Source organism: Artibeus jamaicensis, unplaced genomic scaffold (assembly GCF_021234435.1).
Source record: "Artibeus jamaicensis isolate MK-2021 breed Jamaican fruit bat unplaced genomic scaffold, CSHL_Jam_final contig_519, whole genome shotgun sequence".
Classification (NCBI taxonomy): domain Eukaryota; kingdom Metazoa; phylum Chordata; class Mammalia; order Chiroptera; family Phyllostomidae; genus Artibeus; species Artibeus jamaicensis.
Window position 1 is genome coordinate 16316390 of NW_026521871.1, and position 110171 is coordinate 16426560.

General features: G+C 46.6%; 1 protein-coding gene across 2 annotated transcripts; it reads left to right on the forward strand.

Moving 5' to 3' along the window:
* The first annotated feature begins 21062 nt into the window (after positions 1 to 21062).
* LMCD1 (LIM and cysteine rich domains 1) lies at positions 21063 to 77971 on the forward strand. Of its 2 annotated transcripts, XM_037134747.2 has the most exons (6): positions 21063 to 21206; positions 50940 to 51028; positions 56518 to 56773; positions 63076 to 63405; positions 75323 to 75538; positions 77310 to 77971. In XM_037134747.2, exons 1-6 carry the CDS (start codon positions 21165 to 21167, stop codon positions 77466 to 77468), a joined length of 1092 nt encoding a protein of 363 aa, XP_036990642.1. In that variant the 5' UTR covers positions 21063 to 21164; the 3' UTR covers positions 77469 to 77971. The 2 variants fall into 2 exon arrangements, with proteins under 2 accessions (XP_036990642.1, XP_036990643.1); XM_037134748.2 differs by lacking the exon at positions 50940 to 51028.
* The last annotated feature ends 32200 nt before the right edge of the window (positions 77972 to 110171 follow it).

Sequence of the window (110171 nt, forward strand, 5' to 3'; positions counted from 1 at the left end):
AACCAAGTCCCTAAAATTAGGTAAAATATGGTAGCCTTTTATTTAACGTTAAGCACACTAAAATGAAATATACACATGTATGTATGCTTGAACATACATAGATGCACACGATTATATAGAGTGGAAAGCCAGAGGGTGGTGGACACCAGTCACCTCTGATGGGGCAGAGGAGGGAGACACATTCTTAGATGCAAGTGTCAATGGATGAGCTTTTGTTTTAAAGTCCAGGTCATGAGTGCTCATTGCATTATTAAAATATGTAATTTTTAGTGTCTGTTATGAACCCAGAGTCATTATCAATATAAGTCTGTGAAGCTGAGGACCAATGACAATGTGGACAAAGATTCCACTTGGCAGGAATGTCATGAGGATTCAGGAGTGGCCCAGCCCCTGGGCACCTCCAGAAACAGCAGCCAGATCTGCGGTTATTACATGTACATGTGGCTCAAAACCACATGTTTGAGCTCAAAGGGAGCTAGAGAAAATAAAAGTCCTTTCATTCTTCCTCTCTCTGCCTGGGGGCCCTACTGATTTTGTGAATCAGCACAGTCTCTTGGAAAATTTTTTCAAATACAACCATTTCAAACTCTACACTGAGTTTTCCTGAGGGCTCTCGGGGCCTCCTGGGTTAAAGATTACACAACTCTTGTCTGGTAGATAAGACACAGTCACTGCCAAACATCTTGAACTGACCCTTTTTGAATAGCAACTACCCTCTTTAAAGTTCTGTGACTTGTCTGCACCACCTTCCCTTCAGAAGCAACTCTCATAGTGGGTCTCCGGCCTTGTCCTTTTGAAAGATTTTACCCAGCCCAGACTTTGAGTTAAAAGAAAAACTGCTTTCAGCAGGAGTGAGGTGGGAACACCCTGTTGACACTGCTCTCCCATGGGCTGTAGGTGAGTTTTCTTTTTCCTCCCACACAACACAAGGAACAGAGAAGTCATTTAAGCCTTATAAATACTGGCAGGCTCAAAAAGCAAGTCGCCAGCCTTAAAAACATGTCTCTGTTTCCTTTGGCTAATTTGCAAATCCAGTCATATTTTCAGATAAGAAGGTAAACAGAGGATGGAGGAGATTAAGAAGGCCCATCTTAAGACAGCATCTTTATAGGAGGAAACTGAGAGAAGAAATGTTACTGGAGTCTTTCCCTTTCAGGGAAAAGAATAGTTGCCAAACACATACTAGCCCCACCCCAAACCCAGGAGGGTAAGAGGAGTAAGAAAAAATCAGAACACCAGTGGAGAGGGGGCCAGACCTCTGTGCGCCAGATCCCAGTCTCCAGGCTCAGAGAGAGGGAACAAGGTGGAAAAAAATTAGTTGAGTCTGTAGTCTACTGGGCCCTGGGATGGAATAGGCTGCTGGAGAAGTACAAAGTGCCCCATCTCTTTGGGAAAAAAATTCCTACTTTGTGGTAAGTGCCTGTCTTAGCAAGGCCACTGAGGAATGTTCTCAAGAAGGTAGAACCAGCTCCATTGCAGGAAGATGGGGGGGAGGGGGTAGGGAAGATGAAACTGAAACTATGAAATTGAAGGCTCACGTTTGCATAACTCGGGTGCAGGTTCACAGCTCCTATAATATTCTCCAAGAAGCATGTGACCTTAAGAAAGATAATGAACCAAAAGACTAGATGATCGTTAGTCTTTTTCCCCCCAGCCCCAAACCCCAGGACTTAGAATCCTTCATGCCTCTGAATCCAGGCTGGGGCAAGCAGACATTTAATAGGACTTAAAGCTATACCCTAACTGGAATGTGGGATCCACGCAGGCAAGGAATTCTGAGTGTTCGCTTTGCTGCTGCACCACCAGCGTCAGCAACAGTGGCCAACACTAAGTACTTGGGAAACATTTGTTGATAAATGTGGAGGAAAGAACCCCAGCCAAAGCCTCTATTTCTTTTCCGTTGGTGTTCCAAGGACAAATGATGTCCCATCTGGTTGCTAGTGGAGGTGGCTGTGCCTCAGCAAATGCTCATTTTTGGACCTTCTCTGCACAGATTCAAATAATTTATCTCCCCTGCCCCCCATAATTCTAGCCATAACCATACCTGAAATCTAACGTCAGCTCCTGATTAAGTCATCTTTGGAACAACCCTGAAACATCTCACTACTCTGAGACTAGAAAGGAAGGTGTTAACTGTGGCCCTGGATCCCAGATGAATAAAGGACTTCCACTGCCCTGGACTTCAAACCTTCCCGTGTTGTTGACATTGAACCCTAATTGTGTTGACATTGGTCTCCAAGGTAAACAAGGCTTTACAGGGGAAATATTTGGACCTTGAGATTCCTGTTTGCTCAAAGCTTGGACTAATGGCCGGAATAATGAACATTTCCATTCATTTCCTTTTAAAGTGTTGCTGATAATGGAGCTGAAGGGACAGCCCCAAACCATTCCTATTGGTCAATTATCAAAAGCAGTCTCTGTGATGCAACTGATGCTTCCCACCCCCATGGGATTTCACCCAGAGGAAATGCCATGAATGTTACCTCTGTGCAGGCCCAGATGCTGAGTGTAGAAGCCGGGGGAGAGGGGAGAAGAAGGGCAGGTTAGGAGGAAAGAGGGTGCTGGGCAGCAACAGCTAATCTGCACTGCTGATCTCCACTCGTAGTGTGAGCCTGGTGAAAAATTAAACCGATTAAGTACCTTTGCTCATTGAAGCCTTTGACAGCCTGAGAGAAAGATTTTCCATTTAATAGATGAGAAAACTGAGGCCCAGAGACATGTCCAAGGTCACATAGCTGAGGTGTGAACAAGCTGGGACTTATGCTAAAGCCTGCACTCTTAACCACTAGATTGCACTGCCTGTCTTTAGGCCCCAACCCTGCTCCCCCTGTCTCCATGTGCGTCCTTCCCCATCATCTTCCTAAATTACACTGTGACTCCTCAGGCCTGAAATAAAAGAGAAAGTGAGTATATGAAACAAGGAACGAGTGGAGGTGCCACATGGGTGGGTAGTAGATTATAAAGGCTAGAGATGGAAGTGAGATTTGTGGGTAAGCCAGTAAGCTTGACCAGGGCCAGGACAGGCTTTGAAATGGGGGAGGAGCATGGCCAGGACTGTGTGTTAGAAACAGCACATTGACTGTGGCATGCCAGTCCTGATGGGGCCCCAAGGGAGACAGAAACCGCTAGGCTGGGGAAGTCAGCTGGCCCATGGCACTCCCGGAAGGGACGGTTCTGGCCAACCCCAGCCTCACATCCCAGTCTGGGAAGCCGGCCCCTATAAGCTGGCTCCTCTGGCAAGGAGACCTTCATGAGCTCAGCTCTCTCAGCAGGAGAGAATGCAGAGTGTCTCTGGTTTAGAGAGGAAAGGATCTGCTACCCAAGAGCACAGCTGGGCCATCACACAGAAGGGCTGGGCAGAGAGCTGGGGCTACCTTTGTTTCTGACAGATGTGGTGTCACACCCAAACTGGACTCAGGCTCATCCTCAGCCCATGAGAGCTGCACTCTCTGAAAATGAGCCCCATGAGCTTCACTACGCCAAATCTTGTCCAGATACCAGCAGCAGCAACATTACCTGGAGGCTTGTCAGAAATGCAGAATCTCAGGCTCCACCCCAACCAGCTGAGTCAGATTGTTTAAAGTCAGAGAAATGCTGTCCTAGAGCAACCCCAACCTAGGATCAGAAGTCTTAGAGCTAAATTTCTCCAATCTGCTTGACATATTAAGCTCCCCAAGTGAACTGGATACTTGCTGAATTTTAAGAACCAGTAGCAGAAACCTGTGTCCTTACAGAAATGTTGTAAGGACATCAATATGGTGGCATTCAAACCACATCTTTCAGATGCCGCCCCCACCCAGGAGTGTCACAAAAATTCCCTTTGAGACAACATGAAAAAATACCATCAGTGGCTTGTAGCCTACCTACCTCTAAAAAAGGATGTCTGACAGATTATAAACAGAGCAGGTGGACAGTGAAGTAAAATGGATTATAGAAAAACTCCACAGGCCCATAACGTATTAAGCACCTTTCTCCAATTTGGGGTATTACAGAGCCTAAAATTCCACCTGTGGGCTATCTCCACGCTTCTTATTTATTATCATTGTTTAAATACAATAGTCTCCATTTTCACCCCACCATGCCCCCTCACCCATCCCTACCTCTCACCTTCCAACCTGCCCTCCTTTGGCTTTGTCCATGTGTCTTTCATACATGTTACTTGTTGGATGTTCCCCTATTTTCCTCCATTACCCCTCTCCCCCCTCCTCTATGGTTACTTTTCACTTTGTTCTTTATTTCAATGTCTCTGGTTGTATTTTGCTTGTTTGTTTTGTTGATTAGGTTCCACTTATAGGTAAAATCATATGGTATTTGTCTTTCACCACCTGGCTTATTTCACTTAGCATAATTCCCTCCAGTTCCATCCATGCTGTTGTGAAGGGTAGGAGCACCTTCTTTCTTTCTGCTGCACAGAATTCCACTGTGTAAATGTACCATAGTTTTTTGATTCACTCATTTACTGATGGGCACTTAGGTTGCTTCTAACACTTGGCTATTGTCAACTGTGCTGCTATGAACATTGGAGTGCACAGGGTTCTTTTGTATTGGTGTTTCAGGGTTCTTAGGGTATAATCCCAGCAGTGGAATTGCTGGGTCAAAAGGCAGTTCCACTTTAGGTTTTGTGAGGAAATTCCATTCTGTTTTCCACAGTGGCTACACCAGTCTGCATTCCCACCAACAGTGCACTAGGGTTCCCTTTTCTCCACAGCCTCACCAGTACTTGTTTGTTGATTTGTTTATGATGGCCATTCTCACTGGCACAAAATGGCATTTCTTTGTGATTTTAATTTCCTTCGTTCTAAAATTACAACTTCTTCTAGGAAGAAAAAACCTATTTACATTCAGACTAAGTTGTTGATGACTTTTCAGAGCCTGCTTTTCCCAATGGCACTCTGTCAGCAAGTGTTTCATTCTACCCCCAAAGAAAATCTACAACATTCCACTTCCCACCACCTCCACTGCTGCATTGTGTCTCGTTTGCATACCCACCAAGAACTTCCCAGCTGCTGTCTGCTCCTACTCCTTCTCATCTCCAATCTCTGCCCCATGTTGGCACTCAAAGTGGTCACTGAAAGATGTAATTCACAACATGTCACATAGCTTTCAGGTAGAAAGCTAAGAACTGCCTATGTCAGTTTCCTTGGCTGTAACAAATTACTACAAATGTGGTAGCTAAAAGTCTCCTTGTCTCACATTTCTGGAGGCCAGAAGTCCAGCTTCACGATCGCTGGGTTGAAATCATTGTGCCAACAGGACCATGCTCTCTCTGGAGACCCTAGAGAAGAAACCTGTTCTTTGCCTCATCCAGCTTCTGGAGGCTGTCAGCATTCATTGGCTTGCGGCCACATGACTCCAATCTCTAATTCCGTGGTCAATTGCCTTTTTTTCTATCTGTGTCAACTCTCCCTCTGTCTCCCTCTTAATACAGATAATGGTGATGGCACTTAGGGCCCACCTGCAGAATCCAGGATAGTTTCTCCCATCTCAAGATCTTTATCTTAATCACATCTGCAAAGTCTGTTTTTGTTGTAACAGATAACATTTACAGGTTCCATGGACTAGGATGTGGATATTGTTGGGATTCATTATTCAGCCTGCTACACTGCCTTTCCATTGCCATTGATAAAATCCAGTCTTTTATTTTTTTTATCCTCACTCAAGGACATTTTCCATTGTTCTTTTAGAAGAGGAAAAGAGAGAAATAGAAAGAAAGAGAGAGAGAGAGAGAGAGAGAGAGAGAGAGAGAAACATCAATGCAAGAGAGAACATAGACTGGCTGCCTCCTATACACACCCAAACTGGGGACCAAACCAGCACCCTAAGTATGACCGGGAATCAAACTTGTAACCTTTTGGTTATGGGACAATGCTCCAACGAAGCCATACTGTTCAGGGCTAAAATCCAAAGTATTGACTGTAGAACCCAAGGTGTTATGTTACCTAGCCGTTCTCCACCTCTCAGACCCCCATCTTGCTCCACTTTCCTCGTCTTGCCTCTGGTCTGCTTTTAGATCTTCACATAAGTATGTTTCTGCCACAGGGACTTTGGTCAGATAGCTCCTTTATCTTGGAAAGCTATTACTCATGACCTCATTTGCCAAGTGAATGAATGTAGTATTCCCAAGAACTCAGAAAACAAGGTGGTAGAAGAAATAGAAACAGCAGAATGGATAGAGATTAACTTCACCTACTTCTCAATTTTGCTTAGAAAGTTATTTAGCTAAAGGTACTTATGCCTTCTCTTTTCTTCAGTTGCCAAGTATCTCAAAATACCCACAGCTCTTAGTTACCTGAAGACTCTCTGGGAAGGAGTTGCTTAGACAGTAGCAGCCAATCTAGAACTGGGTATTGATAGGAAAATGCCACAGGGAACCATCCCCAGCCTCTTGTTCTTGGAAAAATAAGACAGTCCTCCATATAGAAAGCTATTTTGACTCCTAGCAGCCAATGAATGTTCATCATTGGTTTTGGTAGCAATTTTACAAAAGCCACTACTAATGGCTGCATTCTGCCCTGCAGATAGGAGCCCTGGCTATAGTTGAATGACATTTAATTATCTCCTGACTCTGAGAGCAGGTCTATCATTAAATGGAATCCCTAGAGTGTTATTAGGATAAAAATGTACACAGAAGTTCTTTCTTGCCCCAGAAAGAAGTCTGAGTTCTGTACAGTTATCTAAATCAACAGCAGTCACTATATTACAGATAGTAGGTAGTCTAGAGTGATCCACTTGCCTTGTCCAGTTTGCCTGGGTCTCTCTCCACTAGCACTTTAAATCCCGCATCCCCAGAAATCCTTTATTTCCAGGTAAACTGGGATGACTGGTCACTCTACTGGTACCTAACAGGCATATTCCTAACCCTTGAGGGACCAAGAGTGACAGGGTACAAGTAGAGATCTTTATAGCATATGTCTAAGGGTATAGATGTTGTAAATCAAGCTTACACATTTCTAAATAAAAATGTGTTCCAACCTCCTACCATGACAAATGTCTTCAAAATGACCTGGAAGGCCAGGTTTGAGTGTTGAACTCTGGGACTCCCCTCAGGCTTCTGGTCTATATCTATCTTCTCTTCCCACTCCAAACTCTTTCCCCTCCCCCAGGGGATCTTGCTCAATTAGGTGCAGATATTCAAACTCCATCCATAAATAACTACCCTTGTTCCCTCCTCCAAGGGTCTGGGGGTAACTGTGATAAGGTATACCCTTGGAGGAGCATGGCCCTAGAGAAGAAGCCCACTCTGCTCTGGTAGTGGGATTAGGGCCCTTCAAGCAAGGCATTCTGGGGTCCAGGGAACCTAAGCCTGGCTTGGAAGGGATGGGTGGCCATAGGGGCAGAGTGGGGTCCCAGGACAGGAGCCACTCTTTGCCTGAGCTTATAGGCAATACTAGGAGTCACCATTCACTGGAAGACCCTTGGAATTTGAAACCATGGGATAATTTTCAACTACCAAATATACCACCAGGCCTTCCTGGCCAAAGGTGAGTTGTTCAACCTAGAAAAATAAATTTTGCATAAAACATTATATAGATGCCCCAGACTATTCCTAGAAAGAACTAACGTCCTCACTAGAGGGAACAAAATCATTAGTAGGGAAAAGAAGTCATGTAGCAAAGAAGAGCTATTTAGAATGCCTCTCTTGCTTGGAGATGGATAAGAAAAGTAGTATCTGCCACAAAGAGGAGATCAGAAGTTTAAAATCTATCCAAGTCCATGCTAATGCAGTACTTCCGTATTCCTTCACAGGATTTACTTTGATGGATGATGTAGATTGTGGTCAAAATATCAGTAGGTTAAAAGTACTGCACACTGAAAATGACTAGTCTGTTCTCACATAAGTGCAGCAAGTACCAGGCAACCAGTGCTATATAAATAACAGCACAGAGGTAATATGTTAGAAGGTGGTAAAAAGATCATGAAGGCAGAAAACACTAATGTCACTATTAAAAGCATACTGTCAGATCAATTGGATTTAGATAAGGCATCCGCCACTAGGTGAGCTACTTTGTTTACCTAAGCCTTGGTTTTTCTTCTTTAGCAAAATCAGGATCAACATAGCATCTACCATATGTGATTGGTACAAGGATTAGTTGAGATACAACATATAAAGAACTTCACCAGTGTCTCTAACATTGTAAGTGTTCCAAAATACTGCCTGCTAGTAGTAAGAGATGAGGCAGTGGTGGTGGTGGTGGCAGTGGCAGTAATGACTATGATGGTGATGGTGGTGATAGTGATGGTGGTAACTACAGCATTACACAAGTAGGGTAGTACTAGCTATTGTCAAGAAGAAGCAGTACCATCCTTGTTTTATCAAGTTTATTCAATTTGTTGGGTTCTGAGACTCACTATTCTTGAGCCTGGAAAGAAAGGAGACATCTTTATTGGTAATGAGACATTGGGTAAAAGAATCCCTTTGGGAAAGGAGATGATGTCTGAACAAATCCTGTGGTAACTGAAGAACACCAAGTAGAACTGACTGGGAGACACACAGAAACATGACTCACGCACCCTCATTGAGAACAGGTGGCATAAACTTACAGTGCCCGTGGGCACAGAATCACCACAGACCACGTGAGAGACACCATGAGAAGCTGCTAAGGGAGCTCATCATTGTATTCAAGGTTGTACGTCTCAAACTGAGTCACTGTAGCAATTCAGTGGCATCTCCAGTGATAGAAGATGGATCACTCACAAGCAAGCCTGAATCATTACCACCCCTAGCAACTATCCACATCCCTAGCCAAACTTAGGTACTACTCAATTTTTTTAGATGAATCATTTCTAAATAAAGCATGAAGATTTCCAAATTAGCTCAAAATGATCTAACATCTGGACAAGGGATACATATTACTGAGTTAGAGGAAGAGACATACGGAATGAGAAAAAATAGAAGGCTATGTTCTCTAAGAAAACAATTTTCTTTCGAAATATTGGGTCTATTTTTATAAAATGACTGACTCACTTTATTTTTCTGATCATTGAAAAGGAAAGAGAGTATGTGTAATGGATTGCTTTACAACCAAATAAAGATGTCATGTGGACATTAGGCTTTCTAATTCGGTTTATATTATTCTAGCTGCATTTAAAATGCACATGCGAGCACAAGATTAGTTCATTTCTCAGTTGGATTGCCTAAGGTCTTTCTACTGTTACAAATAACTTCCCGCAAAGCTGTCTCATGCTTTCTGGGATGCAGGAACATAGCTCACCCCAAAATACTCCCTGACCTGGTTATCCCAAGTTCTCGCTCTTGTTCCCATTGGCTGAGAACCTCACTGCAGGGCTCTTGGCTCTCTGGGAATACACTAGAAAAGTCCAGAGGCTCTCTTTGCCCTGACTTCTCAGTGCCTCTTGTTACAGGGTTTCCAGTTCCAGGGTCTGTGCTGGAGGTGGGGTGGGGGGCTGAGGGGTGGGAAGCATTCATGGTTATTACCCTGAGTTCTGGAATTAAGACAGATCAGGGTTCAACTCCTGGTTCTGCTGCTTTATTCTACAAGACTATAGACAAGTGGCTTATCCTTTTGGAGCCTCAGCTTCATCACCTGTGAAACTGGGATGGTTGAAACCCCTAACTGAAGACTATTGGGAGGGTTAAGTGTGACCGTATTTGTAAAGGACTTGGCTCAGTGCCTGGCTACATGGCAAGAGCTCCACAAATGTTGGCTCTTAATCTTTCTAATGGAGGAGTATTTGCAGTTATTTATTTATACGCCCCAGGACTTAAGCCATTTGAATCTTATGTTTTAGGTAATAAAACTGTAATCTCCAGCCAAACTAAACTTTTTCCTCAGGGCCCAGGCTTTTCCTATCATAACACTTCCCATTTATCACCTTTTGTTATAATTGCTTGTTTAAGAATCTCTTCCCAAGGACAATAGATCCTGTGAATCTTTTTTCTCTGCTGCATGCCCAACATCCAACAGAGCTCTTGGAACAGAAAGAGATATGCAATAATAATTTGTTGAATGACTGAAAGACTGAATGACCAGTGGACCAGTGGAATGACAGACTGAATAACTGAACCAGAGACCAAATGACTGAATGACCAACTGAATGAATGACCAAATGACTGAATGAATGTGTCATCTAAATTCAGTGGTATGATATGAAAATAATTCCCTGGCATGACAAAAGATAAGACTAGTAAACACGAGATTGTAACTTGAAAAGTTAGACTCATTGTGGGGGGGAATATACAAATGTTTTTGAATATTTTAGAGTTCAATTCTTTCCTTCCCCATCAATGATCCAATAGGTGTTAATACTCTCCTGGAAAACATTACTCACTCCACACTCATGTGGCCCTCAAATTGCACATGCTGTGCCGCCCCCCGACCTCCATCATAATCCATGATCCACTTGACAGCTTCTGGCCTCTGTGTGTCTATCCATATCAGATGACATCATGGCCAAACCATGCATCTCGGGCTATGAGAACCACTGGGGGAATCAACAGGAAGCACTAGAGCTTCCACTGAATGATTTCTGATAACTAAGAATCTTTCCTGAAATCTCCCACCCACCCCTTTCTCCTGGGTGAGCTCATCCTGTCTTTCCAGAAAGGCTGGTCAGGGGCAAGGCACTGCTGGACTTTGTCAGCAGGATTTGGTGTCTTCATACCTTGTTCATCAGACACAGGACACACTCATCTTTTGGAAGCTCTGGAATTCTGCCCATGAACGTCTGGACATTCCGTTGCATTCCCGAAGGGCCTCTTAGGATGTACATGATTAAGCCATAGAAGATCCAAATTGTTTTTTAAATTAAAACCTGCCTCAAATGAACATACTTAAAATGACCATTGAGCAGTATTTTGCTTATCCTACCCTTCTCCAAAGAATATGTGGTTGTAATAAAATAAGTGAAACATTTATTTAATGCCATTTTCCAGGTAAAAGGGAAGGAAAAGGCTCCCAATCCAGGCTGATCAAAAACCTAATGGTCACAGAAGATTTTCTAAGAAAATCAAACACGGTGACTACCTACCTGGCAGTTAGTAAATAATAATCACACAGCAGCCAGGTATCAAACACCTTCTCCACACCAGGCACTAGATGGCATGTTTTCTATGTATTAGAACATCTAACCTGCATAGTAGTATGAGACTGGTATTCTTGTTTCCTGTTATGGAGAGGTAAACTGAGCTTCTCAGCATGTGCCCAGGCAGGAATTTGAAGCAAATTTGTCTGACTTCAAAGCCAATGCTCCTACCCTCCACAGGTTATACCATAGTCACCAAAGTTGGAGGGATGGGTGATGCCAATGAGGTGGAATGGAACAGTGGAACATAGGCAGTATAAAACAACACCTAAATCTGGAAGAAAGAATGGCGAGAAGATCTTGTGAATCATGTGAGAATGGGAGAGCCCCTCCAATAGGTTCCAAAGCCTGGAAAGTACAGATGAGTGCCAGCTCTAGGAAGACAGATGCCAACCCAAGGGAACAAAGCACCTTCCAACAATGACAGCTGCCCAAAAGTGCAGGAACTGAATGGTGACAAAATGACCTCTTAGCCTTGAAAAACATCCAAGCAGAGGGGAGGAAACATCCTGTAGGTTGCCACAGAAGGGAGAGGAGGATACCTTTGAGGTCCTCTCCTGTTCCCAGTCCCTCTGTTTGCTTTGGGTAAATGCTCACTAATCATCTCAGAAAGCCCACCTTTGCTTGCACTCAACCATTATCTGTCACTGACACGCAGAAACAGTCGAACGTGACAGTTTCAGCTCCTTGAGGATAGGGGAAACAACCATGAGGAACTGTTATTCTGAGCCTATTTGTGATAAAAAAGAAAGAACTGAGTAGGCATTGCAAAGGAGAGGAATCTTGGAAAGGAAAGAAACTATGATTATTACTGTGTGGCAAGAAATGAGTTGAGTGCTTTATACAGGTTCCCTCCCTAAAGGTGGGTACCATCCTCTTGAGTTAGGGCTGATCACTTCCATTTGAAAGCTAGAACAACCTAAGAGATAGGTTTGCTTGGTCATGGCCACATAGCTAATATGTGGTAGAACCAGGATTCAAACTCAGATATGCCAGACATCCAAACCCTCACTCTTTTCTCAGTAGTATGCTGTCAAACCCAGTGAGTGAGCTGGACACTGGGAGGGGCATTGAGAGAATGGTACTGAAAACAGGTAGATTTTGATGGATGAAAAAAAAAAGAATAATAAGGCTGCAGCATGGGGTGAGGCACAAGGAAGTAGGTCAGAACAAGATGCTCAGACAGGTCAATTTAATCATAGAGAACAGAGGAGAGACAGCAAGGAAATGGACCAAGCCAAACATCACCTCCCTCACAATTCAATCTAATCTCAACTTTGAGCCTCAGCTCAGGACTTGTCCCAAATCACAAATGATGTGGGTTCGTACACAGGACCTCAGATATTTTAATCTGAACAAAACTCACACATGTCAAGTCTGCCCCAAAGGTAACATCCTGAAACATCCTCACCATTATTTTCCAGTATAGGATGATTTCAATATCTCAGGAGATGTTACCAGGTAACGCAGGTTCATGAGGCTTTGGGAAATTAAAAGGACAGTATGGCTAACAGAATAGAAAATGTGATCATGAGAAAACGTGTTATTGACAACTTTAACCATACTGATTTTTATCTCCTGTCTCCTAACTTCTGAGATACAGGTGCCACAATGCTCTCCCCACCCCTTACTAATTGCAGACTTTCTGATAGGTTGAGTAGACCTGATTTTCCCCATTACCTGATGAGTAGAATCATATTCTTAAATTAAATTTCATTCTAAATAGTCCCCATAATTATATTATTGAGGCTTACCTACAATGAGACCAGAGGTGTTAAGTGTGTAAATGTGGCAGGAGCGGATGCAATTTTTCTTACTTCCATGCTAGGGATGCAGACCCTATAGGGCAGGGACTACATGTGACTAGCATAGCATGGCACATGGGAGACACTCCAAGAAATGGTTCCTGTGCTTTCATCATTGTTTCGTAGGTTTTATCAGTACTAGCTTTGGAGTCTGGTTCATGTGGTACCAAATTCAGGCTCTGCAACCTGAATTGTGACCTTGGTAAAATTACTTAGTGTCACTAAGACTTGGTGTGCTCCTCTGTAAAATGGAGATAAAACCACCTTCCTCAGGAAGGTTTTAGGAGGTTACAGTAAACTGCCCTTAGGCAGAAACTGGCAGATTCATGGTGATGGTAGCTCAGAAATGGCACTTGCTACCAATTTTCCTGGGCATGCCCATTGAAGCTAGAACATTTCCCCTTTGATAGGCCATGATAAATCCCACTATCTGGCCCCCTCCAAGCTAGTCCACCTTTCCCAACACACCTTTCCCCAAAGATCAAAACCGTTCTAAGAAGACTAGAAACTTGGGGTATGGCTATTATCCCCTAACCCTATATGGTGAGTCAAACCAACACTTCACTCCCAGTGGGCACCTAAAACACAATATGTATCTTGCCATTGTATTTGCCAATATGTATTTTGCAGCTACATCTTAGCTGCAAACTCCATGCATGTCAACAAATTACAGTGATTCGAGCTAAGAAAGAGGGTCCATCGCAGCAAATTGCTCCACATTCCCCAGTGTCTCACACATCCCCAAAGATTTAGGACTAGATTCATGTTAGTTGGCACCCTGGCATAGAAACATTCTACATTTGGAAAGGCCATCGGGGCTTAGACCTGCTTCTGCGTAGAGTCCACACTTACTTCTCACAATAAGCCCTACTTTTACAGATGAGCAGACCAAGACACAGGGAGTTAAATACCTACAGTCACTGGCAGTCAGTCACCAAAGGACAACTCCACGATCTTCTCATGATGCAAGAGCAGCCAGCAGACTGACCAGAAGAAGGCCCCCCAAATTTCTGTCTTGCCTCTCCCAGCACCTCTAACTAGTTTTTCTGTTCTAATTAATTGCCAAATCTCAAATCCTCTTAATGAATTCACATGCCAATAGACAAAAAGACTATATAAGAAACACAAAGGGCAGTGTATAGCTCAACAACCTGGCAAAGGCTGCATCGGCATTATCTAAAATCCACTTTGCTCCATGTAGGTCAGGGTTCTCGACGGAAACCCTCAAAGGGGAAACTGAAGGGAGTTTAATGAAGAGGCTATTGATGAAGGAGAAAACAGGGTTCGATGAATTTACTAAGGAGGAGGAAGCACCCCAGCAGCCAGTGACAGCAGGAAACAGGGACCACCCCAGGCCCCAAAGTGGCCGAGGGACAGAGCTGTTTCAGGCTGTCAGAGCTGTGGCTATAGGTAGAAAACATGACCTTTAAAACCCAGGCCAACAGGGGAGAAGTGAAGAGATTTAGTGCACTCACCTCCAATCTCCTGCCAGAGCCTATCGTGCTGGTTGAACCTGATGGGAAGACAGCAAAGGAGCCTGTTTCTGGGGTCCCAGCTCAGCCTTCCCGCCAGAGCTGGCAGACAAGGGGAAGAAGTGGAGCTGGAGGGCTGAGAGGGACACCCAGAATGGTCCCCAGGAGCTGGAGTCGTGTCTCTCCACATTCGTCCAGGCTAAGCCCTCGCTTTAGCGTCTTCTCAAGGATCCCAGCTGGGTTTGGATCCCAACTGGCTCTAAGACCTTCAGCAGAGCTTCAGTTTCTCACCTGTAAATAGGAATCACAATATATACCACCTGGAGTTGTTTTATGGTTGAAAATAGTTTAACCTCTGCTCCGGAAGTACTAGCCACAGGTGGCAGTTTCTGGCCTGTTTATAAGTAGCACTTCCTTTGTGTGGGACACCTTAGCAAGGCTGCAGTGGTAGCAGCTGCTCTCCGAGCTCACTCTGCTGCCCAAAGATGACAAGAAGATGTCAGAGAGTAGGCCAAAAAAGACAAAGACGCAGTGAACAAATCTGGGGAAAGGCCCCAAATGAAGAAATGATCCAAAGGCAAAGCTTGGGACAAGCTAATAACCTAGTCTGGTTTGGTAACGCAACATGACAAACTCTGTAAGAACTTCTCAGCTATAAGCTTAAAACCCCACTTGTTTTCTCTGAGAGATTGAAGATCCACAGTTCCTCGGCCAGGGCAGCTCTTCAGGTGCTCCTCAGTAAAAGACTGATTCAGCTGGTCTCAGCACAGAGCTCAGGTCATTTAAACCAGACACACCGAGGGCGGGGAAGCCCCAGCTCCTGGTGAGGATGCGTATATAACAGATCCCACCAAGTTATACATTTTGAAAAATAAAACTATTAAACTAATTTTTTAAAATATGCACTTTAATCTCCAAAAGTATTGAGAGCACATGGAAAATACCAGGTACATGTTCACTTAACCTGTTCCCTTCTGCTACCCAAGCACCGGTCGCTGCAGAAAGCCAGGTGAGAAGGATTTGCTCAAACACACACACACACACAGATGGATAGGCTGAGTGTAGCATTAAATATTATACTTACACAAATTAAATATGCAATATGGTTCAGTCCCGCAGGATCACTAACTGGGATCCTTTTTGGATGAAAGTAAATGATACTTTTAAAAGGAGATACTCAACTCATGTAACTTACTGCCCCAGAAAGCTTTAAGAATTAAGAGGGCCAAAAGTATTTCTTTTAAAAAGAGATACCGAACTTCTTCACTCCAAGAAGTAACAGAGAATTAAATCTTTAAAACAGACCCAAGAATCATGTAAATGAAAGTGTTTTCTGTGCTGTGTAACAATGGACCACAAATTTAGCAGCTTAGAACACTATACATTTATCATCTGATAGTTTCTATGGTTTCCATCACATGGCTTAGTGGGGTCTCCTGCTCAGTGTCTCACACAGCTACAATCCAGGTATCAGCTGGGGCCGGGGTCTCCTCTGAGGTTCGGATCCTCTTTCAAGTTCATGTGGTTGTTGGCAAAATCCATTTCTTACATATGTAGAACTCATGGCAGCTTCTTTCAGGCCAGCAGAATCTAAATAGAGATTTCTTCTTGCCCTCTTTTAAAGGGCTCACCTGATTAAATCAGGCCCACTCAAGATGATCTCCCTTTTGATTAACCTATGAGGGACTTCACATCTGCTAAATCCCTTCACTTTTGCCAAAAGGCACAATATAATCATGGGAGTGAAATCCCACCACCTTTGCCTCATTCTATTGATTAGAATTCTGCCCACTGCAGATGGTCATAGACGAACATGCAAACACACTTTGTAAGGCAGGGAGAGTAAAGATCATTATCCCTATTTCTCAGAGACCTGGAGACTTTCTTAAATGCATTCCCCAGATCAGTGAGCTCGCCCCCATGACGGAGCTGAAGAAAGACAGATTGTCTGGGTCTAAATCTTGTGTTCTTTCCACCCCCTTGTCTACCTGGCAAAGAAGGGAACAGCTCCATTGCACCGTCAGGTGGGATGTATATCTGATCCTCAGAGCAAATGGTCACTTGCTCCCAGTAAATAATAACAAATCTGAGTTGTAAGTGGCCTTGCAGATGATGGTCAGCCACACCATTTTTAGCAAGGCTAGGATCAAAATGCAGGGCTCTGGACTCCTGATCCAGTGCTCCTTCACCATGGGCGATCTTTGTGTCTTTCACGGTCCCTGTCAAAGATAGGCTACAAGGCAGGAGAATACTTGGGTCCAACAATCATGTTTTGTTTTTATCCAGATGTTTCAGCCTTAAAGCCAAAGCCTTTCTTGGTCTAGGAGGGCATCCAAAAATCTGGAGAAAATTAAATAGTTATTCTAAAACTAAAGTCACTGTAAAAATGGCAGAAAAAAGACAAAAATTTTAAGTTGTGAACAATTCACGTATATATGGTGTCAATGATGGTCTAAGGTGATACAAATTAAGATATATTATGTGGTTCATAGTGTACATGGTAGGGCAAAAGTAGGTTTGCAGTTGTTCATTTGGAAAATAGTACGTTAATAAATCATAATACAAGAATAAACTCTGTATTTTGCATACTCACAACTCTAATCCAGCTTTTGCCCCACCTTGTATTTATATCAATTAATTCACATTAAAATATACTATGTGATTCATGGATTATTTATATGTACCAGCTCTTAAGTATAAAGTGTTTTTAATGAACACAATATGTTTTTTAAAAATCATAACAAAAAGAAGCTATCATCATTCAACTAAGCCATGCTTGCTACAATGTAACCATAAAAACATCATCATTGTGAGCTAGGATTACTGGGGGTTTCCTAAAGTGTCTGGCATGAAACCAAAAGACCTGGGTTCAAGGTTTTGCTTGGCCTCTCTCTAGCTTTGTGACTTTGGGCAAGTGACTGTCCCTTCCAGCAAAGTGCTTGAAACACAGAGTAGACCAGGCACTTAGCTATGTGTCCCCAGCCTCTTGGTCTCACCATCTGATAATGAGGGGTTTGGTGTCCGCACTGGGTGTTAAATAGTAAATCAGATATTGCCACACCCCTGCTTAAAACTCTATAACCCTCTGTCCAATATGGTAGCAACTGGCCACATGTAGCTATTGAGCATTCACAATGTGGCTGATCTCAACTGAGAGGTCCTGTAAATATAAGACCCACCAAATTTCAATGGTGTTGCATGAAAGAATATAAAATATCTCAGTAACATTTTATGTCAGTCACAGATGGAAATGACAATATTTGGGGTAAATAAAATATAAATAGTTCACCTGTTTCTTTCCACTTTTTGTAATGTGGCTCCTAGAAACTATGAAATGGCATACGTTATGTATGCCTCAGTTAGAAAGCAATGATCTATAGCTTCTCACTGTTGTCAGATAAAAATTTGAGCCCCCTTTGTGTGACTTCTGGGCCCAACATGATCTAATCCCTGACCACCTCTCTCAGGTCCTCTCATGTATTCTCCCTGCCCCTCATTACCCTCCAGCCACACTAACCTTATGGTCTCTCTAACACAGCACGCTCACGTCCATCTTAGGGTCCTTGTACACGTGACTCCAACCTTCTGGAATGTTCTTTCCATGGTGGCTCTACTCATAGCTGACTCATTCTCCTTCTTCTGGTCTCAGCCCACATGTCACCTCTGTCTTCAGGCTTTTCTGAACCCCCTGATCCGAAGGAATGGCACATCCAGTGAATCCCTACTCCTTTTGTTTCCTCTAAGATACTCTGCCGTGTTTAGTTACCTTATCTAATTGTCTGTTTACCTATTTAATGACTGTCTCTGCCCACTAGGAAAGAAGCTGTGTGAGGGCAGGAACTTTCCTGTCTTATTCACTGTCTTCTGAATCCACAGCTAAGGGACTAACCCAGTGTAGTTCTCAGCTCAATGTTTGTTGAATGAATGAGTGGTGAAGGGAGCATGAGTCAGAAATCCCAGATAGGACAAACCCAGTGATAATCATGAGAACAACACCATCATCTCACTCCGGGTGCCTACTCTTTTCCTTGTCATCAATCCTCAACAATCATTTTAGAAAGCAGTGGGGTGTAATTGAAAGGCCACAGTCTGGAGTTAGAAGTTCTGAGTTTGAATTTCAGTTCTTGGTTAGAGTCCTTGACTGTCCCAATCTCTGTTTTCTCTCAGAGTGGTTGTCTTGAAGTTCAAGTAACAGAGAGCTTTGTCAACCAGAGAGCCCCACAGATATTTATTACACCAAGATGTTCTTGAAGGGGAGAAATTCTTTAATTTACCTGTGTGTTCCCAGCACATAGCACAGGGTTTGGCTAAAGGCAGGTGCCCCAAAACTGCTTGATGGATGAATGAAGCTTCTAGTAAGTTCCAGAACCACAAAGTAATGAACATTGGAGAAGTCAGATCTCTACTATTCCAGCCTGGAAAAGAGACCCTGTTTTTCTTTTCCTAAAGAGAAGCAAATAGACCTCAGAGTTGGAGTGAGGCTGGTGTGTAATGGCCACATTGCCTCCCTTTTCCAGAACAGTCCAGATTATAATAGTCTGTCCAGGTGTCCAGCTAAGTTGAAAGCATCAGAGTCAGCATCCTCAGCTGGGGAGAGAGCAAACTTTAGCAGGGAGCGGGATTACCTGTCTGCCACAACAGGCTCTTCTACAGAAAGGAGAGAGAGGGCTACTCCAAGCAGTAGCTCCTGATCCTCACAGTCCGAGACACGGTCATGATATCTGACCCCTTAATTGAAACTGAGGCCAAAGGTAAAAATAAAGAGAGGGGAAGGGGTCTTGGGTTTGGAGCTAACAGTGTTAAAATTAATAAAATTAAAACTATTCCATGGAACAACAATTTCTCAAGATGAGGCATGAAGGTGCCTGGGAAGGGAGTGGGAAATGACTTCACTGGAAAGGCTTCTGCCTACTTTGCAAGGGATAAAGCTTGCCTTTGTTATTCTCCTGGCTGCTGTTCCCACACCTCTGAAATATAAAGGCTCTGGGCATAACAACCCAGTACGGCTTTGCTACAAAAAGGGCTGCTCACGTGGAAACCTCTCTCAGGCCAGGCTTCTGTTGGCTGCAGATTATCTTGCACACTGGTTTACCATGCAGCCCACCTTGGAAGCCTGGGCAAACCAGACCAGGTGTAGCAATGCACCTTCTCTCCCTAGTCTTAACCTTGCCAGCTCACTGCTGATTAAAAGCCTAACTCCAACCTCCATTCATTGCACAAATGCATTCTGAACGTCCGTTTTGTGCGGATATTGGAGCTAGATCTGGGAATCAAGCAAGACAAACCCCAACTAGAGCAGAAATCCACAAAAGACGAAAACAGCCATCCCTCATCTTGGAAAAAGGGAGTCCCAGTCAGAAAGCCCTTTCTGGGAATTGGAAAAGGAATCACAATTTAGAATTATTGGTTAAGATCTGGGATTGCTGGATATGATGTGTGTAAAGAACCAAATGGATGGGACTTTAAGAAAGAAAAGTGCCTCCAATAAGAAAGTCCTAGAACGTGACCTGCAGCTCTCCCTGTGCCCCCATCAGTCCCACATGATGTACTTTGAAACAAACCCACAGTCCCATCTCCCTGAAACCTGCTTTTATTTTAGCCACTTGAGTCCTGCTTTCTGGCAGGTGGCACTACCAACTTGGGCTGCAGGACAACACTCACATGACAGCAGTCTTCTCTCCAGGGTGAAAAGGGGCTTGTGTTTCCACCTCCATCCAGGCAGGGAAAATGCCTCTGGAAACCTAGGTCTGTGGAATTGACTCAGCAGAGGAATGTGGATTTATAGGCAGACAACATGGCGTAGTGAGGGAAGAGCTGGCCAGGGCTCTCCAGGAGTTATGTTAGATGCTGCAACACGAATTCCCTAGATTATGGCTTTATCCTGTGCCCCTTCTCCCCAGGTGAGTTCTCCCTGTCTAGGGTTCAAACCTTGCTGAAGAGTTCAACCTCAGTCCAGTTAACCTCTCTGGTGATACTTCCTCATCTGTCAAATGGGAGTGATGGTGTTCATGGTAATAATGGGATGACCACAAGGACACAGTAAGAAAATATGCCGGTAAGGAGTTAAGGTGTACATCTTAGCTTTTATAAAATCAGAATACTCTACTCTTCTCTTCCTAAATTTACAACAGAGCGAGTTAGAAAAAGCATATTAATACTTCACAAACATTACGTTAAAAAATTCATAACACGCTGGACTCTCACTTCCTCTCTGGTGATTGGAGAATTTGCCCAGGTTTGGGAAACGTTAGCCAGCAAGGCAATGCCCCTGCATACCACCTGCCTCCCCCTCTGCTCGCACCCCTCCCGCGACAAGGCAGAAAGGGTGGGAGGGGAACACAGCTCAGCATTTATTTTTGGATCCAGCTCACTAAAAATACCTCCGCCTTCCTGTTTGATCACTCTCCCTTCTGACCTGAATGAATCGCGGACCCAGCGGCCCACCCCACCCTCTGTCGATTGTCCTTTAAAGGAGTAGGGCGTGGGGACGGATTCCTGCCGCTCCGGGAACCGCGGCTAGCGGACTGGGCAGGCAAGAACCCGCAGCACTGACGTCAGGGCAGCGCTCACTGTGCTGTAGCCTCAGGCCCAGCCCCGGATTCCCAAAGTTGGGGGGAGCGGCTCGCTGGGATTGGCTGGCCAAGTGCGAGCGCCCACGCGGATTGGCTGGCAATGTTTTAGAGGGAGTCCCACTCTCCAATTAAAGGGCCCGCCGCGCCCCGCTGCGCGCAGAGCTCCTCCAGGGCCCGCGAACTTGGTTGGCCATTCAGCCACCGCTGTCCCAGCTGAGCGCCCTCGCGCCTCTGTCTGAGAAGCCAGGCGCTGTTTCTCCAGCCCATAGAAGATGGCAAAGGTGGCCAAGGATCTCAACCCAGGAGTTCAGAAGGTGAGTTGCGATATGTCTGTATTTACCTAGGCACTTTCTTTTCCCTGTTTCTCTCTCCCATGTGTTCGTGGAGACTTAGCTAGTAGTGAGAAGGAAACTCATTAAATTCCAAGACTTCACAGAAAACCAAATAGTTGGGAGCACTTGCTTAAACTAACTGGCAACCCCCGCCAAAAAAAAAAAAAAAAAAGCCTTTGTGTAAAATATTTGCAGTGGCTCTTAGTTCTTTGGTGATGCAAATTAAAATTTAGGTAAGGTAAAACCTAACTTTTTACATGCTAATCCAATGGTCTGTCCGGGGAACCCTTCCTTCCTTCTCTCCCTTCCCCCTCCAGCGATTGAGGTGAGGGTTGGGGGGAGGAGTGGTGTGTACTATTTACTCACAAGGAATCCCCTCTTTTGCCCTCACCTTAGTGTTTTGTGTTTTTCACACACATGTTTCTTTAGTTGGTGATGTTGGCACTGGCAGCAGTTCCAGAGCACGGGAACTAATTTCTGTCTCCAGGGTCTGCACGTTTCTCTTTCAAGAAGGGCTGGCCCGGAGCCCAGAAGGTCACGGGTGAATTACTGCAGGAGGGGCCTGCAGCTGTGCCTGTAGCTCCAACACCCACTGGTTACTTACCTGAATGCGGTTGGGAGAGGGCACAGGCTTTCCGAACATGAACTGGAAGAGAACAGAGACGGTCTAGGCTAATGGAGAAACTGAGTCAGAGAGCCCAGGGTCAGAGAAAGTTGGTTCCAGCAGGCAGCAGAGAATGAGGAGAGCCTTAACATTAAAACCCTGCCACTTCTTAGCTGCACCCTACTGGCCAAGTCACTTTTCTGAGTGCCACTTTCTCTGTTTACAGTGCCAGAATGATAGTCCCCACCTCCCTCCCAGCAGCAGTAATAGTAATAGTACACTGTGGGTTAATCTCCCAAAGCAGTGTTCCCCTACCCCCTCCTGGCAACCCGCCTTTTAAAAAAGATCTAATAGGCTTTACTGAGGGATTCATGAATCAAGGTAGTACCCTATGTGCTAAATGGAGAGGTACTCCAAGAAGTTATAATAAGTTAATTTAAAACTTTGATTTCAGGGCAAAGTCCTCCTTAGACATTTGCCATTACCTGTGGGGTAGAACAAGGCGGGGGGAATTATGTCAGAATCAAAATTAAAATGCAAGCCAGCCATTTAGAGGCTCAGCATTCACGCATCTGATTTATAGCTGCACCACTGCACAGCTGACCTTTGCCAACTCCCACAGAGTCCAGCGGACCCATGTTAATGTGTATACCGAGTCAGACTTCATCAGAGCATTTCTCTGGAATGTACCATGCTGCCTTGCATTTGCCAGACTACTTGCAGAATCAAGTCATCTCTCCTTCTATGGAATTCTCATAACACTTTAGACCATCATAAGATACCTATTCATTTCTACCTACTAGCGAGTCAGGCATGCACTGCTCTTAATTCTCTACACATCTTTCTAAAGTCCTTAAGGGTAAAGTTTTCTTGCTCACCTCTGTTCCAGCAAAGCATGTCACACACAATAAGATTCAATAAACCACAAGTGAACCTTTGAGTATCCGTTCAGCTAAGACCAGAATGTTCGCAAACAGTACATTTTGTGCATTGCGTTTTTTTAAGTTGAAGCTCCAGGATGTTTGTGTCTGAACTACCTCCCCAAATTTATTCCAAGTAAAAGAGTTCAGGGCTGAATAGGCAGAGCCCCACTGTCCTCTGGAAAGTCAGATGATTTCAGTGGTTTTAGCACCAGCTGACTGACGGTTGGTGTGTAAGATGAGACAGGATGCACAGAAACCCCCTCCTCTCTGAAAATTAAGGCCACAGTTGGAGGAAGCCTTGTTTGATTTTGTTTTTTGCTTTTATAACTTGATTTCTTTTTAAAATTAAAGTACAATTGACATATATTAGTTTTGGGGTGTATGACATTTACAGGGTCAGGCAAGAGGAGGTTTATTGTTCATATGGAAAGTAATACAATAATATAAGAATAAACCCTTGCGTTTCACATACTCACAACTGTAAACCTACTCTTGTCCCACCCTGCAGTGGCCTTATACCTTATGATGTGACCCGCATGATTAGTAACCATCTGTCACTGTACAAAGTTCTTATGATACTTGAACTGTATTCCCTTGTCTTGTTTTCATTTTTCTTTGCATAGCAGATCATGATTATCTAGGTTAGAGATGGAACATGTTCTCCTTCTTGTCCCCTCTGGTGCCAACTTGCTCAGCCTGCAAAGGGTTTATTTTTCATTTAGATCTAATTACAGGCTTAGAGAAAGAATGTGGTGCGTAGAGATGAAAGGACAGATATTTTTTACCTCTTGGGACTGTGACAATCAGTAGGAAGATCGCCACTTTGTAGTTTAACCAATGTCTTCAACTCAAAAAGTCAAGGGAAGGGAGTGGAAGCTCTCCTCACTGAGCATTACAGCAGTGATTAAACACTGTGCCATATCAACAGCATGCTGAAAACCTTTTATTGCATATTTACTTGTTAAATCTGTAACCGTGTGGGGTTTTACAACGTTTGGCTTCAGGGTGCATAATCACACTTAGGCACTTCAAAAACGATTTCATAGGCTCCGAGAGCTGCAAGGGACCTATTTACAAAATGAGAAATGGTTTTAAATGGCGTATGAGCTATCTCCACTGTCCTGCCCCCAAGAGAAGGGGGTGCAGGGAATCCCCAGCAGCTGAAATGTCATAAAAAGTCTTCCAGAGAGAACACATAGTAGTTTTGGATGTCACAAACCAGTCCCAGGCACACTGAGGGACTCACCGTGGGTCACAAACACAGTAGCAGAGCTTAGAAACAGTTAAGGCAAATGCTCCTGTTGGATGGCTGCTCTTAAGTTATTGGTTTTTCTACTGGGAAATAGCAGTTTTGTAGCACAGAGAATCCCCTAGAATGATGAAATAGCCAACAGCTCTGGGTAACAAAGGGCTTTGGAGGCCAAATACCATTTCTCTTGGTGGAATCAACCATTATTGTAGATTTGTTCTTCTATTGTTTATTAAGTATATTTAAGAATTTTGAGTATTAATATTCCTGTAAACAGATCTGGGTTCAAATCCCAGCTCCACCACTTACTAGCTGTGTGCTCTTGGGCAAGCTAAGTAACTTCTGAGTCTGTGTCCTTGTCTTAAAACTAGGGAGACAATATCAGCAGCTACCCCCCACAGTGACTGTGATTATGAAATGAGATGATGTATATAAAGGGACTCAGCACATGAACTTTCAAACAGAGTTGGTCATTACCATTGCCAGTGGCAGCTTCCTTCTGTGGCTATGTGAATGCTGAAAGGAGTCTTTGGGTGAATGAAGGACACCCTTTTCTTCACACTGCTTTATAACTAGAGCAAATAATTTTCATTCAGTGTAACCAAAACCCATTGCTCAGCCAGATGAACCAAAGATCGTTCTAGCCCAACGGATATAAAATCTGCTTATGCAGAACAAAGATGGCCAGTCATCAGGCAGTTCACTCTGGAGTCATAGAACTGCTCTGGAAAGGAACATGGAATTCTTCTCACTTTTGAGAGAAGGAAACTGAGGTCCACAGGGCTCAAACCCCTCATCGGAGGTTGCTGAGAAGGTGTGCTGAAGCCTGTTAGGCTCTGTAGGAATACAGGCCCCTTGGTTGCCAAGGAACTTGCAGGAATTTGGAAAGAACTAGAACAAAGAGATCTAAGAGCATGTGCACTGTTGACAGCGTGTGCCAATGGACTGGCTCCAAAAGGTTCTATTTTTCACCCCTCAGCACAATGTTGGAGGAGTGTTCAATGACAGTTCTCCTAAGTGCATTGCCAGGTTCGGCTGGGCGTCTCCCTCCACCCTGTCCACATCACATCCCTCTTGGCTTTCCTGTCCTTCAACTTTCTCCTCCCCTCTGTACTCAGCCCTTCCTGCTTTCACCTCCAGTTCCTTCAGTGTGCAAAACCACTGGCGTGTCGCCTGGGTGAGCCAGTCCAACATAAACACGGCTCCTCGAGAATTGTCGTTGGCTCCCTCAATCTTAAAAATATATTAAGCTGTCACTTAAAAACCTTAATAGACAAGGCATTGGAGACATGCCCATAGGTGTATAAGCAATTTGGCCTAAAAGAAAGCCTTATTTAAAAAAATAAAGAAAGAGAGAGAGAGAAAAGGAAGAAAAAATAAACTACCTAAGACCTTCTTAAACAATGTTCAAAAACAGATGCCGAAGCCATTACTTTGGAAATTGCAGATGCTTGTCATATTATGCAGACATGTCTGAACATGTGGAGCTGGGGACTGATGACTGACTGCCACCTGTGGTGACAAGAGGCAGGGAAAGGTCTCATCACAGAGCATCTCTAGGCTTTAATCTAAGCCATTTAAGCTCCAAGATCTTCTCCTTGCCCAGGGTTTACAACAGTTCTCCAAGAAGGAGAGTGGAAAAATACTTTGCCATTCCCCTCCAAAGATTCTACAATTTAATCTCTCCACATTAACTGACAAAAGGTAAGAAGTAAGAAAAAGAATAGAATCCAGCAAAGGCTGGGGACCAAGAAGGAGGGACCGATGCACAGGCCTTTATGTGTAGCTTCCTTTCCACCCCTACTCCAACCACTTCTGGTGATAACAAAATAAGGAGCAGAGAAGTGAGGGAATGTATCCTCCTGCAAGCCACTAGAGTCAAATTTAGAAGAGGTATTTGATTTGACTTTGAAAAGGAGAACCTTTCTTTCCAAGTTGCATATTCAAAAGAACGTGTATAAAATAAAAATATGTCATGTTATTTAAGTCCAGACCTTGGGAGTTCTTATGTCCCTAGTGTTCCTCCAATATTGTTTAACTATTTATTCTAAAACAACTTTTCTGGGAAGGAGTTGGGTTGTTACAATAACTGCAGGCATTCATGCACTGAGTGACTTTGGGCAGGTCATTTTCCCAGGAAGTGGCAGACCATGAATGAGAAATTCTAGTACACTGACCCTTCTTGTACACCAGACTGTCTCCCAAATAACAATGATTATGGAAAAATAGACCTAAAAGTCTATTTCACTGGAAGCAGAATTGTAAAATAGCTTTTCAAGACACCCAGAAGAAGAAAGAGCTGTTGCTTTTTAAGTGCCTTTGTCTGGAAACCTACACCCCCCACACACACACTGCCCCTGTTATTTGGCTGGCAGCTGCCACGATCTCACCAGATGCAGGGCCAGTCACTTCCACAGGAGTCCCTCCAGATCATGACATTTCTTTAACTCCTCATGGAACATTTGGTGTGTCCGGCACCCATTGTGGAGCTTTGCACATATCAGTGGTACAGATCTACAGAAGCCCAAGAAATGTTTTCTGTTAAGCTTTTATGGAAAGAATTCAACAAGAACTTGGGTCTCACATGTGCCCCTATAAACTTATAGAAAAAGAGGGGTGTGTGTGTGTGTGTGTGTGTGTGTGTGTGAATTTTAGTGGCTGAGATTTACATTTACATCTAAATCCCATTATCTGAAGTGTACATTCACAAAATTTATACAAAAGTTGTTTTCACAAAAACAGAAACAATAATGTGATTACAAAGCCTTGTAAAATTCCCAGATCAACTTTTTGACCCATTGTCTGCTCTTTTATATGAGAAGCAAACCTTTTTACATTCTTTTTCTCAGAAGGGACATGTTTGGCCTTACTTTTACCATTTATATGCGTTCTTGTCCCCTAAGAATTCTGTAGAAAGACTGATTCATCTGTTCTCTGTTAGGACAGACAAATTTGAGGAAAGATACAACAGAGGGAGGAAAAATACTTCTTGAATGAACATATCTTCTCTCATTTTATCTCATTTAGCCTTAAGGACTACCATGCAAAAGTATTAATGTCCTTTTACACATGAGTAAATTAAGGCTAAGGGTTTAAATGATTTGCCTAAGATCATATGATGGCAGGTTAGGAACACAAACCCAGTTTTCTCTAATTCCAAAACATAAGCTCTTTCCACTACAAGAAGAAACAAGAAGGTTTTCGTCAGCAGTAGAAGTCAAATGGAGAGAGACTATGATTATTACTATGAGTTTCACAGAGATCAAGGTCTTCCTACAAGTGATAGTCTGATTCAGGAATCACCCAGCATTTGCTAAATGTTACTAGGCATCTGTACCTCTCTGATATTTCTTGGTCACTACCAGGTAATAAACTGCCACCCACACCAAGTCAAAGCCATTTCCCAGGTGTATGCAGAGCAAGGGCTTTCTAGAGTTCACGGTTCCCATTTTTCTGTAGACTGGTAGGCTTCTCTAGGGAAGAATTCTAGGCTGATAGACAATCTAAGGAGTCACACAGTGTTATCCTGAAATCACTGAAGAAACAGTAGCACTTGACAAGAAGGAAAAAAAAGATCCTAGAGATCTCAGGCCCAGCACTTCCAGGGAATTCTAGCCTAGGAATAAGCTTGTTTATCCATGCCTGGTCAGGCTGACTCATGGTCTACCCAACAGCACGTGAATCAGGACCAAGCCAAACATGGCCCAGGCCCCTACCAGGACATGATTTAAAAGGGAATAAGATTGCTGAGGGGGCAGAAACCAAAGGCTTCATTTGGCAACTCATTCTTGCAGGACAAAGGAGCACCAGGGTTCAGCATGTGAATCTCAATTTCAAATCCACATGATTTCTTTATGGATTGTTTTTCTTTTCCTCCTGTTTTAAAACCTTGGCTTCTTTGTGAAACCAATCTTTGGAGAAAATGTAAATAAATTATTATATAAAAGAGCTGAACAGAATCTAGTGATCTGCTTGGTCAATCCCTTAATGCTGTGGATGGGACATGGGGGAGAAATGGTGTATCCAAAACTTACCTGTGACATAATCGAGGGGTACACTGACTCACAGTATCCTTGATGAATGAAGGAGGAATGGTTATGTTCTATGTTCCATCACTTCCATGCTCAGAATACTCTGATTTCATGTCCACTTTATACCCTCAAACTTGAGAAGGTCAAGTGAATACTTTGGCTATGAACTTAGCTTTGGCCATAAGGTTGAGGTCATTTTGAGGAGTGGTTGGTCACATGGTATTTGGAAGCACAGACACCCAGATGTGACTCGTATTCTGCCATTTGCTACATCTGCAACCTTTGCCAAGTCACTTTCTTTCTGGGCCTCACGTTCCTCATTTGAGGAATCATGTCCTGGTTCCTCATTTGAGGAGCGTGAGGTCCAGTTAATAAGTTCTATATTTAAACAATAATTAATGAGATAAAGCACGTAAATTGCCTAGGTGCATAGAAAGGGCTCAAAAAACTATTTCCTCCTGCTGTTATTGGAATCCTCCCCATTAGCACAGAGCAGAAATCCCAGAGGTAGTTACATGCTGGAACTTGGAAGACCAAGTCCAGCGTACTTACGTCACATGTGGCTTCTAAGGTATCAGATTGCAGGACCTTCTCTTTGTAGCTAAACTTAGACCTAGCCATAAATATATTCAGGCTTCATATATGCAAAATCATTACAATGACAACAATTTGCCCTGAGTATCTGGTTGCCACACTTCCAAAAAGCAGCCCTTCCCTTGCCTGGAGAGGCAGCCAGTCATTGGCCCCAAACATGTGATCTTACACAGGCACTTACCTTCACCAAGCCTCAATGTCTTATTTATTCAGCACATACTATGTGTCAGGTGCTGTGCCGAGTGCTGAGTACAAGACAGTGAATGAGAAAGTTTTGGTCCCAGCCATGTAAACTTGAGTCTGGTGGAATTCATTTCTCATAAAGGTGGGGAAAATGCCATATAACGCCATCACACACACACATACACACACACACACACACACACACACACACACACACACCTCTTTTTCTCTTTCTTTGCTACCCTACCCTCCCTCAAATTTTCTAGCCCAACACACATCTGAGCCACACCCCAACCCTGGTCATCTCTACAGTGTAACAGTGGAATGAGCATAAATCTCCCAATTGTTGCATTTAAACAGAGCATTGAATAAAGAGAATTTTGGGGCAAGGGGGACTGACCACCACTGGCAGCTCCTAGATGCCACTAGTAACCAGTGGCCACTTCAGCCTCCTTGCAGATCAGTGGTGGTAGACAAGTTGTCTGTGCTCAGTCTATGTCTCCAGAGGCTCTGTCCTTCATGGTATTGATATCAGGGGCACCCAAGGGCAGGAGCATGGGGAAAGGGCTCTTGGCTGACTAAGATTCCATAATAAACCCACCTTAAGAAGATGGCATCTATTTGGGCTGTATGACTAAGTGGCATTTCCAGGTACTGATTTGTGAGTCTAAGCCCTGAGGTGACTGACCTTGCTCATCTGTTGGCTGTAAGAGGTGGAGGGGGAGTCTAGCCCTGCCCTTAACCCAGAGGAAAGCCACCCACCTCCCACCACCTGTCCTCCCCACCCCAGTCCTGGCCCTGTGGTCAGTGGTATCCTTGTTAGGATGATCTGGCCTTAATATGGGAAGGGGTCAGCACCTGGAGCTTCTTACTCTAGAGGAAGTCTGGAAAGGATATTTTTTTAAAATCTTGTCAGTAGATAGAAGAGAGGTTAAAAACCAGGGATCTGTGGATAGAATTGGGGGTACCAAGAAATGTAAATTAAGAATATCGCATCCTTATACACACAACCTCTAACTGAATTTCAGCATTTCCTTCCATTGTGAGTGAAGACAAAAGCCCTGGCAGTTTAGCATCCTCTGTGCTTTTTTAAAAAAAATCAAAGCTATTGCACATGACATTTACATTAGAAGAAGAGAGCTAGATGCAGGCCCTGCACCCTTGATACCAGATGGAAAACTCGTATTTTCATAACCTATCCCAGTGGTGGCAGATGTCCAATGTACTTATCTCCCATTCTGCAATGGTAGTGATTAGGTCCATTGGTAGATCTTGTTAATTAATTTAATAAAGACATGAATGTTACTAAATCACAGATTTTTTATATTGATGTTATTCCAGTAAAATCAGTTTCCTTTGTAGTTATATATATTTTATTATATACACTTAAAATATTGTTCTGAGAAGGGATGCTGTCGTGTCAGACAGTCAAAAGAATCTAACTATATTAAGACCTCCATTGAAATGAAACTCTAACAGTATTCTACATACTCATAACAAATATGTACATGTGCACTTATAAACACACACATGCACACAACTCAAGATTGAGATCTGAGGTTCTCAGGGTAGAAAAACTGAGTTTAAATCTCAGTTCTGTCACGTTTTCTATTACCTTGGACGAGTCACATTAACTCTGAGCCTCAGTTTCTTCATCAATAAAATGGGCCTAAAAATTGTTTTTCTCACAGCAGTAATCTATTAAGTTCTTAGCACAGTACTTCACAAATCATGAATGTGTATTAAATATGAGTTGTTTACCACTGTTAAAGGAACTAATGAGAGTGAAGTGGTAAAGAGAATAAGAATATTTTCATGAAACTTATTCATAACTCTGGTTTGTCCAACTGTAAAAATTTATTTTGTGTAAACATATTATGCAAGTATTATATGCCAGGGAGTAAGCTGGGAAGTAGAGAAGTAAAAGGAAAGGAATCCCAGAGGCTGATGTTTTCAGAAAAGGAACAGCCAGTTCAGCCATCGAAGATTACACCAGTGTCTAAAGACCTCGGTCAGAGGTACACATGGAACTCCGTGATATCAGAAGGGGAAGTGCTTCACCTTACCTGGAGAGGTCAGGGAAAGCTGACCAAAGAGGTGACATTTGAGCCAGGTGTTGAAAGACAAGGATGAATAAGCTGTTAGGATCAGGTCACAGTCCAGTTTTATGCCTTCCAAGCCTGACACCCATGTGTGCCATCCTGTTTAACTTCTAACTGGGGAGTATCATCCATCTTCCACTGTGGAGAAACACATCCATCTGTATCCGTCCATGATGCATATCTGTTACTTTCTCATCTGAGATCTTGTTCCTCTTGCCTCGCAACCAGAACCCTTTGGGGTGGTCGGATGGCAGGGCCCGCCAAGCTGGCCTGCAGAAAGCATCCTATGGCCGTTCTTCTTAGGACTCTCCTGAGCCCAGCAGTGGAGCGCCAGCAAACCCAACCTCACTGACTTTGAATTTTTGGCAGGAAGATGTAGATTCATGTTGTAAGAGAAGAAAATAAAAGATAACTAAGGATAGGCAATAAACATTGAAAGCAAGGGACAAAAAAACCACACACACCCCCTAGATTCAGCACACTGCCTGTGTGAAAACATGAAAACATTTCAAAGAGCCTTCACCTGTAGACGCCGATGTTATTTAAATGATTATTAGGAGGAGCAGAATCCCCAGGAGGATTCCTCAGTGAACTGTGATGAAGAAAATCAGCTTTTGAAATAAGGGGACTTGACTGACAAGATCCAGAATTTTGCACTGTTCCGATTTCAGATTTCTGACTTGGTCTGTGAATACACGTGCTTCTTTGTCCTGTGTTAGAGCAGATGATGCATCAAAATGAAAAAAAATGCATAGTCTGGTATTGAAATGCCACTAGGATGGTTGTTCTTGATTTTTATCAGTTGCGTATGGTACATTAAACCAAGGAAAAAAGAGATTCCAGAGGTTTCCATGCCAAGTAACTGAAAAAAATGAGATTATGGGAATCATCCCTGTGTTTGAAAGGACCCGAAGAAGGAGCAAGTTGGTGGGAAAGCTGTGTTTCTTCATGTCTGTCCTTTTCCACGGCCAACAGGCCCAGACAGCCTGCAGGGAGAACACGGCTGTGAGATGCACGCTGATTAGGACACCTACTGTCACCTGCTCTGTGCCTTTCCTGGGGCCCAGCCCTGACTGGGACCATCGCAGGGGAGTAACCATATACCTATCCAAATAATTCTTGTACTGTATATTTTAACAATCAGAATTTATTTTTAAGCAGTGGAATGGGCCTTAGAGATTCTCTAGGTCAACTTCCTTGATTAACAGACAAGGAGATATATCTGAGAGTTAGTGACTTACTCAAGGTCACAGAGCTTGTTGTAGAAAAACCAGGATTTAGAATTTAGGGTTTCAAAGCACTTCAAGTCCAGAAAGACTTCAAAACTCTATTTTTGTCTAAGCTCCCCATCTAAAACCTTAAACACGAGATGAACTGGGCAGCCAGATGCTGTAAGAATACCACTGGTGAGCACTTATACCTCCTAAAGGATCTGGTTTTTTTGTAACCTTTCTAATTATTAGACAGCTCTTTTTGATTTGAGCTAAAATCTCTCTGTCTCACTCTCCAACTTCTCTCTCTGTTTCCTTAATTCAAGATGCACCGGCCACTTTTTAAAACATTTTTGTTCTGGTTCACCAACCATCTCCTACTTATGAGTCAGGATTAAGGTGAGACCATCTATGTTGGGGTTACTTCCTGCCTTCCAGGAGACCTCACATATGCGTTTAGCTGTGACTGACACACAACCCCCAAGTTTTGTTCAGCATCAGTTTTGTGACTTGCGGCACCTCCGCCAACTGGGCAGGTGGTTTCCCTCTCCTCCCATCATTAGCCAGCGGGCAAGGCTCTTCCACACCACCAAACTCTCCTGCTTCTTAGAGTTTTTAAGTGGGGAATGTGCCAAGGGAATGGAATAGGAAATCTCAAAGCACTATGAGAAGTGCTCTAAACCCTCATCATAAATACTAATGCAAAATTAGCTCTGTTTCACGTGCAAAGTACCTAATTTATAAAAAGGAGGGAAGAGTAATATGAAATCAGAGAAGGCTACATAGGAAAAGCTGAAAACCTTGGAAAATAAAGGAAATACCTTTTAAAGGCTTTTTTAAATGACTTACAAAGTTGTCATGGCTTATTACTGTATGGAATGCCAAAGGAGTGGTAGAGTCCTCTGAGTTTTCTATCCTTGTGACCTTCCCATCTGGAGGAAATGAATATGAAATGTTCATTTCATATTCAATAAATATGAAAGCTGGTCATTAAAATTAACTTGCTTTCATTAAGAGATACCACTAAGACAGTGAAAGACAATCCACAGAGAGAATATATTCCTAATACATATATCTGACAAAGGATTGTATCCAGAATATGCAAACAACCTGTAAAATCAAAAGTTTTTAAAGGCAATCCAACTTTTTAAAAAAATAAGTCGCTTGACATGTCAAAAAGGAAGGTGTCCAGATGACTAATAAAGTGTAGGAAAAGGTAACAAACCTCATTACTCATCAAAGAAATACAAATTAAAATGATAATGAGATAGCATTACATACCCAAGAGAATGGTAAAATTAAATAATGGCAATGGCAAGTGTTGACAAAGATGGGGAGCAACTGGAACTCATATATTGCCAGGGAGAATGTAAAATGATACACTCATCTTGGAAAACTGTTTGGTTGCTTACAATAAATGTAAATATATATTTACCCTGTGGTCCAGCAGTTTCACTTCTAGGTATATAGCCAAGGAAAAGGCTCACTACTGCCCATAAAAAAAAAACTTGAGCAAGAATAATTGGAGCAGCTTTATTTATAATAGCCAGACACTGGAAATAATTCAAACCTCCATCAATTGGAAAATGGGTAAACAAATTATTTTATATTTATACAACAGAAAACTCATTAGTAGTAAAAAGTATCTAATATTTGCTACAAGAGTAATCTTAAATATGTTTGACAGATGTCAGACACAAAAGCCTATATTGTAATTCCATTTATGTGATCTTCAAAACCAGTCAAAATCCATGGCGATAGAAGTCAGAATGGTGAGTCTGTTTATAATGAGAGGTTGTTACTGACTAGAAAGGGGCAGGAGGGTACCTCCTGGGGCACAGGAAGTGTTCTGTCTTTCTCTGAACGGTGGTCAAAGGGAATATACATATAATCAAGTGAATACTTGAGATCTGTGGATTTTTACTACATGTAAATTTTCCTTGAAACACTGTTAGAAGTAAAAAAGACAATATTTGATAAATAATTGGAAAGTGTTATGTGTCCAAACAGCAGCAGGATGTGGGGACAGGAGGCTGAGGGCTAGGTTCTCACTGCAGCCCGCGGAGCTCTCCTGTCAATGGACAGCTTTGTCCCAGGGACCTGCCCCTGAGGGTTCTTTTGAATTTTCCCATCGACTGTAGTCTGGAACTACAGCTTCTGTGTGGTGAGTCCCTTTTCAGCCTCACCTCTCGCTGCAACATTCTGCCGCCCCCATACTGATGTGTCACTCGTTCCCTAACCATGTTTTCTTCCTCACGTGCATGCTGACAGGACTTGTCCCGGGGACAAATTCCTGTCCATTCCCATCTCCCTCCTCCACGAAGCTGTCAGTGCAGACCAGGGTCTCTCTCCTCAGAACTCCTAGCATGCATTTACTCTCCTACTAACAGATTTTTGTTTTCTGAATGGCGCTGGAACACATGCAGGCAGCCCTGCCTGATTGACTCCTGTACCATAATATCCTGCAGGTGCCTAAATTCTCCACTTAGAAGCTTCAGTCAGGGACCACACCTTATGCTCCTTTGTGTGCCCCCAGAAAGCCTGGCATACAGCAAGGGCTCAGACATGTCAGTGGACAGAAAAGGAAATGGAATAAAGTAAGGATATGGGAGCGAGAAGGAAAGGCATCAAAAGAAGCAAGAGCAAGTCATTTCCTGGAGACCAGGGATCCTGGGGGTAGAAAGGGAGCGAGAACATGAGAGCGGAGGACACAACACAGACGCGGAACAGAGTCGGTGAGACCGTTCGCCTCTCCCAGTGCCCAACACATGTTGCTTAATCTAAAACCTGACTCATGGACCAAGATCAGAATTGGTGGGGTAGGAGTGGAGCCAGGGGAGTGGGGAGGATTTTCCTTGGTGATGTTTAGGAAGGATCTTAAGATGAAAAGGAAATGAGAGTGAGAGGTTTGAGGAAGCACAATTCCAAGCCAGACTCTGAATTTTTAATGTCTGGTTCCAAGTTTATTATCTGCCTGCAAACTTGTCTACAAAAGGATTGACTTCAGGATGGCGGATGAGCCAAGCCTTTGACGTGTTTCCTTCCTTCAGACCCCTAACTTGAACCTTCATCTGAACCCAAGGCCCCCTGTTTCTGGCTGGAAATCTCTGGAGAACAAACTCCAATGGTTTCCATGGTCTGGGAGGCGGCTGGCTCAGATCTCTAGACGACAGCAGCCACATCTCGGGAGACCTGGCCCTCCTGAGAGACAAGAGCCAGCGAGACAACTGAAAATTGGCTGAGATTTAATCCAAACAACTCATAGCTCAGACTGATATCTACTTTAAGTTTATAGTCCTTGATGAATATTTATATCCAAATAGGGCCAGTGGAAAAGTTCCATCCATGTGGATTTTAAGAGTTTTGCCTTTCCTCAGCCACATTGACCAAATTCAGGAAAGTTGTAGAATCATTGCCAAGTACATGCTCTTTGAAGTGCAGGAAATTCTGAGAAGGCCCTGGGCCCATCATATTTCTTCTTATCCTGAAGACTTAGAGTTGGCAGTCTCTTTTTAAAAAACACTTAATATCAACACCTCTAGGTGCTTTATAATTTCAGCCAAGTCCTTGACACCGAGCTGACTGCACATACTCTTTTGAAATAGTGAATGATGGTCTGGGCAAAGTTTTGCTGGGGGCGGAATTGCTTTGGTTGATATTTTTTCCCATCTTCTAAAAATTATAATAATTCAATTAATCACTTTAATTCAGCTCTTTACTTTGCTAGTAGAAAAATAGCCCACCACATTTTCTTAGTTTTATTGATTATTCCATATTCCCCAGAACCAAAACACCAGAAACTTCAACCATGTCCTGCCCTTGATATGAGGGGCACAAATAGAAGCCTTGCTCTTGCACTAGGCCTCGTAACTGCTCTTATCAAGCATGGGCCACAGGCCTACATTGTTGTACACAGTTGTACAGTTTTTTCCTAATGTTTCCACCAATCCCATTTTATAGAGGAGTAAGCTAAGCTTCAGGGATAAGATTCAGGGACTAAGTAAATTGCCATAACCATATGCATATTTTGCTGTGTAACACCCATGTTTTCATGCACACTATATACAGGATTATTATACTCATTATTATAACCATGATATGTGATAATTAGACCCATGTATAATGCGCATCCTTATTTTTCCTTCAAAAATTTAGGCAAAAAGGTACACGTTGTACATGGCAAAATTTGGTAACTAGTGTGATGGAGGCAAATTAAATGTAAGGAATCCAGTCCAGAGCTGTACATTCTTCCCTCTGTACCTTTTCCCATCTCTTCCCAATATGTGTACAGAGTTCAAGGATGGGCCATGGACATGTTGGTCACAAGATAGACTTAGCTGGTGCACAGACATGCATTTACCAATTGAAACACGTTAGAATTTTCTCCCTCTTCAGCCCTGCCACCCTTCGGATTATGTCAAGGAAACAGTCTCTACCTGCTGCTAAAATGTCTCTGAGGCCCCAAACACCCTCCCCAAGTCCACTTGAAACACACGGAGGGTGGTTCTCAGGCTCGGAGCTTTGAGAAAGCAACAGTGTTAGCTAGATTTTAATAATACTGTTTCATAGTTACTATATTTTCATGGTTACTTTATATATTTTTTAAGATATTATTTATTTTTAGAGAAACACGGCATGTGAGAGATGCATCGATTGGTTGCCTCGCATGTGCTCCCAGCTGGGGACCTGGCCTGCAGCCCAGGCATGTGCCTGCACTGGGAATCGAACTGCAACCTTTTTGTTCACAGGCCGGCACTCAACCTGCTGCCACATCAGCCAGGCTACTTTCTATTTTTTAATATATTTTAGGGATAAATGTATTTTTTCATGGAATAAGTTTTGAAAGTCATTTGTTTACAGAAAAAATACAAGTAATCACCCAGGTGGTATACTGAGGACCAAATTAACGAAGGAGGAACCTGGAGTCCCATAAATATCCCTTATTTGATAGCCCCTAATATCTACAGCACTTCAGTGTTCAGAGTGTTTTACTGCATCGTCATAGCTGATTCTCACAACCACCCCACAGAGCCGGCAGGGGTTCTGGTCCATTGTAAAGATGAAAAAAAAAAAAGCCTGGGCTGGTGTGGCTCAGTGGATTGAGCACCAGCCTGTGACCAAAGGGTCACTGGTTTGATTCTCAATCTAGGGCACATGTCTGGGTTGTGGGCCAGGTCCCCGATTGATTGGGGGCACACAAGAGGCAACCACACATTGGTGTTTCTCTCTCTTTCTTTCTCCCCTCCCTGCCCTCCAGAAATAAATGAATAAAATCTTTAAAGATGAAAATAAATCAAGTTTCAGACAGCAGAAATTGCTTGCTGGGGTCACATAGGTAGTGAAAAAAATAGCCGGGGCTCAGGTTCAACTCCCCGAGCTCCAACATGAACAGTCCTCCCCCAGCACTTTGCCAGCAAATTATTTCAAGGGCAGGCATGGCTAAAGGGATATTCCAAAGCAGAGAGCCAAAGCCAGAAATGCCATGGAAAGTCTGCAGAACTTAATGATTCTCATGGATTGGCCTGGGTTTTCACAATTTCCTAGTGCTTGTATATATTCTATTTCATGGAAAGCCTGTGTGTGGTTGCTACATTCTGAGTTTCTCTAAAAAAAAAAGTCTGATTTTCTCTAGTGAGTCACCTTCCAGAAGGTTCAGAAACTGGCTCTCCATCAGGGGAACATCTCCTACCTTCTGGGGTACACCGTGAAAGAAATCAACACAAACTGGAAACAGGTGTCTCAGTGAGGGAAATTTGGGCTCTGCCCAATCAGAAGAGCTTTCTTTCCAAGGATTCTTGCCTTGAGCAGTTGATTGGCATTCAGACTGCAGGTCCATGTGACTGCATGGGCAGGGATACCATACACATGCGAGAACCAGTAGGTTTGGGTGGCAAAGAAGGTGAGTTGGCAGTTCTGTTGATCTATACATGAAGAGATCCCAAGAGCTGAAGACACTCCGGAGGTAAAGCTAAGAGCTGGAGGGAATGGTTGAAGCCATTTGAGTAGATTCATGCATGAGAAAATAACATGATGAGAACGCAGAGAACCCAAGAGCCAGTGCTAGAACCTTAAAAGGAAGAGGGGCCACTGAGGGAAGCAAGGAAGGGTTGGCTGAAGGGGTTGGGCGACCCCTTTCTTTTCAGGGGAGGCTAGAATCCTGGAAACCAGGATGGTTCTTTTTTCTTCCAGCCCCTCCTGCAAGCATCAGCCTCAGGTGTGTTAGCTTTTCATGCACCAAGAAGCACTGATGAATGGCAAGAACAGAAGTATTAAAAAGAAGCTATTCAAACAGAAGTTTACTGAAGAGCTTACTAGGTGCAAGGCATTATTTTAGGCACCGGTGATAGAGCAATGAACTAGCTAGGCAGGGACCCTGTCCCCATATACTTGCAGTCTAGCAGAAAAGAATGACATTCAAGAGTTCCATCCACAATTAAATAATTACAGTCATGATGGGTATTAGGAAGACAATATGAGACACAGAGTTTTCTAAGACCATGTGTTAGAGGTTGAAGGAAGATTAGGAATTCATTAAGTGAAGAAAGAGAAATGGTTCAAGCACACAGAACTGAATGTGGGCAGACTCAGGCATACAGGAATTTGTCGTCATTTCCTGGGGCACTTGGTAAATGTATAATTCTAAATTTACTCAGGAGGTCATTTTCTGAAGAAGAACCTGGCTTCTGCAGTTCTGATTTTACATTTCAAATGTGTTACAAAGGTGAGACCTTAAAAGTGAATCATTCGCAAAGTGAGGAGCCACGCACTAATTTCTGTTTCATAAAACTGCACTTAGAAAAACCTGACCTAAGTATTCTCTAAGTTATTTTCATCTCTAAGAATCTGTGATTTTCTTATGTCAGATTTTCTTAAACACAGAGCTCAACTATATGAAGTCTGTACAACTACTGCATTATGTAGCAGTAAAGCTGGGAAAAGGAAATATTTGAATGTGTATTGAATGTTAGTTTTAAAAACATACGATAGCACAAAAGAGAGAAGAGGGAAGCCATTGATAAGAAGGATACTTGTTTTAAGTGGAAAAAAAGGTTTTGCTAAAGGTGTTACACCAAAACACAAGTGTTTTTCTGAACATCAAGGCAGCAGTACTGGATGAAAGGGGTGTGTGTGAATGCCCCCATTGCCAGGCCTCGTATAAGTTAACCCAGGAATTTGGGCCTGAGATTTCCCAGCAGGAATCACCTGCAGAAGCAGAGCCTGCAGACTTCTTAGTAACAGTGCTGTACGTTCACACACGGCACATTTCCTTTTAAGATACTAAGATTCAAATAGGCAAGAGTAAAAATTCTCCCACTTGGTTTGCTAAGTCTCTCCCACTTCCAAAATTATTCCAATAAAAGTGTGTTATCCTTGGAAAGATCGGTAATGCTGCAAGTTAAGAAATCAGACGTGTGCACTCCCACACGCACACACCAAATTACGTCCTTATACGAAAACATCTGGCCACTGAAATCAGGAGAGTCTTATAAAGTATGGGAGGTACAATGAGGAAGTACTGGCCTCAAGCTTACAGTTTTCTACTTGAGGAGTCAGTCTATTCGGAGCTGAAACCTAAGAACCATGAAGTCAATTAGACTTTACTTTCCAAGTGCAACCTGAAGATATTAGGCCTGGCAACACCAACAGCTTGTTCTCATTTGAGAAATGGAAGAGTAGAGAGACCCTACTCAGACTTTATTTTCTTTTATTGTGACACCCCCTCAACAAGCCACTTGGTAAATCTCTAGATGAGATTCCCCAGGGGTTCTGGATCATTTCTGGCCCATAGTGAGGCTGGTGACTTGACTTATATCTTCCAAAAAGCTGGTAGGGCCTGTCCAAGAAAGAAGAAAAGAGCATTTCAAGAAAGAAAAAGAAAAAAAAAAAAGATTGCATTGGAGCCTCTGGAAGCACTTAGTTCAGCAAGAAATGCCAGGACAGCTCTTGACCTGCAGGAATCCCTTTCTTAGAGAAAATGCCAACTCTCTGGGAATCTGGTTTGGAAAGATCCATAGAGTCTGGAGGTATGGGAGGCAAGAGCACCCTCCTCCCACTGACTGTATCAGTTCAGCAGGGAACCCCCCAAATAACAGGCTGACTTTTCTAGACACTTGGGAAGTTCTCATAAACAGAAGAGAAAGGTTCCGCCCCTCAGCTGTTTTTGTCCCCTGCATATGTGCAGTTCCCTGTGCACATTGTCCCGGTTGGTGGCCGCATCTCCGTCAGCCCAGCAGGGTCCTTTATACATGAGACTTTCGGACCTGTGTTGGGTACAACCACACGTAAACATCAGCTATCGGCAAGACTCAGGCACAGAAGAGGCTGGCTGCTTTTCTGCCTGGGCTCTGCCAAAAGACTGTCAAACAAAGGAGTCAGAGTCCTAGATTCTCCTTGACCCCTCGCACAGATCTGATCATGTAGCCCCGTTACCTTTGAAAGATAAAAGCTATTCTGCAAATACTTCCCTGCTGCCCACTTCAAGCTGAGAGCGGGAGCCCAGCCATGCAGACTGTTTCCCAGAATTGCTACACTTCTTTCCAAATGTCTTTTGGTCAGGCCTTTCCAAGAGCTGCAAACCCCTGAAAAATGTTCTGATTTGAGTCTTATCGCTGCTTTGACTACTTTTTTATGAAAGTGCTAAAAAAAAACAAAAAAGTAAAGTTATCGAAAAGGCAGACAGAAGAACGGAAAGGAAAGGGGGCAGACAATCCCCTGTCTTGGCTGGCGGAGCGCTCGTTGTCTGCTCCATCATGCCAAGTGATAATGGGGTAGGAGGTAGACATTACTAACCGCCTCTGCTGGCCACCAAGTCGCAGGAGGAACTGTGGTTGTAATAATTCATTTTTAATCAAGAGGTTTCCAGGACTCAGACAGTTAAGAATGGGGTCATTGTTGGGAAGGGGTGAGGTTTTAGAGCCAGTCACCCCGGGGCAGGCTTCAATGCTTACTCCTGCTACGGCCCAGGGTCTGGACATTCCTGCCTTCCTGGAACCAGCTGGAGTCGGTGAGGCTTCACTGACCAGAGGAGGTGGAGGAGGCAAAGGCAGGGTCTTAAACAGAGAAACTTTTATTTTATATTTCCTTCCCACATCTGGGTTTGCTTTTCTACTCGGTTTTCATGGCCAGATTAACCCTTTTTATTCAGATATGATGTGAACCTCAGGATCTCTGATAATCTCCTTCCCTGGAGGGGAGGAACCAAACAAGTGGTTAGGACGATAGAAGTGTTCTCTGTAAAGGGTCGGGCATGGTGGTTAGGAGTTTAGGCGGGTAGGGGAGGAGGTACCTAGCCGGGGAGAATCAAGGACCTCCCTGAGGAAATGACAGGAATTGGGCGGTGGTTTCCAGGACTTTTCCAGGGGCATGTTTCTTGGGGACCCACTTCTGGACAGCTGGTGTGGGAGACACAGGAGCAGCGGGGCCCTTCCCCCACCCCCAGATAGTCAGGGGCCACCGTATAGCCTGTGACCTTCTGTGAGCTCCAGAGCAGCAGGTCAGGTTTCTTTGAATTCGATGCTCCTTCCTGGCTACCCTGACTTTAACTTAATTCTATCTGTTAAACATGATTTTTTGGGAGAGGGAGGACAGTAAGGAGAATGTGGTGGTACAGTTTGCCCCAAATCCAAATTCTCCTGGAGTTGAATATGGACCGACAGACACACAAAAAAAAAGAGCCCGGCCTGGCGGCTCAGGTGGTTGGAGCATCGTCCCCGTACAACAAGGGGTTATGGGTTTGTTTCCTGGTCGGGCCACGTGTGGGAGGCAACCCATCAATGTCTCTCTCTCTCTGTCCCTCCCCACCTCACCCCCGCCTCAAATCAATAAGCATATCCTCTGGTGAGGATTAAAAAACAAACAAAATAAACCACCATTTCTTATAGAGAGTAAAAAGTACCCTTTTGTTGGGCATTTTTACAAAACTTTATTTGTGGCATCAGACACTCCTAGCATCTTAAACTAAATCATCAGACTAACTCTACCACAACCAGTCCATGCGATAAATTTAACACACACAAACCATTTCATAGGAAAATAATTGAATCTGTACCTTGCAATACCCACAACCCAGGCACTTCTGCAATCAAAGGGAGGGAGGGAGGGAGGGAGGGAGGGAGGGAGGGAGGGAGGGAGGGAGGGAGGGAGGGAGGGAGGGAGTTTTCCTTCCATAGAATTCTAAGTACTAGATTGCTTGATTTATCTCAATTCGTTTAGCCTGTGCATTTTATTCCTCATTACACAACTCAGGAAAACAGTATCTAAATTAAAGAGATTTCTTAACATCTGAGCTTGTCCAGACAGAGAAGTAGAAATGGCCAAGGGGCAGCCCTAGGGAAGAAAGGACGGACACATAGACACACACAGACCCCGTCACCAAATATTCCCTCTAATGCAGACGAGGACTTGGCTGCTACCTGTGTGAGTGTAGCTGTGGTTTTAGGAAGCATTTTATCTAAAGTTGTTTCTCTGGCCAATTTGCACATCCTCATTGAGACCACTGGTCCATGGTGCAGAATGAACATTTGAACAAGGAGAAAGACTGCCTGCAGCCAGTTCTGCACACTTCGGCCTCGTGCTACCATATTCTAAGCCTGCTATCTTAAGGCAAGATGGGATAAAAGCTAGAACCCTCTAGGATCTGGGCCACAAGTCCCACTTTTTCATCTCCTGTTTGGGGGAACGTTCTCTTGGCCACAAAACCTGCAGCCCTAGCCTGAGGCCTCCCCGACCAGAGGAGCCTCAGTAGGGAGGTAAGGAGCCAGAGGTCAGAAGCAAACAGGGCAGCAGTGCTGCTTAAGGCTGGAGGGGGCAAGACAGGGAGCATTCACTTTATATTAACACAGGGAAAGAAAGATGTTATGGAAATGCACGCCGAAACTCAGCCTAATTAAAAGCAAGCAGACTGGAAAGAGCCAGGTTGTTGGCCTTCCCCCAGCATCCTTTGGGGGGGGGGGGGTCTGGGCCCCACCCTCCACTACTGGTGACAGGACAAGTGACAGGGAGGGATTATGGTCAGGAAGGGTGGCAAAGTATGGTCAGAGTTACTATACTGGAAGGTATATTGATTGCAGGGCTGGGTGAAAAGGGTGAAGGGACAGAGAAAAAACCTCATAGACAACAACGGTGTGGTGATGGCCGGAGGGAAAGGGGGTGGAGGGAGGTCGGAGAGGGTGAAGGGGGCATACATGGTGATGGAAGGAGACTTGACCTGGGGTGGTGAACACACAGTACAGTTTTTTAAAATAAAGATTTTGTAACCCCTTTTTAGCAACTCATATTTTCAATTGTTGCGGAGCTTCCAAATTTGGGGAAAGGCCAGGCCTCTGTCGCAGTCCTGGGGTCCTTGGGCGGGAAGGTGAAGTGCACACCCCCTTTTACACCCGGCCAGGCCACTCTCCGAAATGATCAGACTTCCTAAGGGAAAACAGTCTCTCCATGATGCAGCTCGTAGCCATCCTGGGCCTCAGGTGTTCCCAGGTTGGGTTCCTCCATCTGATAGGATCTCTCGGGTCCCAACCCCCGTAGCACTGGAGGGTGGGGAGGCCCACCCCCGACCTCCACCTCAGGCCTAACAGAGGGTCTCTATCCAGGAGAGCCCTTGAGAGGAGTCAGCCAGCTGGCGAAACTTAGAGGAAGAGGAAAGGGTGTAGCTTCCCCTCTGCACAGATGTTAAGAGAGTTACTGCATTTGGCACGAAAGCCTAGGAGGCAGGCTTGTGCCAGGGCAGATGGGACCAAAAGGACAAGACAGTAACAAAAGTCAGGCGTGCTGAAAAAACTCACTTGGAGGCATTGTGATCTTTAAAGCTGAGGGTGTGGGTGTTAAGCCAATGATGTTAAGGATGTTAAAAATCCAAGTCGGAGCAGCTAAAGGTACATGGGTGTCGCCCAGTTGTTTCCAAACTTGTCCATACATTGAAATACCACAAGAAACTTCCAGAATGGCTGTGGCCCATGACCTGACCCCAGAGATTGTGGTTGAATTGGTCAGGGGTGTGGCCTGCACTTTGGAAGTGTTAAAGGATCCTCAGGTGATCCTCAATGCAGTCAAGTCCCTCACTACTCAGGGGGTGGTCCCTGGACTCACCAAACCCCAATCTGCATGTTAGCTAGATCCCAAGGGGCCTTTATGCTAATTCATGTCAGGTTAACTTGAGATATGCTGCTTTATCTAATTCTATATTTCTGTGAGTTACTTAAGAAAAAAAATGAAGGGCCCCGAAATATCTGGAAAAGGCCTTTTGGCATCATGTGCTGTACACTGGTGGAATTGAAATGAAGATTCGGGATTCAGAGAAATCTGGGTTCATATCCAGACTGACCTCTTTGAATCCTCTTAATGAGGGAACCCGACTCCTCCCTGGTTTGCCTGGAGTTTTCCTGGTTTTGTCACTGCAATTGTCTCTCCGAGGCCCTGAACCAGTCTCAGGCAAAGCAACACAATCAGTCCCCCCTCCTGTGGACTCGTGTGCAACCTGGGGATACCAGCAAAGATCAGTGGTTCTCAGACATCAGTTGTGCATCCAAATCACCTAGAGGGCTCGAACAGCTATGGCTGGGCCCCGCCTGCAAAGGGCCAGATTCAGTAGGTCTGGGTGACAACTGAGGATCTGTGAGGCCAACAAGTTCCCAGGTGCTGCTTGGGGAATGCACCTTGAAGACCACTGCCAAGGTGACCTAACTCATACGGGTGCTGTAAGATTTGCAGGAGCTCCAGCTTAGCACAGTGATGGAAAACCACAAAGCCTGATACTTGTTACAACTGTTGTTCTTTTTCATAACGGAAAAGATGAGCCTTGTTGTAATAACTATGTATGATACCAGGTGGGTACTAGACTTATTAGGGGAATCACTCTGTAAATTATATAATTGTCTGACCACTGTTATACACCTGAAACTAATGTAAAATAATATTGAATGTCAACTGCAGTTGACAAATTTTTTAAAAACATGGGACTTACACTGGTCCCTAAAGAGTGGGTTGGGTTGTAGCTCTCTGAGGTTTAGATGACCACGAACAAAAATGCTGAGTGTATGTTCAGGAGAGCTGCAGGGGGCCCGGGCAGCTGGGAAGGGAATCTGGGTGGAATCGGTAGACGATGTGGGGAGCAGAGGGGGGCGAATGCGGACAGGTGAGAGGCCACGTCGGGGGAGCCCCATGACACCCAGCGCTCAGCAACTTTTATCCCTTTAAAAACGGTTCACCATTACTTCAGAACAAGACAGGTGCTAGTATCCTCAGTATAAGCAAGTTGCTTATTATCCAACCACCTTCACAACTTGGGGCACAGTGCGTGCTCCTTCTCCCCAGGAAGTACTGAGCACACCCGGCTGGTAGTCAGCTGGTTGTCATGTCAGGTTTCCGGGGGGGCCGGTGAACCAGGTGAAGCCAGTGCCCCAGCGCTTTTTTCCCACAGGCGCCACCAGGACTCTGACTCACCCTTCTGGCCACCCCCTTGACAACTGCCTCGAGGCCCGTCCGTTGCCTTGAACATCTATTTACACTTTAGTTTATTTAGCAGAACAGGGTTGGATGCTGGAAATCCCAGGACCAAGATGATCATGACCTTTTCCTACTGCCCCCAGCCCTAGCCCTTCCAGGACTTCCCATCCCTGCAAACACACTCCCCTGCCCCTTCAGATCCAACTGGCCTGACGCCCACAGTCAAGGCCAGACTCATAAGAGGTTGTCTGGGGTCTGGGACTCCTGGTGTGGTAGAAAGTCACAGGATCTGGATTCCAAAGACATGAGTGTGAATCGTGTTCTGAGCAACAAATCCCATCAGCCCTATGCGCTTGCTTTGCTCATGAGCCAAGTGCAGTAATAAATCTGCAGCCCAGGGTTGATATGAATACACTTTGTAAACTGTAAAGTGCGTGGGGGAAAGTGCCGTAGCAGATTGGATGGGAGCATGGCTCTGAAGTGAGACCTACTTGGTCTCAAGCTATTGGATTTTAACCTCCCTGGACCGCTTTCCTCATATGAAAATAAGGTTAGTGAAAATAAGTTCAGTAAAAATATCACTCTCATAGGTTCACCAAGAAGCTTTAGTTACATATCGTAAAAATGCTTGACAGTTTCCTGGCACATAAGGTGTACTCAGTAAATGTTAGCTACAGTCATAAACCTGGGGGAAGATCAAACATTCCACGTACAGGCCAGCACAGATAAGTGTAGATTTAAAAGGTGCCCCCGCCCAGGCCTTGTGAACGGACAAGCTGCGTCTCCTCTCTCAGACCCAGGCAGGTGTCGCCAGTTGACCAGGAGTAGTGAGGACACCTCGCAGGGTTGTCATAGTGGTTGAGGAAGAGAATGCTTCAGCAAAATCACTCCGTCGACTGCCAAGCTGTTATTATTTGAGGGGTGTGGATGGTAGTGGGGCAGTTTCCAGGGTCATTTTTCTGTATATGACCTCAGTTCTCTTGTGGACCTTCTCCTAACTTCACCCCACCCCAGCCATCTCCACCCTCTCTCCTGGGAACCCTTAGGGGAGGGTTTGTTTTTCAGTAACAAAGTATGCTGATCAATAATCTTCAACGACACATATACTTATGGAGCTTACTTGCAAAAGACATGTCAGCAGTAGACTCGGAGTAGAATGGAGTGTCAATTCAGAGCACGCCAGCTCAGAAAGCTAAGCCATGGACAGAACAGGAACATGTGATGACGTTAGGATATAATTTTCAAAAAGGTAAAATCATGACTTTTGTGCAAATATAAATTAGAACTTAGCAAACATTTTAGTCCACTCATTCTTTAAAGAAGGACTCAGAAATTTAGATCAATTCAAAAACCACTTAAGGAGCCAGGTATTTATAGTCAATTTAAAGTTAAGATGGAAGGGTTAGGTACATAACTAGTTCGTGCCCTACTGGACAATAAACCATAGCCTTTGGGGCTGTCTTTTTCAAAAGGAAAAAAGTTATTTGTACTTGAATCGCCACTGGAGAAAAAGCTACAGTGTAACACCAGGTCTTGGAGTAGAGCAAAGTAAATTTGTCTAGATAGTCCTTGGGGGATTAGGGGCAGTGTCATGTTGCCACCATATGACATCGAAAGGATCCCCACCCCCATCTTTCTGTCTTATTGCTAACTTCTGGATAACTTTTTAACAATCAATGCTAAATAATTACTTCACTTTACAAACAACCTTTTATTCTTACATGATACTTACAACAGCCTTGTTGAGACAAAAGGGGCAAGAAAAACTAATCTATCGTAGGAGGAAACTGAGTTAGACAAGGAGAGAGAAGCTGACCTGGGAGGAGAGCCCCCGTCAATAATTCTAGCTCCCATGCTCAGCCCTAAACTCCGTATTACACTTCCCCTGTCTGGTTCCTCTTCATCGAAGTCCTACATGGTTCTTGGTGACACTGCCCCCTTTAAGACTTCTCTTGCCGGTCACCCGAAGGCAAATGCTTAAAGGAGGGAGGAGTCCCTGTTGACCTGCCCCTCGCATCCCCTGGGGACCCCTGGTCTAAGTCCTTTTCAGCCCCCGCCCCAACAATTCTGTTCCACAATAGCAAATGAACCACAGCCTACTATCCCGAACCAAAGAAAATTGTCAAAACATGTTATCCTCCCTCAAGAAAAAGAACAAAATAGGTGCTACATTCCAAGAACCCATTTTTTTAAGTGATAGGTCCTTTTACGTGTTTCTCTTCTTAGCTACTGTGAGCCACGATGGGCCACTGTGCCATCTTCTATCAGAGACGCAGCCCACGTCAGACAACCCCACTGTTTATAAACTGGAATACGTGTTTGAGACACTGTTTCTGGTTGGTGGTTTCCCCTCCTCAATAAACAGGACCGTTTTCTGTGTCGGACGTAACCGGGTCTGGATGAATCGCATGCAGTGGACCGATGGCTATTTACTGTGTTAACAGTCTGCCAGGAAGCCAGCTGCCAGTGGGGCCTGATGGCCCCAGCCTATTTCTGCCTCAAAAGGCCATTTATTTTACTCTCCCACAGACTTCTGTCACCATGGAAACCGTCCCACTAGCAGGATGGAGACTAGAGCCAGCCCTCTGCTTCCTACACTTCGTCAGAGAGGCCACACATGTCCACCAAACTAAGACAGGAGTGTGCAGTTAGAAAAGTAGTTCCTCTGAAGCTCCCTAAAACTCTGACGCTACGGGGAAAAAAGATGTTTTTGAGAACACCTGATGCAGGAGGCGGGGTCTCTCAGACTGTTGTCGCGAGAAGCGAGGACAAGGACGGACTGTAAGAAACAGTGCAGGCAGCACCTTCTCCGAGCAGCGGCCCATTCCTGCCTCAAGTAACTGCGTGGGGCAGGTTGGTTTGCACCGCTCCCCTGACACACACTAGACACTGAGGCTCCACGAGTCCAGTCACCTGCCCACGTCCGGCAGCAGGAAGGCACAAAATCGAGATTCTCGCCACCTCTCTTCTCACTTCCAGTGTAAGCTAGCACTTGAATGAAAGGCTCTGGAAGCCTTTTTGCATCCAGTGTTCATCGTCTTCATTCGATCATGCAATCCTTCCTGCCTCTGGCCCGCAACCGCTTCGAAGCATCTCACAGAACAAAGGTTCTACTGACGGAGATTTGGGCAACCCTAGTTCCGGCCAGTTTTCTCGTTTTACAGAGGAGCAATTTAGGCCGGGTCAGGAAATGAGTCGCTTCTAGCTGCACAGCTAATAAATGTCAGAGTTGGCACTGCAGGGCCACCCCCCCCCAGCACCCCCACCCTGCAGGCCAGGGCTCTGCTGCTCTGTGCTGCCTTACATCACTGTTTCTACACCAAACCCTGAGCCAGCTGCTTAAGTCTTCTGGCCAAGCATCAGGACTAATCCCCTCAAAGGGTGGCTGTTAAGTCAGCCACTCATTAGAAGAACAATGCTCAAGCTTGCAGGGTGCTTGGCCACTTATGAAATGCTTCCACACAGCTCTTCTGTTTCCAGGCCTCGCTGCCCCTGGGTCTGTTTAAAACAATCCAATGGTGGTGCCTTATTCATAAGTTGTATACCTCCCAGAGTAACCTTGGAAGCACTCAGGTATGAAGTCTGAAAGGACTGCTGTATTCCAGCTAGTAGAATCAAGGTGTCGAGAACAAGTGTTTGCAAGGAGCAAAGTTCTGCCTGTGAATGGAAGCTCCCAGCTCAGGATAAAAAAGGGAGGGGTACACATTATCTTGATTTTCAGTTTTAACACAACTCTAACACTGAACAGACACAAATATGAATATACTTCCCTTCAGGTAGGTGTAACGTGGCTCTGACTTGCCAAAGCTGTGAGTGTGCGTTAGAACCAGAGCACTCACATGTCCCAAAGAGCATGCTTAGACTGTGCATGACGCTGCCCATCAAGCTCTTTTGTTCCTTTCTGTCCTTGCACATTTTGTTCTGCCAGGAATCCCTTTCTCCTTTGCTGCCAGTTCATCCTGCACTGCCCTGATCCAGAGTCGCCTCCTCTAAGAGGCTTCCCTGGATTTCCTTCCCATACAGTTTTATTGACACCTTACTCTGTGCTCCGAAAGTCTTTGTGAAATAATATAATAGCAGCTGACATTTTTAGTGCCTGGTACGGTCAGACACTTTACATACATTATCTCTGTACCCCTCTGACAGACAGGTGAGAAAACCTGGCTCCTTTGGTCCAGGTCCATGTGGTTGTTGAGTCATGAACCTGGGTTTGGAACTCAGGTCACTCAGACGGGTCCATGTGTTTCTACTGTACAATCAGCAACTTTCCTCAAAGTTGCCCTTTCCAGCAGCAGGTGATAAGTATGTTTTTCTTTCTCCATCTCCCCCTAGACTATGACTTCCTCCAGGGCACACCTGGTCTTAGGATGTATCCCTGTGTGTAGCACATAGTAGATGCTAAATAAATGGTTAAGTGGATCCATGGTTTGTGAACCATGAGCTCATCCCTTTATTGTACCAGCTGAAGGAACCTTGCTTTTTGATAAAATCACAGTACATGTGCATACCGGTACCAAATCGTCCACACACACCCCCACTCCCAGTGGAGTGTCCGGTGAGATTCTCAGCCAGCAGATCCAGATACTGACGACCCACTGCTTCTCTAGGTCTAATGTAATACGAGTCTCCTAAATTTTGTTAAATTGCAGATTCTGATTTAAAGGGGCTGGGGTGGGGCCCGAGCATCTGCACTTCTGCAACCTGCCGGCGCCGCTGCTGGTATCGAGGCCTCGTTTGAGAGCCATTAGGGTCTAAACACGTCAGCAGCAGCAGCAGCCATTGCACTTCCGCTACCTTTGGCTGGTAACAAAAAAATAAAAACCGACTCGTGTGTCCTTCTCTTTCCAAAGCACAGTCTGATGTTCTATGTTTCAGCAAAATATTTAAGTTATGCTTTGGACTATAAACTTTTGGCAGCGTGAGTATTGGTTTGCGCCTTGCTTTAATCACATGCTATCAATAAATTACAAGTAAATGAGGGAGAGGAGACATTTGCTGGAAGATTCCTTTTCAGGAACAAGTGAATCCGAGGAGTGGGGGGAGGGTAGAGGAAGGAGCAGATGGTCCCTCACAGCAGCCATGGTAACTGGTGACAGCACTGTTAGTTGTGAATGAGCTCCCCCTGCATTTTTATTGAGAGGTGCCCCACCCATCCACACGTGCCTGCCCTACGGCCACTTTGCCAGCTGATCATCTGGCAAAGAGTAAGTGGTGTAAACAGTAAGGTTCCTGGTGAACCGTTGGTGATGGCTTACTAATCTCAAGCACTTTGAACCCCACACAATCCCTTTGCTGGTGTGCCAACTCCTTTGGAGGTCAAGCATCCCTGGTCCAAGATGTTTAGAAGGAAAACACCCTCTTTTCTGCTCCTCTTCCAGATGTCCCTGGGCCAGCAGCAGTCAGCAAGAGGTGTGCCTTGTTTGAGATGCAAGGGGACGTGTTCAGGCTTCGAGCCACATTCGTGGAGGTAACCGAGTTTGTCAGGAAGGCTCTGCCTGCCTTCACTTGTTGGCTGTCCTTTCAGGGAACCCTGGTCATTCTCTGCTGGGACTGCTTAGGACGCACGTTTTGGAGAGGAGTGGCTCTGGAGCGAACGCACTCCCACTTGGCCTGACCCGGCCATGCCGGAAAAGCCCTGGGGATCCAAGATGCTGAAGGAGCTTTGCACTCCATTAACTGTTTCGAGGTGGAGGCTCAGCCCAGCAAGGACTGCGCTGGGGAGGTGTGGGCAGTGTTAGTTGGCTCCCGGTCCACTCTGGGTAGAGCCGTCTGTCCCGGGGTTTGGTGCATGGGGCTGATCTCCCACTGCACCATCATCCCTGTTGATGTGTTCTGATCTGAGAGTGCCCCTGGGACGGAAGTAAAAGTCGAGGTGTCCACACACTTGGAAACCAAGACGTGGTATTCACATCCACACGGGAGGACCATAAGAGCCAGCTGGGCTTTTCTTTTTCATCCTGAAGACTGAAAACTAGAGGCGGGCCTGCCACACTGCATAATCTCAGTACTGTTCACATCAGCATCTGTGTGGACGGCACCCCCAGAGGTTGTGTGGGGCGCAGCATGCGTGACTGTCCCTGCAGTCCTGTGAGACTTCGTAGGGCACCGTAGCAAAGGAGGAGCTTTTGTCTGCACTGCCAGAACATTGCCTTGGGCACTCAGTGGGGGAACAAAATTTGGGAGGCTTTTGTCTCAGAGATGCTGGCTTCCACTGTAAGAAGGCAACTGTAAAAGTATTTCTTGAACTGAACTTAATCTTTTGTATTCGAATGTTGAGATAACCCTAATGGATAGGTATTACTGTCTCCATTTTGCAGATCAGGAAACTGAGGGTGGTGAGGGCTACTATACGGCAGGATTCCAACTCGGGTCTGGGAAGCCCCATGCTGTGCTCGCAGCCATTCTGCAGTACAGTGCACCACGAGATGGCAAAGCACAAAACCGCCTTTGACCCCATTCCCTGACCTTCCTTCGAGGTCATCCAATCTCGATTCCTGTCCCCTGCACAAATTCCTCCCAGGAATTTGGCTAAAACACTCCCAGGATGGGGAACCTCCTTCCATGCATCTATTTTGGCCACTTGAGCTCTTTCTGACCTAGAGGAGAGTCACCTTTTCCATCATGTCACTCCATTGGTCCTGAATCTGCTGTCAGGGTGTCATAGAACAGTGTTTAGAATCATCAGCTTAGGATCCTTCAGACAGCCTCCGGGGCCCCCCTTTCAGAGTTCCTGGGCAGGAGCTGATGTTCCCTGAATGTACCCAGAGTCCTTTCAGTAACATTTGCCTTATCACAAGAATCACACCCCAGTGCTTCCTGTGGTCTGACATCTCAAAATAATCATTTAATATAGTTTGTCTGGTTTTCTAGGTGTTTAAAGGCGGAGGGAAGTTCTGAACACCCTGTTCCTCATAGCTGGAAGCAGGAGTCTCTCAGCATTATTTTAATCCCTACATTTCTTCATCACTTGAACATCAAGTGACTTTATCCTTGAGAAAGACAGCAGCCTGCAGGTCCTTCCTGCATCTCAGGTGTCATCTTTGGTTTAAACAACCTTAACAGGGACCTTAATTGAAGCAGTGAGGTCCCACCCTTAGGGAGGAAGCCACGTCAAACCACTTTTATGCTCCAGTTGCCATACTCTCCATAGTTTGAAATATATGTGAAGATCAAAGTGGTAGCCAGCTGGCTGAGTGGGAAAGGCCCTTAACTAACAATCACAGGACAGAATTCACATGCTGACTCTGCCTGAACAAGACACTTCCCTTCTCTAAGCCTCAAGCTTCCCACTTGAGAAACAGGGGCTTTGGAGCTGATGTGCTCCGGGGTCCCCTTCTGGTTTTATAATTCCATAGTTTCAGACAAACTATTTACAATGAAATGAATGATGCACATGGTTAGTAGAATTAGAATGGAATTAGTATCAGAAGCACCGAAGAGTAGCATTACATAGAGAGGAGGGTACAGAAGCAGACTTTCAGGACAAACGTATTATGAAAACAGGGAGGAGCTCCTCCAGCAGCCTTTAGCTTCCCGCACTCCCAATAGCCATGCTGGGCCCATCTGACAACCTTCACAGGATGCCGCATTTCCCTTCAAGGAGGAAAACACACCTCAAGGACTCGGTGTTTCAGAGAGAGCCCAATGCAAGCTCTCTTCCCAACATGCATAGATTTTTTATATTGTTATTATTCTAATTAGCTGTATTTTTTCCAATATACACTGACTTCAGTGGATAGAAGGGAAAAACTAATTTAAGGAAAACAGGGGACATACTATGAAAAATGGAAGTGAGACCACAGACTCTTCAAATTACAAAATTTTGCATTCTTCAGGGACCTGCTCTCAATGGACTCCCCCGAACTGCTCATTACAGCATCCCTTCTCACAGGTGCTCTCCCCAGCCAGTGTCAGCAGCTGCCCTGGGATCTGTAGTGTTCATTCTGCCTCTTCTCACCAGGGCAGGGGATCTTCATCTATAATGCTGCAGTCACAGGATGGCTGGGCTTCCCGAGCTTTTCGAGGGACAATGTCGAGAAAGTCAACCTGAGCTGCTTAACTTCCTGAAAGGGAGGAGTAGCGACTCTAGTGCTTTTGTGTCATCGAATTACCTTGGGGACGGGAGACTACAGACCCATGTCTGACTAGTGGGGACCAGGGCAAGGCATGTCCAAGTTTACCCAGCTCCCCAGATGATCTGGATACCCAGCAAAGTCTGAAAACTCATCGACTAGACCAGAGGTCAGCAAACTATCTGCAAAGAGCCAGATAGCAATTGTTTTAGGCTTTGCAGGTCATAAGGTCTCTGTCACACCTGTTCATCTTGGTCCTTGTAGCATAAAAGCAAATGGACAGGATATTCAAAATTTTCTACCTATTTAAAAATGTGAAAATTATTCTTAGTTCATTGGCCATACAAAAATTGGATTTGGCCTATTAGCCATGGTTTGCCATCACTGATATAGACCAGCCCTCTCATTTGATAGGTAAGAACCTTAACCATGTATCTATGGTGGGCTAATGTGCAGGCTGGGCTCAGATCCCAAGGCTGTGCCTTTTGCACAATTAAAGGTTGCCTATGACAGATTGCAGATGTGTCCATTTTTAACAGCACTCAGAACCTGTATATCTGTGTCCTCTACAATCCTGGTACCTGGAAAGAGGGAGGTAGACTTCTGTAAGTCCCAGCCATGTGCTTGGCAACATGAATAAAGGAGAAATAACATGGACACACTTTCAGAGAACATCTCATATTTGCCAACACTTTCCTTTTCAAAGTATTTACATTCCCAACATCTCTATTAGCATCCCGAGAGTCTGTGTTAACCAGCAAAGCAAAAGGCAGCTTCCTCACCCAGCTCCACACACAGGAGGTATTGGGGAAGTCAGAGGACCAGGAAGAACCAGGGATTTCCTTCACTTCCTTCCTCTTCCTCCTCCTCCCATTTCCTGCTGTCACCACCCACATTAAACCAATGGCGCTATCACCTGTCTTCTCCGAGAAGCAGCCTCCTTCCTGCCTCATAAAAAGGCGAGGCAAGGGAATATCACTGATCATAATTAAAATGCCCCAATTCCGCAAAGCAAGCAACCCCTTCTTATGAGAACAAAAGGACCTCGTTTTCATCCTGCATCACCTTTAGGTGCTAGAATCATCCTTGAGATCACCAATTTTAACTTTTCTCAAATTGCAACCCACCAAACAGGAACTTGGACTGCAAGCTTCTCCTCAGATAACGTGGGGAATGCTGCCTCTTTCCCCACCTGGGGTCATACTGCACATCAGCACATTAAAGACAAGAAGCAGCCTCATACTAAAAGATGTGTCTCACCTTCAGTAATCCACTGCTTTTCAAACTCATCACCACTGAGCCCTTGTCCGCATGCTGCACACCAACATCCTGGAGAGCCGGTCCAGTCCAGCAGAGCCGCCACACGGCACTTGCCGCTCTCACCCAGCCCAACTGATGTTACTTCATGCTGTACTTTCCCCCTGATTCTCCCCCCTCTCCCAACTGGAAGTTCTTTGAAGATTGTGAGGGGATCTTCTCCTCCTCATGTTACATGAGGGTTTTTCAGCCTCGGCACTTTTGACATTGGGCACTGGATTACCCTTCGTTGCGAAGGGAGCTGTGCATTGTAGGATATTTAGCAGCATCCCTAGCCTCTACCCTATAGAAGGTAGTAGCACCTCATTGTGACAATCAGACGTGTGTCCAGACATCACCAAATCCCCCTGGGGGACAGAATTGACCTTGGTTGGGAACCACTGATGGAAACCATCGAGGCACGCCCTTGCTAGCCCCACAGTCAATATTTATGATCTATGATTAAATGTATCAATCTCCCAAATTTCAAACAGCCGAGGAGGGTTTCTTCAGGCATGTCTGGCTGGGAAGTACTCATGCAACTACAGCGACATCTCTCTTTCTTAGGCTGCCCGATCCCTGGGTTAGGTCTTGAAAGAGGTACTTGACTTTGACCTAACAAGCTCATAAATGGCATGCACGGTGCATCTGGGATACACAGCCGGCCTGTGGTGACAGGCCAGAAAGGGAGGGGCATTCTTTTGCTTTCAGGACATAGAACTCTGGATTCCTAAACCATAACAGTGTGATACAAAGTAGCCAGTCACTTCCGTTTTTGTCAGAGAGAAGGCCGGGCTTTACAGTGAATTTGCAGCTTCTCCAGATGCTTTTCCCTCTCTCAGCCTCACCACCAAGACTTGCCAGTGAACACCAATCTCTTCAGCCTGAGGGGTTTTCTAAGTTCTTTCTCTTCCCACTGGCTCCTATCCACCAGTCTCCTGAAGAAAAATTTCCAGCTCTATTCTAACTTCAGAATGAGTGCTCAAGAGTTTAAAAGTTACCGAAGCTGTGAGGCTCAGGAATCTTGGGAGACAATATCAAATTCCTTAAAGCAGGGGGTCCACAACTTTGTTTATAAAGGGCCAGATAGTAGTTACGTAGGCTTCCAGGGCCAGATGTGCAGCTATGCAAGTCTGCCATTATAGCCCCAAAGCAACCACAGGAGATATGCAAATGAATGGCCATGGCCTTGTTCCAATAAAACTTTGCTTACAGAAGCAGCTTATAGGCCAGGTTCAGCCCACAGGCCCTGAAGACTCCTGCTTTAGGGCATCTCTAATGAATGAACCAGGCTTTGCCACCACAACCACCAGGAGAGTAAATGTGCTGCTGGTTTTTTTCCAGTAAAAGTCATACCCCACAATCTCCACCAGTAGACAGACCGATAGACCAGACTAGAGCCTCCCAAATGCAGTCCCGACCCTAAAAAGGCCCATTGGTCTCATGTTACCATGTGTTTGCTGCTGACCTTTCCAAGTCACTGGAGTTAAACTGTGCACTGCTTTCAAAGGGGTAGCTGCTGCCAGCAGAGACTGCCTCTCTCTTCTGGAGGTTGATCTCACTTGTCCCCATCTCTACCCCACCCCAGGAAAATATGCAAGTCTTGCAAATGCAGCCAAGAGGACCACTGCCTGAGCTCTGACCTAGAAGATGATCGGAAAATTGGCCGCTTGCTGATGGACTCCAAGTATTCCACCCTCACGGCCCGGGTGAAAGGCGGGGATGGCATCCGAATTTACAAGAGGAACCGGATGATCATGACTAACCCCATTGCCACTGGGAAAGATCCCACCTTTGACACCATCACCTATGAGTGGGCTCCCCCCGGAGTCACCCAGAAACTGGTAAGAGAGCTTCCTCCAACCAAGTGGTGGTTTTCTCACCTTCGTAAATGTTAGCCGTGCCACAGGTTCCTGAATTCCAAGGACAAGATAAGAAGTGTGCAAGGTTACAGAAATCATAGGGATGGCTGTGGTTTCATTTCCATTTCTACCTCACAGGGCAATCTTGAAGTGAAGACTGTCTGGTCCTCAGCTTTCCTCATCCATGAAAAGGGTAGAGCTGTTCATCTGGACTCTAAGGGCCCTTCCGAGTCTAGTCCCAGGGCTTCTTATGGTTCCCTTTGGGCTCCTCACTTCTAAACAGAGGATGGCTTACCACCCAGAACTCTTTCAGGTGCTCGTCTTCTGCCATCTTCGTTTCCCCTCGAAGTGGCTGGGGTGTGCCATTTGCAAGCCTCTAGGAGAGCAGAGAAATAGCTCTTGCTCCTGCTTAGCAGCTGAAGTCTCTTGGGCTTAGAAGGGAGAACCAAACTAGCTTTTCACAACTGTGGGGAAGAGACACAGAGAGAAGGCTTGGGCAAATGATTGGAGCAACTCTGAGGAGGGCAGAAAGGACAAGGCCCGCAGAGAACAGGTGACCTGCACAAGGGCACACCCTGACTATGTGGGATCCTCTGGGGACCCATAAAAAGTCCCCAGGCTCAGGCCTCACCCCAGACCATTAAAATCCGAAGCTCCAGATAGCATGATCAGAATCACCAGAAGCGAGCAGGTAAATGATGTCCCAGGTAACACCACATGTGGCCACCTTTAAGACCCAGAGGCCCGTCCAATGCTGAGTAGACCACTCAGATTTCAACAAGCATATAGATCATGTGGAGAGCTTGTGGAGATGCATCCAGTAGGCCTGGGCCGGTCCCGAGACTCTGCACGCCTGACAAAATCCGAGGTGATGCTGATGCTGCTGGTCCCCCGGCCACACCTGGGGTGGCAAAGGCCCAGACAATCTCTACAAGTTACTGAGCTAAAAGAGATCCTGAAGTTTTAGGGATGCAAGCCTGACATTGTACACTGCTCTCTCTGGTCTCTTGCACTGTGCAGGCCACATAGTGTAGTGCCTCGTCACCCTCCTGGCCAGTGACATTGGCATGCAATCTGTGGACCGGTGCCACTTCTCAAAATCCCTGTGACTGGTTTACCATGAAAAGTACAAAAACTGAGAATAAATGTGACATCCGAGCATGTGATCAGAGAACTCTCATTCCCTGTGGTCAGATGCACGTGAAAGTCTCACATGTCCTGTGCCACCTTCCCATCACGTGCAGGGAGCTCAAACTCACTCTGTGCCAGGTGGGAAAACCAACCAAACAAACTGCCCCTTCACCATAGAGAGTTTGAGCAGCATGGTTCTAATCTAGAGCATAAGAGGGAGGAAATCCCTTCTAGATAAAGTGATAAACAGAGGCAAAGATTTATTTGTTAAAGCTGTGCTTTTTAAAAAGCATGTTTTAAAAGAGCACTTCAGCATTCATGAGCTCGGCTTCCCTACGAGGCGGGAATTATTGTACATGTAAGGAAACTCAGTGGTTCATTGGCATTCGCCAGCAGTGCTGAAGAAACATGCTGGCTGGTACTGAAGGCGGGCCACCAAGTGGGTCTCTGAGATGTCTATGAAAACTAAGGCATTCAGCTCATAAAGGAGCCAGCTGTGGTGTCAGGATTTGACTGGTAAAAATCCCAAATGCTTGGGCCCCAAACTAATCAGAGGACGGCATCGTGAGGCCATGATTAACGAGGCCTCATAAAACGCACAGTATAAAAGCCACTCTGTCTACACTGCATCTGGCCTGCGGAGGTCACATTTTTGAGATTGGACAACTCTCCCTCCCTACTCGTCTTCCCAACTTTTTAATTTAATTCCCAAGTGTTTGGGACTGATTACATTTCGGAAATTGAACTGAATCTTGCTATCTGTCATCCTTCCCAACTACGAAAGCCAGAAAAATTCTTAATCCTTTAAAAACTGATTACAGAAAACCTAATTGCTAACATTTATTGAGTACTTACTAAGTGCTAGGCACTAGGCTGAGAGCCATCCTTGTACAATCTCACCTAAATTTCCAATACTGTGAGGCATGTACTATTTACCCTCATCTACAGAAGGGGAAACTGAGACTCAGAGAGGTGGCACTGCTAGCCAGATGTCCCACAGCCAGCTTCAGTGGCAGAGACAGGTCCTGAGGTCAGGCCTCCCTGACTCCACAGCTGGGCTGTTCCTAGGCCAGGCCGGGCGAACCGGGCAGGTGGAAGGGGAAGCACATATCTTGGGTTAGCATTTCTAGGGAAGGCTTCCAAGAGTGCAGTGTGCATGGGGGGCAAGGGGGGACTTGAATAGATATTTGAAAGCTAGACAGGATTTGGGCGGGGGCAAGATGGAAAAGATGAAGGGAGCCAACATCCATTGAGCATTTTGGATATGACGTCAACACCTCGGCACTCCCTGTGTGTAGGTCCATTACTGTCCCATTTTACTGGGGAGCAAACAGAGGCTTGTGAGGAGCCTATGCAGAGGAAGTGCTCGCTCATACCTGACCCTCCACTGCTGCACACTCCAGCAAACTCTGGTGATGAATCAGAGCACTCTCCCCCTCGGACCCCTCACTGGTCCCCAGAATCCTCAGCACCGCACTGCAGGTAGCCACTATCGGCCAGGATTGACATGGAACATGAAGCCCATTTCTGTCCTTGTCTGGGAGCTGGAGAAGAATCGGGAAGAGCAGGATCCAAATTGGTTCTTCTAATTCCAGAGCCCATGTGTGTTCCACTGCCCAACCTCAACAACAGAGCTCCTTCCCCTTCCACTTTCTGTCTGCATTTTTCATTTCTCTCCTTATAAAGCCTTATTCCAAGAACATCTTCACCCAAGATGTCTCAGCCAGACAGCAGGGCACCAAATGACCCAGAAAGATTCTTATGAAAAACTTAAAACCTAAGCCTATCTTTCCAGCTGGGCCGAGGAAAGGCCTCTTGCTAAAGGCTTTTGGAACATGACTTCAGTTAGCTTCCTGGATACCTGGGCATCCTCTTATAGGCTCTGAGTGACACAGGCAGCCGACTCAGACCCAACCCCCTCCCCACCTCATCCCCTTTGCAAGTCCTTGTAGTCCACAGTGATTGCCTGAAGGGCTGTGATGAGGTGGATTCTGAGACCCTCATCGGGGTGATTAGTAATAGCTGTTCTAGGTGTGTGACTAGGAAGTGCAGGCAAGAGTCTCGGGCCAACCAGGCAGGCATCACAAAACACACATGTGGCAGCCGGATCCTGTAGCCTTGACGAGTGCAGAGGCAGAGAGATGGCACCCAGCTGGAGCTCAGAGCTGCAGCAGGAACACTGGGTCCCTGGGAAGGAACCTGCCTGTCTCCAGGGCCCCAGCCAGGAACCCATGCACTCTGCAGGCCACACACACCCACAGCCAGGACAGAGCCAGGAAAGGACACCGAGTGCAGGGATCAGAAGGAGACTGGCCAGTGAGGCCAGTGCTCCAGGACTTTGAACCACAGAGTTTAATTGTAAAGCTGAGCAGGAAGGGGTACAGGCCCTTTAAGGCCAGAGCCACAGATATACCCAGGACTGGGGGGGGTCCAGGCACCAGGAGATATGTACCCAGTCCACCCACCTTGACATGATGACGATGGTAAACTCCCCCAGTGAAGAGGGGACATTTTTTTTCTCTTTGCCAGTCATCCATACTATAGAGAGGCAGAATGAAAGGGGTTGAGACCCAGGCTGCTGAGTTCAAAGCTGTTTCTACCACATACTAGCTGTGTGACCCTGGGGAGTGACTTAACCTCTCTGTGCTTCAGTTTCCAAAGAGGTAATATAAGTACCTTCCTCGCAGGAGTGTTGTCAGAATTAAATGTGTTCACATACGTAAAGCATCTAGAAGAGTGCCCGGAACATCGTACTTACCACATGTGAGTTATCCTATCATTCCTAAACCACTCAGCCTTAGGGAGTGGGTGGCCTTCATTGAAGAGGTGACTCTCCCATGAGCTGAATCATCCATGTGACTGAGACAGTTCCAACACATTCTGGCAAAGTGAGCAAAGGCCCCATTCCACTACTCCAAAATCCTTTCTTAGATCCTGGGGGCAGGGCAGCCCCAGGCAAGAAATGGGAAGAGCCGTATGGGAGTCTGCCCCCAGGGACTGTCCCCTAACCATCCCCCAAGTTCCCGAGCTCTGCTCCAGCCTGTTGGCTGTGGGTCTGCTGCTTCCCCTGTCCTCTGGATGATCACATCCACTCCCCATCCCACTGTCCCCAGAAAGTCCCCGCCCCTCAGACACACCCAGGAGGGCTTACTTCCACAGCCTCCAGACTCCTAAGTCAGAGTCTTTGGGTGGACTCAGGAAGTTTTGTACAAGGTCTCCCAGTGATGCAGCATAACGTTGGAGACGGGGTTCTCAGACCTGGCTGTCTAGCATGTGTGTGCTGGAAGCCACCTGCAATTTCTTACTGATCAGAAGTAAAGCGATGGGTCATCTTGGTCTTCCCAGGACAGGTTCAGAGATAAATTCTCTCTAGACAAGGAGTCAGATTCCTGTTCCAGTGTTGTGTGAAAGATCTTGGCCTCTTTGGCCAACAAGAAACCATGACCTTGGTCCCCTTCACAGGCTGTAAACCCGGGTTAGTGCTACTGCTCATCTCTCTGTGTGGCCAGGATCAAGTGAGGCCACCACAGGCTTCTCACAATCATCAAGACCATAACAATCATGCAGGTTATCCTGAGCTTTGCAGGTGAGGACACTGAGGCCCAGAGGGGTTGGGTACTCTGTCTGTCTTACACAGAGAGCAGCTGCAGGACTGGAGCTAGAAATCCAAATTTCTTAACACCCCAGGACTCTGTTGACCATCCAGGCCATCTCCCACATCTGGGAAAGCACCTTGAAAAGTGTTTGGGACTGCGCCAACGAACAGGGATTAACAGGGTGTTCTATGAGTCCGCAGTGCCAAGAGGCATCTCAAGCAGGTGTCCCTAGAAACTAGGACAGAGCCACCAAGGGGCATCCATAGCTACCCTTCCATTGATGAGTCTCACAGGAACCCAGGTCGCCTCCTCTTCATTTTCTAAAAACATTCTTATCCACGATTCTTTTATGATGAAATTCAGCAAATACCAGGCTCTGGGCTAGTACCCCCTGCCCAGGTTCCTCACCCCTGCCCCCTAAAAGCAGAAAACAATGGGACTGTTCATTATAGATTGCAGTATAAATTTCCAGGGGGTACCGGAATCAGTACCAGGGGGTACTGGTTCACACAATTCCAAGATGAGTCCAGCCCCAGTAGTGCAATATGAGGCAGGCAAGTTCTAAAAGAGTAAATAGGGCAGCAGCCACCTGGGCGATGGGAATCAGGCACCCTGGTGGGTATGTCAAGGTCATGGTCAAGGTCAGGCACAGAAATGGAGAAACTTTGTCAAGGAAACTTTCCTTTCACAGTTTCTCAGGATGTTTTGGCCTTCACATTTATTCCTATCTCCCCATCCCTGGGACCCACCCAAGTAAAAGATTTCTGTTCAGCCCTAGTCAGGTGGCTCAGTTGGTTGGAGCATGGTCCCCTGCACCGAGGTTGCAGGTTAGTTCCCTGGGAGGGGTGTGTATGGGAAGCAACCAATCAGTGTTTCTCTCTCACATCCAGGGCTATCTCTCTCCTCTCTCTTACCCCCTTCCCTCCCTCACTCTTCCTCTCTCTCTGAAATCAATAAATACATCCTTGGGTGAGGATTTTCTAAAAGATTTTTGGGTTTTTAATTTTTTTTAAAAAAGCCAAATTGGACAGTGATTCTGAACATGTTAATATTCAGGAGTTTACCATTCACATCCATGTGGAAATGTTATTGACATGAAACCTTGTTGATTCTACTATTAGTCAATGTCTTTTCATAGTATAAGTCAATAAACCAGGGAAAACCTTATGTCCGTAATGATTTAATTATACTTTTCTAAGAAAAGCATTTTTAAACTAGATTGACTTCTTTTTTAAATTAGGAGCATTAACATGAGGTAAGTAAAGTAAAAATACTTCGTTTTTGAAGGAAACAAAATATATGTCACAAAGTCAGCAAGTCTGAAATGAACATCTACTTAAATGACACCGTGTTCATCAGAAAATGACTGTGACTACAACTTGGGGAGAGTGAAAGCTCATTCAGGGTTCCCTTGGGCATCACCAAAATTCACAACATTCCTTCCCCGAAAATCCCTGGGTTTCTCAAAAACCTGAAGAAGCTGGTAATTGTCCACCAGTTCTCAGATCTCTGCCTGGGGGCAGGAGAATCACAGTGGGTTTCTGTCATCCCGCCCAGGGCCTGCAGTACATGGAGCTCATCCCAAAGGAGAGGCAGCCAGTGACTGGCACCGAGGGTGCCTATTACCGCCGCCGACAGCTCATGCACCAGCTCCCAATCTATGACCAGGACCCTTCTCGCTGCCGTGGACTGTTGGAGAATGAGCTGAAACTAATGGAAGAATTTGTCAAGCAATATAAGAGCGAGGCCCTCGGCGTGGGGGAAGTGGCCCTCCCTGGGCAGGGCGGCTTGCCCAAGGAGGAGGGCAAGCAGCAGGAGAAGCCAGAGGGTGCAGAGCCTGCCCCTCCGACCACCAACGGCAGCATTGGTGACCCCACCAAAGAATACGTAAGTTTCTCCCACGCTTCCGGGGCTGCTACCGCCACCCCAGCCAGGGTAGGCCTCTTCCCCTCACTCATGCACTCCTTCATACACTCATGCCTCCAGAAGCTATTCAGTGCTCATTTACTCTGTCCTATTTTCCACTGTCCTATGGAAAATAATGCAAGGTCACTGCCCTCTAGAGTCTCATTGTCCAGTGGCAGTCACAGGCAACCAAACCGTTGAAGCTTAGAGAAAGGGCATCTAATGTTCTTGGGGTGAAGGTAGGTTTGCATTAGAAGCTGAGACCCACGATGGCCTCAGAACTAGGAGCCAGCCAGGCCTTCAGGCTTTCAGGGGAAGACTGTGCCACCCTGAAGAGGTGAGCGTGTGCAGTGAAAGTTCTAGAGGACACAGCAGTCAGAAGATTGAACGCAGTCCCGTGTCACTGAAAGCGTGGTGAGATGGGGGAAGTGGACACAAGGCTGGCCAGGTCAGCAGGGGCACGCTTCCTGAAGAGTCAGGCCATCTGCCCATTCAGCACTAAGTGTTACTCAGCCTGTACTGTCTGCCCAGCCCAGGAAACCAAACAGGCAGAGGTTACCGTCCCCACTTTGGAGAAAGCCGTGGGCTTATGGCTTTGCTCTCAGTGCGTGGGAGTTGTGGCAGGCTTTCGTGGGAGGTACCATGGTATCTGAGCCGTGCTTCTGAAAGTTTCCACGAGTGGGAGGGCAGGTGATGTGCTGTGGGGCTGAGCCACTGGAGGCTGTCTAAGAACAGGAGGAGCCAGTGTCTGAGGGTGAAACCTCAGGGAGGGCTCTGCCTTATTCTGTCCCTCAGAAAGTGAAAGGATGAGCTGGAGACTGGTGTCACTGGGGCTGATGTTTGTTAAGTGTCATAGCTGCCAGCTCCCTTCTACCTTTTGCACCTGTACCCCAGCCCCCTCATTAGGTGGTTTCACATGTCTGTTTGACATTTGGAGATAAAAGTACACGGGGCCCTCAAGCAAATTACCTGACTTACTGCAAACTGGCTGGCAGTTACCATATTTTTAGGACTATAAGATGCACCAGACCATAAGATGCACCTAAATTTTAGAGAAGGAAAATAGAAAAAAAAATATTTGAAGCAAAAAATGTGGTCAAATATTTAATAACCTGTGACCCCACTCCACCCCCCCCCCCAGCACAGCAAGCCAGGTAAGCTACATTCAGACTGTAAGACGCACCCCCCATTTCCCTCCCAAATTGGGGGGATGTGTCTTATAGTCCGAAAAATACGGTACCTGTCTGAGCCAGATGTCCCAGGGGAATGCCAGCCCAAACAATGCTGTCTACCCATCCAGAAAGAGCCGACCTCTTTCTTCCCGCTGCAGTGACGCAGACCTGTTATCTCAAACTCGAGTCCTACCCCCGTGGGTTGCATCTCCAATGCCTCATGTCACTGGCATATTCACTCGGGATTACCACCCAATAAACTGTGCTCATCTGAGAACTCTAAGGCAAAAGAACAGAACTTATTTTCTCTACCACAAATTTGGCAATGATGTTGATAAGACCCATTCCTCAGGAAGAGTGTATGTCCCAGAGACTTCTAAAAAATTAGATTTAGTGATCATGTTTTATAAACAAATCTCTTCCCCAACTCTGCCTTCTATCCACCCTTGTATAGCTACTTGTCCTTAAGGATAAATACTGTGTAATTCCAAGTTGGAAGGTGACTTCTTGAAGTCATGACATTTCCCAGTTGCCCTTCCCAAAAGAGATATGCAGATCTGAGGACACGTTTTCTCTCTGTTTGGTGGGGAAGCAGGGCAAAGGCAGCTTGAGATCCCTTGTGCCTGCCTGCAGGCAGCTCTGGGGAACAGTTCTGACACGTAGGGAGCATTTAAACAGGATGAGACTGTTAAATGGCAGATTCCACAGTCAGAAAATAAGGTGGGGACTCCAAAGGAAGCCAATATTGATTGGCCGGGGCTGGTTTGGGAGGACATCGTTCTCCTTCCTTACCCTAATCCCAATCTAAATTCAGTAACTAATTGTGTAATTATTGGCCTCAGGTCTGTCACTGCCTAGAGGCTGAGGTCTAGTCTTTATGGCTGTATCTGCAGCAAGGGCCTTCACTAGAGATAGTAGGTGCTCAGTAAGTATGTGACCCATGAACGAATAAACAACGGAATGAATAAATGAATGTTCAGACTAAATTAAGCCCGAAAAGACGGGGACAATTTGGATGCCCATTTCGCCTAGGAGGATGAGGAGATCTCAAGGTCATCTTTATTAAGCAACTGCTCTGTGTCAAATGCTATGCTCACTCTTTCAGGGTCTTTGTTTAATTTGCATAGTTGCCTGATGGGGTGAATGTCACCAATCCCATTTTACAGGTGAGGAATCAGATTCAGAGGGGGTAGGTAGGTAACTTTTCCAAGGTACCCCAGTTTCTGTGCAGAAGGACAGGGATCCAGTAGTCTTTCTAGAGTTATAAGACCCTCGTTTTTATCTGTTCCAGGAAGAAAGGAGGTAGGGTGCTCTTATTCAACTCCCTCTTTATCTCCTGGAAGCCAGGGAGCAAATCCCATATAGGTAGCCAGATAGCCTGCCAGGCCATAGGCTGTGTGCCCCCAGCATTTCTGCGTTTAGGTGCGGACACGGGCGGCACCCCCCACACAGCTCTGCTTTACCCCAGTTAGTGTCCGAATTACGTGAACACGGGTGCTGGCCATCCTGGGTACTGTGCTCCCACTAGTTCTCATAAAAGGGCATTGCAGGACAGTAACCAATGCCGAGAATCAGGCTCAAGGATGATTCACTGCCCTGATGAGGGCAGTGAACTTTACTCGAAGTGCTCAGGGCATTCAACTAAAGAACCTGAAGGTGAGAAGGAAATTGTAGGACTCAGCCCGACATCCCAAATCCGAACGGAGGTGTATGGGAAAAAATGGAGGCAGAAAGAGGGGCATGTGAAATGATGATGCTAGAACTATATTGGTGACGTGTTGCTGTTTATCATCCTATTAACAATCACTGTTGCTGTTGCTGGCAGCTACAGTTCAGTGGGCATTTCCGTGAGCCAAGGGCAGTGCTCAGCACTGCAGCATGTGCTTTAAAGCTCCCAGCCACCCGGAGGCGGGAAGAAAGGCTGTTGGACTCAAACCAACTCCTGACAGACCCCAAGTTTATCTTCCCTGTTTCCCAAGGCTTCTTTCTCAGAAACCTAATGGATATTGTGCTACAGAAAGGTCATGTGGCCATGTAAGTTTGGGAGATATTAGTGAAAAAGACTCAGTGGGTTTCTTTACTGCAGGACTTCTCAGAGCCTTCGTAGGCTAAAGCCGTGGTTCTCAAACTAGAGTCACCTAGAAGACCTATTCAAATTCAGAGGGCTGGGCCCAACTGCAGTTTCTTACTTAGCAGGTACAGATAGAGCCTGAAAATCTGCGTTTGTAATGAGTCCCCAGGTTGCTGCGGACACAATCTGAGCACTATACTTTAAAAGCCACTGCTAAAGAGTGTTAAAAAAAAAAAAAAAACCTGATTTCAAAAATGAAATCAGCAATTGGGTCGATGGTGAGGGTCCAGGAGACGATGACCCAGGCGCTTCCTAGAGTTAGTTGGCTTCCTGGCTTCCGGAGTCCAGTTTGCAGAACACTGCACACCACTCTCGCGTTCTATGAGATGTCCACAGGGAGTTCTGGAAACACAGGCACAGAATCCAACACGCTGCCTTGCAGCTGGCCCCGACCAGCCATGTCCTTGGTCACTCCACAGTCGGAGACCACGAGCTCTTACTTTTCTCCACGCTGCAGCTCAGCCTGTCACAGTCATGACCTTCTTCAGAGACCTTGGGAGGGGCTCTGACTCGGGCAGGCAGGGTCAAGCTGCTGAGACGTCTCCCACAGCCCCTTCACCAAAGTGTCCTCGGAGGAAAGGGTTACCTAGACCAGAGGAGCCTTATTGCCAAAAGCCTTTCCCAGCTCACCCATCTGGAATTCCCACCCACGGGCTGAGCTGTGAGTGAAGCCAGATAACAGAGGGCCAGCCGGGTTGCGGAGACAATGGCATGTGAGCCCGACCCATCCTAGTGGCTGGATCTGTCCAGCCTTGCAGATCTGAGCACAGTTCACAGATCTGCACCCAACCCCTGGCTTTCAACCCTCGGGCCTTCAGACAAGGCCCCCCAGCAGGGCAGGGCAAGGCAGGGCAGCCTGAAATCAGCCCCAGCACATCCGAGAGAGAACCCCGGGGCTGTGGCTGCCCACGCCACCCGCAGAGCAGTCCTCGGAGAGCGTTACTGTCACCGAGGGTAGGAGAGGCGGGGCACCATGGGTAGTGCCTTCGGAGTACTCCCTCTGCGTGGGGACACACCATGGCAGAAATAGCCCAGGTCCCAACCTACCACCTGTCCCTCCCAACACATGCCCTTTGAGTCGGTGAGGCCAATTAAAAACCCAGAAATATGTAGCCTCCCTCTCTTGCCCTCACTTGCGCCACTGTCTGTGTGTGCAGGGATGGGAGGGAACTGTTTACTGCAGAGCAGGCCCATTCATCTCTGAATCCCCCTGACAACCAGCAAGAGAGGTTGGGTTGCCATATGCACTTCATAGATGTGGTGCCCAAGACAGGGAGAGGTCAAGCGGCTTGCTGATGAGAGACAGGGCTGGGATTCCATCCCAGGTCCTGCTGCACCACAGACCAGTGGAGTCTGGGGAGCCCTGGGTGGGGCCCAGCGGTGCGCGTGGGTACCACAACGCTAGGGGGGGTGTATTTAGGCTTCCTGGCAGTGTTCAGGGTAACTCACAACCCAGCCCAGTGGAGAATTGGGGGGCCTCTTGTCTAGGTGCCCAGAACAACAGAAGAACTTGCCTGCCCCACCCCACTCCCAGTGGGTCTTGAGGGCTTCAAAGGGTTCCATGGCCAGGTAGCTCCCACCTCCAGTAACCTGGACCCTTTCACACCAGAACAGTGAAGCCCCAGACTCATTTTCCCAGCCCCACTCTCCCTGCCTCTCCCACCAGGATGGAACCTGTGGGTGCCTGAGTGCCCTGTGGGCAATGGCCTTGCTGCTCTGACTGCTAACGTCTCCACCAAACCACTTCGCTGCATTCAGAGAGCTTACTGGCTATGCTCTCAGAAACTGAATACACAGATACTTCCTGGGCATGGTCATTTTGCCCAGGCATTTCCGCCCTTCCCTGTACCCCAAACGTGTAACTAAAGAAGGGGGAAAGAAAGCCAGAACATAACATTTAATGTAACCTCCACCCTTTAGTATTTATTTTTCCTGCCCTTCCCCACACCACCCCTTTTTCAGGCCAAGCCACGCCAAAGAGTGACTGAGAGGAGGGGAATATACTGAGAAGTGAAAACCTTCCTTGAAATTGTAAAGTTTTTTTTAATTTGGTCCAAATTACAGTGTGGCCCCACCCCCACCCCCCTTCCCACAAGAATGCACAGAGGAGGGACTCGGAGACCTGGGTCCCCACCCTCCCACCGAGGTCTGCCTCGCAGATGGAGACCCACAGCAGCTGGCGGCTCACTGGACTGCAGCCCCAACAAGGGACATATTTGTGGGCAAGGACTTCCAAGCCATTGTCCGAGCAGATGTTTGGCTTGTGGGCTTGGCAGGACGGCCCCAGCCCCCATCTGGGAATTTGAAACCACTGCCCTGCCCCCTGCCTTGTGCCAGGCTGAGCTGGAAGGCAGGATGGGAGGAGGCCCCGAGAAGCAGCCCTGAAAAATCACCATGGTTACCAGGCTTCTCAACATCTGCCTGCCTCCCTTATGGTGGAAATATTTTAATAACATTAAAGGTTTTTTTCTTTTTCACAGAGAATTCCCTGTATTCCACTTTTTATACTTGTAAATACTTTTCCATGTTGCCACATAGGCCTCACAAGCATTTTTGTTTCTTCTGAAGTGAACCACGTAATATTCCATTGACTAAAACAGGGGTTGGCAAACTTCTGCTGTTAAAGGAAGAGAGTGAATATTCTAGACTTTGCAGCCATGCCGTCCCAGTCACAACTACTCGCCTCTGTTTGTGTACCACGAATGCAGCCATCGACAATATCTCAACCGACGACCATGGCTGTGCTCCGATAAAACTTTATTTGCAGACACAGGCGGTGGGCTGGATTTGGCCCATGGAGGTAATTTGCTGACCCCAGAACTTGAACAACCATAAAAAATAGTTTTAGCTTTTTACAAATTACTCTGGTTTTGCCCGATTTTATGTGGCTGGTTAGTGGGTGACGGGGACGAGGGGGGTGCCATCTACCACCCACTGAGCAGGTTGTGCCAGGCACCGAGCTGGAGGCTTCGTCTCGTTCATTTATTTAATCCTAAGAATTATCCTACAAGTTAGATAATCCCCCTTTTCAAAGACTAAAACATTGAGAAAAGTTCTTAGTCAACTTAAACAGTGTTTTCAGACTTCAGGTTACAACCTATCAGTGGACAGTAAATCAGTTGAGTGAATTATAACCAGAATGTTTTGGGGAAAAAAAGAAGTACTTCAGAGGAGGTAGATATTTTTCTGGAAACCTTTTGTCTCAGGGGTGTGGAGGTGTTCATGCTGTTTCTGTAACACATCAGGCCATAACACGTATTTCCTACTCTGGATCACAGACAAAAAAAAAAATGAAACACAGAGGTGAGGAAATCACGTAGTCACCTAGCTGCTGAGTGGCTAAACCAGAACTGCAGCTCAGGCCCGACCTCGACCCCAAAGAGTAGCAACTCCCGCTGCCAGGCCCCTGGCTGGAGGCACCATGCAAAGCCGTTGCGTGGGGACGACCACTTGTAAGGCCTTTCCCTCCTCAGAAGCCTCTGTTTGCAGGAAGTCAGTCATTGCCCACATGCCACACAAAGCTGCATTCGAGAACACCCAGGCTGCCGTTCTCCTGTGCAAGTGTAGATTTATGAAGGCTTCCTGGTTCCATCCCGCCTCCACCCACACACATACCTCACTAGATACCCAGTGAGGAAGCCTCAGTTAGAAACACCTAATGTTTTACTGGGCATGACAAAGAGCCTGTATTCAATAACCTGCCCTAAGCAGAGGCATGAGGCAAAGTGGTTGGTTGGCCTTCCACTTCCAGCAGTGACCTTCACGTGTAAAGCTTTTCCCACAAGCCAGGGCCTGCCACGTGTTTCAGGGGAGGAAAGTGAGGCTCAGAGAGGTAGGTGACTCGCCCAGGGGCTGACCAGTGAAGAAGCCGTGGTACACACCTCATTCCAAAGCCGTGACCCTAAGCATTGCACCCAACTGCCTGTGCTGCACCTACCTGCACAAGCCTCAGGAAAAGGACAGTTGGGGGGGAGGAGAATACAACAGCCTAAGGATGCCAGAAATGACCCTGAGCCAGAAAAATGAAAAGAAAAAGAAAAGAACAGAAAAAACAATGACTCGGAATACATAAGACTGCAAAGCAGAGATGGTGCATAATCACCATAAGAGGAAATGTGGAGATGCTGTTTATAAATAAATTATTGAGTATTTGTATTGGAAAGAACCCAGCGCCTGAATTCGAGGCCCTTGTATTAATATTTACTATATTGTAATGGTGAGATTTTCACAAGGCACTCTGGGTTTAGACTGGGTAGGCCATTGGATGAGAGCCTTCCAGAAGAGAGAGCAGGATTGGGACAGAGCTCTGGCAGTCCTGGCGGAGAGATTATTGCTGGTTTAGACGGTTCTCCACACCTGCTGACCCTTCTCTGAAGGCCAACATGGCTTGGCCCTCAGAGACAGTTACTTGGCCATGTAACCCTTGGGCCACCATCCTTAATCTGCTATTGCCTGTACACTTTATGTCTTGATTACTTCCACTTCAGAAGTCTTAAAAATTCCATATACCCACATATGTCCCCATTACCTAATGCTGCCTATCAAACTCCCCCAAGATGCAGTAGCTCAAACAATAACCTCCGCTGTGCTCACAGATGAGCAATTTGGGCAGGGCTCAGTGGGGATAGCTGATCCCTGTCCATGTGGCATCCTTCAGAGCAGCTTGCAGGCTGGGTACTGGGTACTTGCAGCCTTCTGAAGCTCCTTCCCTCATAAGACTGGCCGTGGTGCTGGGCAGATGCAAATAGCTGGGCTGGGCCAGCAGTAGCTTCTGTGTGTTTTCCCCACATAGTTGCCCCAACATGGAGGCCTCAGGGCTTCATCCCTGCCTGCCCAGGACCAAGGCGTGCATAGTGAGAGGGAGCCTGTGGGAGCTGTGTTGCCCTTATGACCTTCCCCTGGGACCCACAGCATCCCTTCCATTGGACAGAAGCAAGCCTTGCAGGCGGGACCACATTCAAAGGAAGGAACGTAAACACTCCACGGGCTGGAGGAGGCTCCCAGAGTTTACAACGTCATTTTCACACTGAGAGCCCCAGCTTTCCCGGGCCTTAGCCTCTGAGGCAACCCAGTCTACAGTGTTCCTCAGCTTTCTCACAGCAGGCATTTTACAGATTACAAAGGTCCAAAGTACAGAATTTTGAAACTCTTTCTTATGGACTCTTATCATTAACAATCTCTTGCCACTTGAACAGGGACAGGGCAAAGCTTCAGTGGCCCTGGGAGAAACATCACATTTGTCCTGCCTATGACAGGTCTGTGGCAGATGTCCTCCCTGCTGCAGGACTGTCTGCAAACTAAGCTGTGTGTCAGCTGTTGAAAGATTCTCATGAACAAGCTCTGATTTTAGATAGTTGGGAATATGAGTAAGAACCAACTGATATGCTAATGATGACTGTTTTTCTCTGTGCCTTTTAACACAGTCCCAACAGACTTCAACTTGACCACACTATCTCCTTAGGCAAAGTGGCCTAAGAATGACCACAATGAGCTTTCTTAAAAATAGTCTAGAATTTAAGCAGGCTAGGAATTCAAATTGGCATTTGCTGTAACCAAATTGAATTGATGATATCATTTTTGGTGAGCTTACTTATAAGGTCATTTTTTAAAACACTCTATGACAGTGGTTCTCAAAGTGTGGACTCCTGACCACACCAGCATCCCCTGGGAACCTGCAAATTCCTGTGCAGCATCCCAGACCCACTGAATCAGACGCCCTGGGGCTGGTCCCAGCAGCCTGTTTGAACGAGCCCTCTGCGGGGTGCTGGGGCAGACTGCAGTCTGAGAGTCACTGTCTGGGCGCGGAAGGGTTGCAGGGGGACCGGAGCAGGCCCGCCCGGCCAGGCACTGATTGTAGCTGGGTCTGGGGCAGTGACCAGACAGCGAAACTCACGCAGCTCCATGTCAGCGTTCATGCTAGCGGTGTTAGGGGAGGAGCCCCAGGCCTCCAAACCAAATGCAGATCCCGCCTTTAACATGCCTTTGTCATCTTGGAAAAGTGATTTAACTCCTCTGAGCCTCAGCTTTCTTATAATTTTTATTGATTTTTTTAAAAGAGAGAAACATTGATTTGTTGTTTCACTTATGTATTCATTCACTGGTTGCTTTGGGTACGTACCCTGACCAGGGATCAAACCCACAACCTTGGCATCTCAGGATGACACTAAGCAACTGAGCCACCCAGCCAGGACCTCTCGGCTTTATCTATAAAGGGGGCTGGGATAGGGAATAATGAGATTTTGTCGAATTATTACTGAACCCTTATAGAATCCATTAACTCTGTTATCTCATGTAACAACCCTATGATGTTATTATTAGTAGTAGTGTCTCCAGACTAAGGCACAGAGATGTTGGGTAACTTGTCCAGGGTCCCACAGTTAGTTCCCCTCTCAACCGTCCCCTGCGATTTTGACATTGTAAACCTCAGTACAAAGACTATAGCAGTATAAGTTTGTACCGAGGAAGCTGGGGCCAGGGTCCTAGGACCCACGCAGGCCGGGCATTCTGCTCTCGGTGCCAGCCTGCCCCCCGTGGTTGGGGGCCACCAGGTGACAGAGCCAGGCCACTTTCGGATCTGTTATTCTTTGAGATGACAGGAAAAGGGTCACAGAAAACAGCTCAGAGGCAAGAAGGAGAAAATTGGTTCCTGACACATGTTGACAGGGCTCGTTACCCAGACATCTTACTTCCATAAAGTGGCAGTGGCACTGTTTACTTAGAAGGGCTGGCTACCGGCAGTAACGGGCCAGGAGCCAGGGTGCCGGGAAACGAGACAAGAGACACGCCTCGTGCTCAGGCGCAGAGACCAAGCTCACACGTGCGAATCTCTCCTCCTTCCTCCGCTCTGCCACAATTGCCCCCCTGCGGTACAAACCAGAACACGGCACGAACACTCACCTCGAGAACGGGTCATGGTTTCCCATTACCTCCAGAGTGACCCAACCCGTAACCTGGATGCAGAGCCACCCAGGACCACCCCGAAACTACCTCCCCGACCTCATATCCCTCATTTCCTTCTCTGGGTCGGGGGCCTACTGATGCCCCAGGCCCACCAGGCGCATCCGTGTCCCTCTCCCCTTCCCTACCTGTGGAAATGGGAGCCCCGCCGATGCACCTCGGAGATACTCGCCCTGGGGTCCTGATCCGTAGCAAGCCCCTCTGTGTGGGGGGGGAAGGACTGGAAACTTTGACCTGTGAAATTTAGAAAGACAGACAGACATAAAATTCACTTCATACTTACACAGCTCTCGCCAAATAGTTTACACTTCCCAGCCATGCAGAAAGAGGCGGTGAACATAAATGAATGCTGATTCATCACGTTGGGTTCAGACCCTCTGATGAGTTCCAGGCACAGGGTTTCCACACCGCGCCTTCTTGTGGGCATAACCGAAACCGCAAGCCTAGCGCACTCTAAGGAACACCAGCGGGCACTCGCGGTCACCTAACCAAGCGTATTCCTCCTGCAGACATCTGCTCAGCACCCACTGTGCCTGGGGACTGCCATCGGCCCGTGGCCATTCTTCGTCATCTGGTTGTCTTTCTCCAACTTTCACCATTTTCATTTTTATTCCCTCATCACATACAGGAGTATATTATCAATAAGTATGTAATGAAAGTATTTACATTAAGCCTGCTCAGTGTTTAGGCTCTTAACATATGCCTACTTATGTCTCCACGGCAAAACAATAACGACTTCGGTGGGGGCTGCGTGTAACTGGTGCTTAGTAACAATTCTCTTCCAAAGCCAAGGTCAGCAAAAATTTTCTGGAGAAGGCCAAGTGGTCAATATTTCAGGATTTTTAAGCTAAGATCCAAATCAATGATATTATGTAGGTATGCTATGTAACAAGAGAGAAAACAAACTGCCACAGTTTTGGGTGTTTTTTTTCTGAAATTCAAGATGCAGTTGACCCTCCAACAACACAATTTAAACTGTTTGGGTCTCATGCAGTTTAAACCCGTGTCACTTGAGGTTCAACTGTGTCTTCAACCCATGGTTGGGAATCCAGATGTGCGAGGGTCACTTTAGGTCGTGTGCAGCTTTTCTCCTGCATAGGGGACGGTGCCCTCACCCCCTACGTTGTCCAAGGGCCAACTGTGTAATATTATAATTAAGCTCAAGTTTTTGTAACACAGCTGGTATTAGTCAGTTCAGGCTATCATAATAGGGAACTGGGAATACCACAGACCAGGGAACTTAAACAACAGAAATATACTTTCTCACCGTTTTTAAATGAATTAATTATTAAATTTTCCCTCAATTTTAATTTTTAATTTTTCTTATGGCCAGTATCAATAGCTATTACCTATGTGAACAAAAAGTCTTTATACACTTTTTAAGACTATAAACTGTCATGAGAACAAAAACTTGGAGAACCTCAAACTGAAGTGCTAAACAAGTACTTTATTTAGTCCTCACAACAGCCTACCAGGTAGGTAGTATTATCCCACTTTGCAGATGAGAAAACTGAAGAACAGAAGTGTAGTAACTTATTCAAGGTCACCCAGAAGTAAAGAGATGAGCTGAAACTCGAACCTGCGTCGCTTGGCTCTCATGACAGCCTTGTGTCTTCGGGGACCACCCCCACCCCTCCAGGTGTGTGAGCTCTGCAAGGGAGCAGCGCCTGCTGACAGCCCGGTGGTCTACGTGGACAGGGCCGGCTACGACAAGCAGTGGCATCCTGCCTGCTTTGTGTGCATCAAGTGCTCCGAGCCACTGGTGGACCTCATCTACTTCTGGAAGGACGGCGCGCCCTGGTGCGGCCGCCACTACTGCGAAAGCATCCGGCCCCGGTGCTCTGGCTGCGATGAGGTGATAGGCAGTGGGGCTGGGCGGTGGGGTGGGCACCCCCACCACTATGGGAGAGGACCCAAGGCCAAGGGGAGTGTGGCTTCATTGATGATGTGATCCCCAGATAGGAAAACCGAGGCTCAGGTCACACTGCATGCTCTAGCCTGGTTTTGCATCTGCAAAATGGGGCCAATGTTAGTTTCCAGCCCTAGGATCATTGGGGTGGGTCAGAGGTAGAGTGCCTGTCCAGTCGTGTCCTTGGCACTTCGTAAGTGCTCAGGGGGACATCACGGGGGATGCAGCAGGAAGCAGGTACCCGGCTCCGCACCTATTAGTTATGTGGTTATGCAACTCCCGTGCCTCAGTTTTCTCACTCAAAGCACAGAAAGGATAACAACGTCCATCCCATGTGGTTACTATGCAGACAAACGAGGTACTGAATGAAAATGCTTGGCATGGGCTTGACCAAGTAGCTAATAAATGGGAGCTGCTCTTAGCCTTAGGATAATGTAACATAAAATGACACAGTAACACAACATTAACACACTGTAACACAGCACAATAAATACCATGCTATGCAGTTGTTAGAGATGCTGTGAAAGGGGCTCAGCTGTCCAATGTGGTTTAAAACTAGAGGAACTCCCAGGTATATTACTAATGATAATAATAACTGTGATAATAGGAAGTGCTGTGTGCGTGCCTGGGGTGGTGGGACGCTTACTGCCTTCATCTTTGGCACATAGGAGGGTCTTCTTTGTTCTGAGCCAATAGCTGGCTCCTACCATCTAACACAGTTGGTCTCCATTAAAAGTTCAGGCCTGTTACCTAGTAACTGCCATCAACTGACATTTCAGAAGGAAAAGGACTGTCGGCAGGGCTGCACCACAGCCTCACTTCTGTGAGGACAGCAGTGTGTCCACTGAAATAACACTGCCCTTCCTTAAGGGCATGTGAGAGAGGCACCCTTCTCACGATGGGTGAGCCCTTAAGAAAGGGCTTGCTACATACTTCAGGTGTGATGTGCCATTTATACCTCACGACAACCCTGTAGAGGAAGACAATCATTACATCCCTCTTACGTGTGAGAGAAGCGCAGCTCAGAGAGGGCAGTGATGGTCACGGCCTTGGCTTTGTAGCCATCAGCCCTCCGAGCACTTCATATGTAGTAGCTCCTGCAGCACTCATAAAATCCTATGGGATGGGTAGTATTTACATCCCCATTCTGCAGATGTGGAAACTGAGGCCCAAGGAGATTAAGCAACTTGCCCCAAGTCACAAAGCTAAGTGTTTAAGTAACACTTTACACCCAATTTCTATGTGACCCCTAACCTCCAAAGTCACGTTTAATCAGTGTACTATCCTGCTCTTTCTGAGCCTTGGGTTCCTCACTATATATATATTCCAAAGTGTCACTTTCTTCTGAGCCTAAGTGACCTGTGTGTTGAAGACTCTCGAAGACTGGCCATAGGCAGCTTCGGTATCATTAGGCTCTCCTCACCGAAGTATTTAATATTGTCTCAGAACACAACTGGGCTTTGCAATTGACCCAAAGAGTGTCCCAGAGACTGGATGAGTAAAACCTGCTGATGGTAGAGAACTTTTCTTTCCATCCAAGGAGCTAAGATGCAACCATGACCTTCACCAAATACTGCACTTAGTACCTCCAATTAATGTCAGATTTCTCCACTGAGGCACTTAAAGGTAAAAACAAGGACAGGATGAACCACCATCCTACAACTTGCCTTCAGTATACTGTCTCTACTAGGTTCCTTTCTTCTCCTCGCCTCTCCAGATAATATTCTCAGAGGACTACCAGCGTGTGGAAGACCTGGCCTGGCACCGAAAGCACTTTGTCTGTGAGGGCTGCGAGCAGCAGCTGAGTGGCCGGGCGTACATCGTCACCAAGGGTCAGCTTCTGTGCCCAACTTGCAGCAAGTCCAAACGCTCCTGAAGGGCCGCCTGTCCACGGCCAGAACCCACAGGCACCTGTGAGAAGAAGAGCCAGATGTGCCCAGGCCATCCTACAGGTCTGGTGTGACAACCTGCAGGCAACAGAAACAGTGATCATTGTTTCAGTGAGAATATATATACACATATATTCTAGGTGGGTGGTGGTGGATCCTTGAAGGTCAGTAGTTTCAAAGCCAGAAATGTTCCGAGAAGTCTTAGGATGGAGTTATTTTGTTTTTGTTGCTGTTGTTTCCCAGCTGCCAACTAAAGACACAATCATCTGCAAGGGATGTCTAGGGGGAGTTTCCCAGAATGCAGTTCTGAGTGATGGAATCACGTAGCTGTAGAATGTGCGTGCTTTTCCGTGAGCCTGGGAGCTCCCCCATGAGCAGGGTGGTATCCCAACAATTGTTTGTTGCCTCCTTTCAAATGGAATTTGAATTTTAAATAAAAACCTTTTTTTTTTTGGCATGATAAACACCAATAAACATTTTATGTAGTCCACATATGCCCTTATCTAATTATTTACACTAAGGCAGTGATTTCGTGGCATCTGTTTAGCCCCATACCCCTGAATGCTGGTGCTGGCAAAGGCATTACAAATGCTGGTGCTCCTCTTCATCGAGGGGTCTCATCGGACTCCACTGGAGAAGGGAGGTCCTTGGAGCAGAACCCCACTCCCAGTTTCAGGTTTCCCCAGATCACTGAGGGAACGTGCATGTTGTACTTCGTGATGTACCAAAAAGTAGCCTCCTGGGAACTGACGAGCTGCTTAAGAAAAGGGACCAGACTCAGCTGCCCTCGAAGTCCAGGCAAGTGAACCGCTCTGGGAGTAAGACCACGTAGAAGAAGGTTGGGGAGCCACCAAACAGGGCCACATGGCACCTGGTGACTTGTGTGGACAGACCCTTAGAAATACTAGACTTTTATGAGAAAGCTCTCCATTTTTAAAAAAAATATTGCCAACTGAACATTGAATGGGCCAAACAGAAAAGGTCTTAGAACAAGATTTTGGTTTTTTTATGGCCTCTCTGGGTACTTCCAGCCCTCATTAGTTTATTTTCCGCAATTTCTAAGGAAAAGAAAAACCATCTTTTTCTACTGCAGATATAAGGACAAAAAATGACATGAGTCCTAGAAACTCACAGTCCTGTCTCCAGTGACCTTTCTTCCTTAAACTTCCCATGTGTCACCCAGCCTCTTGAATGTCACCACCCAAATTTTGCTCTCATCATCTTTTATCTGCAGTGCCCCCATTCATGTGTGCTACAAGTTTGACCAAAACTGCTGCAATATCCTTCCAAGGATATTTCTGCCTCCACCTCCCGGTAGCCAGTTTCCCTGTCCTGTTTGTCTTGATAAGAGAGAAGCTGTGTGTTGTCTTCCTCACCCACTCTTCATGGCTCCCCATTGCCTCTCAAGTTAAGAGCAAGTCCTCAACCTGACATTTGAATCCTTTCAAACTTGACTCAATTGTCTTGTCTTACGAGCATAATTTCTCTAGATTTCTACTTGCCTCTTTCTCCTGGACATTCAGAAACTGCCTTTGATCAAGCACACCCCCCATGCTTTTGCTACTTCTGAGCCAGTTACTTGAAGACCAACTCCTTCTTTCGAAAATCCACCTGTCCTAGAAGGTACTTCTCAAACATCACCTGCCTCTTAGTCCCTCCCCTGAGACATCAATGGGATATTCACTCATTCACTCCCTCATTCATTCACTCGTTCTCCAAATCTCCACTGGGTACTACAAGAGTTCTAATTCCAATGCTAACTACAGAAATATGACGCTCGAAAGAAGAATGCTGCCCCTGGATTTTACAGTCTGAAGGAGATGAGCCCTAGGTAAATACTCCCACAGACAATGTAAAATCACAGCTACTGTGGATGCTATAACGAGGAGGAATATGTTAGTATAAAGTATATGAAAGATATTGGATCTACTCAGGGGTGTCAGGTGTACCCCTGGGAAAGTGACACTTAGAACCGATCATTAAAGAGTGAGTACACCTGAGTAGGCAAAGAGGAAAAGGACAGTGGTTAAAGAGGAATATGAGGGTCGCATGTGCAAAGGCCCTGGGGCTAAAGCAGCAGCAGTTTATTCAATACCTATTAACTGGTGTTACAGACACAGCAGTGACCATGGCTCATTCATAGGACTGAAAGAGTGTCCCAAGGATGTCCCAAAGCTGTAGCAAGAACACAAAGAGTGACTGGGCATTAGATTAGTACCAAGGCCTTGGAGATACTCCAGTTTTGCAGGTGACAGGAAAGACTGGTCTTTGTTCTAGAAGCAATGGGGAGTCCAGTGAGCTTTAAGCAGGGGTTGGGGACAGCTAGGCAGGGGGATTATCAGTTACATGATCTCTCCTTTGCTGACACCCCAGCATGATGCCTGGCTGGTTTGTCCACACCACCTTGGGCAGGAGTGATGACCCACAACAGAAGCCATGGACCCCACCCAGAGCATGTTCCTGCCTTCCTGTGTCTGCTTAATGACACCCCACTTTGCATTCGGAACACCTGCATCCTCACCGACACTGCCCTCCACTGCTGGGTCCCTCGGTACAGTCCTCTCTCTTTCACCATCTCTTTCCCTCCCTCCCAAGGTCGAGGTCCTATACTTCACCTTAAACATTTCCTTTCCAGACTGACAGCAGTTTCCTAATGAGTCTCCCTCCCACAAACAGCCTCTGCACACACAGCTGAGGTGACCTGCTCAGAAACAGTCTTATTATGCACTTCCCTCACAGAACACTCAGGGGCTCCCTACTGGACACGCACAAGCTGAAATATCTTAGCTTTGCAACGTGGCTTATTAATTTCCCTGGCCCCAGCCCACCGTGCTTCCTGCTCCTCTTTCTGAAGCTAAATGGACAACTTGCAGGTCCCTGTATGCGCCCTGTGCTTTCCCTACTGCGCCATTGCTCAGGCTGTTCCCATCTCCCGAGTTCCCCACACTGTGCTCAGTCCCTGCATCTTCCAAGGGGCCACCACAGCGCAGTGGGATTCTGTACCAGAACTGGAAAGACATACGCTTTAAAATATTACAGTGATAACTGGTGCATGATTCACCCAGCCCCAGCCCATCAGCAGAAAAGTGGTCACCATTCCCATCACTTTCATTCTCTAGGAACATTTCCCTGGCTGTACCCTCCCCTCTGGGTGTCACCTGGGCCACCATCACAATACCCCAGGCCCACAGTGATCGTCACACTGCTTCTATTGTGCCACAACTATTAGTGTGTGAAAGGCTCCCCTATGAACTTTGCCTCTCCAACCCTTAGTACCTGACCTAGTGACTAAATGAAAGAACAAACAGCCTGGGGCTCTCAGTTGATTCACTGGTGCTGGTGATGGCTCTGCATTCCAAAGTGGCCTGCACCAAGTATAAAAACTTCAAACTGAGGCAGACACTTGTCCACCCCATTTCCTCTTCCCAGTGGGAAAAGCCTACTTCTCATTACACACACTCGCTTGCCAGCCTCCTTTGCAGCTGGAGAAAGGAAACGTGACCCAGTCCTGGCCAAGGGGGCTGCTCCAATGGAGGGCTGCCTAAAAAAGTTTTCTTCATTACTGAAAAGAGATGCTCTATAGAAGGTAGCCCTGCTTTCTTTTTCTTTTGATATAATTTTAAACTTACCAAATGCTATAAGAACTTTCTTCTTGAACCATTTGAGGGCGTGGCTGTCACAGTGCCCTATCATTCCCGAATATTTGTGTGTAATTCCTACAAACAAGAACCTTCTCCTACATGACCACAACAACCGTCAAAGTCAGGAGCTAGCGTTCTCTCAGCCGACCCTCAGCCACGACTCAGGCTTTACCCGTTGTCCCAGTGAGGTCTTTACAGAGAACGGTCCCGTCCGGGGCCGCGTGTTCCACGTACGTCTCTGGCCTCTTCGGTCTCTGCAATTTGCAAGTGCTCCTCATTCCTTCTTTGACATTTATGATCTTGGCATCTTAGAATATTAAAGGTCACTCATTGAGCAGAATGTCCATCAGATTGGGTTTGTTGGACCTTCTCTCATAATTAATATTCAGGTTACACATTTTTGGCAGGAAAGTCATGGCAATGGCATGTTTTTGTTGCACTCTATCAGACAATGAAAGATTTTTAATTGTTTCATTAGAATTGATATAAAAAATTTTAAACACTTGATCATGCTAGATTTTTCTAATGTCAGGTTTCTCTTTTTCTCTATGTATTTGAAGAGCAGCATTTTGGAGAAGGTACTTTGAGATGGTTAATATCCTGTTCCTCATAAAAATCCCACCCACTGGTTGTCGTATACATTGATGTTTCTTGACTGAATTAATGGGTTACTATTATAACTGCTGAATATTGATTTCTCTAATTCAATCACTCCTTCAGTATTTATTACTTCACATTCTAATATAAAGAAAAACTCTATCTTCTATTTACTTATTCACTTATTTATTTCAGTTTGGAGTTATAGATTTCTATTTTATAAAATTATTTATCATATATTACCATCATTACTTATTTTGATACTCAGAGTGTTCAAAATTTGGCCAAAGAAAGCTCCTTCAAGCTGGCGATGTCCTTTGGACACGTGCCCATTCTTTAAATACAATTTTACAGTCTGTCACAATAAGGAGTTCCCAGCTCATCTTGGACTTTCCTGAGCCCAGCTTCCGAGTCAGCCATTTCTCAAGGAGTTGCCCTCTGTTGAGCTGCATGATGTTGAGTTGAAACTCCTGGTGCCGTCTTAGACTCCCAAGGAGACATGAGAACCCAGCCGGTAACCGAGGACTGTGGGGCTGAGAGCTTGGGTCCCCAGGGATGTCAAAGAGCCAGTGAACTCGCCCCTACACTTCTTGTTACATGAGAATTATTTCGTCATTCTTTATGCAGGGTGATACATTTCCACATTGTATAATATATTTCCTCATCTAATGGTTTCTCATTAGCGAAGATCTTCTGAATTGCAGCCAAAAACAATGTGTCTGATACCCAAGAAGTTTCACATTTCAGCGTGGGTGAATCACACATTTCTGAAGCCATTACACTCCCTACTTCGTTATGGTTTTTAAACAAGTCTGTGCCACAGAGACGGAAATAATAGTGACATGAATACTTGACTCGCTGGGTTATCAGCTTTGGCTCCCAGTGTTTGGCTTCAAATATGAGAAAGTTACGTGAAAGTCAAGGCTGTGCAGTGGCCTGTGCCCTGGGCACTTGCATGTCTCTGCCTCTGACAAGCCGAGACCGCAGAGGGTGCTGCTGGGGAGGAAGTCTGCTCGCTCTGCTGTCTCAGCTGCTATCACGTTCGGGCAGGCCCACCAGGTTGGAGCAAACTGTTCTCTTTCCATGATAATAAAGCCTGCAGGCATAGACATGGAGTATGTCTTTGTTCTGAGTTTGGGACAATGTTGGTTCTTTAAAAACGGAAAGCATTTGGTCCAAGAAATATTATCTGTGCCTCTCTTATTCCAAGTGAGGAAATCCAATTCAAACCAGTTTAACCACCACCCCACCACACACAAAAAAAAAGTTCAAGAGAAGGGCCAGCTTCAAGAACAACTGGATCCAGCAGTTCAAACTATGAAGTTAAGAATCTGCTCCCTTTCTCCATCTCTCACTTCTGTTTTCCTCCACATCAGTTTCACCCTCAGGCAGGCTCACCCAGAGGGTAGAAGGTGTGGCCACCAGCAGCAGTTAGGGTCACTTTTGCCCTTGGAGCCAGTGAGCCCACTAAAAAGAAAGTATCTCCAACTGGGGCTTTCTGGGAATGACTCTCAGAGCTTTTGACCAATTACTGTGCCTAGATGTCTGGGATACTGTGATTGGCCTTGATCATGGTGCCCACCAGCCAATTTCTGATGGGGAAGAGAAAGGATTTGAAAAGACAGCCATATCCAAATCACACGAAACAGGCCCCTTGTGAAAAACAGAGGCCTTGTTACAGCTGGAGGTGGCAAAGCGAAGCCTTCTGGCCAAAGTGGAGCTGGCTTAGTTCTCCAAAGAGAAGAGCGGTGGATAAAATACAAGAGCAAAGCACAGGAAAGCAGCAGTCAGGGAAACTGGAAGAGAACTAACCCAAGGAAACTGAGGGACCGAGACGTCCCAGGACTGGGGAACGGAGGCTCCTGAGAGGCCGGGGAGGAGCTGCAGCAAAGAGCAAGTATAGAAGCCAAGTTACAAAGCTCATCTTGAAGTAATTATCATGCCACTAGAAATCTCATTTGTCTTGAGATTTTCTTAATTAATGGGAAGAAAATAAATAAATGTTTTTAAAGGCCTAAATAAAATGGTATGTCCTAAAGAAAATGTCTGAAGGTTTTCATTGTGAGCTTTTCTGTTTAATTCTATGGGAGATGATGGAGACTTACTGAACTGTTTTTATGGGAAAAGTTTAATAAATGTGAAGGATGTTCTTCCATGAGCTCAAATATGGAAAGTTTTAAAATAGAAGAGTGACACAAGCAGCAAATGATCCCGATATGTTAGATTATGCAGCCCGCTGGCACAGATCCCACTTTTTAATCAAAAATATAAATTATGAAGAATCATTGCAAAGATCGCCAGCCTTTGCCCTACAAGGGAATGACTTGTGCTTCGGTTGACAAGTGAGCTCCGTGGAGTTCGTCTTCAGCTGATAAGGGCAGAGGGAGCAGGAGCAGACAGGCAGGCATCCGCGGCCAACACAAGGGACCGAGGGACCGTGTGGGGCCAAAGCTGGACGGAAGAACAGCCAAAGTCCCAGGCCAAGTAGGAAGGTGTCAGCTCAATGCACAGCCTCTGTAGTCCCCCTCTGCAGGAGAGCTGTCTGTGACTGCTTGGGCCGGAGCTCACGAACAATGAGCTTTTGGCTCATGTTCCCATCTGAAAGACCACCCTTCTGCTGCCTCTTCCAGGAGGCCCTTGCTGATTCCTCCAGATGCTCAGTTTCAACCAACTCTGTGATTGATTTGGTTTTGACCAGACTATACTGTCAGACTCTGTGGTTTGCCTTCTGAACAACAGGCGACTCACTCACTCACTAGTGTATTCTTTTACTCATTCATTTACTGTGCATTTACTCAGCACCTACTATTCCCCAAGCACTGTGAGAAGCCTGGGAAATGCAACAGTGGACAAAGGAGATATGGTCCTTGTCCTTAAAGAGTTACAATCTATCAGAGGAGAACAAGAAATAGGACAATTATCTTCTCAGAACTGCCTGAATTTCAGCAGAATCCCAGCTTGCGCTCCCTCCCGAGACATCCCCCAACCTGCTCACAAATAGGCTTCTGGCCGCCCTGACCTTTCCACTTGCTCACCAAACAGATCCCATCTGAACAGCAGTGTAGCACCATCGTGGACAGCGTGGGCTTTGGAGCCAGATACCTTGATTCTAATCCTGAATCTACTGTGTCACCGCAGATACACCATTTTCCTTCGTTCCCTGGTTTTTCCATTATAAAATGGGGGTAGTAACAATATTTACTTTACATGATTGTTCTGAGGATTAAATGGGTCTATGCACGTTTAGAGATTTAGAACAGCTCCTGGCACATAGGACTCATTCAATAAATTACCAGCTTTTATCATCATTATTGCTGTTTGTATTACCCAACAGTGGCCCGCGGAAGGAGATGGCTCAGTTGCAACATCCTCTGCTCTTAGAAACAGTGGTTTAAAAAAAATTGTGTGTGTTTTTTAAAGTTCATCAGCAAACTTCCTTTTCTTATTTCTAATCTCAGACCTTCTACTAAATGCTCAAATACAGCCTGCCCACGGAGAGACATTTCAGCAGCCTCACACACACACACACACACACACACACACACACACACACACACACACAGAGTTGTGAACTGTGCTACCCCTGGCACGCAGACTACTTCAAGCTGAAAAAAACATCCAACAAGCTCAAGGAGAGTATTTTTTTTTCCTTCGCCTTTACCTGCCTCGAGGGATTCAGAGGAGAAACCTGCTCCAGGAAGGGCATCTCAGCATGTTTACCTGAGCGTGCATAAACTAAGAAGGCACACAGGGAGGATCCAAGCATGTCTGTTAGACTCCCCTGTGTCTCATTGTTTCTGGGCGGCCAAGCCAGAAATTACTTCCCACGTGGTTTTTTTTTTTTTTGCCTCAACTACCTGTGAAATGCCTGCTTGCTCTCGGAATTCCCAGACCCCTGCCTCCCTCTCCTCCATCCACAATGGCATGTAAGCCTCAGCTGCTCCACATGTTCTCAGGTGCCATATTCCTGCGTAACCCCGTGTCTACTTACGCAATAAACTTTGTCATGTTCTCCTGTTAATCTGATTATTAGTCCAGCATGAAGAACTTGGAAAGGTGGGACGAAAGTTATTTTTCCACCCCCACAATACTCTTTTTTTACGGGTCTACCTGCCATCTCAAGGCTTGGTCTTGCCTGCCGTGTGTTCCTGCCGTTCATGTATTAAGAACAGCGAGTGGCTCTGTCGACCCTCAGACTCACGACGGGCCCCACAAAGCCCTAAGAGAGTACCTGAGGGAGGGCCGGGGAGACACTACGCCACTGAGAGCTTACGTTTTATATCTCACCTAACTCGCCCTGGGAGTAAAAACAACTCAGAAACTCAGATCCCCAAAGGCCTCCGACTGAGAAAGCAGAGGTAGGCATTTGCTACTCACATCACGCCAGGAAGATGATATTCTAGAGAAGTGTTTCTCAAAAGCAGTGCTTATCAGAATCCCCCGGGGGGGAGCTTGTTGAAGTGGGGGCGTTGGTGTGGTGGGCCCGGGTTGGGCCTGAGACTCTGCATTTCTGAACAGCTCTGGGCATCCATGCTGCGGGTCTGGGGACTGCACTTGGGATAGCAAGACTACAGCGTGTTACAGTTGAAAAGGCTGATTAGAGGCCAGGTAATCCAACCCCCTGCCTGAGGAATGGGGGGACTGAGGCCAGAGAGTAGAGTAGATTTATCAGGGTCACGCAGCAAGCTCAGCGCAGAGCCAAGACCACAACCCGCTCTCCCGACTTCTAAGCCAACATCCTTCCTGATCTGCTAACCAAGGTGGGGATTCTATTGCCTACAGGATCCTGGCAGTGAGATCAATGGATGAAGCAGGCCAGGTGCCAACCTCAGGGGCCAAGCTGCCTGTCTGTCTGCTTGTTTGCTTGTTACTTCACTCTTAAAACATCAACAAAGCATAGCCTGTAGGCTATGGTGGTCTGCAGGTGGCCAGCCTGCATCCCCGGTAACCTAGACCAGGATTCTGCAAAGTTTTCCTGTTAAAGAGCCAGAGAGTAACTACTTTAGGCTTTGCAGGCCACACAGCCTCTGATGCAACTACTCAGCTCTGCTGCTGTAGAGGGAAAGCAGCCACAGACGATATGTAAACAGCTAAGCATGGCTGGATTCCAATAAAACTTTATTTACAAAATTAGGAGATGGTCCTGATAGTTTGTTACCCCCTCCCTTAGCTGATTCGACACACTGAGGGTGGGGTCGGGGGTGGGGAATGGCCTCTATTTGTACAAACGGTGACATATAAGACAGTTAACTATGTTGTTTCTGCAGTTCCGAAGGACACAGCAAACAAAAACACTGCATTCCTAAAATGGGAATTGCATCTTAGAGTTACGATGTGCATTCAATGTGCTAGAGTTTCAACCACCCGCCCCTCCAAGTTTGTTAGTTAAGTGGATGATATGGGGGGTGCACTAAAACCCGCGGATAAGGTGACCTCAGATCTGCTGGACACGACTCCTGTAAAAAAAGTTCTCCTCAGAGAGGGAGCTGGTTTAAGGCACCGTGTTCTTTGGCTCCTCGGTTTACGACGTGACAGGGTTTACGACAAGCCCATTTTCTAAGTCAGAGCAAACAACACCTTTGCATTCAGGACATACTCGTGACTTGCTTCAGTGAGTGGGCTACGGCTTCCTTTCAGAAGTTAAACGTCTCCCCCACCACCCACTACTCACACACACACCCTCACTCCCCACAAGTGGTTTTCATGCCACGTACGACCAGCGTCACTTCACTAAAGAAAATCAGTCCAGTAGTGGCTGAATTACTACAAACTCCAAATTGGTGTGTGGGTCTGAGAGAAGGGGCCTTGGTGGCACCTACCCACACATTGTTTTAAGGAAAGCATTGTTGTAAATCAGAGGGGTGTTAAAATAGGGACCTGGAAGAAAATGCCCAATATTCGAAGCAGGGCGTCCAACCTTTTGGCATCTCTGGGCCACACTAGAAGAAGAAGAGTTGTCTTGGCCACCCATTAAATACACAAACACTAATGAAACCTGATGAGCAAAAAATAAATGCTTTAAGTAAATTTACCATTTTGTGTCGGCTGCATTCACAGTCGTCGCGGGCCACGGGCTGGACACCCCTGTGAAGAAACAGCCACAGCCTGACACCAAAACCTTATTTTAAAACGACTCCACAACAGTTCCAGTGACCGTAGAGACACCTCTCTGAACTAGTAAGAAGCTGAAACATTCGAGTCAGAAGATACCAGACGGCCTGCCGCAGAACTCAGGAGGCCGGCTTTTCTCGTGACTTACTCTTCTTTCATACTGAGTCACGGGTACCTTCTGAGGGATGCTTTTATTATTTGGGTTTGGGTTCTGTTTCATTGCCAGCCTGCTAGTTAGAGAGAGGTATTTTGTCCAAACTGCCATTGCATTTTATGGTCTTCCAACGGAATCCCCTTGTGGAACACACGCGTGGCCTTATTCATGGCCCTCGGTTCTGTGTGGACAGTGAGGTGGGGACGATTGCACTCCGAGGTCCGGGCACTGTTTGCTGTCGGAGACTCCTCGTGTTCCTGAGTTTGAAGGCCGACTCGGTCTCACACAGAGGTTACGTGACACGGCGTGGTGCCCTCCACGCTAGGGCACTATCCAATAGGAAAGCAGTGAGAAGCAACGGAGCTAATGTGGCTCTTGTCTGTTCCTCGTAGTACAGTATGATGCAGAATATGATGTATTACAAAGATGCAGAATTAGAGCTACTTTCTCCAGTGATGGCTCCATCTGAAAGGCTAAGTCAAGTGCAGGCAACTGGATGGGGGGTTGAGCAGTTATTCTAAGGAGCACATTAGAGACGCACGCAGCTCCCGGCCTCCTTTCTCTGGGGGAAGTCAGGGGTTACCCTCCCCAGAGAATTCGGAGCCAGACGGTCTGGTTGCTCTCCCCTCCTACAAACGCCCTAACTGCAGTGCTGCAGAGAGTTAGGAAGAGGAAACATGGCAGACACAATCCCCCGGCACCAAATGGCCCATCAAAGGAAGCGACCTCGGATAGTCCTTAGAGAGAGGAACTTTCTGGGGACGCTGAAGACGAGGGCCCCGTCCCCGTGCTCTGCTCGCTGCACCCCCTCGCTGCCCTGCTCCCTGGGCGCTGCTGGCACGTGGCTGTAGGAGAGGAAAACCGTTTTCCCCTCTGCACATCTTAGGTTCGTTGGCTGGGGCTTGTGAGTCAAACTGATCGGAGGTGGATGTAAAAAGAGGGGAAAAGAACGGTTTTAATAATGTATGTGACTGGAAGTTCACACAAAAAAAATGTGGCTCAGGGAGGCAGCCGGATGAACGGTGCTTACAGACCATCGCAGTCTGAACACAGGGAAATGGGCTTCGGGACTCCCGTGGGGGAAGAAAGTTCCGGGAAGGCAGCCGGGAAACGCAAGGTAAACGAGAGTTGTTCAGTAGGTTTGTTAGTGCAGATTTAAGTCTGAATTTTCTTCACTGAGCAGAGTTAAGAGTCATCGTCTTCCTATTACCAGTCAGGAAGACACGTTTATAAAGAGAATTTTCCTCTTGAATGTGAATCTCCTTTTGCGCCCTGTTTTAACAGCTTTTCCTGCACCTGTTGGTTCATTTTGGGGTCGGGTATTCTGGTCCCCTTCCTTAGCTTAGACGTTTCCCAGCCTGACTCCTTTCAGCTGCCCAGGGCCCCCCATTCTTCTTGGGGGTGCTAGAGGTGAAGCTGTGAAGGAAAAAGGGCCCACATATTAAGCTTGACAAGCTCGGGGGGCCACATGGCAGGCCTTACAGAAGTAACCACACAGGACGGCCTGGTCAGAAAGTGGCCTAACGGGGGCGTGGAGAGGAGTCGCATCCAAGCCTCTCACTTCCTTAGCAACAGGCGAGCTTTACCTGCCCGAGCTCTGTCCAGTGTTCTTATGCACTAGGCTGCCTGCCTTAGAAACTTCAGCGACACTTTCTTTTCTAGATTCCGCAAAGGCACAAGACCACAGGACCCTCACTGTTACCTCGTTCCCTGAGTACCATCTCTGTGTGCTGTGAACCATTAACCATCCTGTACCCACACACACTACACGTGAAAACCATCACCCGAACTCTGTCCAAGCAACAACTCACATGAACGTGAATAAAAGGAGAACTGAGGGAAATTTTTCCACATTTGTTTTTCTTAACTAACCAATTTGTTGGAGCTGCATTTTGGCCCTGGAGCTGCCGGTCGTTGGACCAGAATTCAGGATCTTTGGTGAGGGGGACGGGGCCACTCTCACCCAAGACGCTGATGGCAGGAAGGCCACGGCGAGGAGAGAGGCCTGGGGCTGACCCAGGGGTGGCCCGCTCCGTCTCAGAGCAGGAGACGCAGATCCTGTACATGGCGCAGCCTGTGGCCTCACGTCACTGAGGAGCCCTCGCTCAGTCCTGTTTTCCCCAAAAAGTTTCAGACCTCTAGCACTTGAGAAAAAAGCTCAACAACAACTGCATTTGTTTCCTCGACTGTGTCACTGTAAGTCAGCAGCCATGCAGCGTGGAGAGGAGGGAGATTAGGGTGGGGCAGGTGTCGGGACAGTTCAAGTGAGCAGCCCATCGTCAGCAACGTGGCCTAGAGAGTGGGGCTCCGAGCCCCAGCAATCGGCCCATGTTTTGCCTACATGGAAATAGATGTCATTAATCTTCTTTCTGCAAATAGGGAAATGCTGGCCCTGGAAGTTTGTGGGAGAAGCCCTGGACCACTCGGCTGCTCGCTGGCACAGCAGGATCGGTGCCACTGCATTTCACAGATGGCGAAATGCGCTGCAGGAGACTGAGGCCCTTGTCGTGCTCGAGGCCACATGGCCAGGAGGCAGCCGGAACTGAAGCCCAGGCTGCCTGACTCCCACTCGTGTGACCTTTGCACTCCTATCTCACAGTGGCGGCTTAACTGGAGGGGTTCATCACCACTAAACCGGCCTCACAAGAAATGCTAATGGGAACCCTTTAAGCAGCAAAGAAAAAGGCCAAAACTAGAAATAAGACAATATATGAAAGAAAAAATCTCACCGGTAAAGGTAGTAGACTAAACACTTAAAAAGCTAGTGCAAAAACAATGAAAATGGCAATAAGTACATGCCTGTCAATAATCACCTTAAATGCAAATGGACTAAGTGCTCCCTTCAAAAGACTTAGGTGGCTGCATGGATAAAAAGATGAGACACACACACACACACACACACACACACACACACACACACTGCCTGCCAGAGACCCACCTCAGATCTACAAGCACAGACAGAATGAAAGTGAATGGATGGAAAAAGATATTCCATGCAAATGAAAATTGAGGAAAAAAACTGGGGAGCAATCCCTAGGCCAAATGGACATGGAAACAAAGACTGTGATGACACACAGGGTGTGACGTGATGATGAGGGGTCCGTCCAACGAGAGGGTCCGACACCTGTGCCCGTGTGCACCCCGTGCGGGAGCACCTGCCTACGTAAAGCAGATATTAACAGGGGTAAAGGAAGTAAACGGCAGCGGTGCAATCACACGTGGACTTAAACTCCCCACTGACACCCCATCGATGGAGAGATCGTCCCAAGTCAACCAGGAAACACTGGCTGTAAGTGACACAGCGACCAGGAGGACTTCACAGACACGAGCGGAATGTCCCATCCCCAGCACCGGAGCACACGCCCTTCGTAAGTGCACGCAAACATTCTCCAGGCTAGATCACATGTTAGGTCACAAAAGTAAAATCCTGTCGAGCATCTTTTCTGACCACAATGGTGTGAAGTTAGAAATCAAGTAGAAGCAGAAATCTGGAAGGAACACATGTGGAGGCTGAACAATGTGATGCCAAACAACCAATGGGTCAATGAAGAAATTCTAGGAGGAAATCAAAAAAATCCTTTGAGACAAACAAAAATAGAAACAGCATCACAAAATCTATGAGATACGGCAAAGCCATTTAAAAGCCATTCTAAGATGGAAATTTATAGCAATACAGGCTCTCAAGAAACAAACAAAAAAATCTCAAGTAATCTAACCTTATACCAAAAGCAACTAAAAAAAGAGGAACAAAGTCCAAAGTTAGAGGGGAGTAATAGAGACCAGAGCAGAAGCAAATGAAGTTAAAGTTGGAGACTTCACTCTCCCTGATTTCAAACTGTACTACAAGCCTATAGTAATCCAAACAGCATGGCATTTGGCACAAAATAAAACCAGACATACAGGTCAATGGAAAAGAATAAAGAGTGCAGTCATAAATCCATGCTTACATGATCAGTTGAATTTATGACAAAGGAAGCAAAAATACACAATAGGGAAAAGTCTTCAATAAATAATGTTAGGAAAACTGGAGCCCTACATGCAAAAAGGTAAAATTGGACCCTTTCTTATACAACATACAAAAATAAACTCAAACTGAATCGAAGACTTGAATGTAAGACCTGAAGCCATAAAACTCCTAGAAGAAAATATGGGCAGTATACTATTTGACACTGTTGTTGGTAATATTTTGGGGGGATACACCTCCTCAGACAAGAGGAGAAACATAAGAAATGACACATCCTTGTTTTCTTCACCCACGAGTTCGAAGAAGAGGGAGGGAGCTGGAGTGAGGAAGTGGCAGGGCTGCACTCTACCTCCTCCTCCTGCATCGGGAGGACCTGAGAACCCAGTGCCTCCCAGTGAGTGAGGGCAGAGAGCTGGCCTCTGGCCCCCCACCCCACCCAGGGGCTCCTGCGCCTCCCCCTCCCCCTCCCTGACCCTGTCTCCAGAGTGCTGTACCTTGGGTTGCACACACAAGCCATTCAGAACAGCAATCAATAACCTGGATTCCAGGCATTCAAGTGCAGCTACAATTACGCCTGTGAAATCATAATTATGTTGTGCTTGGCAGAGAGGCTGTTCAGTGGGGCTCAGGCCACAGCCCACTCCAAACATAGTTTAAACATTTTTATTAGTTGCCAACAATGAAAAAGTGTTGTCATTCCACATAGAATATCTAAATATCCATATTCTGTAGAGAAGTCAGAAGGTCCGGCCACCTCAGCCTCGAGGGACCTGCACCCCCATCACTACTGACACTTCCGCCAGATCACTCACTCACACCCAGACCATCACAGCTCCCCTCAGGAGTCCCTGTTCTCACCACCTCCAATTCTCCCTCCCTCTTCCTCCCCAGGGATTCTACACCAGTGTCTTTGCCTCAGGAGTCTTGTTAGAAAGTATCCATTTTTTCAGGTCACCCTCTTGCTCTAAACTTCTGATTCTTTGTTTCTTTATAACTGGGTGTCTACACTTACCCGGCACTCCCCGCCTGCCCACTGTCTGGCTACCTTTCTGGTCTCATTTCTTTTCACTTATTTCAAAGCCATCTTAAATGATCACTATATCCTAACAGGGAAGACAGAGGATGAACAAATGAAGAATGAATGAACAAGATTATAGATGAGCCATGAAGGAGTTGAACAGGCCACTGTGACAAATGGTAACTTAGTCACCTTGAGGTAGAGCCATCTGGCTTCTCAGAGGAGGTGGCCTTTGAGCTGAGACCTGGGCTGACAAACAGGGTTGTATGGTGAGTGGTCCCAAAAGCGCATCCAGATTCCCTGGGGAGGTAAATTCTGAAATGAATTCAGTCCTTCCTCTGTCCCTGTCTCTATCCACACCCTTTGCAATGTGACTTGGCTGCCCTTCCCTAGTCCCTACATCTGGACTAGCCTTGTGACCTGCATTGGCCAACAGAATGCAAAGACTGAACTTTCCCCATTGAACTGCTTTGGCACCTTGGTCGGAAATCAGTTGCCCCTAAGTGTGTGTGTGTCTGTTTGGGACTCTCTTACGTTCCACTGGTCTGTACGTCTGTCCTTTGCCCATACTGCACTGCCTCCATCGCTATAATTTTGTCACAAGTCTTGAGACAAGATAGGGTAAATCTTCCAAAATTCTTTTTTCCCAAAATCATTTTGGTTGATGCATTTGCTTTTGTAATTTGCACTTAAAGAGGTAATTTGCATTTGCACATAAACTTTAGAATCAGCTCCTCAATTTCAAAAAAAAGTGACTGCTGGGATTTTGACTGGGATTGTGTTGAACTTATATACCAATTTGAGATAAATTGTCACCTCAACCATTTTGAGTCTTCCAATCTATGATTATGGTATATCACTCCATTTATCTAGGTCTTCTTTCATTTCTTGTATCGCAGATGTCTTCCATTGTAAAAGTCTTGGGTGTCTTTGGTTAAATTTATTCCTAAACTGTTGATGATATTGTAATTTGTAAATACTTCACCTTCCAATTGTTTACTACTAATATATGAACACAAACACAATCAATCTTGTTTAGTCTTAGCGGCTTACGACTGACCTGCATGAGTTTGTGGTGCTCACTCAGCCAGAGACGTTCTAGCAAATTTGGATTCTGGGAGTCCCCCTCTTCAGCCACTCCATCCAGGCTCCACCCTCCGCTCTCTGGGCTCAGAGAGCCCTGCAGGACCAGAGAGGTGGCAGGATTGCGATTGGAGCTCCAGTTGCTGTTCATTTCACCGTGACCCCACCCTGCCTTCGAGCTGAAAGCATAAAAACTGGAAACCACTCCATGCTGGTCCCTTCTTTCAAGTTTTGACCTTTTTCAAAATCTGCTCACTTTAGCTCCCTTTCCAGAGCCTTCCAGTACTAGTTTTTGTATTTTATCCAAAGTTTACAATTGTTCTCTGAGGGACGATCAACCTGTTAGGAGCCTGCTCAGTCATTACGGAAGTGAAATTCCTTGTTGTTCATTGTAATGCCTCTGGTTACACCAGTATTACAAAAACAAACATATCACAAAAAAGTGTAAAAGAACAAGTGCTGGCAATGATGTGGGGAAATTGGAATCTCTGTGTTTGCTGGTAGGAATATAAAATGGTGCAGCCACTGAGGAAAACAGCCACTGAGGAAATGGCACTTTCTCAAAAACTAAACACAGAATGACCATATGATCTAGCAATTCAACCTCTGGGCACTTACCCAAGAGAATCGAAAGCAGAGACTCAAGTAGATACTTTCACATCAAGATTCAAAGCAGCGTTACTCACAACAGCAAAAGATGAAAATAACCAAAGAGTCCAACAAGAGATGAGCAGATAAACACAAAATGTGCTCCACACATACAATGGAATGTTTTTCAGCCATAAAAAGGAAGGACCTTCTGATAGGTGCATTAGCTAGAGCTGTCATAACAAAGGGCCTCAGGCTGGGTGGCATAAACAACCGAAATTTATTCTCCACAGTTCCAGAGGCTGCAAGTCCGAGACAAGGTGTCGCAGGCTGGCTCCTTCTGAGGACCCAAAGGGGGGCGTCTGGCCCAGACCCCTTTCTGTGGCTTATAGATGGTCATCTTCTCCCTGCGTACATGTTTGTGGCCAAGCTTCTTCTTCTTATGAGGACACCAGTCATATTAGGTTAGCGTCCACCCTAATGGCCTCATTTTAACTTCACTGTCTCTGTACAAACCTGACCTCCACAGGTGGCTATCTTCTGAGGCACTGGGGGTCAGGACTCAATACATGAATTTTAGCTGAGGGCAAGCAGTTCAGCTCATGCCATGGTACAACATGGGTGAACCTCAGAAACTTTTAGCTTAGCAAATAAGCCAGACACAAAAGGACAAACACTACGTGATGCCACTTAGTTCTACTTCTGAGGTACCTACAGAATCCAGTCCATGGAGACAGAAGGACAGGAAGTAGAATGGAGGCTGACAGGGCTGGAGGAGGGGTGGGGAGTCCGCACTGAACGGGAAAGGAGTTTCAGTCTGGGGGACGAGAAGAGCTCTGGCAGGGCTGACGGCTGCACAGCACGGTGAATGTGCGTGATGTCAGTGGACTGTGCACTTGGAAGTGGCCAAGACGGTAAGTGTCGTTAGACTGTACATGTTTTACCACCATATAAAAGAAAACTTTGTTTTAAAAAAAATCTATAAAAAGAAATTATTGCCTGAAGTTTCTTCTCTTTCACGTCTGAAAACTGGTGGAGCAGCAGCAAGTATGTCCATTTTTCTTATTTCCTGAGAAACAAGAAATTTCAATTTCCTGTTATTTTCTTTTTCTCTTTGAATTATGTACCTCAACACAGTGCCACAGACCATTATTTTGAGACAAGAGACAGGTTATTAAAAGCAAAATGAGAAAGGGAAACAACTTCTGGACAAGTGTTTTGAAAACGAGATTACACTCAGGTCCTCAGTTTGAATAGCCGGTCATCAACAACTCGGGCGTTTAATTTAAATAGTGTACTTGAAACTTCCCAGATGGTGACCTGGGTGTTCTTTCGCCCCAAAATATCATCTTAGAAGCTACAGATATAAAAGACGAATTTATCTCTGTGTCAAATGGCTTCATCACAGAGAACACAGAACACCACTGTGGATGTAACATACAAGGACAAACAATTCTTGTTATGGAAAGCAGTTCAGGGTCCACAGGGCCTCTCAGACTCTTCATTTACTATTCACCATGACCTTGAGAGAATTACAGCAAGCCCCACTGAGCAGATGAGACAACTGAGACCCCCGTCTTCCTTCAGGAGGCCACACTCAGCGCAACGCCTGGAAATAGACTCTTCCTACAAATAGACACTTCCCTACTGATACCCATCTACGTCACCTAACTTAGCCATCTCAGCACTCTGCAGAATAGATTCTCTTCTCCCCATCTTAAAGGAGGGGAATCAGGCCCTGGCTGGTGTAGCTCAGTGGATTGAGTGCAGGTCTGCAAACTGAACAACCGCAGTTCAAGTCCCAGTCAGGGCACATGCCTGGGTTGCAGGCCAGTTCCCAGCAGGGGACCCATGAGAGGCAACCATACATTGATGTTTCTCTCCCTCTCTCCTTCCCTTCCCCTCTAAAGGTAAATAAATAAAATCTTTTTTGAAAAAGGAAGGGAAACAGAGGCTCTAACAACAAGTCACTTCTCCAGAGCGTACCCCGTTTATTGGTTTTTGAAGTCCAGTCGCTGGTTTGTGATTATCAGCAAGTCGCTTTGCCTTCCCCAGCTTCAGTTTTCTCGTCTGGAAGCCGTGTACAGCCAGCCCCCACCTCCTCCACACGTGTGCCATGAACCCCAGGTGCAGCTGTGGGTGGGAAGACACTTTCTCATGACTAAAGACTGCCCGGGCTTCCTGTGGGGTCCTCATCTGGTCTGTTCCTTACTGTCCCAGGCCCCAGCACATTGGATGTCACATGGTAGGTGCCCCCTTACAACTAGCTGTATGAACGGGCAAAGTAATTGCAATCGCTTCCACTGAGCAAAAGTGTCCCAGAGCAGAAGTTTCCTGAATAATTCCCCACTTCCCAGCAATCCCGTGGTCCTCAGAACAAGAGCCTGAGGGGCTGACCACAGTGTCTGTGCCAGGTTTATCTGTGATTCCAAAGAGGAGAAACAGACTCTGGGTCCCAGGAGAGAATCCGCCACAGGGGCTGTGACGGAGGCAGACGTGGCTGGTTCTTTGCGAAAACCGCCGGGCTGTGCCCTGCTTGCCCACAAAGCCCTCTGCACGGGAGGGCACAGTCCACGGGTGTCCAGAAACTGAAGTTTACATAGAAAATCAACCAGTTTCACTCATGACTTATTTTGGTAGCTGAGAGCCCAGGCGCCCTTGCGAGGCCCACACTGAGGTCACAGAGAAACGCCTTCCATGCCACTGGCTGGCTGCCCTGTGGCCGGGCTGAACGCAGCCTGGGTGTTTCCTACACTGCACAACAGAAATTAAGTTCTCATTAGTTTTCCATGGTATCTGGAAGGAAGCACATATCTGATGATGAATTATGCTTGGAAAAATGGAGAGAACTCTTCAGAGGTAGCCATTTATTTGTTTGCAAATAAAGCTTAAAAGGAAACTAATTAAGGCTTTTATTTTTCATTTAGGTTCAATTTTGAAATAGGTGAGGGCCAATTTGCTGAGGGCCCAGAGGAATATGTTTCCTGTTGCAATGACTTGGGCAGCTGGACCAGAGGAGGAAGCAGCTGGGAGTCAGAGAAAATGCAGCCCACCTTCCAGGAACAGGTGGAACCTCCAGGAACTGGGCTGAAGCAAGACCTGTCTGCCCGCAGGAGGGGGACCTTCCTGCTCACAGTGATGGGCACTCACAATGTTATTATACCTACTCACTGCAGCATGCAGGTTCACCTACCAGCTCCGCCCCTCAGGAGATGCTGAGCGGCACAAGGCCCTGTGAGGCTTCGTTTTCTTATCTCTAGATGGGAACTCTGTTTGCCTACATCAGAGTTGTTCTGAAAAGCCCAAGGCTGTGTTGAGCGACAAAGCAACTTCAGAAATGGGGAAGTGTTCAAAAGAGTTTGAGCTTTCTTATGTCTCACCTTTCCTACCTCTACCCCCCTCCTCCAAAGAAACAATGAACTCTTCCAGGGCAAGATCCACCTCTTGTCCAGCAGTGAAACACAGCTCAAAATGAACAGGCTTTGAAACGAGGCCTGCCCAGACTTCGGTCTTATTCCCAGCACATTTTGGCCTTGTCAGGTTAGGCACATTTCTTAAACTGAGACTCGGTTTTCTCTTCTGGAAAATGGGGTTACGGTGTTTTCCTCCTAGAGGTGTCGTGTGGATAAAATGAAACAACAGTGCTGGCCATTAGTAGACATTCTAATGGATTCTCTTCTCCTTATTCTTCCCCCAATGCACTAGTTTTTTATAATCCCACAGTTACCCAGACAGTGCCCCTGAATATAGTGTGTTCCAGGTTAATGTGTGTGCAATAAATAATTGATGCTTAATAAATAGGTGTTCTAGACCAGCTGGCTAATTCACCTGAACTTGTAGTTCAGGAAAAGGATCATTTTCCATAAAACATTCCAGCCCCCAACCCTCTTTGTGGGAAACCCAAGGGAACTAATAGAAGTAATATCCATTAATCTGCTATTAAAGTCAATAAGCTATAGATTTCAGTGGTCTGGTGTGGGAATCAAAATCACCATCATCACCATCATCATCATCATCATCATGTCTTGTGCAGCCTAAACCCCACGACAGGCACTGTCCTAAGAGCTCTGCAGATATTCGTTCATTCACTCTTCAAAGTGACCCTAGGTACCGGGACTATTATTAACCCCATTTTACACATAAGGAAAATGAGGCACCAAAGCCTTAAAGAAGGTCTCCAAGAATATAAAAGGTGAAATCATTTAATTCCCAGAGCCACAAAAATAATTCCCAAATATGGAATTTTAAGAAAATGCACGCACAAAGTCACATACTGTGATGCGTTTAGGACGCCTACAAAGTTAGAGGGCCCTGTCCCCAAGACCACCTCCACTTCTCACACCAACTGCAAACCCAGGAGGGTTCCCAAAACCCTCAGGTTCAATAATTTGCTAGAAGAACCCACGGAACTCGTGAAGGTTCTTGTACTCATACTTAACCATCTATTACAGGGGAAAAATGAGGACTAAAATCAGCCCCAAAACTGCACGGAGCAGAGCCCATGAGACACAGCCAACACGGGGTTGTGGACAGTGGATGTCCTTGCTGGATGGGGTCATGGACATGTTACTCTCCTGGCAGGGATGTATGACAATATGCGCACAGTATCCCTAGCAAGGGGTGCGCCCCACTGTCCAGTGTTCAGTTTTTATCAATTGATTGCCCACCCCCCACCCCGCTTGCTCTAGTCAACTGCTATTGCATAACCCAGAGCCTACACCCTAAATTTTATTGTTCTTCCTGGCTTGACCAGCCCCACCTTCAATCATATTGTTACTGTCCAACTGGCCCAAGGCCCCCAAGCAAACAAAGCTGCCCTCCCCAGTAACCCAGGGCAAAAGCCAGACTCCTTCTGTGCAAGATTAAACTCTTCACTGCTCATGCATATATTAATATTTGCATTTGCATTTACATAGATATGTATGTAAAAAATGCATAGAAGAAAGACTGGAAGGAAATGCACCAAAATGTTAACAATCTGAATAGAATAAAATGGAACCTAAATGTTTTACTCTAGGTATTGTTTCTATATTTCTCTATTTTAAAATCTTTCCCGGTGAGAATATATTTGCATATTACTCAGAAGAATAATTCTTTAAAACTTAGAGAATAAAAAGAGGAAAGAAAACAAAGTCTGTTGTGGCTGCCAAGCCGGCAGACAAGGCGCCAGTTCTGAATTGCCACATCACCCTATAAATAGGGCAAAACCTGCTGACTTAACTTAGCGAGGAAAGGCATGGGCTGGCCATATTGTGGAATTCAGAGTTGGGAAATCCTCATTAAATGGCGTGGTGTTGGGACTTGGGAAGAAGGGGAAGGAGGGCGACAAATCCAGGAGAGATATGATCATCAGACAAGGGTCATCCTGACCTGCAGCAAGCTGGCATCCAGGCTGGGCTGAGTCCCACCTGCTGATAAGTGGGGACAGTGGCCAGAATGCAGACCATGGAACTCAGATCTTGGCCTTGAAAATGGGGAGGGGAGCTGAAGGTCAGAGAGGCAGGAAGAGTCCTCCCCACTTTGATCCTCTTCTACCCCAAACCCTGGCCAGGAGCCCAGGAGAAGTGAGTGGCAAAGCCTCATGTCCCTCCTGCATGGCATGCAAAAGTGTTTCTGTCCTCTGTCCTGGCACGCAAAAGTGTTTCCAGCTCAGCACCCCAGGGTGCCCTGATTTATACCCCGCTTGTCTGCAGAGCTCAGGGCAGGTTCTGGCCCACCTGCCATTGTTCATCAAGACCAGCTCCCAGACCCCTACTCTGGGGGGCCCAGCTGCCCCAAACAAAGGTGAGGCCTGGGAGGTTTTTACTTTTAAAGTGTAGCTACTCTTTGCCCTCTGAAAAGACTTTCTAACAGAACCTAATAATGAAGAAAAACAAAGTTACATGAATGAGAAATATGAATTAGAAATCATTTAAAAACCGATTCAAGCATCCTGTGGGCTCTACATTATTCATGTTCTCCACCATTTTTTTCTTATTGGAAGAGTCACAGATTATTTGAAAAGCTCTCAGAGTACTATTCGAGGCAGCACTGTGAGGCAATAAATACCATGTCTGCTCTGTGCCAGGAGCTATGCTAGTTTAATGGACCCTCACCCTCACAGTAACCAGCAAAGTGTACCCTATAAAAAACCACCCTTTTTGAAAAAGATTTTATTTATTTATTTTTAGAGAGATGGGGAGGGAGGGAGAAATAGAAGAAGAGAAACATCGATATGAAAGAAAAACATCACACATTGCCTCTCACCCATGCCTCACTCAGGGACGGAACCCACAACCCAGGCATGTGCCCTGACCAGGAACCAAAGTGGAGACCCTTCGCTTGGGGTACGATGCCCAACCAACTGAGCCGCACTGGGCAGGGCTAACCCCCATTTTGCAGAAGTGGAAAACTGAGGCCCGGAGAGGCTCATGGCCACACAGCCAGAGAAGAAGGGCCACTGCTCAAACCCAAGACTGAGGTCAGAGTCCATGCTCTCTCTGAAGGCCCTAAAAGCTGCTGGTCCTCCTAGGTTCCCAGCCCAAGGAGACCCCGTTTTCTGCACAGCACAGTGGTGTATGGCTGGCTGTGCCCTGTTGGGATTTGTCCTCAAATTCAGCAGCATTCTAAAGCCCAAAATGACTAACTTTAAGTTCACCTATAATGGGGACACATTTTCTAGACAAGTGATTTTCAACCAGTGAACTGCAAGGTTTTTTTAAACTTAAATGCCTGACTATTTGGTCAGGGTCACTGGCCTCTTTTCCCTCAGAGTGTCAGATTTAAAAAGAAAATGACAATGGCCAACACAACAAGAGCCATCTGGTGTGACTGAATCAAAATTATACCTATTTTTGGTCAGATCAGCAAAATATATATATTTTTTGGTATGCTGCAGAATTTTAGTAATGAGTTTATATGTGCCATGAGATGAAAAAGGTTGAAAATCACTATTCTAGACCAAAAAAAAAAAACAAGTTCAGAGTCTAAAAGAATTTTATCTTCTTCAGGTATGAGGGTCAGTCTGGGAATTTGTCATTTGGACACCAAAGTGTAATGATCTCAGGGAGAGTACAAATGCTTCAGGAAAACCACAGGACACAACCTCAGATGTTGGGACTCTCCAGAGACTCCTGTTCCCATAGAGCCCGAGGGCACTGTGGGCCCTCCTCTCACCACCAGCAGGCATGGATGTTGGTGATTGACATGTATCTCACCCAATGGTCTGTGACCTGGAGGACAGAGGCACTTTAATAAATGGTGAGTGAGAGACAGATGGTGCTCAGAAGGGCCAAAAGAAAAAAAGTCTGTTGAAAGGAAGGAGGGAAAGGAAAGGAAATCAGGAGAAGTGGGAAAGGAAGGAAGGAAAGAAGCCAGAGAATTGGCAGACCTACAGTTGCTCTAGTTATACAGCCATTGAGCCCCATCCCTGGAAAAGGTTCCACAGGTGAGCAGACCTGGGTAGGGTAGGAGGATCCCCTTTGTCCATACCTGTCACCCAGGGCCCAGCCCTTCCTGGTGACCTCAGCCAGGAGCCTAGAGCCTTCACCACCAGGGGTCAGCCTCCAGGAACCCTGTCCTGCCAACCTGCTGCCCCAGGGTTTGCCTCCCCTGGCTTCCAAGGCAACCTAGAGACTGGGCAGCCCTCCAGGCAGAGAGCAGAGGTCAGCAGGGGCAGCCTGGGCTGACTGTGCGTCGGTCACCACAGACCCACTTCGTTGCCCTAACAGGAGAGCAGGGAGCCTGCGTAGACACAGAATACCCAGACTGCAGCCCAAGCTCCCCAAGCACTCTTGTGCGTGGGTGGAGAAATGGGAGCTGCATGTAATGGGTAGCCCCCAAAAGGGCGCTGAGTAGTGGCTTCACACGAACCTGAAAGGGATGCACTGGCCCAGTCCCACAGGTCACGTTGCTCAGTGACCCGGGGAGCACAGGCTGTGCAGAGCCGAGAGGGGCTGCCAGTGTCAAATGAGAGAACCTGGACCCCAAAGTATCCGACATCCTGGGACCATTGCGTGAGTCCCACAAGGTAAAACAATAATGGGACAGATGGTTGGAAGCTCTGTGCTTGGGCCCTAAAACGCAGCTGCCCAAATCCCAGAGGGGGCGGTGAGGCTCAACAGCAGCATGTGTGAGAAAGATGGAGGGCTTTTGTTGCTGTGCAGAGCTTGGGGTGCCTGCCAACCTGGGCTGGGACAGTGGACTGCAAGGGTAGGGACGAAGTGAGTGTCCAACTCCTCGCTTCTCAGATCAGTGCCCCCAGGGCCCCACACGCTAATAAGGACAGTGAACAGCTGGTACCCATCCAGTGGAAAATGATGAGGACAGAGGTGCGGACCGAGCCATGTCATATGAGCAATGGCTACCAGAGCTATGTTTAGCCTGGAGAAGAAGCTCAAGGGGGACATGAGAGCCGCTTTCAAATATCTGCAGGGCTGACACAAGGCAGAAGAATTTAAAATGCTCTATGTGGCTCCATGGGATGAAACCAGGGCATTGGAAGTGGCACCACGAAGACAGATTTCAGCAACGGAGAAGCGAGGTTGGCACAGTCTAGAGGTTAGAGTTATCCAACGAAACGGGTTGGCTATGGAGAGACCGAGCTCCCCATCGCTGGGGGCAATCAAGCACAGCCAGAATAACCAATCCTTAGGGGTGTTAGTGAAGGTATTGGCTGGCCAAGATGACCTCTGCGGACCCTTTCATCCCCAAGAACTGAGCCTTTCCCTAAGAGACCTCCGGAGAGAAGACCTTCCTTCAGGGCTAGGTGTCTCAAAGGGTCTTTTTCTTAAATTCTCTGCCTGAAGGTGGAGCCAAGCACTTTCAACAGCTGTCATCCCACTGATTCCTTTTCCTAAATTAGGCTCCCTGGGGCCTCACGCCGGCTGGAGCCCAGACACAAGGGCCCCACATAGTCCAGAAAGTAATTAAGTCCATGATATCATCACTCAACTTGTCCCAAAGAACACCGAAGCCCCAGTGGTAGGGGGCCAAGTTTCCTCAAATTACCATTCTTGTAGCAGATTTTGGCCTTTTGTCCCTGAGGGCTCAGGCCTCTGCAAGGTGACACATGCCAAATGGCTACTGAAATAGACCTGAGCACTGGGACCCAGGCTGCCACCCAGAAGGGGGACGTTCAGTCAAGGACATCGGGAAAGTGGCCTGCAGGGTCCGGATCCCCTCTCCCTCAGCTGGAGTCAGCAGTTGGTTTTTTCTCAGTCAGCCAGGCAACGTCGGGGATGGGAGATGACCCCCCAGCCAGGAGTAAGAAGAGACACCTCGAGGTGGGCAGGGCTGGCAAGTCCCAGAAGGGGCTTTGGAGCAGAAGGGGTTCCCGGGAGCCTCTGATCTGCTCACTCGGCAGAGGAGTGAGCACTCACTACGTGCTAGGCATTTTGCTACAGCAAGTAACAGAGAATGCTAGATCCCAACGTGGGAAAGAAGGGTGATAGTAAGTGAACAAACATTCTCTCTTGTGGCACACAAGGCAAACAGCCCAGAGAGGCTGAGTGACTTGTCCAGGGCCCCAGAGCAGCAGGAAGGAAGCCGTTAAACCAAACGTCAGCCCCGCTGGGCGCAGAAGCACCAGGGAGCCCTTCCATCCTGCAGCCCACTGGCTCTTTCATCTCTGGAACCTCTTTTTCTCGGGGAATCAGAATTTGCTGGGAATGAAAAATCCTCATTCCGTAGAAGATACACAATCTCTAAGTGCCTAAAGGAGATGGATGGGAACCCCAAGAAGCAGACAACCCCCAGAAAAAGCTTGCGAGTCCTGAAAACAAATTTACCTTCTTCTCAAGATGACCGTAAGACAGGGACATGAGGAGGATGGAGACGCGTGGGGGGAAGAGAAACGGCACAAAGACACTGCAAAGTGGGTGGACCTCGTTCAAATCCTCAACAAACCAACTCGAAATAAACCTGGGTGATTCTTAGCAGTCGAAGATGAAGCTACATCATCCATTCTGGTGGATGAAGTAACATGATTCTAGGATTTCCTCCAAAAGAACCCTGTGGGGTAATAGAGGAGGGGGTGGTAATAGATGAAACAAGACTGGCCGTGCGTTAATTATTGCTGACCCTGGGTGCTGAGAAGAAGGGGCTCGTGATTCTTTTTTAAAAGACTTTATTTATTTATTTTTAGAGATAGGGGAAGGAAGGGAGAAAAAGATGGAGAGAAACATTGTTATGCGAGACATACATCGATTGGTCGCCTTTCACATGCCCCCAACTGGAGACCTGCCTGCAACCCAGGCATGTGCCCTGACTGGGAATTGATCCAGCGACTCTTCAGTTTGCAGGCCAGCGCTCAATCCACCGAGCCACACCATCCAGGGTGGGGCTCATGATTATTTCTGTTCTCTCTAGACTCTTATGTATGTTGGAAATTTTCTATAATTAAAGATTTAAAACAGAGACGTTGCCAATATTTTGAGCATCACAGCTAATGTCACAGGCTAGAAACAGAATTTTAAAAGGATAAAAATATTTTGTAGCGGTCAGTTCTGGTGCCCATGATTACGTTACCACATCAGTCTTTCTGAGGGTCATTTGAGCAAACTGCTACTGAGCAGGGCGGGCACTGAGAAGAGCACACTCATTAAAAACACGGAGGACAAGGTGCTCATCCTCACATCTCATTTCCAGGGGACGGGTTTGCTGGCTCCTGCCTCCCCTGTAGGAAGCGGTTATCACCACGGTAGGGGGTGTCCTGTTCCTCTAACTCCTTCCTGCTGACCTCTGAGCTGCACTGCGGCTCCTCCAGCCTGCTCTGGGGACTGGAGCAACCCCTCTGCAGAGCCCGGCCCACCCCGAACCCAGTTGCTCAGATGCCTTCTCTAAATAGCAGCCTGTGTGGCGCTGCCTCCTCTCTGCCTGCCTGCGGAAGCCAGACTGAGAGGCCAAGCCGATTAATCCTGAGCTAATTTTTACCTGTGTCCACCTGTCAATGTCAGTCTTCACAGGTCCTGCACAGCGCAGCCGTGTGGCATGGTGCCGAGACAGCCTGTCTTTGGAGCAGGACTCTCTGTGGTACAGGGTGAGTTCCACTGGCATTTTGGGGACATGGCTCGGGGTGGTGCACAGACAGAGCATCAAACAGCAGGAGAAGTTTACCACATTCCATCGTCAATGCTCTTCAAATCGTGCTGGATGCTGCAAGACGACAGTCTCACTTTGGCGTCAGCATGTCTCTATCACCTTTCTAACATTAGTTAATCTCTCTTTTTAATAACAGCAACATAAACAGCAAGCCTCAGGCTTGGAGTCTTTGCAGGCAACAGTTAAGTCATTAGCTAAGACTGAATAACTTTGATTTCCATTATATTTGAATCAGTCGCCACTTTCTGTTTGTGGAAATGATCCTGGCTTCCCAGGTACAACCGTAAGACAATGTAAAGAAATGTTAAGTCAATTTAGGTGCTCTGCAAACTGTGAGTACACAGACAGGTTTAACACGGTTGATGGAGTTTGCACATGTCTGTCCTGAGGCTGCTCAGCACCACCCAACACAGGGACAGCACACAGGAGGGACGGGCACGGCAGGCAGAGAAGGAGATCTTACCCACAGGAGCTAAGATAGCCAGAATCCAGCTCCTCAAATTCTACAAAAGCATAGACCTACGTGGATATATTTTGTATGTTTTTTTTTCTTAAAAAGGGTTTCCTCCATCACCAGGCCTAGGACTCCAGGACTGATCTCTGACTTTTCCTTCCAAATCCACTCATCATCTCCATTCTTAATAGTTATCACCATCGTCATCATCACCATCATCACCATCATGATCACATACAGCCTCACCATCGCCATCCCACCACTATCACCACCCTCACCACCCTCACCATCCCCATCACTGTCACCACCACCATCACTATCACCACCATCTCGCCATTATCACCATCACCATCGGTGGATAACAGCATTGACTGAACGTTTGCCACGAGCCAGGCGCTGTGCACAGCCGCCACTCCCGTTATCTCGGGGCACCCTCCCCACACGGCACCAGTAGAGATACTCTTTCCAGCTGGTCTCGGGGATAATGAAACAGACTTGGGGAGGTAGGGGACGCGTCCTTGTTTACACACATGGAAGTGGCAGGGTCAGGATTCAAACCCAGGCCTGCCATCGGAGCCCAAGCTCTTAGTCACCGCACTTTCCTGCCCAGGGTGCAATCCCTGACGTAGCTGATGTTTTCAGCATTTCTTTCCCCGTCTTCAGGACCACCTGACCAGTGTTCCTGACTCCTGTCTTCCTCCGCCTCCATGGGAACCAAGCCGTCCTTCACTCAGCCGCCGGCATGACCTATCTAACACCCACATCTGCCCCAGGGGCTCCCTTGCTCGAAATTTCCTCAATGGGCTCCACCACCAAAATAGTAAACTCTTTGCAAGATAGTATAAACCTACTCTGGCTTCTGGATGGAAAGCAACAGAAATGACCCTGAGTAATTACAGAAAAGGGAAGAGTCAAGAGCAGGGAATTTATTAGAAGAACACTAGGTAGCTCGCTTATGCTAAACGTGGAGCCTAAGCTGTAAATAATAAGTCTTCACCATGAGTTTCTTGAAGGGGTAAATGAGTGAGAGAATAAGTGAATCAGTGGACAGGCCGCTTGGTGAATGTCAGCCATTTCTGGGAAGTGCAGAGACCCACGGACTTACTCAGAAGTCCCTGGTGGATAAGGCTCTGGGCCACACATAAGCCCTCTCCACTACATCCACCCATTTACGAGCTGAGATAATTCACACAAAACTAATTTTTAAGGGGCCACTTTTCAAACCATAAGTAAAATAAATAATGCACTGGCCTAGAATCCGGCAACTGACATTCTAGTCCTGGCTCCACAACTCGTCCATCGGGTGGGTGTCCTTGGGCGAGACGTGCCCTTCTCTCAGCCTCAGCTCCAGATCCGAGATGGTCACAGCCAGCAACTCTAAGCTGCCTGCACTCGTGGGGAAGAGCGATACAGGGTAACTGCATAGACACTGAGAAAGTCCAAATGCAAGCTCTGCAGATAATTTTCTTCACCATATTTTTTGAGTTAATATTAAAATGAACTCTACCCAGTCATGGGAAATGGCGAAGCTCTGAGGGTAGTGACAGGAAGAGGGTGTCACCAGAGGAAAGACAGGCTGGGGTTTCAATAGCTACTCCTAATAACCCACCAAGTGCATTCCCCGCATCAGAGTAAATAGGAGGAAGCTAAAAATCAAGGGTGAATAAGAGTTGGAATTTGTCCACCAGCCAGCAAGTGGATTACATAATAGAACATATATTTTGGATGTGCAATTACTGGAAAAGGTGCCAGAAAACTTTCCAGCACTAAGCCCACACAGATGAGGAAGCTGAGGTTCGGCGAGGCTAAATACCCACTTCTTACACCGCTGTTGCTTTGGTACCAGGGGTGTCTACAGGCCCAGATCTCCTGACCCACAGCTAGTGCATGTCTAGCCTTCCAGCAGTTTCCCACACAAAAATCCCTTCTAGAACACATGCTGCCTACTTTTGCTCTGAACGGATCCAGCAGCCCGGGCTATCTCCCAGAGGAGGCTGTGGTGCTCCTGAGCCCATGGGAGGCAGATGCAGACACGTTCCTCCACGTGAGCCCAATATACAGTGTGTTTGCTCAGAGCTGGTTGGCACCAACCCACCACCAACCTGCCAAAAATCTACCGTGCTCTTTGGGCTCAAGCCCAAGGTCATCATATCACTTTCCAGGGAGCCATGGAATTGGGCCCAGAGGGGAGAAACATCTGGAAAGTAGAAAATAGATACATATTACACTTGGAGCCTGGTCAACCCTCACCCACTACACGTGCACACTAATAGTCATTGGGCTCACCTTTAAGATACATGCAGGTGGGACCTGGGAGTAGAGCCAGTGATGGGGGCAAGGCCAGGACCTGGGGGCGGGGCCATGGCCTGGGGGCGGGGCCAGGCCTTGGAGCCAGGTCCTATCCAACTCCACACAGGAAAAGTTTCATAGAGACTTGCACTCTCCTGGGTGTCTGGCAAGAGAAATGGGGCCAGAGCAACTTCTCCAGAAAGCAACTTATAAATACATATCATGAGTCTTTTAAATGTTTGTGTCCTTTGATAATTCTACCTTTAAAATCCTGAAAGAAATAGTCAGAGATGAACACAAAAATGTGAGTACAAAGTTTGTGTGCAATATTGTGTGTGTATATATATATATTGTTATTATAATACATATCATTATACATGTGCTATTAGCTACCAGAGCAAACAATAAATAAAAATTAGAAAAGGAAAAGAAAATTGCCCATTAGCAATGGGAAAAGTTATAGAAACAAATTACAGAAATCTGTAGAATAGAAAGAACATTTAAAATATCATGTTTATTCATAGTGTTTACTCATAATGCTAAGCTGTAAGAACAACCAAATGACTACAGCTCCACTGAAGGGAAGAGCCCAGAAGGAAATAGAGCAGGACAGTGACTGAGTCAGTCTCAGAGAAGAGAAGCCGGGTGGTCGCCGCTGTACGCCATGGCCTTCACGCGTTGGGTGAGGAACCGGGATCGCTCCCATAATCGGAGGAGCACCCTTTCAGGGCCTCAGGCCCCTCCCAGCTGACTGGCCTGGGGTCCTCTGCAAACGCCCCTGAGCCTGGCCAACTCCAATTCCGTATGTATTTGTCTGACGTCCTCCCTGGCTGACACGGTCTCTGCTCGGAGGTCAGCCCCTGTTCCCCGGTCCTGCAGCTGTGTGAACGCTGCCGTCTCCCTGGCACGTGACGTGAACCTCTGCCGGCCTCCGTTTCCACATTAACGACGCGGTCTCCCTCAGCGGCTCTCAGTTCCCACCCCTGTGCCTCAGGGTCCTGGCTGTTGCTGGCCTCCGTCAGAGGAGGACACTCTCTGGTGGCCCCGCCAGGCGGTGTTCCTGGGGCCGGGCACATGGTGAGACAGACGCTGACCTGGGCTGCGTGGGCCCGCCAGGCGGCTCCGGGAGCTCCTGAGTGCCTCCTGAGTGCCTCCGAGTGCCTGAGACGGGGGAGGTCAGCCCCCCCCCAGTCTGTGAGTGCTGCTTCAACCCCGGCCCGGGACACGGAACCCCAGCCTCTGCAGGCTCCTAAGAGAAACATATTCCCCCCAGTCGGGTCAGTCAGGGCCCTGGCAGGAACCACACACTCAGATTAGGGTCACTGAAGGGGTGTTTAATAGAAGGGAGTTTTTAAAAAGTGTGGACAGCGTGTAAAGAACCCCCAAGGGATCATGTGGTTCCTTGGGGCTAGTGACAGCCAACGCAAGGCAAGGCGGAAGTGGGAATGCGGGCACAGGTGTCCCCAGCGTCATCCCCTCTTCCCCTCCGATGCCCTGGCCAGACAGAAAGGGAAGCTCCCCAGTGGCCAAACCCAAAGGAAGCCAGAGGGCACCACAGCCCATGCAGGGTGGCCTCCCGGGGCAGAGGGGCCGTAGAAAAGACTCAGCCCACCAAGCTTTGGGGGATTTCTCAATAATTCCTACTGGCAACACGTGGTGCATGCTCACAGAGAAAATCCACAGCACCCAGCACCCTGTTTCTCTTGAAAGGT

Excerpts from the sequence above, each read along its gene's own strand:
- LMCD1 (XM_037134747.2), top strand. The coding sequence starts at position 21,165 with ATGGCAAAGGTGGCCAAGGATCTCAACCCAGGAGTTCAGAAG. Across the intron at positions 51,029-56,517 it reads TTCGAGCCACATTCGTGGAG|GAAAATATGCAAGTCTTGCA; the intron begins GTAACCGAGTTT and ends ACCCCACCCCAG. Across the intron at positions 63,406-75,322 it reads GTGACCCCACCAAAGAATAC|GTGTGTGAGCTCTGCAAGGG; the intron begins GTAAGTTTCTCC and ends CCACCCCTCCAG.